Source organism: Strigops habroptila, chromosome 13, assembly GCF_004027225.2.
Source record: "Strigops habroptila isolate Jane chromosome 13, bStrHab1.2.pri, whole genome shotgun sequence".
Lineage (NCBI taxonomy): Eukaryota > Metazoa > Chordata > Aves > Psittaciformes > Psittacidae > Strigops > Strigops habroptila.
In genome coordinates this window covers 15,994,089-16,096,975 of record NC_044289.2, presented here as the reverse complement: position 1 = coordinate 16,096,975, position 102,887 = coordinate 15,994,089, and the positions used below count along the sequence as shown (strand labels likewise).

Below are 102,887 nucleotides of genomic sequence, written 5' to 3'. Positions count from 1 at the left end.
AGCGAGGGAAAACAGATGGCAGAGCAGGGAGAGAGGTGCAGCGTCAGCGGCGAGGCAGGAGGGCCAGTGCAGCCCAGCGACACTGCCCAAGGTACAGATCTTCACGTGGGCGCCCCTTCCCCAGCTCTCGCTGACCCCAGCCTCACGGCGCCTCACGAGGACGATCTCCCCGGGCTGCCCCACTGCTGTCGGTGCTCTGTGCTCCCCAAGGCCCTATGCTGTGCCCCTGCGGCCACCCCCTCCCCACATCACCCCAGCTCTGAATAAGCGGAGCAAACAGCGCAGGAACAGGTTCCACTGGTGCCCAGCATGGCTGGGGCATGGCAAGAGGAGAGGGGCTCATCGCTAGGGGAGCATCGCCTGTGCAGGGAAGGGGGGCTCATGGAGGGGCTCACCCTGGGCACAGGCTCTGCCCCAGACCCCTTCACTGCCCAGCAGCAAGTAGCGGGCACCGGTGCTGGCCAGACACAGCGCCAGGGCCACGGGCCATGGTCGGTTCAGTGCAGGGAGCTCATGGGTAGCACAGGGAGGAAGCGGCACTGGGAACTCGCAGGGTTGCCTCACTCCCCGCCGCAGCCCTGCAAGAGCAGCCCTGGCTCCTGGGTGCAGGAAGTTGCTCCATGAGCAGCTGCTGTGCTGTGTCCCGGGGTGACAAACATGTCCAGCCCAACGTGCTCCCGGCAGGACACAAGACAGGGACTCCCACAGCACCCCCCGCAGGGTCCAGCCTGACGCCCCTCATCCCTGTGCCTGGCCCAGCTCTTGGCAAGGCAGGAGGCAGCACCTCCCCGGGTGCTGTGGCAGATCCCTGGGCCTTTCCCACGCTATTCCCATCGCTCATTTCCACTGCATGCAGGAGCGGCAGCTCCCACAGCCTGGGCTCGCTGCCATGGCACAGCCTGCATCACACTGCACTGCCTGCGGCACCCCGAGGGCAGAGCCATGGCCCAGCAGAGCAGCGCTGGCAGAGATAGGGCTTGGAGGAGAACAGGGACAAGCAATGGCAGGAGGAGCCAAGACATCCCCGCACCCTGGGCGGCTCATGCTTGGCTGGCCCCATCCAGCTCCCGGTGCACGGCTCCGGGGTGCTCAGGACAACGGCCCAGTGCATCCTGGAGCAGGGAGGCTGCTGTCCCTGCAGGGGGCTGCTGGCCACAGGTCTGCCACCGGCCCAGCCTCTCCCTCTGACTCATGGCCCCACTCACCAGCTTCCTCCTGGCACCAGCCCGGGGATTTTCTGATGACTCTGGAGGCTCCGTAGGGAGCAGGGGCAGGGCCAGGGCAGCAGGAAACCCCCGTGTCTGCCAGCACCAGCGGCCCCAGAGCTGGGCAGGGGAAGTCCACGGGGATAGGCTTGGTGCTGCTGGCATGAGCCCACCTCGGCTACAGCGCCAGGCCGGGAGCTGGGGCAGGGCACCGGTCCCTCGGCACGGGCACATGCGGAGGGATGCTCGGGGCAGCCGCTGCCGCTGGTGGGAAAGGAGGGCAGTGGTGAGCATGGGCAGTGCAGCGGGCAGGAGGGGACTTTTGGTTGCCAGGGACCACAGGAGCATCCCAGTGCTGTGCCCAGCCCGCATCCACCCAGAGGCACCGTTTACACCCAGAGCCCCTGTAAGGACGAATGACATGGAAAAACCCACACAGACGCCCTCCATCCTGGCAGCTGCTGAGCCACGAGGCTGCCCGTCACCACCACTGCTGCTGAAAGGGGAAGGAAGAGCCACCGCAGCCCCTTCCCATGGCCTTACTCACAGCCACCCTCACACCAGTGGCCACCAACAGGAGACCCCCGTGGGAAACTGGCCCAGGACCCTGGATGGGGCTGGGATCGCTGTCGGGCGAGGCAGCAGCTCTGCCCGCGGCAGGGGCTGACCAGACACGGTGGCACCTCTGCAGGGCTGCCGGTCTCCAGCCAGGCCAGCAGCGAGGTCAGGGGGGATGGGATGGAGCCAGGGACCCCCAGAGTCAGGCTCCTCCCCAGCTCCACTCCCCCAGTGCCCCAGTGAGCGGGGGGATCAGCCGAGGAGGGAGGGCCTGACCGCGCAGCCCTGGGGTGCACCGAGGCGGCGGTGAAGCTGAGGGGAGAGCTGAGGAGCAGGGGGTGAGGGGACACCCGGCTGCCACAGCCACTGCCACAGTCACTGCTCCTGGGGATGCAGGAGCAAAGGGCAGGCCCAGGGAGCACGGCGCGAAGAGGAAGCAGAGCAGGGCAGAGTCAGCGTCTTGTGTGGGTGAGACAACGCCGGGTCAGGGAGAGCAAAGTGCTGCCGCCGGGCACCGCGGCCCGTGCTGAAGGCAGGAAGTGCTTGGACACAGCAGCCGCCCCACACAACGCACCAGTGCCACAGCTGCCGCGGCAGATCCAGACACCGGCATGAGCCCCAGCCAAGCCCCGAGCCCAGCCCGGATGCCATCCCATGGGCCCTGCAGCACCCCGACTCAGGGAGCAGAGCTGCTGCCCGCACACCAGCTGCCCACACACCAGCTGCCCTGGCCAGCACCATCCTGGCGTTGGGCGCTGTTCCCAGGCACATGGACGCTTGGTGCAGGAGCAGGACCAGAGGCACAGGGAGCAGCTCTGTGTGCGTCAGCAGCTTGGAAGCCCCATCGCTCTGGCTCAAGGGCTCCAGACAGAAACAACATTCCTGCACACGCTCCCGTGTCTGCTGCCTGCCCCGCGTGGGCCAGGATCACCTCCTCCAGCTGCACTCAGGACCCTGCTTGGCAAACCACGGAACGTGCTGCAGCCTCGCAGTGTTCCAGCCCCGCCGTCCTCAGCCCCGTGTGCTTCCTAGACTGCACCACATGCTGCGGGTGCCCCTGCCTGTCCCTCCCCGTCCCTGCCCGTCCCCTGCCTCAGCATCCTGCCCCCAGCCCTGCTGCTGCTCTTGTCTGGGCGAGGGTGACACAGCGGGTGTCAGCCAGTGGATCACCTCCGCCTGCAGGCACTGAAACCGGCGCAGCAGTTTCATCCCACAGCAGCACCAATCCCAGCACCAAGTCGCACATGATGGATCTCCCCAGCCATCACCCCAGCTCCAGGCACCCGGGTGGGTGGCACAGTCACCTCCTCGCATCAGTCTGGGACATTCCCCGCTCCACACTTTCCCTGTCCCCTGCGCACCCCAGGAACCCGCCGTCTCCCCTCAGGGATGTGGATCAGGGATCTCCCACCCCATGCTCTGCTCTTCTGGCACTAGGGCCGGCAGGAGGCAGTGCCACAGCCCGTGCCGAGGCAGCCGGGTGGCCTCTGTGCTGGACACAGCCCTGCTGATGCCAGAGGGGACCCAGCACCTTCCGAGCCCCCACCACATGGCACAGCCCCTGCGCTCACTGATACCATGGGACGGAGAGGAAACCAGCTCTCGTCTGCTGGGAAGCCTTCAGAGTGAGAAATCCAGGAAAGGTTTGAAGAAATGAGTCAGAGGCATCTGAAATTGCCTTTGTATTCAATCAGAGGGAAAAGAGCCCAGAGCATCCCACTGGAGAGTGGCGTGAGGAGCCTGGCAGTGGCAGCCCCCGGCAGCACCGGGGCGGTACGAAACGGGTGCGAGAGCTCCAAACGTCGCAGGGCTCTTGTTGTGTTTCGTGACTTGCTTTGCTGTAAACTCATCCCCACTCCTCAAACGTTGCCCCGGCTCAGCTTTTACCTGGTCTTTGACCAAATTTTGCTCTACCAACCAAACCTTCCCACCGGTTGGGAGAGCAGTGCAGGGGGTGTGCAGGGCCTGGGGCTGCATGGAGCAGTGCTGAGACCCAGTCACCTGCTTTGGTGGCTTTGAGAAGGGGTGTCCAGGGGCAGCCTGGCCACTGCCACCCCCTCAGCCACCTGAGACCACCTCCTCTGCGGCGACCTGATGGACCCAGCCCACAGAGGCCATTGCCTGTGCCCCTGCACAGGCACAACATGGCACGACATGACATTGCATGGCACAGCATGGCATGGCACAGCACAGGTGGGCAGCGCTTTGTTCCCCAGCAGTGAGACGGGCACAGCAGCTGCCTGCTAAATTGGGAAGAGCAGTGATTGCGACAATGACGGGGAACCTGCCCGGCACGCGGAGGGGACAGCGCGGCGCCAGGGATCCACTGGCTGTCACCAACCCGGCAGCTCAGGAATAAGAAGTGGGGGTTTGTAGAACGTGAAATATGGGCAAAACTGGTTGTATTTAATTGTAAACTCCAAGCAGTAGAAGGAAGAGCGGTGGATGCAACACACTCGGATTTCAGTAAAACATTTGACAACTGTTCGAACGCTTGCTCTGCCAAATTAATTCAGAGCAGCTCAGTTGTCAACACACGCATATGGACAAAACCCAGGCAGCCAGGGAATGGCAAACGGCCTGGCCAGCAGCTGGGAGCCTCCAAGGGACTGGCCACGGCCAGGGCTGCAGGACTGGCACCAGTGGGAGCCCCCGTGGCAGCATCGGGTGCTGAGCTGCCCCACTCCATGCAGGCAATGGTCACAGCCTGGTCCAACACACAGCTCAGGCCTCCAGGACACTGCTGCACATGCAGTTCTCCTGCCCACCTTGTTTATTTTAACTTATATTTCAGTAATCTGCTGATTACCCTTTTTTTAACCAACCAGCAGTGATGACTCAGCAGCACTGCAGAGGGTGGAAGCCGGTGGCCTTGGACCGTGGCTCCGAGGTCTCTGGGTCTGGGAAGGAAGCCACGGGATCCCTCCAGAAGGAGAAAGAAAACAACCAGCAGCAGCAGCAGCACTTCTGGCTGGCGAGGAGAGGCCGCAGCTGTTTGCATTCAGCAGCTTCACACACATCCTGGAAAGGCCGTTGATGGTCCTGAGCCCTGCAGGAACAGCAGCCACGGTTCCGACCTGGGACGCGGCACATGGGGCAGGCAGCGTAGGGCACAGCTCAGCATCGCCCCAGCCTGTGTGCGGGACACAGGCACCAACTGCCCAGGAGGCCACGGGATACAGCTGAGGCACCATGGCCCCTGCATAGGCAGGAGCTCCCTGCAGCACAGCATGTCCAGAGCCAGCCCAGCCACGCGGCACCCCAGGAGAGCCCCTGGCACAGCAGAGCCAGGGCCAGTGAGCTGTCCCTGCCGGGGGGACCTCACAAGGGTGTAAGTGTCCTGGCCACAGGCTCCCCAGAGCCCTGAGAGCAGCTGGAGCGGCTCCTGCCTGTCTCGGGAGCGCCCTGCCCCAGTGCAAGGGTGGCATTAGGGCTGAGGCCACGGGTTCAGCCACAGCGGCGCTGGCCACAGAGAACGGGCGTTATCCCATGGCACTCCCACCAGCGGCCTGGGAAGCAGAGATCCCAGCAGGAACGGCTGGCACCAGAGGGGCACCCGTGTCCCAGCCATCCCTGGGCACGCAGCAGAGAGGCTGGAGCCCGGCAGAAAGCATCCCAGCTGCTGCCCCCCGGCTCAGAGTGATCCCCAGGGAGAGCCCCTGGCGCCCGCTCCAGGAGCCGCCGTTGCTGGGAAGGAGCTCGCAATGAAGCAATCTGCTGTGAGGAAAAACCATTTCCTGCAGCAAGGGCTGTTTTGCTCAACACTTTACAAAATGTGCTGATGCAACCTTCCTTCCCAGGTGGGATATAAACACAGGCGGGCCATGGGGATGGGTGTTTTGCAGCTACACAAACATCAACAGCAGCGGTTTCTTTAAAAACACAAACGGAAACAAGGAAGAACAAACAGCACAATGACACAACCACCGGTGCCGATCCGGGGCTGGGGTTGCCAGGGGCCTGGGGGGGCTCTGCCTGGGACACCGCGCTCAGCACCAGCCACCACCTATTCTGGGACACTGACCGAGGCATTAGCTCACGGAGAGGCTGTTGTGGGAGCAGGGGGAGCCCGGCCAGCGCTGCGAGCTGCTGCTGGGGCTGCCCCGAGGGGCACCACAAGAGCAGGACCCCAACCAGGGCCACTCTCGCCCTGCCCCAAGCAGCAGCTTCTCCAGCTGTAGCTGCTTCCAAGTGCCTCAGCCCGGCTGGAGGGCAGGGGACAGCCTGTCAGTGCCTGTTAAAAATCAGCTTCAACCTCCACTGCTGTCTTATTGCTTTTCTCTCCAGGCTCAAGGGTTTGTGTTGTCTCCTCAGCCCGTTCCCAAAAGGCCTTTAACCCGGTGCTCCCCCTGCTAAAGGTATTTGGACACACACCCAACACGTGCCGTGTCCATTTTTGAGTTCTCTTAAGCCTCTTGCTGAGATTTCTTTGTGTTTTCTTTGGCCTCAGAGTGATTTCAGGCACGGAAGCGCAATGGAGGAGCGTTATGGGAGCTGTGCTTCCCGAGCAGGGAGCTGTGCTCCTGGAAATCCCCTCACCCTGCTCGGGCACGCAGCATTTTTAAAAATAGCAGGTTACCCATCCCAGCAAAGCTCCGCGGGTACAACCCTCTGAGACAAAGGACACAGGGCATCTGCAGGGTAACAGAAGCTTTAAGCCATTTTCCATCAGTCGAGCCAGCAACAGGAGGGTCCACATGAGCCCCTGTGGCTCACAGAGGTCAGGCTGCTTTGCCCTGGAACCATCGTCCATTGGGAAGGTCTTTCACGGTCTCACAGCAGCTGGCTGAAGACAAAAGGAGAGGAAACGTGCCAGTCCAACACAAACTCATCCCCTTTCCCCTGCCCGGGAGGTAACTTTTGCCAGGGGTTCCTCGACCCACACGCTGCACTGACAGAAGCAGAGAGTTTCCCCAGCAGGGAGCACAGGGACAGCCTGAGTGCAGACAGAGCCAGCCCCATGGTCGGTCCCAGGCAGCGCCAGGCTCCTCCGGTGTGAGCCACGGGACGAGAGGCGACACTGGAGAGGGGACATTGGCCACAGGAGCCCCCTGCGCCCTCCCCGGCTCCACTTCCCCACAGCAACCACAGAGCTGCACAGGTTGGCTTTAAAAGGGGTAATGGGGGAAGGAAGCGAACCCCAACCCCTCGGTCTCTCTCGGCCACTGGCATGATGCAGCAGCAGCTGCACGCAGGGACTCAGCACCCACAGCGCTGCCGCAGCAGGAGCGTCGTCTCCCTGTGATGGATGAGGGCATAAACCTGTCCAGGACATATTTAATTAGCTTGAAAAAGAGCCAAAAGATGCCAGTGGCTCAGCAGCAGCTCCTCTGCTGCCTCTACCAGCACATGGCACCTCCGGGGAGCCTCACCCGGAGCGGATGGTGACAGACTGACACCAGGGACCTGCAAAGCCCCGCACAGGAGCCCTGGGCTGAGTCCAGCCATGGCCCCCCTTGCCCCGCACCGGAAGCACCGCAGCCAAATAACAGCAAGCGCTGATCCAGCCCATCCCGCTTGGCTTCCTGGCAGGCGAGCTCGGTGCTCACAGGCTGTGCCAGATGAGACACTGTCTGTCCTGCTGCAGCTGGCACCGCATCAGCACCGGCCCGGTACCGGCTGTCCTGGCCAGCGAGATAATGCAATCGCCTGCTCCAGCCAGTGCTGGATGGAGCTGCAGTGCAGGATGTACTCCCGCCCCCAGCAACAGCATCCCTTCCTCAGGGGCTGAGCAGCCCGGTTCAGCACAAACGTGCCCCAGCCTCAGAACCATCAAATCCCAGACTGGTTTGGGTTGAAGGGACCTTAAAGCTCATCCAGCTCCAACCCCTGCCACGGGCAGGGACACCTTCCACTAGAGCAGGTTGCTGCAAGCCCCTGCGTCCAACCTGGCCTTGAACACTGCCAGGGATAGGGCAGCCACAGCTTCTCTGGGCACCCTGTGCCAGCACCTCAGCACCCTCACAGGGAAGAGCTTCTTCCTAGAGCTTGTCTCAGTCTCCCCTCTGGCAGGTTAAAGGAGCTGAAAGAGATGAGCGCACGGCTGCCTATCTCCCAGGAAAACCTGGGATGGAGACGCTCTCAGCACAGCAGCGCGGCACGAGAACACACCGGTGAGAGCAGGAGCCACCCGAGCCAGGGGTGTGCTAAAGACACCAGCGCAGAGCAGGGGGTGGCAGAGCCGAGCCGGGGCTCTACGTCCACAGCTGAGGTCCTCTGGCGGGGACAGCATGCCGCCGCACCGGGAGCTAGGACACCAGCAGGCTCCCGAGCGCATCCCTGCGGGGACGCCGGAGCCTCCGGAGGCGACGGCGAAGCCAAACCCCCTGCGGTGCGCTGGGAGCCCCCGGCTTGTGCGGCTCAAAAAGGCACCGGAGGCGCCACCAGGAGCTGGCCCCGGCCCTGCACATGGCCCCGGCCCGCCGCTGCCACTTCCGCCTTCTCGTCACGTGACGGGCGCGACAGCGACGCTCAGGGCCCGGGCGCCGCTTCGTGACGCCATGACGCACAGCCGCAGCACCTCGTTCGTGATCCCTTCGCGGAGAAAGTAGCGACACACCCCACCCCCCCCCGGGCTGGGCGCCGAGGCCTCCCCCAGCCCGCGGGCCCACCGCTCGGTGTCGGACATGGCCGGAGCGAGGAGCGCGCCCCGGCGCCGGCGAGCGCCTCGGGCGCGACGGGGTCCGGGGCCCGGGGCGGGGTAAGTAGTCCCGGCGCGGGGGCCCGCGTGGCCGTACCGCTGCGCGGCGCGAGGGCGGGGGGGGCATGGCGGCCGTCGTGATGCCGGCTCCGGCGGAGGCGCGGCGGGGCCGCGGCGGGCAGGGTGAGCGCGCGGGCCGCGGGCGGGCGGGCGGGCGGCAGCCGCGGGGCCCTCCGCCCACCCCCCGCCCCGCGCGGCCGGTGCTCCCCCGCCCCGGCGCTCCGGGGCTGCCCCGCCGTGTGCGCGCGCGCGGAGGCGGCGGGGGGGACCCCGCGGCAAGATGGCGGCCGGGGGCCGGGCGGCGCCGCGGGGCATGACGGGACCGGGCGCGCCGGGCATGGGGCCGCTCCGCGGCTCCCCCCGAGGGGCCGTCCCGGCCCTCGCCGCGGGCGAGGAGCGGCCCCGCCGGCCCGGACCCGCGCGGGCTCCGGCGCCAGCCGCGACGGCGGCGCTGACGGCGGCGCTGACGGCGGCGGCCTCCCCCTCAGGTGGAGCATAGGCGGCCCTGGCAGGGGGGGCATGGAGGAGAATGCGGTGCAGAGCAGCAGCGACGCGGCCCCGCAGGCGGCGCGGGAGGAGCCCTCCGAGAGCGGGCTGGGCGTCGGGACCTCGGAGGCCGTGTCAGCGGACAGCAGCGACGCTGCCTCGGCCCCCGGACCCCTCTCCCGAGCGGACGACACCGGCGTGGGCCAGAGCTCCGACAGCAGCGGGGTCTCCTTGGTAGGAGCCGGGGAGGGCGGCACTCGGCTCGGGAGGGGAGGGCAGCTGCGGTTCTGGCTCCACTGTGTTTCTCTAGACGTTTCTGGCAGGCTGAGCTGCGGGAGGCAGCTCTGTAGCTCAGCAGCCTCGGCAGGTGTTGTCTCACTGTTGGTGGGGTGTCTGCTGATTTGAGGAAGAGAAACCTCTTTGGTAGCAAGAGCAGCCCCAGAGGTCCAGGGTCCGTGGCAACGCCATGGGAAGTGTGCTGATGCCTTTCCTGGTAGCTCTGCACTGGTGTTGTTTGCATACAGTGGCTCCCCGGGGGCCTGGCCGGGCAGAGGCCTCTGACCTGAGCCCTTCTCGCCTCTTCTTTTCCACCAGGAAGAGGTGTCAGAGAGCAGCTCCAGCACAGATGCCATTCCCCGGATTTACCTGCCAGATTCATCCTCTGTCGCCCAGTCCACCTTGGTCTCCAGTGTCTCCACTGTGAGCCAGTCCATCATGGTGTCAGAGTCCCCACAAGTCCTGGTACATTCCAGTGTCATCACTGACGGAACCACTGTCGTGTCGGACTCCACTGCGTCCACCTCCTCGGACCTGGGTTCTGCCATTGACAAAATCATCGAGTCCACGATCGGGCCTGACATCATCCAGAGTGAGTGGGAGCTGCTCACACACGGCAGCCCGGCCTGCTCTCACCCTGGGGTGCTGGGAAGGGAGCTGCTGCTGTGCCAGGCCTGGGGAGGGGGAAGTACATCCATGTGTCATCATGCACCTCGGTCAGTGGGGGGTTCTCTTGCCCTGCTGCAGTAGCTGGAGGGTTTGATGAGGAGCTTGTGGCTGCTGTGACTGATAGACCAGACCTTCCTCCCCACTTCCTGCTTGTGTCCAAACCTGGGAGGGCCCCAGGGACTCTACAGCCCCTGTGTCTGGCAGTTACCACCCTGCTCTCCTCTTCCTCCCAGGCTGCATTGCCGTGACCAGTGCAGAGGATGGTGGGGCAGAGACTACCCAGTACCTCATCCTGCACGGCCCTGATGATGGTAAGGCTGTGCCCTGGGGCGTGCGGTGGGGGCTGTCACCGCCTCTGAGTCTGTTGCGCAAGAGCAGGGCCTGGGGCGGGTATTCCAGTGCCTGTGCCAGAGTCCCCGGGGATGTGGTGGCTGTTGGGAGCTGGTCACTGAGCTGGTGTTCAGCCCTTGCCCCAGGCATGGGAGCAGCCTTGGATACAGGTGAGGGGCCGCTCCTTGGCTGAGCTGGTTTTGGCATTTCAGGTGCCCCCATAGTGTCTCAGATGGCCACTTCTGCACTGGCTAATAGCTTGGCGATAGAAGCTGTTGCTGATGGACCGACCTCCACATGCCTTGACCAGCCCGGCCCTTCAGACCCTTCTGAGCAGCTGGAAGTGCTGGAGCTGCCAGCACAGCCAGGTCAGGCCCAAGAGGTGGATGGTGAGGAGGAGCTGGACCAGCCGGACATGGAGACCCTGGAAGAGATGATGGAGGTGGTGGTGGTGCAGCAGTTCAAGTGCAAGATGTGTCAGTACAAGAGCATCTCCAAGAAAACGCTGATTAACCACATGAAAGAGCGGCACTTCCAGCCAGGTGCGTGCTGGGGGCTGGGGGAAACGGGCTCCGCTCTCAGGGAGGAGTGTAAGGACCTGTTTCACTGTGCAGGCTGGTGAGGAGGTTTTGTTCTCTTCTCTGTGGCAGCAGGTTCAGCTGTGGCTTTGAAGAAAGGACATCCACAAAAGGGGGAATCTGTGCCAAAGACTACGGAGGAGGAGGTCCCAGAAGAGGAAGATGATGATGATATCATGGATGCTGGTGCTATCGATGACCCTGAAGGTAGGACTTGTCCTCCCCACATCTTAGGTGGCTTAGCCTTTTCCCAGTGTCTGTCTGACGTTTTGGACCACTTACCCCCAGAGGACAGTGACTACAACCCAGCCGAGGACGAGCCTCATGGGCGGCAGCCCAAGTTCAGCCGCAGCGTCCCCACATCCAGCGAGGAGAGGCCGCGGCGCCGCCCGGGGAGACCCCGCAAGTGTCCTCGCCTGGAGGACGTGCCTCAGGACGTGCCCGAAGGTGAGGCGGGCAGGAGGCAGCAGCCCCGTGGTGGGCTGGTGCAGGGAGGCATGTGCTGGAGCTGTGCTGTGCTCTCTTGAGCAGGAGGGGACACAGAGCCCTTGGTGACGTCCCAGAGCACGCCGAGCCGCGAGCTGCAGAACTCGGAAGCAGCTAGTTCCTCTGGCCTGGAGAACGGGACCAGCGAGAGCCTGGCGGAGCCCAGCATCAGCCAGTCTGACTCAGAGAACAAGGACCCTTCCTCCAACATGAGCCCCGAGGAGGCAGACGTGCTCCCCAGGCGGCGCGGGCGGCCCTCCCGCCGCTTCCTGGGCAAAAAATACCGCAAGTACATGGGGCGCAGGTGAGGGGGGTGAACCGAGGCAGCGCTGGGCCCTCTGGCCTCTGCCCAGGGCCGGTCCAGCCCCCGCTTGCTCCGGCAGCCCTGAGCCCAGCCCTGTTCCACAGGTACTACTACAAGTCGCCCAAGCCCCTGATGAGGCCCTACCTGTGCCGGATCTGCGGCTCACGCTTCCTCACACACGATGATCTGCGTTTCCACGTCAACTCGCACGAGGCCAACAACCCGCAGCTCTTCAAGTGTCTGCAGTGCAGCTACCGCTCCCGCCGCTGGTCCTCCCTCAAGGTGAGTGCCGTCTGTCCCGCTCCCGTGCCCACGAGGGGGGTGGTAGCCCCAGGTCTCACAGCCCCCCCTCTGCTTCTCGCAGGAGCACATGTTCAACCATGCGGGCAGCAAGCCCTACAAGTGCGAGGAGTGCAATTACACCAGCGTGTACAAGAAGGATGTCATCCGGCACTCCACGGTGCACAGCCGGGACAGGTAAGGGACATGCAGTCCTACAGGCCGTCCTGCAGCCTGGCTGAGCGGCACTAATGCTATTCCTCCTGCCCCGGGAGGGCAGCCATCCCCCCCTGTTTCCCTGAGCTCTGGCCCTTTCCAAAATGGGGAGTTTTGGTGTCTGGGTACAAGGGAGCTTGGACTTGGGATGTGGCTCACACAAAAGGGGGGTTTCTTCTTTCTTTTTCAGGAAAAAAAGAGCTGATCCGGTGAGTCTGAGTTCCTCGTTGGCTTGTCTCTCAGCACTGTTAAATGGGAAGAGACATGCCTGGGTCTTCCACAAATTCTTGGTGCCTCGTTGGAGGCAGTGTTTCTGGATCACCTGAGGAAAGGCAGCCTGGGTCCTGCAGTGGGGGGAGGGCGAGGAGACTGGTGAGCCCCTCCCAGTGAGCTCATCCTCTTGCTCCCCCTCCAGCCCCCAAAGCTGAACTCCTTCCCATGCCCCGTGTGCAACCGCATCTACCCCATGCAGAAGAGGCTCACCCAGCACATGAAGACACACAGCACGGAGAAGCCACACATGTGTGACAAGGTGAGGGGGGACACGCAGCCTGGGGGTGGCAGCAGTGAGTGAGGCTGGACGGGAGGTGGACACTGCTGCGCTTTGTTTCGCTGCAGTGCGGGAAGTCCTTCAAGAAGCGCTACACCTTCAAGATGCACCTTCTGACACACATCCAGGCCATTGCCAACCGCAGGTAGGAGCCGGCAGAGCCTCACAGAGCCCGGCTGTGCCCCGGCTCCCCTCAGCAGGGAGGACAGAAGGTCCCTGCTGCTCGTGTGACAGGTGGCTTTGTCCTGGCAGGTTCAAGTGTGAGTTCTGTGACTATGTCTGCGAGGACAAGAAGGTCCTGCTGAACCACCAGCTGTCACACATGAACGACAAGCCCTACAAGTGCAGCTTCTGCAAGTACTCCACCTTCCGGGAGGACTTCCTGGTGTCGCACATGGCTGTCAAGCACACAGGTGAGAGGAGCTGCCTGCCTGCCCCTGCCCTGACCTCCCCTGCTCTCCAGGAGGTGGTCAGAGCCTGTCTGCCATCCTTCGGGGACCCCCTGCTTGACTCCCTTCTCCTGCAGGAGGGAAGCCGTTTGCTTGTGAGTTCTGCCACTTCACCACCAAGCACAAGAAGAACCTGCGGCTCCACGTGCACTGCCGCCACGCCGAGTCCTTCGAGGAGTGGGCAAAGATGCACCCCGAGGAGCCGCCGTGCCGCCGCCGCCCCTTCTTCACCCTGCAGCAGATCGAGGAGCTGAAGCAGCAGCACAGCCAGGTCCAGGCCCCGGCTGAGCCAGAGGCCAGCCCGCCAGTGAGTGCTGTTGCCCGTGGCCCAGCTCCTGGTGCTCAGGGCCCCGGCTGTGCTCTCAGCTCACCCTCTCGCACAGGAACCTGTTGGGCCTGCCACCTACCGCACGGTCCAGGCCCTCGCGGGAGCAGAGCCCCCCATCCTCTCGCAGGATTCCCTGGGAGGGGCCACCATCATCTACGAACAAGGCGAGTGAGCACCTGGGATGGGGATGGGGAAGGTGGATGAGCACGTGCCTGACCCTCCCCTTGTGACCCCCCCCAGACGTGGCTGGATCTGCAGAGCTGGCCACGCAGACTGCCCTGGATCTCCTGCTGAACATGAGCACTCAGCGAGAGCTGGCCACGGGCTCGCTGCAGGTGAGGAGGGCTCACGGGGTGACAGGGGGAGGCCTCCCAGCCCTGCTCTACTCAGGGGTGTCTCGCAGATCCTGAGCTGCTGCCCCCCCCCAGGTGGCTGTGGTGAAGCAGGATGATTCTGGAGAGGCGCCGGTCTCCTGTGAGCCCCAGGCACAGGAGGAGGGGGAAGAGGCAGACTCTAAGGAGCAGCAGCAGCAGAAGTTGTTGACACTGCACATGGTGGAGCCTGGGGAGACATTGGTGCAGGAGGCTTATGAGGAGGCAACCCTGGATGGCTCAGAGCTGCAGCAGATCACTATCCCCTTTGGTGGGACGACAGAGTACAGCATCATCACACCCATCAGTGAGGAGATTCAGGCTCCTGGCACGCTGTACAGGTCAGCTGCGGGGAGATGGAGGCACTTCTGGCCTCAAATGAGGAGGCTTTAGTGGTGAGGAGGACGAGGGAACGCTGCCTGACCCCATCCTCTGCGCAGTGAGGAGGAGGGCCCCGTGGAGACCTCTGAGGCGGTGGTTGTGAGCGAGGCTGTGATGGCAGAGGAGGATCTGAAGGGCCGTAGCAATCCCTGTCTTGTGTCGCCCAGCGCTGCAGGGAGCCAGTTCCAGCACGCAGAGGTGAGGAGCTGCGCCTGCCCCGGCACGGGCTGCGCTGGTGCAGCTGTGAGCGGGTGTTTCTCTCTTTCGCAGCCCCTTGGGGACGCCGCCTTCCCCTCGCCTGCGGAGCGCCAGGAGGCCGACGTCAAGTGGCCACTCGTGCAGTGTGTCACCAGTCAGCTCCAGAAGGACTCGGCTTTATCCCCAGCCTCTGAGGGGCAGGAAAGCTCATCCCCAAAGGTCAAGTGGCCTGCGCTCCAAGGCACAGCCAAGAAGCTCTCGTGCAAGGTTTCCACAGCCAAGAAGCTCTCGTGCAAGATTTCCACAGCCAAAAAGTTTTCATGCAAAATTTGCACAGCCATGTTCACAGGGAGAGCAGAAATGGAGAGTCACAAGAGAGCCCACGTTGGGCCCAGCACCTTCAAGTGTCCCGACTGTCCATTCACTGCAGCCCTGTGGCCAGAGGTTCGGGTAGGTTCCCTGGCACAGAGCAGTCCTGGAAACAGGAGCTTTGGAGACACAGGGCTTTCTGACCCTGCGCTTGTGCTCCTGCCCCCAGAGCCACATGGTCCAGCACGCCAGCCTTCGGCCACACAAGTGCAGCCACTGCAGCTTCGCCTCCAAGAACAAGAAGGACCTGCGCAGGCACATGCTGACACACACCAACGAGAAGCCCTTTGCCTGCCCGGTCTGTGGGCAGAGGTGGGTGAAGCCTGCAAGGCTGTTGCTGCTTTGAGAGATGAGCTCCGCAGGGCTCGAGAGGAGATAGGATATTGGCAGAGTGGCTGCCCCAAACCTGCTGCCGGGAGCAGCCCCCTGCTAGAGGGGACCCTGTCCTTGAGAACGGTTCCTGCTGCAGGTGGGCCCAGCCTCATCTCAAGGAACTTCTGCGTGGGGAGATGCAGTACTTGAGCACTGATCATTCTGGAAGCTGGAACAGGCCATGTCGTAGGATGTGGTGGCTGTGGCCTGGGTCTCTGCAGGGTCACAGACCTCCTGTGATGCTTGTGGCAAGCTCCACCTCACTCTCTTCCTCCTGCAGGTTCAACCGTAACGGGCACCTCAAGTTCCACATGCAGCGTTTGCACAGCTCGGAGGGGAAAAGGCCAGGGGCACCTGCAGCTGCTGCCCCACAGACCATCATACTGAAAAGCGAAGAGGACACACTGGCCACCCTGCAGAGTAAGATGTGTGCTGTGGGCAGGGTGTGGGGATTCACTCAGCCCGGGGGTCAGGGCCAGGGGACCCCTGCTGATGGTTGAGTGCCAGCGGTGCAGGGAAGGGGCTGGGCACAGGGAGCTCTCCCGTGAGAGCTGACTGGGTGGTTCTGTGCAGAACCAGGGTCTGAGGTTTCCTCCAGGCACATCCCTCAGTTGCTCAGTGCGTTGTGGGAGCAGCGGTGCTGCAAGCAGGTCACAGCTGAAATGGGAAGCACAGTTCATGGTCTGATATGGAGGTGGTTCTGCCCACAGTGAGCTCTAGTTCCCTTCCTGTTGGGAGAGTTTGGTTTAGCTTCTGACTTGTGAGCAGATCTCAAAGTGTCCCGACTCCTCACTGGGGCACGCCCTCAGCAGGGGCCGCTCAGGAGCAGCGGGGCCAGCAGTGCCCGCAGCCCCGGCAGTGCCCGCAGCAGCCCCGGCAGTGCCCGCAGCCCCGGCAGTGCCCACAGCAGCTCTCTGTGCTTTGCAGCTGCTCTGCAGTCCGGCCAGGCGGTGCTGGCTCCGGAGCGGCTGCAGCAGGCTCTGGGGCAGGAGCACATCATCGTCACGCAGGGGCAGAGTGTCGCTAGCCAGGTGAGCCACGTCTCCTCATTCCTCCCCGTGCGACTGCTCCCCATGGGCTCGGGGGGTGCCCTGCTCAGGGACCCGCTAACAGTGCCGGCTCTCACTGACCCGCAGGAGGAGGCTGCGTACATCCAGGAGATCACAACTGCTGATGGACAGACAGTGCAGCACTTGGTGACCTCTGACAACCAGGTGAGGGGGGCGTGTCCCGGGAACCGGAAGGTTCTGTGCAGTTGGAGTGGGAAGAGGTGAGGCGGGGACGGGAGACGGACAAGAACCAGCCCTGCTAGGGAGGGGTGTTCGGCAGCGGTGACATTTTTGGAGTCTGAATCCCTGTGTTTGCAGGTTCAGTACATCATTGCCCAGGACAGTGTACAGCATTTGCTTCCCCACGAGTATGTTGTTGTCCCAGGGGGACATCACATCCAGGTAAGGTTCAGGCTGTCTGCTCCCTTTGTGTAGTGGATGGGGCTCCTGAGGGTGCCCGTGTGGGGCTGGGCCTCCTCTTGCTCCATGTGGCTCACTCTGCTCAAGCCACAGCTCTCTTGAGGGCAGGGACACCTGATAGTCCTGCCACAGCCTCACTGCGGCTCTTGTCCCCAGGTACAGGATGGTCAGATCACCCACATCCAATACGAGCAGGGCAGCCAGTTCCTGCAGGAGCCGCAGGTGAGGGGCCTGTTGGCTGTTGCTGGTGGGCTGGAGAGGGAGGGGTGGCAAAGAGAAGGTGCACATGGGTTGGTGACTCGGTGCAGGACCTTCCTGTCCTCTCGTCCCCGCAGATCCAGTACATGCCAGTCTCGCCTGAGCAGCAGCTGGTCACACAGGCACAGCTGGAAGCAGCGGCACACTCAGCAGTCTCAGGTAGGGCCCAGGGCCGAGCTCTGGCAGCTCCATCTCCCTCCAGGTCATGGGTGCTGCTCCTGCCAGGCAATTTGTGATGCCCGTTGGCAGCCGCTGCCATGACGTGGGCCCAGACCAGCCCTGCTGCAGACGCTGCTCCTCTGCTGTAGCTGACAGGGCGGCCATGCAGCAGCCCTTGGCCAGAGGGCTGGGGAGATGAGGCTCCATGGGCGCTTCGCTGCCTGAGTCCCTGTAGTTCTGGGCGGTGGCCAGCCGTGGTGTCTGATCTTTGCTGGCTCAGTAGTGGAGCAGCACCAGCTCCTTTCCCCTGGAGCTGAGCCGCTGGGAGGTGCAGCAGCTTCCACGGGGTGGAGACACCCTAATGCGCGTTTCTGGTTAACCAGAGCTGGGTGTGACGGCGGTGGCCTTGTGCTCGCGTCACACACCTGCCCCTGCCCGTGGAGGGACCCGGGCAGGCTCTCTGACCCGCTGTCCTGTGCAGCAGTGGCTGACGCGGCCATGGCCCAGGCGCAGGGGGTGTTCACGGCTGAGGCGGCAGCCGAGCAGATGCAGCAGCTGCAGGAGGGGATCCACTACGACGTCATCACGCTGACGGACTAGCACCGGGCCGGGACCCTGCGCCAGGGACCCCCATGCCGGCAGGAGCCTCCTCAGCAGTTGCCTTATTGCTTCGGGGCCACGACGGCCGTGCCTGAGCTCTGCTGTGCACTGCGAGGGTCCTGCGCGTCGCCCCGGCGCGGGCGGCTCCTCCAGCAGCGCCCGCTCCGCAGCCGAGCGGCGCAGGGCCAGCGCTCATCTGCACCGGCTCTTCGCCTGGTGCGCTGGATGCTCTGAAATCCCTTTTCCTGAATCATGTCTGCATGGGCCAGATTCAGCTCAGCCTCTGCCCGGCCCACGAGGGTTTGGGGGGAAAGCTGTGGGGCCAAGCACAGTCTGTGGTACCCTGCAGGAGTGTGCAGCCTCAGCCATGTGCTCCCTGTGTGTGGGGCAGTCAGCCCTCCCTTGGCTTCTCCAGCCTGCAGGCAGGCAGCAGTGGGGCTTTGGACTGGAAGAACCCAGAGTAGGATGAGGCAGTGGGGGAAGATGCTCTATTTTTCTTCTGAAGAGAGATGGACTCTGGAGTTGGGTTGTAGGTGGTTGTGGGGGGTTCAATTCTGACGTTCTCAAGCTTTGACTATGCTTATGAATAAAAAGGGATTGAAACCTGTGCCTGCGCCTGCCTGAGGGGCTGGGGGCTTCCTCATGCCTCTGCTGCGTGTCCCTGGGGAGCCCGAGCACATGGGGCTGCACTTGGCTGCCGGCTGCCTCTGCCTGAGTGACCTTGACTGGTGGGAAGAGAGCCAGGCATCTGCTGCAGCGGTGGGCTTGGGGCTGGAGTCAAGAAATTAATCGAGTGGTAAACAGCCTAAATCCCGTGTAACTCTGTCCCAAAGTACAGCGGCCGCCCCTCCCTGAGCGGATTGTCTGGAAGTGTTTACATGTGATTATAACAGCTGATCTCAGAGTTTTACTTCGGTGCTTTTGCATTAAACTGATTATCTGCAGAGGGGAAAAAGGTCCAGAACCACCCAACTTCAGTGTGAGGCAGCTGTGTCTGCCCCCTGTGCCTGGCTGCCTGAGCTTCCCTCTCCAGCTGGGCCGAGCAGGGTTAAGGTCTGCTGCAGCATTCTGCAGGCGCTTCCCTAGATTACAGCCCCATTATCTAATAAATCGGATCCTCGGCCGCTGGTGCTGATCAGGGCTGGAGGAGTCCCATGGGGACAAGGTTACGGAGCTGCTGTGGGACTGGGGCCTGGGCTGGGGCCAGGACTGGTCCTCTCCTGGCTGCCCAGTGGCTTCCATGGCTGCAGCTGCCAAGAGCGCGGGACCAGCCGAGGTGGGGATGGGATGGAGCTCCGGGTCTGCTGGGGGCTCTGGCCATGGCAACAGCAGGGGCTTGGGGCCCCTCAGCGCTGGTACCTCGGCACTGGGACCTTGTGCTGTCAGCAGGGGCCTGTGGGGGGCCCTGGCAGGGCTCATCAGCACCGGTGACCTTCCCCTTCCCATCCTGGCCAGCGCTAAGCGGGTTTGTTACATATTTAATATCCTGAGAGCGTTATTATCGGTATTTAATGACGGATACAACCTGTGGGATAATCCTGGTCTTAGCAGGGGGGCCGCAGCGGCAGGAGCCAGCAGCTCAGGGGGTTGTGGGCTCCCAGGGCCCCTTGCACAGCTGTCCACATCTGCCCTGCCTGTGCCCTGCCTGCACCCCGCCTGCCCACTGCTGCCCTGCCTGCTGCCCCCCCTCCAGCAGATGGGAACACTGCAGAGCCTGGGAGGCTGAGAGTGTTTCCCCCAGGCAAAGGGTCCCCAATGTCCCTGGGGCTACAGTGCCCCTTTGCCCCTGGTCAGCTGGCCTGGCAGCACTGGGGCTGGGTGAGGACCCAACCAGGACAGAGGAGATGTGGGCTCCAGGGCATCACCTCGTGCCATGCACAAGTTCTCATCCTGCCACAGTGGGGGGGGCTCTGCCGGCCCCTGCCCAGGACCAGGTCAGAGCTGGGGGCAAGGACGGGCACTTACAGCCCTCAGCCCTGCAGTAGAGCCACAGTGTGCCATGTCCCATTTGTGTTCCCATGGCCATGGGTGTCCGTGGGGCTCACATGGGCCCCATGCACCCCATCCCTGGGTGCTGCGCTGGGGCCATGCAGGGTTGGAGGGCCCCTGGACACACCCTGGCTGGTGAGGGTGAGGAGAGGCTGGCCCCTGCTAGTCCCTGCCCGACAGTAGCTGGGGGGGGGGTATCGGCTGCCCCAGATCCCTGTGGCCGCTCCCATGGGTGCTAATACCCCCTAATCAGCTGTCAGTCACCGTGGACCCTGTCAGCTATAAAACACCCCAGAGCAGCTCCCCGGCTCCTCTCCCAGCACCATGGCAGCACCTCGGGGTGAGGGGAGCCCACGCCAAGAGCTGGGGGGCTGCGGGAGTCCGTGGGGGGCCCTGCGGGGACCCCCCCAAGCCCTACTGCCCTGCCCCTGCCCTGTGCTGGCCGGCTACAGCCTGCTGCCACCCCCCCTGACCTTCCTGGCACCCCTGGTAAGTGTTACTCGAGGGGGGGGGCCGGGAAGTGGGAACCCTCCCAGCACTGGGATGGGGCCGTGCAGGATGGTCGGGGCTGGGGACCTGCTGTCCTGTGTCCCTGCACACCCCCCCCGGCACTTTGGGGTGTGCAGAGCCTGGCATGGAGCCCATTCCCTAGCCCTGTCCTGCCCTGACACCCTCTGCCCCCCCTAGGTCCATCCAGCCATTGAGGTGCAGCTGGGGCTGCCGGCAGAGCCGGGGCGGGCGAAGGCAGCGGCGGCACGGGAGAGCACCGGGGCGCTGAAAGCGTGGCTGGCGCAGCACCCCAGGAACCCCTACCCCAGCAAGGGCGAGAAGGTGATGCTGGCCGTGGTCAGCAGGATGAGCCTCACCCAGGTATCCACGTGGTTCGCCAACGCCCGCCGGCGCCTCAAGAAGGAGAACAAGGCGAGCTGGGCCCTGCGCGGCGCCTCAGATGGTGACGACAGTGAGAGCGAGGGGGGCCCTGGAGCACCCCCTCGCACCGCGCCCAGCCCCGCGCAGGATGGGTGTGGGGGCAGCCCCGAGGGGGGGCCGGGCTCTAGGCAGGGCAATGAGACCCCAAAACCCAAGATCTGGAGCGTCGCGGCGATGCTGGCACCCAGCGAGAGCCGGTGCCCTCCAAGGGTGCTGGAGCAGGCATAGAGCTGGGACCCGTCCCCAGGAGCCCCATGGTGGCCGGGACTGTGGCTGTGGGGAGGGGATGGCCCTGGGGCTGAGCAGGGCAGGACACAGGGTCACAGCACCCGGCAGCTGCCCGGCCGAGCAGAGCAGGAGGTGGGACAGGGAGAGCTAATAAATGTCACTGTCTTGGGTGTCCTGGTGCTGCCTGTCTGTGGTGGGGATGCTGGTGGGGATACAGGGGGGGATGGTGGTTTGGATTTGGGGGTGCCAGTAAGGATTCAGAGCTGCTGGTGGGGATGATGATGGGGATGCTGGCGGGATGAGGGCCTCTCCACTGCTACATCCCCCAGGGAGCTGGGCCGATCCGGCCACTAGCCCCTCGGGCTTCCCCTTGCCCAGGGTCACGTATGGGGTGGACTCGTGTGTGGGGCACACGGCTGAGGTGGCCGTTGCTGCTGCCACAGTACAGGGAGATACAGACAAGCATTGATGGGGATGTGGGAGACATCACACAGGAGGGGCACTGACTGGCACATCAGCTGCCGGAACCAGGCTCAGACCCACCGGGATCCCCTGGTCCGGGGCCGGGTTGTGGCAGGCGTCTCTGCGCAGCCCTGGGGGGCAAATGGGGCCAGGGGAACCGGGCAGGGAGAGGAGAAGGGACCGGGGGCCCCAGGAAGGCAGAGACAGGGCAGAGCTGCACCGCGGAGTTTAATGTGCCCGAGAGCTGGGAAACGGGCTCTGCTCGGCAGTTGGGATTCCTCTCCTGGCAGCTGCTTCGCGGTCAGCCCAGGTCCCACTCTTTGCTGTGGAGGAGGATGATGAGGGTCGAGGGTCTGGTCTGAATGCTGTAGGCTGCACCGAGCTCCTGCAGCCGTGCCGGCGCAGGCTCCCCCTTGGCAAAGCGCATGCTGCTCTGCAAGGGGTGGCAGCAGGTGCTGAGCATCTCCCCATGGTCCAAGCAGACCTCCAGGCTGTGGGTCAGCTGTGGGGCAGGAACATGTTTCCCAGGGGACAACGCTCCAAGGTGCCCAAAGCCTCCTTGGCGCGGCACAGGGCTCGGCAGACAAGGTCAGGAGTGGGGGAACCCAAAGACCTCACGGCACAGACATTGGCAGAGGCTGTAGACGATGCAGAGGAGGAGGGTGCAGGGCACGAGGCTAACGAGGACGATGCCCAGGCTGTGATGCTCGATGAGCAGGAGGTAGATGCCAAAGGGCAGGGAGCTGAAGTAGAGCAGGCAGAGGACGCCCAGGATGAAGCGGGGGACAGCTCGCCACCCCCAGGAGCGGCACTTGTGGCCGGGGCCGCGGCAGGGTAGCGCGCCCAGGCTGGCCGGGCGGTACAGCCTCACCACCTCCAGCCTGCCAAGCCCCTCAGGCGGCGACACGTCCTCCGGCACCTCCAGGATGGTGACCACCAGGCACTCGGGGCTGGGCGCGGGCTCCAGCACGCTGGGGCAGAGCAGGACCTCAGGGGAGCGGGGGGGGCCCCGCTGCTTGTCCCGCTCACAGCCCGTCAGCAGCGCCAGCGCCTCGCCGTCGTCCTGCAGCCGCTGCACGTCCCCACCGGGCACCGGGCTGTGCTGGCGGCAGAAGGGGCAGCGGAGCTGGTGGGGGGACGCGTCCCCCGGGGGCACCATCTTACGCAGGCACCTGGCGCAGAGGCGGTGGCCGCAGCCGAGTACCTTGGGCCTGCGGGCGCGGGCGTCGTAGTGGCTGTAGCAGATTTTGCACTCCAGCTCAGAGGCTGCCAGTGCCGTCGTCCGAGGGCTGGGCTCGCCGTCCCGCTGCGCCATGCTCCCGGGGGGCGGGCCGGGGGCTGGCTGGGCTGGGGGCAGAGGGGACCCGCTGTGAGCTCTGGGGCCAGTTCCCGCCTGTGCTCCACGGGCAGGGTCCTGCTCGGCCCCGGGGCAGCACAGCACCGGCACCGGCAGCAGCCCCCTCCCAGGGCCGGCACAGCCTGGATCCAGCCACCAGCTGCTGCCGCTAGCGCTGGGGCTCGGCCCCATCCCGGCCTCGGTGTCCAGCTGGGAGGGAGACACCAGCACCGGCTGCAGGGTGGGGGCCCAGTGCCCGGATGCTCATCCCTCCCCATGTGTGCAGGTTCCCAGGGCTTGGACACGGGCTCTGCTGACTGCAGGGACCCCCCTGCCCTTCACCTCCCCAGATCCCCCTGTACCTGCGGTGTGTGCCGGGGCTCCGGGGGGGGACGCAGCCGTGGGTCGCTGCCCGTTGCGAAAGCAGGTGGGGGACCAGCGGCAGTGGGCACCCCATGGAGAGGTGTGGGGCTGCTGCCCGCCACGCTGCGGAGGCCCTGGCGCAGGGGCTGCCGGCATCCAACGCGGCGTTGGCCTGGCAACGCGGAGCGGGAGGAGGATGCTCGGCCGGGGCCAGTGCTGTGTGGAGCCTGGGTCAGGCTCACACACGCCGCGGGGCACAGCCGGGGCAGGGGTGTCCCCCGGGCCCCTAACGGGCTGCAGGGGGTCGGTGCAGGGGGTCAGTACAGCCCCGCTGCCCCTTTGCTCCCTGGTAGCCCTGAGGATGCTCCTTCCCTGCCTGGGGGATGGCGGCAGCGGGGATCCTGCAGCCCCCAGCCCTGGAGACAGTGCGGCCGCAGAGTGGGGTCCTGAGGCACCCCCAGCGCTGGCAGAGCCCCTGCCCTTCCCTGGCGTGGGAACGGTAGCTCCTGCTCAGCCCCAGGCATGAAGCGCCCATGGCGAAGGCTCCACACACGTGTCCTGGCACCCAGCGGCACCTCAGCACGGCGGGTCCTGGGGTACAGAGAAACGCTCGGCCCCGCCAGTGTGTGCCCAGGCCCCTCACCCCACCCCTGCACCCCAGGAGCCGGGGCTGGGGGCACTTGGCGGCTGCAGCACTTCCCAGATCCAGGCTGGACGCAGCCAAGCCCTTGGCCCATCCCTATCCCAGCCCGTGCCAAATCCCCCCGGCTGCAGCCCCCACAGGGGTGTTTCCAGCAGCCCCAAGGGGCAGCGGCGATCAGAGACCCCCCAGCCCGAGCAGGACAAACCCCCTCCCAGCGCTGCCTGGCAGGAGAATGGCAGTGACCCCGGGACCCCACACACTGACCTGGGGACCCCACACACCAACCCGGACACGCCTGCACCCAGGAGTGTCGGGGGGCTCTGGCCCCTCACCAGTGACGGGTCACTCATGTGCTGCCCTCAGCCCCCGGGTGCGGGTCAGGATGTCTGTGCCGATGAACAAGGAAATGAAGGGGTTGCCCTGAGCTCCATGGACTGCCCTGTAATTCACGTCCACACCCTGGCGAGCTCAGCGCTGGCCCACCCCAGAGCAGCCACTGGGGCTGGAGCTGCCCAGAGCCGCGTTAGCGAGGAGCCCGTTAGTTCACACTGTCGGGGTTTGGCAGAGTCTGAGTGAGCCGGGAATAACCAGGGCCCTGGACAACGTCCAGCTCCTGGGAGTGCTGGGCCCGTCCCCCCAGTCCTGCCCGTGCCCCTCAATGTTCCCAGCTGTGCCCCCGGCTGCCCCCATCACCGCAGCCCCTTGTACAGGCCCAGCTGGGTCCTGGGGTACTCCTGCTCAGGACCCGTCCCCTCCACTTGTTCAAGGGAAGCTCCGAGGATGGCAGCACTCACAAAACCACCATGGTTCTACCTTCCATTGTCTGTTGCTTTGCCTGGATAAATGAGGTGTCCTGGAGGGGAAACCACGAGGCTCCCTGGCCACTGATCCCACATCTCCACTGAGAGCTCAGCAATCAAGTACTTAACAAGGCAATGGGCCATCACCTGGGACAGACCCCCGAGGAGAATTTGCTGACTCTCCCCAGCACCGGTGTCTCTGCTCACCTGTCCTTGAGGAGCCACCTGCCTGGGCTCAAAATAATGAATAACAGGCAAAAAAGGTTTCCCAGACTGCAGCTTTCAGTGCCAGGGCTCCCATTGACAGAGGATGATGATCTTGTCATGGAAAGCATCCCTGGAGAGCTGTGGGGATGCTGGGAGCAGGCAGTGCGTGGAGCCGGGCTCTTCCTGCCCTGTCCAGAGGCAGGGAAATGCTCTAGAGGATTCCAGGAAATTCCAGAACCCCAGGAAAGCTGTACCAGAGAATGACCACGGCTGTTAACCCCCAGACCCACCCTCACCTCCTTAGGCCGGGAGAGACTGGTGGTAGCGACAATTCCTCAACCCAACAGCCAGGACGAGGCAAGACTGAAGGTGGGAGCTGAAGCATGACCCATCCAAGGGGGAGGTCGGGTGCATCCACCCCAGGAACGTCCCCCCTCACCGAGGCCGCCAGGGCCCCCCTGCAGGACACCCAGGCCCGCCCTCGGCACCGCGCCCGTGGCTGCTCCGTGCCAGGAGGCTCAGCCTGGGCCTCCCCGCCCGCAGACAAAGGGCTCCCGAAGCACCGAGAGCCCGGAGCTGAGACCCTGCAAGGGGACACGGGCTCGTTCTGCGCTGAAGAGGCCAAGCGTAACCTCAGCTGCTCCCTGGAGTCAGGGAAGGGAGAGCGAAGCCTTCACCATGGCAGCAGTCGGGTAGCTTTAGGGGTTCACAACAGTCATTGGGAAAAACCCATTCACGGGAGAGAAGGGCAGCACAGAACGGGTCAGACGCCAGATGGATCTGAAAAACCCCAATATTTTTCTACCTTTCAGCCAGTGGGGGCAGGGGGTGAGCACAGCCCAGGGCTGACAGAAGGAAAGGCACAGAGACGGGGCAGAGCTGTAATGCTGGTTTTTAATGTTCCTAAGAACTAGGAAACAGAAATCAAAAATAGATTTTGCTCTTCTTGATAAAAGTAATAAAATGGTTAGCGGTGTTAAATTAATCCTTACAAAACAAAACCCAAGGAGGTTAAATAAAGCCCGGAGGCTCCGCATAAAAACCACAACAACTACAAAACAGCTGCAAAGACTTTACACACCAAAGGAACTCCTCTGCTCCGCTCCTCCCCTATACGGTACACAGCGTCGGCGAACACGGGACTCACACAAGGGAAAGAAACACGGATGCGATGGGAGCAGCCCCTCGAGCTGCGGCGCCACGGACACAACTATTTACACTATGGACACGGAGCTGCGCTGGTGCCGCCCCGGCCGCAGGAGCCCCCGGGCTCTGCCCGCCCCTATCCCGCCGGCGCCGGGCTGCGGGCACTGCCGGGGCCCCTCCAGCCGCAGTGCCGGTGCTGAGCACTTGCGCTTCCCGCCCGCCCGTCCGTCCGTCCGTCCCGCCGTCCTTCCGCCCGCACCTGCGGCTGCCCCTGCCCCTTCCCTCGGCGCCGCGGCTCCTCCTGCCGTGCCGCGCTGGCTCCTGTGCCCGGGGCTCCCGGCGCCCGCCCTCCCGCGGCGCGCGGGCACTGTGCAGTTCGCAGGGGGAAGCGGGTGCCGCGGGGCTGCTGCGCAGGAGTCCCCTGCGGCCGGTGCTGCGCAGGCAGAGTCTGTCACTGCCCCCCTGCCGCCGGGGCCAACGCACCTCCCCGCTGCCTCGCACCTTGCGCCTTAGTTGGGATTAGTCTCCCGGCTGCTGCTTTGCTCTCGGCCCAGCTCCCGCTCTTTGTCCACTGTGGAGGAGGAGGAGGAAGATGAGGAGGAAGAGGACGAGGAGCTGAGGGTCCGGCCTGAATGCTTGTAGGCTGCAACAAGCTCCTGCAGCCGCTCCGGCGTGGGCTCCCACTTGGCAAAGCCCGCGCTGTTCTGCAGGAAGAGGATGGCCGTGTTGTGTACAGACTTGTAGTACATCTCCTCTCTGGAAGAGAAGACAACAGGCACTCAGCATCTCCAACTCAGAATCTACCCAGACCCACTGCCCCGCACCTGCCCTCCTCTTCCTGTGCCACATCCAGGACAAGTACATCCTCTCTCTGTTTCTCTCATTATCCTAAGGAGAAGAGTGGGCAGAGTGCAGTGCCAGGCACTTCTGAGGAAAGGTAGAGGCTCAGGAACTTTCAAAAGAGAAGCACTGGTGCTGCACAGCCACATAGCTCTCTACCAGCATGTGCAGGGGACACCACTGTCCCTGCAGAAGGAGACTTGTCATGGTAAGGTGTCAGTCTTAACCAGGTACAGAGAACTTCACCGTTTAAGCACTTGTTGCTTAAACAAGCTGTTGCCTGAACTTGTTGCTTCAGCGGCAAACGAGAGCCAGCTTGCTCTGCTGAGCACCCAGATCCCACCTGCCCCTTGCTTTGCTTCCCCCGAGTGACTCCGAACCCCTGTGGCATCTGGCAGCCCAGGAACTGCTGCTCAGCTGCTCCCCAGATCTGGCTGGAGGCGGAGCACAGCCGACCCCCACAACAGCCCATGCAGACCTGATCAGGCTGCACTTGTGCCAAGGAAGACACCACTCACAAGCCTTTTGTGGTGAAATACCTCAACAGTCATGAAACCAACATGAAATTCACATGTGGGGCTGAGCCCTGCCTTTGTCCTTGCCTGCTCCCTATTTCCACTGATTTCAACTTAGGACACTTGTGTCACACAGCTCAGATCCACGCTCCCAGCAGGATCCCAGGAAAAGGCCTACTTTTTGCAGACGTGCTGGGACCCGCTGCGGTATTCGTGGTCGAAGGCTGGCAGGCTGAGCTGGTGCCGCTTGAACTTGCTCTGCTCCATGCGGATCAGGGCTGTGGTAGGAGGGTCCCGCCACTCAGGGATGAAGACGATGAAGGACAGAGGCTCACTGGAGCTCTCCAGCAGTTTCTATTCAATGAGAAAATGAACAATCTCAGCGCTGGCTGAGCAATGATGGACAGGAAACAGTTCTGCTTCTAGAGCAGTGCTGCAGCGGTCACCCTCCTTCACCTCCCGCATCACAGCCCCACTGTGAGGCTGCGGGAGCAGGGGGGAGGACAGGACAGATGCAGCTCCACGCGTGAGCAGACGTACCTCAAAGTGAGAGACCATGGCATTCATCAGCTCCTCACAGAACGGAGGATTTACCTCAAAAGAGCCACTTATAGGGAAGAAATCCAGGCACGGGCTGGAGGAAAAGGCAAAGATCCCTGTCAGGGAGACTGGAATTCTAATTTTCACACCTTAAAAAGCATGTTTCCTCAGGAAAGGCAGTCATACTCTTGGAAAGCCAAAATCCCTGGCAGTACAGAGCCTGACCAGCGGGGCTGGTCCCTGGGGACACGCTCCACCAGTCCTCACTGCAGGTGACTGCAGATCCAAGCTGAATGAGGGCCCGGGTCATAGAATCATAGAATTGTAAGGGCTGGAAAGGACCTTAAGATCATCTAGTTCCAACCCCCCTGCCATGGGCAGGGACACCTTGCCCTAAACCACGTGGTTCAAGGCTCTGTCCAACCTGGCCTTGAACACCGCCAGGGATGGAGCATCCACAACCTCCCTGGGCAACCCATTCCAGTGCTTCACCACCCTCACTGTAAAGAACTTCTTCCTTATACCTAATCTAAACTTCTCCTGTTTAAGTTTGAAGCCATCACCCCTTGTCCTACCACTCCAGTCCCTAAGGAAGAGTCCCTCCCCAGCATCCTTGTAGACCCCCTTCAGATACTGGAAGGCTGCTGTGAGGTCTCCACGCAGCCTTCTCTTCTCCAGGCTGAACAGCCCCAACTTTCTCAGCCTGTCTTCATACAGGAGGTGCTCCAGCCCTCTTATCATCCTCGTGGCCCTCCTCTGGACTCGCTCCAACAGCTCCATGTCCTTTTTATGTTGAGGACACCAGAACTGTACGCAGTACTCCAAGTGGGGTCTCACAAGAGCAGAGTAGAGGGGCAGGATCACCTCCTTCGACCTGCTGGTCACGCTTCTTTTGATGCAGCCCAGGATACGGTTGGCTTTCTGGGCTGCAAGCGCACACTGAAGCCGGCTCATGTTAAGCTTCTCATCAACCCACACCCCCAAGTCCTTTTCTGCAGGGCTGCTCTGAATCTCTTCTCCGCCCAGCCTGTAGCAGTGCCTGGGATTGCCCCGACCCAGGTGTAGGACCTAACACTTAGCTTGGTTAAACTTCATAAGGTTGGCATCGGCCCACCTCACAAGCGTGTCAAGGTCCCTCTGGATGGCATCCCTTCCCTCCAGCGTAACAACCGAACCAAAGAGGGTCTCCACTCTCCAGAAGAGGGACAAGTGCTGGCAGACCCACAAAGTGCATCACTGCAGGAGCAGAGCCCTTCAGCCAGTCCAAGGCTTCGCAGCCAGCCTGTGCCCACTCACTGCCCTTCTGCAGCCCGGAAGCCACACCCCCTCCTGAGCAGACACCAGAGATCCAGCCCCACACCCACCCAGAAACACGGCACCAAACGTGGACTCACCCCCTGGATCCAAAATACCCGTCTGTATCCAAGAAGGCCGAACAGTATTGTTTAAAATAGCAATTCAGGGGCGAGGCAAAGCATTCGAAACTCACTCCAAAGAGCTTGTGGAGGGCTTCGAAGACGTGCACGGGAAGCGACCCCTGCAGACCAGTTCCTTCGTACAGATTTACACCAAACATCATCTGAGGAGAGCAAACCCTGGGTGAGCCGTGCCTGCACTCGCTCTTCCTGCTGCTCCCTCCACTGACCACGGACCCAGGGCCACACGTCCATGCACCCACTCCTCTAGGTACGCAGGGCCCCCTCGTCCTTTCTCAAATTCGTGTAGGTCCCCTGCATGTACCCAAGAATGCTCTTTAGATATTTCATCCAACTCAGGCCCCACAAACCAAGTGTCAATTTTCACATATATCCCCCATGAACCTTCATCTGGGCCTCAGAGTCAAGAACTCCTGAAGGCTTCTTTCGTAAGTAATTATCTCCACTCCCACTCGGGTCTCCTGTCAAGATCACATTTGCTCCCCTGACCACAGTCCTATCTGCAAACACCGGGAGCAGACAACAGACCCAGTTTAAACCCTATTTTGCATCAGGCTCCTGGAGCTGTGGACCTCTCCCAGAGCAAAGACATAAAGTTTCCCACTACTACTGAGGCTTTCTGATATACAGCTGTGATGAGACAGTACCTGGTATCGACGGAGAAGGCACCAAACCCTGGGCAGGAACTTTTCAAAGCTAGAGTCGTCAATGCAACTGTACCGGTAGAGAAGCCACTGCAAGAGAAAGCCCAGCATTAACCACAAACAGCATCAACATGGACGAGAGCACACAAACGTGATTGGAGAGGAAGGCTCATCAACAGCAGGAGCACGTGGGGCTCTGCATGGAGGCTGTCAGCACATCTGCTTGTACCACGGGAGCGAACCACAAGCTCTTGACTAGCATGAATGTACCCACCAGCAAGTGTCTCAGCACAAGCTGCCTCGCTGCGGGCACGACCGTTCTGGCAGCACAGCTCGTGTCCAAAGCACACACACACGCACGTGTCACCTTGTGGCTATTCCCAGCAGGAGCCTGGCCCTGACTGAGGTGGGAGCAGCTGTCCTCATTTCTGCTGCGATCCGGGCAGTGTCCAGCAGCCCCCCATCACCCTGCACCGTCCCTCCCCTCGCAGGACGGGGGGGCCACGTCCCCCCAGAGGCTGTGGGGCCCGGTGCTCAGCACGTACCAGTTTGCTGAAGTAGTTGCGGCTCACTTTGACCATCTCCCCCTTGTACCGCACACACGCCACGTTGTTCTCCATGTGCATCTCCACGCTGGGGAGCGGCGGGGAGGGGATGGCCAGTCTCACGGGGTAGCAGTACACCAGCCTGTCCTGGACCTCGGGAGCTTCCACCTCAGCTACGGACAGTAAAGAGAGAGGCAGCCCGTAAGAATCCAAGGACATGTGGGACAGATCTTCCCTCCACCTCCAAACATGCAGTGACAGGGACAGGGCTAGAGAGTGAGTGGTCCCCCCAGAAGAATGTGGCGATCCTTCACAGATCTCATAGGCAGCTACCTAGGTTCTAAGCTGATTCCCCAAATTAATTCCACCACCCACTGCCAGAGCACAGAAAGGACTCACCTCTAAGACAGACCTGCAGGCTGCACACAACCACCCCAGCATCGTGAGGCACATTCAGACAAGTAAAACACTCTCTTTGTTGCTACGGTTATTAACTCAGTTTGCCCCGAACTCATCCAAACCACAATAAATATTCCCAGGCTGTCAAGCACAGGAGGCAAAGGAATCTTCCTGCTACCTTGTGGTTACCCACCGTGGGCAGCAGCTTCAGCAGGGAGAAAGAGAGCTCATGGGAAAGATTAGTTAGAAGGAAGGAGGGATTCAATCAGGTGGGAAGACAAGCAGCAAAACAAGCAGCCAAAGGCACACACTGGGATCTGAAGGGAGTCTGAGGAGAGGTAGGATCCAAAAAGGAAAAGGACTATGGAACGGTGGTGATGAAAGCAGCAGGGACCATGGAAGAAGGAAAAGGTGACCAGAGGCAGAAGTACAGACATAAACTAGGAAGAAATAACAGAGAAAAGATTTGCCAGGAAAAAAAAAATGGTGCAGAGGAAAGGGACTGTCAGCTGTCCCCAGCTGAATTCATGCAAAGGTACAGCAAAAAGGTATGATCCAGGGCAATGAACTAACCCCCTGTGCACCGGGGTCAGCTCCTAACAAGCTGCTTCATCCTGACAAATCATAATTTATGATACTTGATATTGGAACTGGCCACAGCACCTGATGGAAGGCACTTTGCCTCTGCACTCACGGTGCGAGTGTGAGTCGGAAACAGCCACTCCAGCGTAGGTCTTAGCTCACACTCGCACCCGGAGCGCACATAATGCTGCTGGAGCAGGGCCAAGCCAGAGGGGGTTTGTGCTGCGGTGCGGTAGCCCGATAGCTCCTCGGAGCTGACTGCGTACCAGATATATTGTTCTCTTTGAGTATGGCAAGATGCTTCTCCCGGATCCGCTTGACGTACTCAAGGGATATGTAGTAAATCTTACTGCAGATGCCTTCAACAGAGTCCTTTGCTGCAGCAGACACGTGGGGCCCACACTGTTTGCGTAAGTGCTCCAGGCGGTCCTGCAGAACCAGAGAACCAGAGGCCCTCACACATCCCACCAGAGGGATGCGGAGCCTCCGGCACTCCCAATTCACAGAGCAAAGGAAAGCAGTCGCAGCCTTCTCCAGAAGGACCTTCATCCATCCCCAACATGTCAGATAAAGGCTTTTCCTGTGGCTTTCTCATCCTTCCCCAGGCTCCCTGTGCTCAGCTGCCCACACAGGGGGATACTGACCATGTAGTCCTCCTTAGAGGCAGAATGGTCCCGTCGCAGCCAGCTGAAGGTGTCTTCCACGTTCCACTTCACCACCTTCCTGCTGTCTGGTGAAGCACTCCTGCACGGAACGGAGAAGCAGAAGTTAACCCATGGCTGCAGAGCAACATCATCCATCCATCCACCACGTCTGCCAGCGCGGGCACGCGGCTGCCAACGCTCCCTCCAGGCCTCCTCTGGGAAGTGCTTCCAGACGTCTGTACAACTAGGGGCTGCCAAAGGACAGTGCAGCTGCCTGCTGTCCTCTGCACGGGAGAGGCAGAGAAAGCATTTATCTATCTTGGAAATGACCCGTTTTGCCCCTGCCTCTCGTTTTCAAATGCAGCTGCTGCTCGGAGCTTGTGGCTCTGAGAAAACCCCCCCATTAACAAGCTTTCCATTTCCCCACTGGCTGTCATCTTCCTCAACTCTGCCCTGCGGCAGAACTTGTCAGAGAAATCCCACATGGTATAATAAAATACCACTCTAAGCTTGTTGCTCTTCAACAGCAGCGCGTGCTTGAGCACTCTTAGTTTTTTCTCAGGGATAAATGACAGAAGACATTCCATGTCCAGCATTCCACAGATTCTCACTTGTCTCTGCATACACTCGGCCTCCCAACATTCGATCAAGAGATGCCTCCAGCGCTACTGGTTTTCTTCTGGATGTTCCTAACCTTACTTCTCAGTAAGATTATGACCAACGCTGAATAACAGGATGCAGCAGCTCCTTCTAAAGTCCCTGTAACTTTCTGCTCTCCTCTGGGCGTGGCAGCAACGTAAGAGGAACCCCACCTGGACTCGATCAGCCGCTTCGCAGCCTCGGCGTACTTGAAGAGCAGTCTCTTGGCCTCCTCCCGGAACTTGATTCTGGACAACCTGAGGTGAGTTTAAATTCAGATGCATCAGCTCCACAGCTGCCACAGAGGCCGCATCCAGTTCCCCAGACTTACATCACCAGCACCCTAATTCATCCCCAAAGTAAAACACAAGAGCACAAAACCAAGGCAGATAAATAAATCACTGGACCAGACCAACCCAAAGCCATCCCAGCAAGATGCCCTGCTTTGAGCAGTACCTGATGGGAATGTCATTCATGATCTCTCTGAACATGGAAGGAGACACTACTGGCTCGCAGTCACTGGGTAAAAGAGGATCTGTCCCTTTGTCAACCACCTTCCTCTCCAACATCCAGCGATTAAAGGACTCCCTTGGGGGGTCAATCCCTGGAGAAACACAGGAAACGGGTCTAATCAACATGACAAAGGTGTACCCAGCAGCTCTGATAAGGATCACCACATTGGAATTCTGCCTGATGAGTACATAACCAACAACGTCACAGAGAGTAAAACCATCACAAAAGCAGATCACAGGACAAGACAGACATGAACCAAAAGGAAGACCACCACAGTACTGCAGACTGATGTGACAAGGGGAGCCCAACAGGAACCCACCTTCTCGCTGCTGGCAGAGCTCGCGGTAATGCTGCCGCAGCTTGAGAATGAGCTGGGATCGAAGCAGCTCCACCTCAGGGTGTGGAGAAAGCACTTCAGATGGTGCTCTCTGCTTAATCACTGCGTTTGTCTGAATATCCAGGTCCCAATATACTCTGTGGGAGAAGAAACTGTCATCAGGGTGGCCAGATCATGGGCTAACTAATTATCAAATATTACTTCTAAAGATGCTTCCTCGGGCTGGAAAATAGAACTATCAGGAAACCAGCCAGGAAATTGAACTATCCAGACTCCTTGCAATGATATAGTGGGTGTTACATCCCTCAGGTTCTTCTTCAAAGATGTCTGGAAAACCAGGTGTCTGATCTACCAGCAAGGAAAGGACAGAAGACAAATGGAGACAACTCACTCAGTTGGTCGTAAGAGAGCTGCCTGCTGTTTATCTTCAGGTGAGACACACCACGCCTTCAGAACAGAGGTTCCTGGAATACTGGGAGAGCTGGGGACCGGCTGAGCAGCCGGGTTCCCTGGGACGTCAGCCTGGAGGTGTAAAAGATGAGTTACTGCGCCAGAAACAGGTAAAGGGGAAGCAGCCGGTGCAGCCAATGGTCCCCCACTCAGCAGGACTCGGGATACCCCCAAAACTGCTACAGCACATTCTGCCTGTGCTGGTGCACGTTAACATGGACATGCAAGCCACCCTGCTTCAGTCCCAGCCTGTGATCTCCCAGCTGCTTCCCAGTCCCAGTCTGTGATGTCCCAGCTCCCATGGCCACAGGAGAGAAATGACACCTTGGCAGGACCCGAGTCGGCTTCTGCTCTTGCACTTTCTGAGTGGCCTGACCCTGCACAGCTCAAAACCCCAGGCCCGAGCTCCAGACCCCCTACGTTTCAGTTGGAACAACGTCCTTAAGCCTATTTGTTTCACAGCACCAGACCCACCTTGGGCTTTTTCATACTGTTGCCACTCGGTGGAACCTCCTCAGAGAATCTCCTCTTCCTCTGCTTGCTCTCCACAGAGGTATCTATCATCCCACCTTCCAGTGGCATCGGAGCCGCGTTCAATCCCAGAGGGTCTGACTACGAGCACCCAAACAACAACAGCACACATTAGCTCATCAGCTGCCACCGGAGTCCCAGACAAAGACAAGTCCTTAACTTCCCATTTCACTGCCCCAGGCTCCCATGGACGGACACAAGGACACCAGTGCTCACACCTGAAGGAAGCTAAAAAATTCCTTTCTAGACCTGTGTCTGTAGGCTTTTTTCACGACTTAGCTGAGAAAAATGCATTACAGCTCCCCCAGGGTGAGTGTTCTCTGAGCAGTGCACCACCCCTGGGACAGCACCACCTGAGTGTGCACCAGGAGGAGGCACATTTCACTGGAACCAAGCCAGACGAGGGACTTCACAAGGAGTCCTGGCGGAGAGAAAACCCTCCCACATGTGCCATCTGAAGTCCGCAAGACCACGGCACCTGCCCCTGCAGAACAGCCCATGATCAGCACAGCCCCTCGAGATGAGTGTGCACTTACAATGACATCGTGCTGCCCCAGGACAGGCATTTCCCACAGAGACTGGTTAGTGAAGCGATTGAAGTAGTAAGGGCGATTCTCCCGCTTGCTCCAGCACTTCTCCCAGCCAGCCTGCACCAGCTCATCTGGGAACACAGCGAGAGTCAGGAGAGGAGCACCCTCCAGAGCAGCCCTGCCCTGCAGGTGCTGGGACTGTCACAGCCCTGAACCACGCATCGCTCCAGCTCCTCCCTCAGCAGCCGCCCTTCACTCTCCCCCTGCTCCAGGGTCAAGAACTCCGTGCTGAGCCCTCCCGAAAGCAGAGTCGTACCTGGCAGGTCCTGCACCAGTCGCAGAGGTTTGGGGGAGCTGGGCTGGTTCTGGTTGGAAGTGCCAGGTGAGTGACTCATGAGAGACGCTTCCTCCGCAGGGCTTCTGTGATTCTCATTGGCCATTTCTCAGCAACCACACTAGAAAAAACAGACATAAAATCCACGTTACAGCAGGAGAGAACCCAAATGTACTTGGCCCATTCAGCTGTAGCACTACAAGTTCGTTCTGGCAACAAAACAGGGCTTGAACCAGCACACACAGCACCTAAGTCCTCGATAATACCTGCTGTCCCAGACACAACCGGCTGTGAGGAATGCTGAGCTCTGCGTGGTGCCAGGCGGGGAGCTCTAAGGGCCAGCATTCAAAACACTCTTTTTCCAGCTAGAGCCCTACTGAGAGCGCAGTGCCCGCCCCATACAGCAGCACTGAGAGCATAACACATGAATACACTCCTCTGTGAACACGTACCACCTCTGCCATGCTCACACTACAGCCAAACCTGACCTGTTACACTCAGAGACAGTTTAAACCAACATTTACGCACACAAAACTCCACACAGTTTAAACAACCGCCTCTAACTGAACAACTTCTACTATACAAAACAGCCCTGGTGCTTCACTAATGACAACTCCTGTGGTTCAGAAAAGCACAGGTAGGGGTCAGGACCTCCTGAACCGTTCTCCTCAGCATGTCCCAGACCAGCTGCAAGGCCTCAGGCTGGGTTAGTCTTTGGTACTTTTTCATTTGCATAACAACGGTTACGCAGAAACAGCTCTGGTGAGACAATCAAGCTCCCCTAAATCATAACTTAATGCTGCCGGCTGGGGAGAAATAGCCAGGCTTTTCCTCTTAGTCACCATTCTTCCCCCGGGGAGGTTTCTCTAACAGCACCGCAGCCTGCTCCTCCCCACAGCCCCAAACACGGTGGCGAAGAACCAGGGAAACGAGGCATTTTAAATAATTACTGTTAGCTCAGTTACTTAACTCGACTCAGGCCTCTGGGGACATGCCGCACAACACCGAAGTTAGGGCTGCAGCAGCACAGTGTTGTACCCAGAAGTGTGTTTTCTATCTGAACACCGCAGCAGCCCCAGCAGCACGCTCCCTTTAGATCATCTCGTAAGTAACCCCCGGTTTGGTTCGCAGGCCAAGTTATCTGCATTTATTCACCTCTGCTCCCCTTCCTGTCCATAAAAACTGCTGGCTCTGTCAGAGGAGCAGAACGGGGGGAGCCAAAAGGATCCCGAGTTAGCAGGCACCAGCTGGGGTGCCTGCAGCACCACTTGTGGAAACGGCGTGACACAGGCCAGGGCTGAGGAACTTGACCCTCTCAGCACCTTGGAAGATGTTTCCATCCTTCCAGCCAGGGTGAGCAGGGAAAGGTCTGGGACACTGGGAGCTTCGGTCTCTGCCCACAAGCGGGCAGGTGACGGTGACCAAGCCCCCAGGCAGGAGCGTCCGCCGCAAGGCTGCCGTGCAAGCCGGGCCGCGGCTGCAGCTCACCCCTGCCCCGAGCTGCCGGCCCAGGGCCGTGGGGGCAGCCGGGGGCTCCCGCAGGCGCGGAGCCTGCCCAGGACGTGCTCAGCCCCCGCTCAAACTGAGGCACACGCAGGTGCTCACGTGTCCTGCGCGTTCCACAGGGAACACCTTACACTGAACTGGTGCGTACTGACGGGACCAGGCCTCCCAGAGTGAACGTCCAGAGGTGACAGACAGTGCCGGCTACCAAGATCCTCCTGGACTGGCCAGCACACACCAGCTGCAGCGACTTGCTGGTGCTCAAACCCACTGTCAAAGAGGGGTCCCTGTCTCTGCCTTCTACATCTGGACAAACTAGGATGGTGGAAGTAGACAAGAAGCTTTATCACTTGATCAGGTTTGATGAGTACTGACTCCAAGTACCCTTAAGGCACGGGAAAAGTCAAAAGCAAACTGATGGGAATCCTGACAGAAGCAACTCTACTTTTATGCAAGTAGTGTTGGGACTTAGACAGTGAAAGGGATCCAGAATAAGCATTTTATGGTGATTACGGTTGTTTTTATACACCATGGTGCATACAGTACTTCACAGACACGTACAACACCGTCCCTGCCCAGAGAGCTTACAACCTAGGAGCAGCAACGCAACCAGAGACCGCAGCAGGGTGGAAGGAGACACAAAGTGAGGAAGTACAGCGAACAGGCTCCTTGTTTCCATTTCACCGAGGCAGGATTTTACACAGGACAACAGCAAACGCAGACAAAGGAGAGCAGCGACAGCCCCCGGGACACAGCAAGGTTCTCCCTCATCCCAGAGCCGCTGCGGGAGGCAGGAAGCCAGGCCACCGCCGCCCTCCCTCGGTACCTCTCCCGCCCCCGAGAGCCAGACCCTGCGCCCGGGCGGGACAGGGGCCGAGCGGGGCTCCGCTCCCGAGGCGGCACGGACGCGTGTGACGAGCGCGCCGGGGCCGAGGGCCCGCGCCAGCCGCGGGCGGGGAAGCGAGCGTGCTGCCCGGCAGCGCACAGGCAGCGCCCGGGGCTGCGCTCCCGACGGCGGTGACGGGACGGAGCTCCTCGGCGCGGCGGGCCGGGACCGGCGGGCAGCCACGGGCGCCGGGGCCCAGCGAGTGCGGAGCGGAGGCGGCGGCGGCGACAACTCTGCAGGCGGGCCGGGAGGAGTCCGCGGGCACGGTCTAAGCGGGGCGGAGGCCGGCGGCCCCGCGAGTACTTACGGTGGCGGGCTGCCTGGCGGGACGCGTGGCCGTCGCTCCGTGCTGGCCGCTGGCGCGCCGGGGCCTCATCCTCATAGCGGGGCGTCCCGCGCCGGGCCCGCGGGGGCCGCTGCGGAGACAGGAGCCGTTACGGCGCCGCGAGGAGGAGCCGCCGGGCGCGCGCAGGCGCGGCGGCGGGAGCGCGGGTCCGGCACGACCGGGGCGGGCGCAGCGGCGGCGGCGGCGCTCTAAGATGGCGGCCGCGGGCCCGCGCCGCCTCCCTCCGCCGCCCGCCCGCCCGCCGCCGCCGGCGCCCGCCCCTCCCCTGCCCGCGGGCGGCCGCGGGCGCCGCTCACCTGTGCGTGCTGCCGGGGGCTGCGGGCTGCGGGCGCCGCGGCGCCTGCCCCACCTCCGCCTCGCCCGCCCCGCCGCCGCCATCTTGCGCCGGGACCGCGGGCCGGCGGTGCGCAGGCGCGGGGCCGCCCCGCCCTCGGCACTGCGCAGATGCCGCCGGTCGGCCGCCGCCCGGCACATGCGCGCTGCCCGCCGCGCGCCGGCCCGCCTCCAGGACGCCTGCGCGGAGCCGAGCCCGCGCTCCGGCCGGGGAGGGGGCGCATGCGCGGCGGGAGGGGGTAGCGGGGGGCGCGGCGCCATGTTGGGTGTGAGGGGCCGGGCCCGCCCCGGGCAGGGCCGCGCCGCCGCCGCTGTTGGGGGCCGGCAGCGGTCACTGCGCCCGGCTCGGCCCTGCCGCCGCGGGCGGGTCCCGGCGCGGCGCGGGCGCGGGCGCGGCCGCCGACAAAGCGCCTTTGAAGCGGCGGCGCCGGGGCGGGGCCCGCGGCGGCAGCGGCTCAGCGGGGCCCGTGGCGGGGCTTCCGCCGGGCCCGGGCGCGCCGCGTCCCCCTGCCCGCCGCGGGACCCCGCACGCCCGAACACGTCCCCGCTGGGGCAGCGCCAGCCTGGCCGCGGTGCCGCCGGTACCGGGCTGTGCCCCGCGCGGCGCTGAGCGGCTGCCCCTGGGCAGCGGCGGCGCTCCCTTGTCACTGCGGCCCCACGGGGCTGCCCTGCCTCCGGGCGCGCTGCGGTGCGTGCCCAGCCGTGGGGCTGTCACCTCCGCGGTGGGGTCCTGTCCGGCCCGTTCCCCCGCGCCGCCCCGCTTCCCGCGGCTCCTGCCCGCGCCGCTCGCGCTCCCGCGGGTCCTGCCCCCTGCTCCCGGCGCGGCGGGGTCAGCGCAGGAGTTAATGCTGGCGAAGCAGTTCTGGAGGGGTAAGTGCTGTGTAAGCACTAAGTCTCCCCAGAGCCTCCCTGTGCTGGGTGCGAGCCCCGCGGCGCTGCCCGGCTCCGCTGCCCGCGGCGCAGATAACCCCCGGGGCACAAAGCGCCGGCTCAGACCGACCCCTGCGTGCGGGGGGCCAGCGGGGCCGGGGGCGGGTGAAGGGCTGTGAGGGCAGGGGCAGCTCTCCCTCGCTCTGGGCTGGCTGCTTGTCGGGCGGGATGGAGCAGGACGGCAGCCCCGGTGCTGCTGGGGAGCTTCAGCAGTGCCTGTCACGGTGCCATGAGTGCCGGCAGCGAGCTGGGCACGTCCCGCAGCCCCCGAGCGGCCCGGGTAGCGGCTGCTGCACCCCGCAGCACCGGCGGCTTCTCTGCCTGGGGCTCGCGTCGCAGATGAGCATGAACCAGACTCCGCCGGCACCCCAGAGCCTGAGCTGGGCTCCAGCCCGGGGCCGGAGCTGGCAGAGGGCGGCTGGGGGGAAGTTGGCACCAGCAGAAGCTTCCTGATGCAGCCGGGGGGGGCTGCCCCGGCTGACGGACCCCCAGTCCCCGCGTGCTCCGTGTCCGCCGCGGGGCGCGGCGGCCGCGTGTGCGGGAGCTGCGCCCGCGGCGGGGGGGCTGTGCCCGCGGCGCTGTCCCTGCCCGCCCTGGCAGGCAGCCGGCGCGGCGAGCCCGGGACCCGCATCCTCCCCGTCCCGCTGTCTCCTCCCAGCTGTGGGCTCGCAAGGAGTGGCCGCTGGTGGGCTGTATAAAGGCAGAACCGCAGCCAGCGCTAAAGAAACTCCTGGAGCTCCTGGTGCTCTCCCTCCGTCCCTGCACGTGATCCAGCTTCCCCGCGCCAGGGGAGCCGAGGACAAGCCTCACTGTAAGTACCCGAACCGAGCCGGGCTGTACCGCGGCCCCCGGCCCCCCGCACTTGCCTTGTGAGAACCGGGGTCAAGGGTGGGGGGAGCCCCAGAGTGTCCCCCCGTCCTGCAGGAGCTCTGCCTGTTGCTGCTGCCCAGCCCAGCCCCGGGCCCGCAGCCCATCCCCGCAGCGGGGCTGGGGGGGCTGTGGGGCTGCCCCTTTCCCCGTGGGGTGCCGGGGCTCCCCGCAGCAGCAGCTCACAGCCTGTGCCTTGCTCTGCAGGGCTGGGGCTGTGAGCTGCTGGGGCTGCAGGAGCCAGCTGTTCGCAGGGGACATGAGACCCCACGGGGTCCATGCTGGGGCTTGTGTGCAGACCCCGGGTGGAGGCTCTGCCTCTTGCGGGCTGCTCCTCTCTGGGGGTTCAGTGATGGGGGTCTGTGCAGCACCAGGAGCTGCGGGTGTTCTTGGGCCGTCCCCTGCCCGGGGGCTGTGGGCAGGTCAGGCAGCAGCTGTGTCCCTCCCAGCGGGGCCGGTGCCCCCCTGTGTCCCTCCAGCCCACCCGTGCTGACCCTCTGCTCTGCCTGCAGGTACGAGATGGCTGCCGGCGGCCGCCTCCTCCTCCTCTTCTTCCTCCTGCCCTGGCTGGTCACCGCCTCGCACAGCCCACCCGGCTGCAAGATCCGGATCACCTCCAAGGGGCTGGACCTGGGTAAGGGGCGCCGGGACCTGGGCAGAGGGAGGTTGGGTCACGGCCTGGTTGGGCTCTGCCTGTGCTGCACACACAGGGTGGCCGGGGCAATGGTGCTAGGGGGAGCACAGCCTGGCTGTGGCCAGCCCGGGCTCCCTTTGCTTTGCAGTGAAGCAGGAGGGGCTGCGCTTCGTGGAGCAGGAGCTGCAGAACATCACAGTGTCAGACCTGCACGGGAAGGAGGGGCAGTTCCACTACAACATCAGCCAGTGAGTGCTGCCCGCTGCCTGCAGCTCCCCGTGCCCATCTGTCCATCCCACCGGCTCTGTCCCTCCTTGCAGGGTCAAGGTGATGGACCTGCAGCTGGCGTTGTCAGACCTGCACTTCCAGCCGCAGCAGCACCTCGTCTTCAACATCAACAACGCCTCCATCAGCCTGCGCTTCCGCAGGCAGCTGCTCTACTGGTTCTTGTGAGCCTCCTCCTGCTCCCGCTGCTCCGGGCACCAGCCTGCACCCGGCTGTGCCCCCTGGATGCTGTGGGCTCCTCTCATCCTCTTTTCTCGCTTCCAGCTATGACATCGGGTCCATCAATGCCTCCGCAGATGGTGTCCACATCCACACGGTGCTGCAGTTGGCCAAGGACAGGGCCGGGCGCCTCAAGATCTCCAACATCACCTGCAATGCCTCCATTGCCAGGATGCACGCAGGCTTCTCCGGCACGCTCAGGTACACCCGACCTCACTGCAGCAGCCCTGTCCCTCTGCCAGGGCAGCTCTGTCTGTGCCCGGCTTCCAGACTTCCCCTTCTGCACCCTCGGACCCTCCCAGGCTGTGTGCTCACACGGAGCTGGAGCCACAGGGGAAGGCAGGCAGCTGCAGAGCTGCTGTTGTGTTCTGCAGGAAGGTCTACGAGTTCCTGAGCACCTTCATCGTCACAGGGATGCGCTTCCTCCTCAGCCAGCAGGTACAGCTCGGTGCACGCAGGCGATGGGGGACCCCAGCCTTGCCCTGCCTCGCAGCAGCAGGAGGGTTGGGTCCTCATCCAGAGCTCTTAGCCCAGCCCCTTGCCTTTCAGATCTGCCCGTCGCTGGAGCATGCCAGCCTGGTGCTGCTCAACTCCGTGCTGGACACGGTGCCGGGTGAGTGTCGCTGGGGCAAGGGGCCGGAGCTGGGCGTTGGGCTGCCCGCGGGCACGGTGACAGCAGCACGTCCTCCCGGTAGTGAGGAATTACGTGGACGAGCACATCGGGATTGACTACTCCCTCCTGCGGGATCCCGCCGTCTCCGTGGACACCCTCGACCTAGACTTCAAGGTGAAGGCTGGATCCTGCCCTGCTGAGAGCGGCTGTGCTGGCTGCAGGCTGGGCACCACGGGGCAGCCTGGGCTGTGCTACAGCTACAGAAACCTGTCCTGTTCTCGGCCCAGGGCATGTTTTTTCCGCGTGCAAGAGAGAACCAGGAGCTGGAGAACCACGCGGTGGAGCCGGTGATTAAGGAGACCGAGCGCATGGTCTACGTCGCCTTCTCCGAGTACTTCTTTGACTCGGCCATGCACGCGTACTTCCAGGCGGGCGTGCTCGCCATCGAGCTCGAGGGGGAGAAGGTAAAGCAGTGCGGGACACCCGGCTACACCAGGTAGCTCTCTGCAGATAGGCAGGAGGGAGGGCTGGGCTCTGCCCACAGAGCAGATGAGGGAGCAGCTCTGCTGGGTCAGCAGCGACTGCTCGTTCACCCTCGGGTGGTTCATCCTCCCTGCAGGTGCCCAAGGACCTGGAGGTTTTGCTGAGAGCCACCTTCTTCGGGACCATCTTCATGCTGGTGAGAGGAGCACGTGGCTGGGGGGGAGGCACAGGGCAGAGCCCGGCTCCCCTCCCTGCCCGTGGCTCACCTGCCCTCCTCAGAGCCCCACCGTGGATGCGCCCCTGCGGCTGGTGCTGCAGGTCTCGGCTCCCCCCCGCTGCATTATCAAACCCTCGGGCACCTCCGTCTCCGTCTCTGCCTTCCTCAACATCTCGCTGGTGCCGCCGGGCCGCCCGGCTGTGCAGCTCTCCAGCATGGCCATGGTGAGCGGGGGCCCCCTGTGCAGCCGCCCCAGTGTGCATGGAACAGCGTTTCCCAGCCCGCATGGAAGGCTGCGGTGTCCCAGAGCAGAGGGACGGCGGGGCTGGGAGCGGCACCCAGGGCTGCGGTTCACCCTCCTCTCTCCATAGGAGACAAAGCTGAGCGCCAGGGTGTACCTGCAGGGGAAGGCGCTGCGCGTGCAGCTGGACCTGCGGCGGTAGGGCCCGCGCGGGGCGGTGGAGGCTGGGGGAGGGTGGCCCCCGCGCCCCGCTCACGCCCGGTTCCCCCCCGCAGGTTCCGCATCTACTCCAAGCAGTCGGCGCTGGAGTCACTCGCGGTGAGCGGCCGCGGCAGCCCCCGCCCGGGGCACAGGACACCCTCTGAGCCCCCCAGCACCGAGCAGGGCCCGGGCTGCTGCCGCTGCCTCACCCAGACCCCTCTCCCCGCAGCTGTTCTCGCTGCAGGCTCCTCTGAAGACGCTGCTGCAGTTGACCATCATGCCCATCATTAACGGTAGGCACCAGCGCTGCCCGTGCAGGGCCTGGGGCAGTGGGACTCGGCTTCACTGCGTCTCTCACTCCCTGCAGAGAGGACTAAGAAGGGGGTGCAGATCCCACTGCCAGAAGGCATGGACTTCACCAAGGAGGTGGTCACCAACCATGCGGTACGAGAACAGCCTGGGCTCCCGCGGCAGGCACAGGGACTGTGTCCTGTGGGGCAGAGCCTGTTCCCACCCCCTCATGCTAATTCTCTCTCCCCTCGCAGGGATTCCTCACCGTGGGAGCTGATCTCCACTTCTCCAAGGAGCTGCGGGAGGTGATTGAGAAATACCGTCCGGTGCCCACAGCCACTGCCCACCTCAGCTCAGAGCCCACAGCACCCAGCGTGGAGCCCCCCCTGCTCTAGCGCTTCTCCACATTCGCTCCTTCACCGCGGACCGAGGGCAGATCCCGGGCTGGACCCGTAGACTGTAGGTAGGAAGCAGCTTCCCCGGTCCCGCTGGCACGTCCTGCAGGGCCCCATGCCCTGGTGGGTAGCAGCAAGGCGGAGACGGATGCTCTGGGAAGCCCTGCTGCTCCCCTGCTCCTCACACTAATAAACCATGCGACTCCAACCCCTGTGGCCTTGTTGTCTGGAGGATGTGCCTGTGCTGTGCATGGGGAGAGGTGGAGAAGGAGGCAGCCATGCTCCAGAGGCAGAGGGGCTCAGGGCAACTGCACCTCCCTGCTCTTGTAGGTGGCCCATTTCCAGGCCTCAGTGACCCCGAGCAGTGGAGGGTTCAGAGAACACAGACCCTGGCCCCCCAGCACAGCGTGTCAGCACTCACCCCTGCGGCACCCTTGGCACATGGTGGTACTCACTAGAGAGCAGAGGCGAAAGCAAAGCGGGGGCAGCAGAGCAGTGCGAGGAGCTGGGCAATGAGGAGCAGAACCACCTGGTTCAGAGTTTATTGCAAGTTCCCAGAGCACTGTGTGCCCCAGGCAGGGAGCGGGCAATGGGATTGTCGTTGTGGAATGCCTCCTGCAGTGGGATCAGAGGTGGGAGTGGGTTGGGAGCAGACAGCCCTGCAGGAGCTGCCCACAGGTGCCGCCTGGACTGTGCTTTCCTAACGGGGCAGCTGCCTCGGAGCCTGCCCAGGGCTCTGCGTGCAGCGGCAGAGGGAAGTGTGGGGCTGCCCCGGCCCGGGGGGGAAGCAGCTGCCACCCCAGACAGGGAAGAGGCGACACAGGAAGCCACATGAGAGGCAGCGGCTGCAGCAGGGGCACAGCTCCTCACCCAGCGAGAGCAGAGCCCCTGGGGCTGCTCCCCCCACCTGCAGGCTCCATCCTCAACCCCGGGCTGGTGCAGGAGCCCCAGGGGCTGCAGCAGGGGCGGGCGTGTGGTGCAGGAGCCCCAGGGGCTGCAGCAGGGGCGGGCGTGTGGTGCAGAAGCCCAGGCGCAGCTGCGGTGGGGCTGTGCGGGAGGTGCCAGGGGCAGCCGGGTGCTGCCTCCACTGCTCTTAGTACGGCTCGTTCCTAATGAAGCGGCTGAACATGGTGAAGGCAGCGAGTGGCCGGTCCGTGGGCACCATGTGCCCGGCTCCCTGCGGGAAACGTGCGGCAGCAGGTCAGCCACAGCCCAGCCAGCACGGCCCCGCTCAGGCTGCAGCACTGGCAGCCCTGCCCTCCCCCGAGCCCCGCAGCCTTACCTTGACAGTGAGGAAGGCAATATTGGTAAATTCCTTCACGAAGCCCCCAATCTGGTTTTCACCTCTTTCAGTGTAGAGCCAGGGCCGGCGAGCCACCTGAACCTGGGAGCAGTGCAGTACCCTCAGTGCCCACTGCCCTCGCCACAGCCAGCCCCAGCCCACAGCCAACTGCACAGCCCAGAGCTGGTGACCAGCCTGGCCCGGGCCTGCGCTGCCCATTTACCTTCTGGCACAGGGAGTCCACAAACCACTCGTCCCCAAGGAAGTTGCAGGCCATGTCGACGTCCCCGTTGTACACCAGGATCCGGTATTTCTGTGGGGCAGAAGGAGGGTGAGTGTTCTGCAGCTCAGCAGAGCCGGTCCCAGGGCCCAGTGCCTCCCCTGCACGCACCGTGGCTCCGAGCAGCTTCAGGTACTGGTCGTTCATCTGCATGTAGAGGCGCTTGTAGCCACGGTTCACCTCAAAGCTGCGGAGGAAGTGTCGGCATCAGGCGGCCGCCAGCACTGGGGCTGGTCCCTCCCACCCGGAGCTCACTCACCTGCAAACCTGCCACTCCGGGGCCTCGGGGGAGATGTGCAGAGCCTTCCGCACCTCCGGCGCGTTCAGGTACACGCTGATGTCTGTGGAGTTAGTGCAGGGCGGGTCCATCCGCACCTTATTGCGGGCTACCGGCATCCGGAACAGGTTCTGGGAGAGCCAGGAGAGCCCCTGCCACAGCAGCACCCGGCGCTGCCCACGGCGGTGGCTGGCCTCTGCCCCCTCCTGCCCCCCCGAAGACACTCGCAGCCCCGCAGCTCACCTGCCGCCAGGAGAACCTCATCGGCATCCGGATGAAGGAGTTGCCCAGGTCGTGTGTGATGAGGTAGTCACTCTCATACCTGCAGCCGGAATGATGTAGGACAGGCTGAAAGCTCTGGAGGAGCAAGAGCTTGGGGCCCTCCCTGGGGGAATCCTCGACAGCAGCCAGGCGAGGTCTACGTGCCCCAGCAGGACCCGAGCCCAGCCCACCCCTTCCCAGTGCCAGCCAGGACCCGACACACAGCAAACCAAACCAAGCCAGCGCCAGAGACGCGCTTCCCTGGGCCCACTCTCACCTCATGCCCCCGGGGACTCCGCCATCACATGGCGCGTACAGGTTGTAGATGTTGAGGCCGGACTCCTCCACAATCTGAATCATCTCCTCCATCTGCAACGAGCCGCGAGAAGGGTTTGGGACTCCGCAGGATGCTCCAGGGTCCGTGGGCCCAGGCAGAGCCAGGTGGGTGCTGCCCACAGACACCAGTGCAAGGCACGTGCTCGGGGGCTGCAGCTCCCCTCACCTTGAGCGTGCAGTTCAGGTTGGAGTTGTCGTGGAAGTTGCACTTCTCCTGGGAGCAGCAGAAGGTCTGCAGGTCTTTCCACAGCCTGTAGGCAGAGACCAGGGTCTTGGACCGCGCTGCCCAGATGGCAACACCAACGCAAAGCCATCAGCTGTGGCTACAGCAGCGCTGCACACTCCCTGCCCTGCTGCTGCACAGCATGTGGCTCAGCTGGTGCCCTGTGTGCCCACGGGAGTTGCCCGTGACAAGGGGCCATCTCCACAGCCCGGCTGCTGGCCCAGGCCAGGAGCTCCCCCTGTCCTGCACACCATTGACCCAGCCAGCCCCGGCCCACTCGCACAGGAATGGCACATCCAGTGGCTCACCACCCCCCCACGCTTCTTACTCGGTCCCCAGCAGGCCGTGGTAATAGGCAAAGTAAACCAGGGAGTTGTCATTGATCTCATAGGATGAGAGGCCGTTTCCCACAGCGATTCCCTGCGAGGCAAGAAGAAAACAACTCTGTTGTGTTCCAGCTCCCCACAGGGCAGCCGCAGGCAGCCGGCAGGAAGCAGATGCGGCTCTGTTTACTGCACGGTGGGAACAGGGAGGGTCAGGGGTGCCTGAGAACACTCCCTGGGTCCCGCACAGCCAGGCCGGGCACGTCCGCAGCAGCCGCTGCCAGCGCCAGCACAAGATGAAAGGCTGCGGGGCCGGTCCTGCCCCACGCCCTGGGGGGAGCCCCGCATGCCCGTCCCCACCCCAGCACCGCGGCGAGGCTGTGCCAAGCCCCTGCTCAGGCTGGGCTGGCAGCAGAGCCCTGTTGCTCACCTTCAGGTTGAGGCTGGGGTCCTGCATCACCCACTCGGCCAGCGTGGGGATGTAGATTCCCCCGTAGCTCTCCCCCGTGAGGTAGAGATCGTTCTTGCAGTACTCGGGGAAGAGCCGAAGGAAGTCCTTCAGTGCCAGGTAGTTGTTGTGAGCAACCTGCAGGGCAGAGGGGCCGGGTCACCAACAAGGCAGGACCCCCGCGCCGGGCCGAGCCCCTCCAGCAGTCCCATCACTCGCCTCCGTGTCGTTCGTGGCATACTTCTTGTCATCGGAGTATGAGAAGCCGACGCCAGCGGGGGACTCCAGGTAGAGCACGTTGGCAATCTGCAGGGAGAGCAGAGGAGCGGGAGGTCAGAGGATCTACTGCTCTCCTGCTCCTGGCTTGCCATCAGCAGCACCTACGGGTGCCCGGCCTGGCCCAGGGCTCCTGCCAGGTCTCGACAGCAGACTTGAGAGGAGAGTGAGCCAGGCAGGGGGGCTGCAGGATGGGCTCCATGGCACGGGCAGGAGGAACCAGCTCAGGGCCACCCTCTACCCTCAGCCGTTGGTGGTAGCAGCGCCTGTGCCCGTACCTTGTTCCAGGCATAGTCGTTGTACTTCAGCGTGACTCCGTCGGGCTGGACCTGGGGAGGCAGAAGGCAGTGACCAAAGGGCACAGCCAGCCTGGCTCCGGCGGGATGGCTTGTGCTGCACAGCCCGACAGCCCCCAGCCGCAGGACAGCTGCGACTACTGACCAGGAAGGGGCCATGCTCCTTCAGGAAGCCCTCCATGGAGCTGCAGCCGGGGCCCCCGTTCAGCCACAGCACCAGGGGGCTGCTCTGGGGGTTGCTCTGGGCCTCCACGAACCTACAGACACCCGGCTGTAAGCGCCCGTTCAGCGCCTGCCCTCGCCCCGGGCAGATCCCGGCCCCGGCCGCACGTACCAGTAGTGCAGGCGCTTGCCCGGCCCGGCGCAGAGGTAGCCCGAGAAGTGCCGGAAGGACGGCTGCTTGCCCAGCCCGGGCAGGAAGGTCACCTCATGGTCCCGGGGGGCAGCCCGGCTCAGCCCCAGCAGCAGCGGCAGCGCCAACAGCAGCACCGGCCCCATCTGCGGGCGGCGGGGCAGAGAGGTCGTGCCGCTGCCGGCCGGGAACGGCCCCGGGAACGGCCCCGGCAGCGTTCCACGAACCGCTCCGGCTGCCCCCGGCCCCGCACCGGCCCCGCTCCCCCGGTGCCCGGTCCCTCCCGCCCGCCCAGCCCGGCCCGGCCCGGCCCGCCCCGTGCCGCCCCCAGCCCGCCCGTCCCGTCCGGCCGGTGCCGGTCCCGCTGACCCCCGCGGCTCCCGGCGCGGCTCCCGCAGGCAGCAATACCAGCAGGCACATGACACCCACCCATATGACCTCCCGCGATCACGTGAGCAGGGTGGGGCCGCTCGGCGGCCAATCGGCGCCCCGGGGGCGGCCGCTCCCTGTCCTGGTCCGGGCGGCACGTGGGGCCGGCACCGGCACCGGCAGAGCCGCGGCGGGACGGGCCCTGCAGCCGCGGCACAGCGCGCACGGCCGGACATCGATGGGCACGGCCGGTGCCCCCCCGGGCAGCTCCGGCCCGCCCCGGGCAGGCTCTGCGTTGGGCACCGCTGATGCTGGCGGGGCCCGGCTGCCCCTGGTAGCCACGGGACACCCCCCCTCCCCGCGGCACTAGGACCCCTCCGGGCCCCGCGCCCGTCCCTGTCACCGCCCCGCGGCAGCTGTGACCGATGGGGAGGGTTATAAATAGGCACAGCGGCGCCGGCGATGGCTGCGCGCTTCCACCGCGTCCACGGCGCCAACGTCCGCCTAGACAGGACCCGCACACGGGCCACGCGCGTGGAGAGCTTCGCCCACGGGCTCTGCTTCAGCCAGGAGCCGCTGGCGCCCGGGGAGGTGTTCCTGGTGGAGATCGAGGAGAAGGAGCTGGGCTGGTGTGGGCACCTGCGCGTGGGGCTGACAGCCCTCGACCCGCAGCACCTCGAGGCTGTGCCCGAGTACTCGCTGCCGGACCTGGTCAACATGGGTGACACGTGGGTGTTCGCCATCACCCGCAACCACAACCGCGTGGTGGTGGATGGGGAGGAGGCACGGGGCCCCCCCAGGGAGCCCTTCCTGTGCATCGAGCGGGTGAGGATCCCCCGTGATGTGCTGGTGGGGCGCAGCAGGCCCGGGCGCTACAGCCACATCCTGGACGAGCTGTACAGGACGAACGTGCTGCCCGCCACGGCCCGGCGCAGCCGCATCGGTGTGCTGTACACCCCGCAGCCTGACGGCACCGCCGACATGCACATCGTCATCAACGGCGAGGACATGGGGCCCAGCGCCCGGCACCTGCCCACCACCCGCCCGCTCTACGCCGTGGTTGACGTCTTTGCCTCCACCAAGAGCGTCCGTGTCATCCCAGTGGATTATGGCTGTAAGCACCCAAACCCTCCCGGGGTCACGGGACAGGAGCTGGGGGGGGGTCTGGGGGATCACTTCATAGTCCCCAACAGTGGGAGCATCAGAGAGCGGCACAGGGCAGAAGGACATGGGGCAGAGGGCACAGGAGAGCTCTGGACCCTACAGAGCACGGGTGAGACCCCACACTGCTGCTGATGGGCAGTGTCTGCTGGAAGCTCTGCCGCACTGGGCAGGGGAGAGCCCGCACCAGCAGTCGGGGCAGAGCCCGGCCTGGTCGCTGTTCCTGGGCTGAGCAATGGGGTGGGTATTCTGGGTTGCCCTGGACCAAGGGCTGTGGTGCCCCAAGCAGTACCGTGCTCATCCCCAGCTGCATGGACGGCCCTGACCAGAGCTCAGTGCTGGTGCTCACGTTGCTGCCTGTTGGTGTCCGTCGTGGTGCCTGGCCTCGCCCACGGCACGTGGCAACTGGAGCCAGGCGACATCCTGCTGGGCACCAAAACATCCGGCAGTGCCCGCCCGGGCACACGCTGTGCCCTGCGCCTGCCACGTGCCCTGTGTGGTGCCCTGGGCTGACACCCCGTGATGCCACCAGAGATTGGGCAATGGTTGGCGTCCCTCGGCCGGTACTGGTCACGGCTCTTACAAGGAGTCAGGCTCACAAGTGCTAATTAGCGCCCTAAATCAGCCGATGCTGAGGATGAGGTGAGACGAGGGGCAGGATGGGAGCTGGTGCCTGGGTGGTGGCTGCACTGACCACTGGGAGCCACCAACCGCGCCTCTACTGGTGCAGCCGTCAGCTGCTTCTGTCTCAAGGCTGGAATTTGGGATTCTCCCACCAGCTGCTGTGAGCCCGATTATCCAAAAACAGGGGTTAAATGTGCCCAACTGCCCAGGCTGTGCCCCGGGAGCGTGCTGAGGGTGACCGGCCCGAGCTACCGAAGGCAACCGAGGGCAAGTGATGTGCTGGAGCACGTACCTGTGGGAGAGCCGCTCCGTTGCACCGCAGCCACGGGCCGTGGATCCCTGTGAGCCCTGAGCCCCAGGCTGTGTTCCCGTGGCCGGCACAGGCACCGCTGCAGAGGCACAATCTGGCTTCCTCCCCTCCACTAAGATTTCAGTAGCTCTGGTTTGTGCAACACTTCCGCAGGGTTTAATATCAGTCCCAGTGTGTTTCTGTTCTTGGCCAGGGTCTGGTGGGTGAAGTGAAAAGCAGAAGTAGCAGCTGGTGACACACAGTGCATGGGGGGCAGGAGAGGCAAAGGGCATCTGCCACCCATCACCCAGCACTCGGCAGGACGCAGCCCCGCGCTGCCGAGGTGGAGATAACTGCTCCAGCCATCCAAAACCAGCCCCGCGGCTGGGAGCCAGGTGGGCACAGCGTGGTCCTGCTCAGCAGAGCCCTGCTCTGCCTGCTGTGAACCCCTGGAGGCACCGAGAGGGCTGGGTCCGCTCCGGCTGAGCTCAGTGCCCCGGGGAGCTCTCCTTTGGTTTGGAGGCTGTGGATGAACCAAGGCCCACGGGCTGCACCTGAGTCAGCTCTTGTTTAAACCTGAGGAGAGCCCTGGCCACAGGCAATTGCACCGCGGTGCTGAGCCACCAAGGGCTGCGGAGAGAGGAATCCCAGAGGGACGCGTGTCACAGGAGCAGGAACCAGGCAGAGCCGCAGGGGTGGCCACAGAACACGTCAAGGCGGTTGTCTCAAAGGCATCACTGCAGACACCCAGCAGTGGAAGCAGGCCAAGGAGCAGGGTGAAAGAGAGCACAGTGCAGGTGTGAGACCTGGGGAGCTGCTTGACAGCCCCCAGAGATGACAGATGCAAACAGCCATGGCAGCGTGTGGCTTGCCCTGCCACACGCCCCGTGTCCCAGCCCTGCTCCAAGCAATGGGAAGAGCTTCCCTGCACTGGGCCCTCGCGCTCCCGCCCCGGCCAGCGCAGCCAGCTCGAGCCCGGGGCAGGACGCTGCCACTCCTGTGGCAGAGAAACCCCACCACCGCGGCCCCAAGCCACCTTTGGGTGCCTCTGGGGAGCTGTGGGACCCGTCCCCTCCGCCCCCCGCACTCAGCCCCACCGGCCCGGCCAGTTCAGCGCCTTGTTTGTGTTGTCCCCAGTGCCGTCCCTGCAGACCCTGTGCCGGCTGGTCATCGAGAAGCACATCGTGCACCGCCTGGCCATCGATGGCCTGGACCTGCCCCCGCCGCTGAAGAGCTTCTGCAAACACGAGTGAGGTGTCGAGGGTGCCCCCCGGCTGCCCCCGCAGCGATAGGACCTGCACCCGCAGCTGCCCTCAGCGCTGGTGAGCACGGCACGAGCCGCCCAGCGGGTGGCACGAGAGCGTGTTGGAGGGACCTTCACCGCACCACAGGGTGGGTGTGCGGGTGGCACCGGGCAGAGCAGCAATAAAGTGCTTCCAGCCAGCGAGCGAGCGCGCTGCGGGGCTGGGGGTGCACGGAGCAACACGGGGGAGCGAGGGGGCAGCTGCCCCGCTCCTGTCTGGGGAGGAAGCTGCAGCTTTGGGGCATTTACTCCCCAGCCAAGGGGGTTTCCTTCCCCCTCCGTGTCGCAGCATTTCATGTGGCTGCAGGGCGCTGCCTTCAGTAAGGTGGGAGAGTCCCATCAGAGGAGAGCTCAGGGGCTGGCGCTGGGCTGGGACCCCCCATGCTTCAGCAGCCCACGAAGCTGAGCCTGTGACCCTGCTGGGCGCGGGTGCCTCGGGGCGGGGGCCGGGCGGAGCGCGGGAGGGCCCGGCCCGACGCTCACGTGGAGGTAAATCACAGGCGGGGGCTGGCCCCGGACGGGCAGTTTCGCTCTTGGGAAACATGTTTACCCTGTGAGGGATGAGCTGTTTCCTGCGGGGGATGGGGCGATGCCGCAGGGAAACCCGCAGCACCCCGGGAGCTGCACTGGCAGCAGCCGCAGCTCAAGCACATGCCTGTGGCCATGAGTGGGTCCCAGTGACCCGGTGCTGGCTGGGGGGGAGCCCAGCGCTCCCGAACCCCTCCCCAGGCCCTTTACCCTCCCGCAGTGCCGGTGCCAGGCGGGGACACAGGGTCGGAGCTGCACAGAGCAAGAGGCAGAGAGAAGAGCCCTCCAGAGTCAGACATGAGCCCACACATGCCAGGGGGAGATGGGGAGGGGGCAGGAGGCAGAGCCCTCCGGGCCTCTCTGCAGCTCAGCTGAGAGGTGAAACAAGCAGCTCCAAGTGCACAGACCAGCGTTTTAGGAAACACGACACTATATTTAGTCAGAGAGATTCGATAGTATCAGATAATGTTACAAAACCCTAAATCAAGAGGAAATCCCCAGCCACAGAGCAGTCCTGTTCCTGCGAGGGGCCGACCCTACCAAAACCAACACCTTAAAGCAGGAAACACCAACGCAACTTAGGCACAGCAATGGGGTGAAGTCTTCTACACCCCCCCCACATCCCAACCCGACAGGCTTTGGAGCTGCTGGCGCTGGAGCAGCCCTTGCTGCGAGCTCAGCGCCCGGGGGCCGGGGCTGGTTTCCCTGCCGCACCCGTGTTTAAAGCCTTTGCTCCGCAGCGCTGCGGTGACCCCCCTGCCTGCCCCTGCGCGTCGGGGGGCGGGTTCCCCTCGCTGAGGAATCGAGAGCAGCCGCCACAGACAGAGGGAGGGCGGCTGCGGCGCAGGGACGGGCCCAGCTCCGAGTGACTCGAGGCCCGTTTATCGGCTCCGTTGCACAACCCGGCGCAGCGGGATGACGGCGGGACCTGCGTAACTTCACCACAAGGCTTTACAGCACCGCCTCCACGCGGCGCCACCCGCGGCTCGCCAGGTCAGCAGCGGGGACACAACCAGTGCCACCGGGAGGTCCCGACCTCCCGGCCCAGTGCACCGGGATGAGCGGGCGAGGACGCTGCCCGTGGCTGCGCTCTGGAGGTTCACAGATGCCCCGCGGCCCCGCTCCCACAGCCCACAGGCCACCACGGAGCCGCCGCCCAGGCCCGGCGCGGTCTGCACCGACTGATCGGCCGCGGCACGTTCCGGGCCGGCTGCCGCCGCTACCGGGGAGAAGCATCCCGGCGTGCCCCGCTCTGACACCAGGCAGCGCGGGGTGTGCGTGGCTCCGGGGGCCCCCTGCCGGCCGAGCGGACACCCAGCATCCCGCCGGGACCGGCCCGACGCGGCCATCACACATCCTGGAGCGGAGAAGCCAGCGGCGTCCCGGAGGGGCGACTTCAGAGATCAGCCTCTGCAAGAGGCAGTGGTTGGAACCGGAGGCAGCACAACCCAGAGCTCGGCAGCAGATACCGGCTGCAGGAGGCCGAGACACAGCGGGCGGCGCCCGAACAGCCCCGATGGTGGAAGCGGCAACTGCGGGGCAGAACTGGGCGGGTTCTCCGGGGCGCGTTGCAGCCAAGCACGTACCGGCAGGCGCTGGGCTGGGGCTGGCCGAGAGCGCTGCATGGGCCTGTTGCCCCGGTGACACCGACACCCGGAGCAGGGCGGGGCGGGCCCACACGGCGCCGGCGCGGCGGTGACAGCTCCGGCCGCGGCCGCACTCCCGGCCCTGAACCGGCTGGACACCGCCCCCACCCTCGATGTGGCCAATCAGAGGCGCTCGTTCCGGATTGGCAGGAGGTGAGCCAAACAGCACAGCGCGTTCTGCCACGCCCGCATGACTGACACCGGGGAGGTCCAATCAGCTGGCGGGTGGGCGGTGCTTGCTGACTCGCCGCTCGGCGGCCGAATGTTGCCGCTGTCCGCGGCGCCGGTGGCGGAGGAGATGGCGGCGCCGGGAGACACCGGTGGGGCCGGCGCGGGGTTGGGGTCGGGGCCAGGATCGGGGTCGGGGTCGGGGCGGCCGCCGCCCGGGGACCTGCGGAGCGTGCTCATCACCAGCGTGCTGAACCTGGAGCGCCTGGAGCTCGACCTCTTCAGGTGCGCGGCGCCGCCGGGGCCGGGGCCGGGGCCGGGCAGCGCTCCCGCCGCCGCCGCTCTCACCGCCGCCGCCTTCTCCCCCGCAGGGGCCGGCACCACTGGGTGCCCGCCACGCAGCGCCTCTTCGGCGGGCAGATCGTGGGGCAGGCCCTGGTGGCGGCCGCCCGCTCCGTCAGCCGCGACGAGCAGGTCCACTCGCTGCACTGCTACTTCGTGCGGGCAGGTGGGCCGGGACCGGGGCGGGCGGAGCGGGGTGAGCGGGCCGCTGACCGGCGCAGGCCTCAGCGGGGCGGGGGGGCGGCTGTCAGCGCGCAGGGGCCGGGGCCGCCCGGTGACTCCCGCAAGGCTGAGCTGGGGCAGCGCAGCAGGGGCGGGGTGTGCGGCGCCGCCAGCGCGTCAGCCCTCGTGGCCCCAGGGCTTGGCCTCTGTAGGTCACGTCCCCTCTGCGGTGCTGGTGGCCCAGAGGCAGAATGTCCCTTTGCTGTCCCAGGGGACCCCAAGGTGCCGGTGCTGTACGAGGTGGAGCGGACCCGCACCGGGAAGAGCTTCTCTGCTCGTTCCGTGAAGGCCATCCAGCACGGAAAGCCCATCTTCACCTGCCAGGCCTCCTTCCAGCTCTCCCAGGGGAGCCCAGTGCAGCACCAGTTCACCATGCCTGCCGTGCCCCCCCCTGAGGAGCTGCTGACGCAAGAGGAGCTCATCCAGAAGTTCCTGCAGTGAGTGGGGTGGAAGGGGCACCCCGGGGATGCCATTCCTGCACCTGGGGCTTGGGGAGGTGCGGGGGCGAAAGCAGGCAGGAGAGGTTTGGGATGACTGCCCAAGGAATTCCCAAATACATGTGGGAAGGGAGCAGAGAGGCAGGACAGGGCAGGAGTGTGCCCCATGTGGCCCCAGGCTGAAGCCGCTGCCAAGGACGTGCCCTTGGCCTGCCTGGCACTAACCTCGCTTCTCTGTGTTGGTCTACAGGAATCCGAACTTGGCAGAGAGATACAGAAAGCACCTCACCAAGATTCAAGCTGAAGATGTGCCGATTGACATCAAACCCGTGAACCCGCCAGACACGTTCTGCTTGGAGCCGCAGGAGCCAAAGCAGTTCTTCTGGGTGCGAGCACGAGGTTACATAGGTGGGTCCTGCCAGGAGGGTGTTCGGCTGCCCCGCGAGCCAAGTGCTCGAGCTCAAGCTCGTGCTGCAGAGCACTCAAGGGTTGTGGTTCAGAGGCTGCCTGCACCTCGAGCCTGTGGATTTCCAGGCTGCGATGCAGGCGCAGGTGCCGCAGCACGGAGCAGTGCCCGTGTGCTGTGCTCAGCCATCACGGGCTTCCCCGGGGGCACGGCGAGGACAGCGGCTCTGGAGGAGCGTCTCGGTTGTGCCAGGCCCTCGGGAAGCAGAGCTGCTGGCTGAGGCTTCGCTGGTGCTGCAGCCACCCGCGGGGATGGGCAGAGCCGGTTGCTTTGCAGGAGAGACTGACATGAAGGTGCACTGCTGCGTGGCTGCCTACATCTCCGACTACGCCTTCCTGGGCACAGCCCTGCTCCCACACTGGCAGTACCACATCAAGTTCATGGTGTCCCTCGACCATTCCATGTGGTTCCATGCGCCCTTCCGAGCAGACCACTGGATGCTGTACGAGTGCGAGAGCCCGTGGGCTGGTGAGTCCTCACTGTGTCCCCCAGGCCCCGCGCAGCAGACGCCGGCTCTGCCCGCCCCAGGGCCTGTGGTCTGAGGGTCCCTCTCTGCAGGCGGGTGCCGGGCCCTCGTGCAGGGCCGGCTGTGGCGCAGGGACGGAGTCCTGGCTGTCACCTGCGCCCAGGAGGGAGTCATCAGGGTGCAGGAAATGCCAAACCAGAGCAAGCTCTAGCTGAGGAGCCCCACGTGCTGGGGCTTGGGCATGCTGAGAGGGGGACCTCGGGACCAAAACAGATGCGGCAAAGCAGGACCCAAGCAGCGGGAAGGAGCTCTGAAGCACGGGCTGGATACAGCACCATGGGAACGCTGGTGCTTGGGGCTCTCTGCGATGGATGGGGTCCCACAGAGGCGTCTGCTGTCACCAACTTCACGGCACAGAACTGTGCTATACGATCAGCACCTTTTACCTGCAATAAATACAGCTGTTGATGAACAGCTCAGCTTGGCCTCTGGAGTTTGTCCCCTTGGCACTGTGCTCATCCCAGGGAACCTCTCGGAGGGGAGGGCAGAAGGCGCTGGGGGTACCGGGCCGGCTCTGCCTCTGCAGCCAGTGAAAGTGCTACTACGGCACGCACAGCTTCTGCTTCCCCTTCTCACTTCTCCTGCCCTCGCTGTGCCCTGGCACCTCAGTCGTTGCTTCTGTTCATCCTTGTCTCCTCCCCAGCGCAGGGCTCAGGAGAGGGACTGGGGAAAGGGAGAGGATTGGAAGAGGGAGCAGGGAAAGGGAACAGGGCAGCTCCCACCTCAGAGTGGGCAGCATGAGGTGTCCCAGTGGTGGTGCCCACGGGGAGGTGAAGCTGAACAGACCCAGCAGGCACTTTGCTCTGCTTCCTACTGAGACTTTATTAAATAAAGTCCTTCTTATTATGCAAGTTTTATGGGAAGCTCCTGGCAAGAGCCCCGGATGTGCCAGACGCTTTCCCGCTCCCTTCTGCACTGCCAATATGACCCAGCTAAGGTGTCATCCGCCCCTGAAGCCCCTCGAGCCAGCTCCTGGCAGTGCCAGGGCCTTGGTGAGTGCCCGGCCCCACGGGACGGGACGATGAACCACAGAGAAAGTGCATTTTTGAGGCAGCTCCCGGGCATGGGCTGTGCTGCTGTGGGACTGCAGCGCTGCCTCCCTGCCCCATCCCACCAGTGCCACCACCCTCGCTGCTTCCCCCGTCCCTCCATTCACCACGGCACCAGCGGGATGCTCACTCCAGAGGCTCCTTGATGAGGCACTCCTTGAGGGTGGGCTGCTGCTGCAGGGGCGGCCCAGCCTCCCGCAGGTCCTGCAGCCGGGCCTCCGAGCGCCTCTTGTCCTTGCCCACCTTCCAGGCGAGGTGGACGTGTGCCTGCAGGAAGGGCCCCAGCAGCGGGTGGCTGCCCTGCGCCTCCAGCAGCTGCAGCGCCTGCTCACAGCACCCGTGGGCCTCACCGAGCTCATCCAGCTCCTGGTGGCAGACGGCGAGCCCCGCCAGCGTCAGTAGGAAGCGGCCGGAGCCGCAGGCCCCCAGCCGGTCCTGCAGCCGGTAGGCATTGGCCCAGGTAGCCAGGGCCTCGCGGTACATGCCGGTGCAGGTCAGGCGCTGCGCAGCCTGCAGGTCCTGCAGGAAGAAGAACTCGAGGAACTCGGGGGAGCGGCGGATCTCGGCGATGGAGTGCAGGTGGGACAGGAACTGCTCGAAGGCTCGGCTCCGCTTGGCAATGGTCTCGGCGGTGAAGTTCCGGTGCAGCCTCTTCCTGGGGAAGGCGATGCCAGCCATGTCGCAGCCGAAGCGGCAGCGCAGGCGGCGGTTCAGCTGCTCAAAGTCCGAGTAGCGCCGGGCGATGGCAGCAGGGGCCTTGTCAAACCGGCCGGAGCGGATCAGGTAGATGGTGTAGAGCTGTGGGGGGAGCCGGGTATCAGGCGGTGCTGCGGGCAGAGCCAGGAGCGTGGCCACGGCAGGGTCTGCCCAGGCGGGAGGGAGCAGCCGCAGCACCCATCAGTGATAGTTACCTGAGGCTCATCTGAGCCGCCAGCACCGTCCAAGCAGCACGGGGAAAGACAGAGAGAAATAAGCGCCAGCCCCGGGGGACCCCTGCCCTGGGGGGACAGGACCCGCGCCCGCCCAGCGTCACCCTGCGCCCAGCCCCGCCGGGCTCACTCACCACGTACTTGGAGGAGCGCTCGCTGACCACGCTGGCGCTGGTGACCTCAAAGAGCAGGCGCTGCGGTGCCAGGCTGCCCCGGGACCTGCGCCACAGCTCCTGCAGCTGCCGGGTCAGGAGGCTGCTGCCGCCTGCACGCTCGGGCACGGGGCCCCACTCTGCGCCAGGAGATGGGTGTCAGCCCGCGGCACCCACCATCACCGGGGCCCTCCCAGGATGCTGCTGCCCCAGCCCCACAGCACCTACCTCCATCCTCGGCACCCGCTGCCGCTGGCTGTGGCGGCTGCCCCAGCTCCTCTCCTGCACCTTCCTCCTCCTCCTCCTCCTTCTCCTCCTCCTCCTCCTCGTGGCTGGTGAAGCTCAGGGTGCCGCTGAGGCGCGTCGATAGCCCCTCGGTGTCATCCTCCAGCTCCGAGCTCTCTGGGCAGTCCTCGGCCTCAGTGCCACCGCACGCCCGCTCCTCCCGGCCGCCTTCACTGGACAGTGCGTGCCGCAGGCGGTGCAGGATGCGGGCGGCCATCCCGGCGGGCCGGCTGCCGAGGGGGTCACACCGGTCACCCCAACACGGCGGGACGGGGACTGCCGCCTCACCGTGCTCCCCACAGCGGCTCCGGCACCGCGGGCCCCGCGCGGGCCTGGGCTGGGACACCCCGGCCCTGGGACCCCTCAGCCCCGGGACCCCTCGGCCCCGGCACCCCCCGGTGCAGCCCCGGCCCCGCTCCGGCCCCACTCCCGCCCAGCGGAGCCGCGTCCCGCCGCGGCCGGTCCGTACCGCGCTGCGCGCGCCGGGCGGCGCCGAGCGATGGCCGCGGCGCGTACCGGGATCCTCCCTGCGCAGCTCCGCCTCCGCCGGGAACCCGGATCGCGGCGGCGGGGCCGGCACGGCCCGACCCCACCCGGTCACCGCTCCCGCTGGCCCCGCCCGCGTCCCCCCGCATCCCGGCGCCTGGCGCTGTGGGGTCCTGATGCCCCATCACCCCCATGTCCCTATTCCTGGTGTCCCATCACCCCGTGTCCCGGTGTACCATCACCCCAGTACCCGCAGCCGGCTCCCGGCTCCGCGATGCCGCGCCCCCGGGTCGGGTTGTTCCCCACTGCCTGGGATCCCCAGGCCCTCGCCCCGTCCAGTCTCTCCACATGCCCCGCGCGGCTCTGCTGCCTTATTTAGCGCCGTGCCCGCTCCTCCTTGCTGCTTCCTTGGGAATGTCTATTAATATCGAGGAACTGGCCCAGCTGCTGCCATCGCTCTGCCCCTGCTCGCCTGCTGCGCCCGGCTCCAGCACCCCGCACCCTGCCCGGGAACGTCTGGGGTCCCAGAGCTCCCCACGGCACCGGCGGGCCTGGGGGGGCTTCAGCACCCGGTGCCCAGTGGCACCAAACCCTCCCAACTCCTCCCTGCTGGCTGCAGGGCAGGGTGGGACACAGCAGGGGCTGCTCTGGTGCCATCCCCAGCATCCATCCAAGGAATGGGTGTCCCAGCAAAACCAGGAGCCAGAGAACCTCCTGGATGTCCCTGGCACTGGGACCTTGTGGGACAGGCTGCTGTTGGCCTGAACTTGCTGCAGCCTCCAGCTCACGTGCAACCCCCTCAGAGCACCACGGGGCACAGGCCACTTGGCCAACATGTCCCCAAGGCCACTAGCCACAGCTGGCCCTGGCAGAGGTGGCTGGCATGGGCAGCTCTGTGTGATGGCACAGCCTTCGAGGAGGCATCTGGGCAGATTTCCCACTCTCCCGGTGGCATGGGGAGACGGGGCCTTTTCTAGACCCAGGTGCCACTGGTGCCGGGGACACCATACCGCGGGGGGGGGGGGGGCACTCTCTGTGCCCTTCAGGGGCTTCATGGTCTGGGTCCACCTGGGGAACATTTCCTCATCTGGGGTGGGTGCTGCAACACAGCTCTGCTCTGACCCATCTGACCAGAAAATGGGGCTGAAGGAGGGGCAGAGGTGGTGGAACAAGACTGGAGCCCCCAGGGGCTTGTGGGGTAAATGTGACTGCGTCAGGAGGGGACTGTGTCAGGGGAGCCTGGCCCCGTCTAGGGATCCTGCCCCAGCAGGGCTGTGGGTTTGGCAGGGGAGGGGGGCAACAGTCCATACCCCTGTTACTGGGCAGGCGTCTGGGGTGGGGGAAGCCCTGAACCCCTCGTCTGGGTGATGCTGGTGGCTCCGGGGCTATTTTTAACCCCCTCCTTGCTGAGCTGCGCCGGGCGGGGGTGACGTGGGAGGGCAGAGCCGCCCTCCTGCCAAGGCTCCAGTGTCCCTCCCTGGAGGGCTTGAATTTCTATCCCAGCTCCAGACCCATGTTTAATCCCCAGCTCCTGGCCAATAACGCTTTGGCTAAATTAGGTAAAATGTGCCGGTTGCCAATGAGCGGGGCCGGATTGCCACCAGGGAGCTGATAGGCTGCTGGGGCCGAGGGGCCAGTGGCTGGGGGCACGCCACTCCGGTGGGATGCTACAAATTGGGGTGCCAGCGGCACCAGGAAGCTTCTGGGGGGTTCTGCTGTAGGAGGTGGTGACTCCCTCGGGGAGGGAAGCAGCAAAAATGCCTTCAATGGTAAGAGCTGCCGCGTGCTGTGTGCTGCATGGCATGTGCTGCGTGCCGGGGCGAGACCCGGCGAGGAGGGGGTGCTGGGTGTCCCAGGAATCGGGACTGCCGAGGTGCCTCCATGGATGGTAGCGGGGAGACAGAGCCCAGGGCTGGGCTGAGCACGGCAGGCAAGGGCACGGAGGTGTTGGGGCAGTGCAGGGTCCCCATGGACGTGCTCCGGGGAGGCTGTGCGGCTGCCTGGGGAGTGCAGGTGCGCGGGGACGCGGGTTCAGCCCCGGCCGGAGCTTGGGGCAGCCCTGTGGCGGCAGTGGCTGAAAGCCGAGCACTGGGTCATGGGACACGGCATCGCTGCGGCCCCGGCCTGCGCCTCCAGGAGAAACTCGATCGGGAGCGACAGGTGCTTGCGGCTGCGGCTTCACTGATCCCTATAAGGGGAGCTGAGGAGATCCCCAAAATAGCACTGCATGCCCAGGATGCCAAGGATGCACACAGGCCCCTGTGCCACGGAGGGGCCCGGGCACCCACTGCCACCAGAGGTGCCCGCTCAGTGCCAGAGCTGCCCCGGCACAGCACCGTCCCCCAGCTGCACATGGGTTCTACCTGCATCCTGTCCCGCTGGCCATGGTGTGCGCGGGGCTTCCCGGTGCACCGTGTGTGGCCACACTGAGCACGCTCCCGTGCCTTGCAGACGGACCAGCAGGCAGAGGCTCGCGCCTTCCTCAGCGAGGAGATGATCGCGGGTGAGCACAAGGGAGAGGGGCCAGACCAGGGCGAGGCACGGGGCCAGGCTCTGCCCCAGCACCATCTTGTGCGCTGCCCGGCACTGACTCCCTCCTCACAGAGTTCAAGGCCGCCTTCGACATGTTTGATGCTGACGGCGGTGGAGACATCAGCACCAGGGAGCTGGGGACGGTGATGAGGATGCTGGGCCAGAACCCCACAAAGGAGGAGCTGGATGCCATCATAGAGGAGGTGGACGAGGATGGTGAGCAGCCCTGGGTGCCAGGCGGGGTGTGCTGGTGCCAGGCGGGCAGCCTGACCCGCGTTCGGCTTCCTCCCCGCAGGCAGCGGCACCATTGACTTTGAGGAGTTCTTGGTGATGATGGTGCGCCAGATGAAAGAGGACGCCAAGGGCAAGTCTGAGGAGGAGTTGGCCAACTGCTTCCGCATCTTTGACCGGTGAGTGGCAGCGATGTGATGGCTGCCCTTTCCTGCCCGCAGGGGCAAGTGGGGCCACATAGGATCAGAATGGTTTGGGTTGGGAAAGACCTTAAGATCAACCAGTTCCAACCCCCTGCCATGGGCAGGGACACCTTCCACTAGACCATGTCGCCCAAGGCTTTGTCTAGCCTGGCCTTGAACACTGCCAGGGATGGAGCATTTACCATTTCTTTGGGCATTCCTGCCCTCACACTGCTGCAGGAATGCAGACGGGTTCATCGACATCGAGGAGCTGGGTGAGATCCTGAGGGCCACTGGGGAGCACGTCACTGATGAAGACATTGAAGACATGATGAAGGACTCGGACAAGAACAACGACGGCCGCATCGACTTTGATGGTGAGCGCCGGCCCTGGCTGAGCGTGGGTGCTGCACGCCCCGGCCAGGCCCCGGGCTGAGCACGCTGCCCTCTTGCAGAGTTCCTGAAGATGATGGAGGGGGTGCAGTAAAGGACCAGACATTCCTGGGGCCGGCAGCTGCGCCCAGCCCCTCTCCACCGGGGAGCAGCAGCTCCGCAGCGCCAGGCCCCCAGCCCCGGCTGCGCCCTGCCCTGCGTCGACCCCGCTGCCGTGGCCGAGCTTTTCCTCCGTGTGTGGTTTCAGTGTGATCCTCAATAAAAGGGGAGAGGCTCGAGCTGCTGGTGCGGAGCTCAACCAGGTTCACGTGGGGAGGGGGCTGCAGCCCCACGGCCCCTGCGCCGTTCCCCAGGGTGGGGATGTGGCGTGGGTGCTGCATTGGACACGCTCGCGCCGTGGGGCCATAGGGCAGCGCAGGGCCGCAGTTCCCACGGGTGGCTGGGCCAGCGCCAGCGCTGAGCTCAGAGTTTCCATACGGAGCAGCTGGTTCACACACCAGTGCTGGGGGCTGCTCCTGCCCATCCGGGGAGGATCTGGGGAGCCACCAGCACCAGCCCTGCACCAGGACCCCTGTATCCCACCGAGAAGGGCACCAAGGACCTGGCTCTGAGGTGGGGGGCAGCAGCTGCCCCCTCCCCATGGGGTCAAGGCAAGACTGGAGCCGCTGCGCCGGGACATTCCGTGCCAGCCCAGCATGCATAGCTGCTCCCGGGGGACATGCTCCTCCCCACGGCTCCATGCAGCCTCCGTGGCCAGGAGGAGCGCAGCAGGGGACGAAGGGAGCACCCAGCATATGTGGGGACAGCGGGAGCAGCACTGTGCAGCTGGTGGGACACGGGAACACAACCCAGAGCCAGAGGCCAGTGTGGAGGGGTCGGACCCTGCCCCAGCCTCACGGCGCACAATGGCGCCGGGTAGAGTAGACATGTGCCGCATGCGGGGAGCAGTGGGGACGTGCGCTGCAGCCCAGGCCACCCTCTGCAAGGCCACGGCTGGGCACCGGCAGCTGGTGCTGCAGTTGGGAGGCAGCGCTGACAGCCCCCGGCTGCGGGAGGAGCGGCGCAAGAGGAGCGCAGAGGCCCGTGAGCTCAGCTCTGGTAAGGATGGGGCTGCTGCACCGAGCAGCGGCTGCGGTGCCCCCTACTGCACCCACACCAGGGCCCATGGAAGGGTCTGGGGTCACCCCAGCTCAGCATCCCCGTCCCACAGGGCTGCGGTGCGCGCTGCTGGCAGGGCTGCGGCAGGCACCGGCGAGCCCTGAGGAGCGCCGGGAACTGGAGCGGCTGTGGGTGCTCTTCCTGTCTGCGCTGGAGCTGTTCCTGCAGGACCTGCTCCGAGCCCACCACCTCTGCCAGCTCTTCTCCCTGCAGGGGGATGGCGCAGCCCCCCTGAGCACCGGGCTGGGGAACCGGCGAGGGGGGGGCCCCGCGCAGCCTCCGGCTGCCCCGCGCCTGGAGGAGGAGATTGAGCAGGTGAGGGCCATGCTGGCGGAGATGGAGAGCAGAGCCAACATCCCGCTGTGGACGGTGGAGGCCACACAGCCGGCAGGGATGGGCAGCACTGCGGCCGGGGTGGGTCAGGGGGGGCCGCGCGCTGGCCCCTGCTGCAGGGTGCTCTGAGCGGGCACAGGGGGAGGAGACAGGACCAGCACCCCCTTTGCACCCTCCCTTTGCACAGAGCAGGCGATGAGACCCCACGTACCCCTCAGCCTGGGCAGGCCCCACCCTACAGAGCGAAGGGGACCAGCTTCAGGCCCCTCAAGGGTTAATAAAGCCCCTGTCACCCCACAAGGGCCGGTGTCCCTCCATTCCTGCCCACAACTGCACAGGGACCGGTGAGACTCAGGGGTGCCAGGCTGCAACAGAACCCCCAGGAGGATAGTTATTAACATGCATTTATTTATACATTAACCGTGGCTCAGACTGCGAAATTAATTTAATAATAGCCTATGATACAGAAGCCGGGGCAGCGGCTGGGCAGGGGCGGGGGGACACCGGGGGATGTGGTGGTGCCAGTCAGTTGTCCTGGCTGTGGGTCTGCTTTGCGTACGTCTCCCGCACGTACTTCTTGTAGGCTGAGGAGAGAGGAGCAGCACAGGGCTGAGAGGCAGCCACAGCGGGGCCGGGGGCTGCACCGCTGCCCACCCTGGGGGCACGGAGAGCAGGATGGGGGGTTCTGCCCCGGGCACTCACCGGTTTGGTTCTTCCAGAGCTCGGCAGCATGTGTGTTCAGGGGGCTCTCGATGTTCGGCTCTGGGGACAGCAGTGGGGTCAGTGGGCAGGGGGGACCCGGACCCCTGAACCCCAGCCCCCCCCCGGCAGCATGGAACCCACCTGCCAGCAGGCTCTGGATGGAGAGCAGGATGGTGCGGACGTCGTAGAGGGCCGACCACTTGTCCTTGAGGATGTCGAGGCAGATGTTGCCTTGGGTGTCGACGTTGGGGTGGTAGCAGGGGGTCAGGAACCGCACCGTGGGTGCAGTGTAGGGATACCCGCTGGGGAACTCCAGCGACAGCTTGTACCGCAGCTCCTCGTAGGCCTGCGAGCAAGGGGGGAGTCAGGTGAGGAAGGACGTGGGGGGAGCCCGGCGTCCCGCTGTGCCGGCTCCCGGCTGCTCACCGTGCCTGCGGCGCCGTTGATCGTGCCGATCCACTTGAAGAGGTTGTCGGACTCGGGGAAGGCAGAGATGCCTTTGTCACCGGACATCTGGGGGGGGCAGCGCGTCAGGGTCGACCGGGACCCCCCCCGGCTCGGCCCCGGGACATCGATACCCCCCTCTCCGCGCCGGGCCCCCACTCACCATGAGCGCCATCAGCTCCTGCTGCAGCCTGCGAGGGAAGCACACGTTACCGGCGCGGCCCGGCGGAGCCGCCCAGCCCCGGCCCCCGCCCGGCCCCGGCTCCTCACCTCTTCCCCACCGAGCCGCGGGCCGCCGTGGCCCCCGCCTCAGCCGCCTTGCGGGGCACGGCGGCGGGGTCAGCGTTCTGCGAGGCCATGGCGGCTCCGGCCGCCGCTGCCCGCCGGTTCGCGGGCGCTGGACGCGGGTCCCGCTCCCGGGCGTCTCCGCCCTGGGCTCCGCTCTGCTCCCTCCCCACCCGCGGCTGCTCTGGACCCGGATCGCAGCGGCGGGGTCCCGGTGCTGGGGGTCCCGGTGCTGGGGGTCCCGGTGCTGGGTCCGTCGCTGGACGCTGCTCGCAGCGATCGCCGCGTCCAGTCCCGCCCCGCTCCCGCGCCCCGTTTGAATGTACGCAAAGTGCGTCCTCTCCACCAATCAGCGCGCAGCCCGGTTCGACCCGACCAATCGGCGCTCGCCGGGGATGCGATGCCACGGTAACGGCGAGCGGCCGCTGATTGGCCACCGCCCCGTGAGGCGGAGCCCCGGTCCCGGCGGGCTCTTAAAGGGCCAGACCCCCCTTCCCCGGAGGCGGCGGAGGCGAGTGCGAAGCGGCTTTTATTGGGATGCAGGGGCCGGGGCTCAGGGCTCGGGGGGGCCCTCGGGGGGCGGCGCGTCCCCCCCGCGGCGCAGCGTCTCCATGTGCTTCTGCATCTTCTCGGTCATCCAGGCCGGCGGCACGAAGGGCTTCAGCTCCTCCAGCCGCAGGTCCACCGAATCCCTGCGGGAGGTGGGGTGAGATGAGGGCCCCCACTGCGGACCCCAGCACCCACCACAGAACCTGGCACCCACCCCTAACCAGCACCGATCTCCTCAACCAGCATGGGGCATGGCCCCTCCAGCACAGTCCCTCCACAGGGTAGGGGTCCCCAGGGCAGCAGCCCCCAGCCCTGCAGCACAGCCACATCTGTGTTGTTCCTCACCTGTAATCATCGCTGGCAGCCAAATCCCGGATGTCCTCTTCGAGGAGGAGGTAGGCCTGTGGCACAAGAGGGGGACACCTCAGGGCTGCCACGCACGGCGAGGGCAGTGCCACATCTCCCATCCCCAGATGGCACGACTCGCCCTCACGGGCACCTGGATCCCAAGGGACTGTGGCCGGACCCCCAGGAGCGCCTCTGCTCCGCGTGCCCTGGCCTGGCCTCCTGGCAGAGCCGCTGTCCTGGCCCTGCGGTGGGTCTCTGCACGGTCCCCGCCGGCTGCAGGAGCCCGGAGCCCGGCTGTACTCACCATCTTGCCCCCCGTGGCCCTCATGTGCTGCTGCTCTGCCAGCCAGTGCTTATCCTGCGGGTCGGCTGCATACTGCAATAGAGCAGCAAGGACCTGGCTGAACACAGGAACAGACCCTCCTGCTCTGACCCCCCTCCTGCCGGGACACTGCACCCGCTCCAGCGCTCCCTGCAAGGGCTCCAGCTCCTGCAGCCACAGGGCCCGGCTCCAGGCAGACCCACCGCCTCGGAGGCTGCGCTAAGCCCTCAAGTGGTGTCCCAGTGCGCTGGCCGTACCGCGGGAACGTGCTCCGGGACAACAAACAGGGGCGTGTGGGGGGAAGAACGCAAGCGAGCCGAAGCACAGGCTCCGCATTCCCACTGCAAACCGACTCCGAGCAAGCCCCGAAGGAGGAAGCGTCCTGCTGCAGCATCTGACCTTAAAGAGGTGGGGATGCTTGATGTAGAGTCGCCCTCTTGTTCCTCCCATCCCGAGAGCCCTGGAAGAGGAGCAGGAGGGGTGTCACACTGTGCGAGGGCGGCCGCGGTGGCACGGGGACACCCCTCTCCTCCCCAGGCCCTTCCTGCTGTTTTCGAGGCAGAGAAGCGAAGTGACGGGAGGGTCTTACGGGCTCCTGCCTTGGAGACACCACCCTCCATCAACAGGGCCGCTCCTTACTTGTTTGCTCGAGATCCCAGCACAAAGGTTGTGGTTTCAGTCAGTCGGGATGGATCCCACTACAGAGCAATTGGAAAAGGGGCAACATTAGAAGTGAGGCCGGTGCTGGCCCATGCTCCACGAGCTCAGCTCTCTGATGGGCACCTCAAACAGGCCCTGGCCTGGGAGCTGGCCACAGACCTCCAGACTTCCGCAGAGGAGGGAAGTTACATTCCCTCTGGGCTGAATTAAGCCATTTCCCTGGTGGGAAACCCTTGTGGGATCCTCCTGGCTGCTCCTGCTCTCCCCAGGTCTCCTAACAGCAGCCCCACACCACACAGCTAAAGGCTACAGTGCCTGCGGGAGGCAAGCAAAGGCCCCCGGGCACTTCGCTCCTCTTCTTGCTTCTCTCTGTGCCGCAGAGGCCCGTCGGGCCAGAGCACAGCTCAGTGCCGTCCTCTGCTCTCGCAGCAGCAGGGCTCTGCTGGCGGGAGCAAAGGGGAGGAGAGGGTGAGCCCAGCAGTGTTGGTCAGCCAATACCTTTGGTCCATCCCTTCTCACAGGCTCAGAGACTTTGAGCTTCCACCTGAGGGGAAGGAAAATGCAGTGAGAATGAGTCCCTGTGGGACCAGCACAGCCACCGCCAGAGCCGGGGCTCAGTCCCCGCTCCAGGTCCTCATCTTTGCTGCATGTTCTCTCCCTGGCTGCCATGACCCCCCCACGCTCGTGCCTCAAGCTGCTCCAAACAGTCCGTTGGGACCTTTCCACCCCTCCAGGCCTGTTTAACACCACTTCCTTGAAGCTCTTTGCCTCCTGGGGGGGCACCTCAACCTACCCCCCTCCTCGTGGGCACCCCCCGCACCTCTTCCTGCAGGAGGGGAAGCAGACCACAGCCCTCACACACTCCCTGTTTGTGCAGCCTCATTTCCCGCCCCCCGCCCCCGAGAACAGGGCTCCAGCTCAGGACCCGTTCTGGTACTCACGCAGCCACGCCAGAGACCCCGCGATCGTTCAACAGGCTCTGTCCTGGAGGCCGCCCCTTTCTCTGCGTGGAAGAAATCCTCCAGTGAGTGACTCAGCTCTGTGAGCTAAGAACCCGCTCGGTTGCCCTCCCCCTCCCAGGGAAGCTGCTCCTTCTGTCACCAGCAGCAATGCTGGCAGGAGAACAGGCTCCTCCAAGGCAGCACAAAAGCTGCCCGTGCACCTGCACATGCTCACACTGTGGGAACGAATGGCCAGGAATAAGGGACAGGCTTCTCAAAACTTAATATCCCTTGTTCAGAACCCCCCCACTACCTTCTTGGGAATGGGGCTTCCTCGGCGGTTCAGCTCCTCATCCATCTGTCGGGCTCGCTGGAAGCGGAGCAGCAGTGGGATGAACAGCGCTCTTCCCAAGCCGCTGCTCTCCCTTTATGGGGAAAGGCTGATCCCACTCCACCTCGGTGAGAAGCGCCAAACCACGGGAAGCAGCTGGGATTTTCGGTGCCGTGCGGATCCCCCCCTGCCCAGGCTAACCTCCCCCAGCTCTACCCCCGGACAGGAAGAGGCAGAGGACAAAGCAATTTCAACCCTCCTCCTCTTCCTCCCAGCTCAAACAAGTCATTCAGGCCTCTGGGAACAATGACAACTTTTACCTTTGGCACTGCCTGCTCATGGGGCAGCCTGGGAACAACCTTTTTCCCATCTGAGAACAGCAGTTTGGCCTGCAGAAGAAGAAGAAAGGTTACCCCCTTCTGGGTCCAGAGAGGGACCTGCCCGACGCCCCCTCTTTCATGTATCTGCCCAACAGCCCCATAACTGCTCTGCTTTCGGAGTGCAATCATGCAGTGCAGCAAGATGCAAAAGCCTGACAGAGTCTGGGCAACTGGCATTGCGGCAGGGGAGTGGAAATGGATGATCTTTAAGGTCCCTTCCAACTTAAACCAGTCTGTGGTTCTATAACCACGTGAGGGCTGCAGATGTGCCCCCCAGCTAACAGCGCAGCTGTTAAGAGGGACACATCCCAGCCAAGCACTGGCTCTGCGGAGGGAGCAGAGCCCCTCACCCCTGCTCACCTGCTCCAGGCAGCTCCGACATGTCTCCTGGATGAGCTGCTCTGGGTCCACCTCCTCCCCGATGTTATCACGCACATTGATTGCTGCCTTCTGGAAGAACTGGAGAGGAGAGGAGCAGGTTAGAGCCTGAGCAGCCTCAGCACGGCCACACGGGCACCCACGATACAGCCTCGCGGGCAGGGCCCGTCCCGCGGCTCTCACCTTCATGTACTTGTTGAAGACGCCGCGGATGTCCTCGTTGATGCTGGGCTGCAGGACGGCGCGCAGCAGGTCCATGGACACGGCCGGGTCCGTGAAGCTGAGGGCGCAGGAGTCAGCGGGGGGCGCGGCCCGGCCGCAGCCCGGTCCGACCGCGATCCCCCCGGCTCCGTCCGGCCGTACCTGGTGGTCATCTGCGAGCGCCGCCCGCGCCGCTGCACCTGCCGGTGCTTGATCATGATGTTCCAGGGGCTCTGCGCGACACACGCGTCAGCGGCGGCCCGCCCGCCCCGCCCGGCCCCGCCGCCCCGCGCTCACCTGCTGCTCCTCGGCGCCGTCCGCGCCCGCCTCGCCCGGCCCCGGCTGCTGCTGCTCCGCATCGCGGGCGGCGCCCATGGCGGCCCCGGCCCCGCACCGCGCCACCGGAACCGCGGCGCCCCGCGCGCGTCACCGGCCCGCGCCGCCGAGCCCGCGCGCCGGAAGTGATGCGCTGCCATGGCAACGGTGCGGGGCGGTGCGGGGCCGGGGAGCCCCGGGGACACGCGGCCGGGTTCCCCCTATCCCGAGCGGGCGGGGCCGCGGCACCGCCGCAGCGAGCTCAGCACCCCCGTGCCTTGTGCCCCCATCACTGGTGTCCCCCCGTGCCTTGTGCGAACCCTTCCCCTCTCAACGCGGGGGCAGCGGGCTCGGGCTCAGGTACGAGCCCGCAGCACGAAGGAAACCCCCGCCCCGAAGCAGCGCCGCTGCCCCGGGGTGCCGCGCGGGACGGGCACTCGCACGTAACCCAAAGCCTTAAAGCCGCCGCCCGGGAGCGGGGCCGGTCTCGGGTGGAGCTGGTCACGCTCTGAGCCTGCCCAAGGGAGGGCGGCGGCAGGAGCGGGCGGGCTCGTCCTGCCTCGCTCTGCGTTCACGGGTGCGGTATTTTCTTTGTCCAGAACAGAAACCCAAGCTCGTTCCTGTTCCAGTTGTAGCAGCTCCGTATCTGTGTCCTCAAACCCCTCATCTTCCTGGAATCCCGTTGTTTATCTGAGGAAACACTCCAGCGTTTCCTCACCTCATCCAATGGGTGCAGAACATTCGAAACGACTCGTCTGTGGTTTTCTAGACCATCCTGTACTTTTCCATTGGGTCAGCTGGAGAGCTAGTTAAGGTTAAAAAGCATTTGCTGACGTGTGGGTAATGCTTTTCCTTGTTCCTTCCAAGGCGATGGCAAGATAAACCAAAGAAATGGAATTTCCCAAAGCCTGAGGCATTGAGGCCACTCGGTGTCCCACACCCAGAGCCACTGGCAGAGAGGATGGTGCCGAGCAGAGGGCTCCTGGTGGGCCCCATGTGCGAGGGGGAAGCCCTGCACTGTGCTGCACTGAGGGAAAGCAGCTTCTCCTTCTCCACTGGTGCTGCTGGACGCTGCAGCCCGGTGTCTGTGGCATGGGCACGGTGTGGTGCTGCCAGAGGATGGTCTGTGGGTGTCTCTCAGCCTGTGTCATTGCAGCCTGTGGCTGTGTCCCCTCAATGTGACCTGTCTGATCCTCCCGCTGCTGCTGCCAGCAGTGACCGCGCTTGGCTCCCACGGGATACCGGAGCTGGGCACGGGAGGAGCGGCTGGGCCACACATGGAGGAGGCTCCTGCTCTTCTTGTCCCCTTCCTGCTGCCCTGGCCGGGGCTGCGTCAGCGCGGGAGGGGATCAGGCTGATACACAAACCTGACCTGCGGATGTGGGGCCGGCCGAGTCATCATCAGCTCCATCACCACCAGCCCCAGGCTCCTCACATGCTTGTTTTGGTTGTTCCAAGTTGTTTGTAACAAAGATGGGATGTTGTCCAGATGGGAGAGAAAATAACTACAGCTGTGGAAAGTCATGGTAGGTGAGGGGAGCGGTTCTGTTCAACCTGCAAAGCTCGATGGAGAGAGGGCTCAGCTGGGTACGTGTGCTGCTGAGAGGATACGGTCGGTTGCTCTCTGTACCCACCGTGAGCAGAAAAATTATAGTGTTGGTTTGAACATTCAAAATGACAATTCGAAACATGTTGGTTTGAATCAAGTGGGACGTGGATCAGATGTCTGGAAAAGCTTTCAGAGAGACTTAAATCTTGGAACAAATTCTCAGTAAAGGAGTCCCTGTTTTGGCAGGGATGGAAGTGTCTTTTGAAGAGCAGATCAGGACAGTGTCAGGGATCACCACAACGGAACTGAGGAGATGACTTGTTTGGATCTCCCATTGTTCAGTGGTACTTTTTTCATGGATCTGTGTGGTGGGTGCACAGAACACATCAGCCTGCCGGTGTCTGCCACGCACCAACAGCCGTTCCACAGCTGAGGCTTCCTGAATTCTTTCTTGATTCACAGGGACACTTCAGACAAGTCCCGTCTGTCCTTCAGTGTAGGCAGGTTCCGGTGGCAGCAGAAACCTGTTGAGCCCAATTCCACATCCTGTTTAGGCAGCGAGACTCGTGCAAAAGCTTCGTTATCTCACTGGCTCCTCATGACAGCGTTGGCTCTGCCCTTGCAGGTCACCGCAGGGCTGCGGTGTGAGGGGCAGCACAGGGTACTAGGAAGGAGGAATGGGATCATATCCTGTAAACTTTACCCTTTAACATTACTTGTTAACATCAAAAGCTGTAAGCGTACCAGCCCTCACAGAAAGGGCGTACAGAAAGGGTGCAGCAGAGGAGCCTGGGTTTCAGGGGGCTGAGGTGGGTAGGAGGGGGAACAGGAGAGGGAGGGAAACCCAGCGGTCTGAACGCTGAGAGCCCCTTTCCCATTGACCCGTGCCAGCCTCAGAATGTTCCATGTCTGTGGAGCTGGGTGCGCACATGCGGGGGCCTGAGCAAGGCGCCACTGCCCAGGGAAGCGGGTTTTAATGGATGCTGTGAGCTCTGCATCAGTTTAGTGATGACCTGGCCCAGCCCAGCACCCCAGTGCGGGCTCTGGGGGGTGTCCTGCTCCAGCAGCACATGATAAGCACCGGGCTGGTGGGTCAGGCCCGGAGCCAGGGGTGGAACACCAGATCTCCAGCAGACATGGGTGGTTCGTGTGGAAATGGCACCAAATTGAGTCATGGCCACAGAGAGGATTAAACCTGTTCTTAAAGTGAGTTTCTTGCATCGAGCTCTCTTCCCACACAGGTTTGGCAGCACGGAGCCGTGCACCTTCCTGCTCCCAAGCCTCACCCCTTGCACTGCCGCTGCATCGCTTTGGTGTGACTGATGGAAAGCGCTCTGAGCAGGACCTTCACCTCTCCAGTGCTGGCAGAAAGCGTGGGCACTGCTTAGGACTGCAGAAATAATGTTAAGCTCAAACCAGTTGATTTCACTCCCCCCACAGCTGCAGGTTTAAACTTTGTCTTTTGATCCAGCAAGTCTGATGCATTCTTGCCTGGTGCTGGTGTCTCCTGGCCAGGCTAGTCCCGAAGTGCTCCTGTAATGTTGATTCCGCTTTGGCTTGTGTTTAATTCAGGAAGAAATAATTAAATAGGAAAGGAAAAAATTGCAAAATCAGATTCCAACACTCCTGTGTGACTCGAGAATAACTCAGTGTAAACGGGTTGTCACTCATTATTGAAAGTACTGCTTAATCTGTTATCTCAAACATACTAAATAAGTCTTTACCCTGAAAGCAGGTGCAGAGAAAAGGGAAGTAAAGGTGGCAGTGCATTTAATTTGTCATTTACTCTTAATGTGGGTCTCTGGTGAAGGCCAGCAGCTTGGGCCTGGAGTTTGAAGACAGGTTCCCGTGCTCTCCTCACCTTGGCTGAGCTCTTGTCCTTGAAGTCCCCAGACTTTTCCCTCCAGAGAGCTCCATCTCACTGGAGCAGACCCTTCTCTCCTCCCGGCCCCATGCTGTCCTCCCTGTGGCATGCAGCCAGCTCTGGGCTAGGGGTGGAGAAAGGCACTGGAGTGGCTCTTCAGAAAACAGAATTACAGCAAACTGTGGGAGGTTCCTGCAGGTCACCTGTGAGCTGCTTCCTCCCATTCCCAACCCGCCGGGAGGAACTTTAAATTGCTGCCGGCTCAGTGCTGGCACCACTGGCTCTGGCAGCATGACAACGAAAGGCATCGTCCTGCTGGCACTCCTGGCGCTGGGGGCAGAGCTGCAGGCAGCACCCACTGCAGGCAAGTACGAGCTGGGAGCACCTGGCCTTGCCAGGACTTAAGGGTATTTTCTGTGTGTTCACAGAATCACAGGATGGTTTGGGTTGGAAGGGGGGGGGTGTCATTACTCCAACCCCTGCAATGAGCAGGGACATCTTCCACTAGATCAATGTTGATGATGATGTTTTTAAATGTCTGCCTCAATCCCTGTATTTCTGAAAGCTTCCTGTGAGGAGCTGGAGCCCTGCCCAGGTTTAGCCCTGGCTTAACTTGTGTAAACTTTGAGTTCAGCAAAACTCCTGCCGGGATGCAGAGGGTGGCGGTACCGGCACGCAGGCGCAGGGATGCTCGGGAGGAGGCTTGTGTTGAACCAGTGCCCGGGGCAGGGACCGGTGGAGATGTCAGCCCAGGCAGAGCCCCGGGTGCTGCACCCAGACCAGGACGGGCTGGACACCAATGGTCCTGCTGGCGGCTGCCCCAGCACTTGGTTTTGGGGTCGTTCAGGGCATCTCCCATCATGAGCCCTCTGGAAGCACCAGCCCAGGGGAGGTGCCGCTCTGGAGAGGGCAAATTCCCAACGAAGAATATTTTTCCTTCTAATATTATTTTTTTCTTGGGAAAACCAGCCATGTTTCAATGCAGTGAAAACAGCACTTCTGATGAATGAGCCATGAAGTGATTTTGGGAGCATTTTGCAGAACCTCTTTCCGAATGCTCCTGCATGTGTTGCCAGCCGAGCTCTTACCCTCAAGCTCAAACTCTGAGGCAGCACCAGCTCCTGTGCAGCAGGAGCGGGGTTTGCTGTTGCTCTGGAACAAGATGCTGCTCTGTAACACCATGCACTGATCTACACGTGTCAGCAGAAATGTTATTGCTTCCCAGTGCTCCTCTGGAAACCTGAGTTTCTTTTGGTCTCAGCTACAGGCTGGTTCTAAGCCCTGTGGCATAACCCACCTTCTGCTAGTGACCAGCGGTGCTGGTGCCTCCACTGCCAAGGTGTTGGTCCCGTTCCCTGTCCCAGAGCGATGCCAAGGGGCCGGCACTGCTGTGGGGAGCCGCGGGCTGTGCTGCTGCCGAGTGGGATCGTGTGCTGCTGCTCAATGAGAGCGCGTAGACCTGAGTGCTCCCAGTTCCTGCATTCCTGCCCTGGTTAAACAGCACCTGCTCTATTTGGATTGGGTTTGGGAAGAAGTTGCTGCAGTCACACTCTCACTTTCTTGTTTCTCCTCTCCACGTTCTGCCCAGCTCCTCAAGCCCTGCACCCACACCCTGTGCAGTGCCTGTCTGCGGGTGGGATTTGGGATGCACGGGATGGAACCGGGGGGGTTGGAGCTTTGGGTGCTGGCAGCTCCCGGTGCTGCTGCCTGCTGGGGCCGGGGCAGCCGCAGGGGAGCGGGTGGGGATGAGCGTGGGCGATGGGGTGTCGGGGTGGCTGTGGCGCAGCACCATGGCTGTGGGCTGTGGGTGCGAGGGCAGCACACAGGGTGATGCTGCTGCTCTCTGCTCCGTTCCAGGGCGCCCCGGAGCAGCCCCAGACCCACGGCCGCAGCCAGGGTGTCCTGGACGCACTCTGCTGGGGAAGAGCCCTTTGCCTGGGGAACGGCCCAGCGCAGTGTCCGCTCTGCTGCCCGGGAATGTCGCCCACGATGGGAACTGGGAGTCGTGTGCGGAGTGGGTGTGTAAGGACCAGCGCCTGCCCGTGGCTGCTACAACACCTGCACCGGGGAAGAAGCCGGAGCCCGGGCGAGGGCCGGTGGTGGAGAACAAGCCCATGCTGGCTGGGAACAAGCCCACGCCGGCTGGGAACAAGCCCACGCTGACTGGGAAGCCAGACACTGGGAAGAAACCCAGTTCAGGGAAGAAACCAGCATGTGGGGGGAAGACTGAGACTCAGGAGAAGCCAGAGGTCGTAGCAAAGCCAGGGGCTGGAGGGAAGCCGGATGCTGGTGGGAAGCCGGACGCTGGTGGGAAGCCGGACACTGGTGGGAAGCCAGAGACTGGGGATAAACCTGTGCTGGGGGAGAAGCCGGAGGCTGGTGGGAAGCCGGAGGCTGGGGAGAAGCCAGAGAGTGAGGGGAAGCCTGAGGCGGGAGAGAAACCTGAGTCTGACCAGGGTGACAGTGAGGAGGAGGAGGATGGAGATGATGATGATGATGATAATGATGATGATAAGGATAAAAATGAGCATGGTGATGGTGATGATAATGGTGACAGTGACGATGACAGTGATGATGGTGATGACGATGGAGATGATGATGGCGATGATGATGGCAATGGTGATGGCAACAACAATGGTGATGATGATGGTGATGACGATGGAGATGATGATGGCAATGATGATGGCAACAGTAATGGTGATAACGATGGTGATGACAGTGATGATAGCAACAGCGATGGTGACGACAACGGCAATGACAATGGCGATGACAATGGCGACGATGGTGATGGTGGTGATGATGACAACTATGGAGACGATGGCGATGAAGATGATGACAGTGAAGATGATGGTGGTGGTTATGGTGATGACGCTTGGTGACTGATGCCACCGGGTGTGTGAGGAGGATGTGGGGCAAGCAGAGCCTGTGGTGGGTGGGTGCAGGGGTGGCTGCCCCCAGGCTCCTCCTCTGCCTCACTCTACCAGGGCCGGCCCCGAGCACCAGCCACGTTTGGGCAGGACCTTCTCTTTCCTAATAAACCCCACACTGGGCCACCGGCTTGGCGTGACAAGCTGTCTCTGGTCAGCGCCTGGCATGGCCAGCCCATCAAGGCTGCCCCAGCCCTGTCCCATGCACAAGGAGCTTCCGCGGCCCAGTGTGGGCTCGGCAGGGCCCTTTGCACAGCAACATGACTCGGTCCCCTGTGGGAGAGCTACAGGGATGGCCCTGACCAGCCCGGCCAGGACCAACAGAGCATCTCTGGGTCAGGAGACACCTCCCCGGCTCCCCGGAGCTCCCCAACCCGCAGCATCCTCCGGCATCAGCCGCCGTGGCAGAGCTTGGCCAGGGCCCACACGGGCTCCTGGAGCGGAGGCAGACTCATCCCCAGGGACGTGCTGCTGCGGTGACACAGCCCCTGCCCAGACCCTGTCCCTCCCGCAGGGCCCGAAGCTCCCCAGGTGGCCGTGGGGGCTTGCCAGGAGCCTGACACAGCAGGAGCCAGCCAGTGTTCATTGCAGACTGGGTTTACTGGGGGTGGGGGGCATGGACACCCCCGTGCTCCGTAGGGAGCTGAGGGTTGGGGTGGAGGTGGAACCGGGGGAACAGGCGCTTATCCAGCAGCTGGTGGGTCCCTCCATGGCCGCTGTCTCTCTGTCCGTCTGTCTGTCTGTCCAGTGGCTGCACATGCTGGGTCCTTGCTCCAGGTCCAGGCAGGGGTTAGGTGAGTCCTGGGGAGAGACCAAAGCATTCATGTCCCAGGCCCTGGCTTTGGAGCACGCTGAGGTGCAGCCATTGACCCCACTCAGGAAGCTGCGCCCTGGCCACGGCTGCATTCTCCTACGGCACTGGCTGCCCGCGCCCGCCCCGTGCTCACCGGTGGACACCAGCCGGGCCCAGAGGCAGCAGAGCCCCAGGAGCAGGAGCAGCAGCAGCAGCCGCATGGCGCAGGCAGCGCCCGGGCTCGGGCACGGCTTTAAATCCTCCCGGGGCTGGAGGCTGGTCCCAGTGACCTGGTCGTAATCCAGCGCCTGGCACGCTCCAGCCAAGTGTGACCCCCTGTCCCCTCCCTGAATGATGCTGCTGGACGAGCCAGGCAGGGAGGCACGAAGGTGCTGCTCCTCTGTGCAGCACTGGGAGAGCCATGCCATGTGTGCCACGTGTGCCACATGTGCCATGTGTGCCATGCTGTGCCATGCCACAAAAGCAGCTGGTGCAGCTTCCCGCTGCTGGGGGCAGGTACAGGCAGCGTCCAGGGACCCTGCAAGGGGCCGGCCCTGCCAGGGCGAAGGAGGTGGCTCCCGGCTGGGCACTGTGGAGCGGCCCGTGGTGCCCTGGCAGCTCCCCAGGCATTGTTCTGCCTCTGGAAACAATCGCTGGCTCCTGAGGGACGTCCTGTGACCGGGCACGGTTCACAGCCCCGCGCTGCCACTGCAGCCCCCCAGCTCTCAGCCAGCCCATGCCCATCCGGCCCCACTCCTCGGGCAGCAGCCGGGGGCCAGGACTAATGGGGGGTGCAGGGCTCTGGTGCTGGGGTTAGGGAGCTGGAGAGTGCACAGGTGCTCTGCCTGGGTGTCAGGGCTGTGGGGTCATAGCACCAGGTCCTGTGTCTTTCCCAGAGTCAGGGTGGGTGCCCAGGTCCCCATCACACGGTGCTGGAGCTGCCTCTTGCCTCCTGCTCCCTTCCATGGGGCTGGAACCCCACAGCTCCCTTCCATGGGGCTGGTGAGACCAACCACCCCTGCCGCTGCAGCCACCCACTGCTGGGGCTCTGGGCATGGGCATGGTTCAACATCCGGAGGGACACAGCCCTTCCCGGGGGTCTGGCTGCACTTCCCACACACAGCTCTGCCCATGTCTGGCAGCCCCTGGCCATCTCTCAGGCCCTGGCTCTCCTGGGGGCCCCAAAGCTGCCCCCAACGCCATGGGGGCACCTGCCAGTGTGCCACAGGCCGTGCTGGCCACAGGGGCTGGCCACAGGGGCTGCCCTGGGCCGGCGCCACGTGGGGCTGTTGGCATGTCGGCTGCTGCCGCTGAGTGTCGCAAGGACAGAGGCTCCGGAGCTGCCGGGGCTTTCCCACCAGCTCCCTTCCGGGAAGATGCAGGAGGGCTCCGGCTTGCTGGGCCGCCTGCACGTGTGCGAGCGTGTGCGTGTGCACGTGCAGCCACAGCCGGCACGTGGTGGACACGTGTGTGTGCATGTGCATGCGTGTGTAGTCCACCTGCCGTGTGTATGTGCATGGATGGACGTGTGTGCAGTGCACGCTGCGTGTGCCATCCAAACCACGCGAGCTCTGTGTGCCCATCCGTGGTCCAGGCTGGTTGGGCAGCACCACGTGCTTGCCAACATGCCACCCTCTGCATGGGGACTCTGTCCCGTTGGTGTGACCCATCCCAGGAGCACGTGGAGTCATGAGAAGAGCAGCAGTGGGGAGCACCTGTCCCTGTGCCTGTCCCTGGGTGGGCAGCAGGACAGCACCCAGCTGGTGTCACCCTGTGGAGCCTTGGTCCCATCAGGCCACCATCCCAGTGGCACAGCGTTGTCTCACACACCCCCCCACCATGGTGCCCCAAGCCCCAGCACCTGTAGCACCAGCCCCACGTCCACCGCGGTGTCTGCCCAGCTTGGCCATGGCATTCCCTTGGGAGCAGGGGCTGCTCTGGAAGATGATGTCAGTCCCTGCAGTGATCACCCGAGCGGCTGAGATACCGTGGGGAGATAACGGGGAAAAATGTAGCCCCGGTGGATTTGATGCCGTGGTCCTGCCCTCCTGTGGGATGCAGGGCTGGGAGTTTCTGTGTCACTGGGAATGTCCTGGGCAGCTCCAGGTCATGGGAGATGAGCCGCAGCCCTGGGATCACGACGGTCCCTGTGGAGGGGTCCCTTTCCCATCACTGTTGTGTCCCTCCAGCTTTGCTCCCGCCCCACTCAGGCTTTGCCACATCACCATGTCCTGTGCCGTGCCGCTGCCGGGGTCTCCATCCTGGGGTTTCACAGCAGAGACAGAGAAAGGCTGCGGTGGGATGTGGGTGTCCCCCCAAACCCCACCCCACGTCCAACTTTCTTGGCCTCTCCCCAGGGAGCTCTCCTCGCTCTCCACTTCCCCCTTGGGACAGTAATTACGCCCGTAATTAGGAAGACAATTATTCCTGCTGAATGGCAACAGCTTAATCTGTGTCTTCCTCCTTTTGGCAGGTTTCACCCCACGCCCGCCTATGGGCGCTGGCGGGATGCCGGGGATGTGCCTGTGCCCAGCCCAGCGCCCACAGCCCTGCGCTGCCATGGGTCCGGACCCTGGCTGTGTCCCGGGGGATGCCCCACATGCAGGGGGGTGCCGGGGGGCACGGGCACGGCTCTGCGCAGGCAGCCCCCGGGAGGGCAGCGGATGAAGGGGATGGTCCCGGCCCGGGAGAAGGTGATGAAGTGGGTGGCAAAGTGCCTGCAGGGTGGGAACGGACGGGAGCATCACTGTCCTGCGGGACCTCCCTTCCACAGCAGTGGTGACTGGCACACGAGGTGGTACTGGCAGGGGGCTCAACCCTGCGTGGGACCATCCCGCCCGGGATGCTCCATTAACCGGGAGGGAGCGCGGGAGAAAGGCGCGAAGAGGCCTTTCCCCGAGGACCTGCACCACGGGCAGAGCAGTGCCGCGGCGTCCGGTGCCCAGACCCTTCCGTGTGCCACCGCCGGCGGCTTTCCGTGCCCTTTCCATGCTCCCTGGCAGCGCAGAGGCTGGCATCGACCTTCCCCTCTCCTTCCCCACCACAGCTCGTCCCCAGGGGCTGCGGCGGGCGGCGGTGGTGCCCCAGCCCAGCCCGGGCAATGCCACTGCCGCACCGGGACAGCCATCCCGTCGTACCGGTCGCCCCGGCTCAGCGCTGTGGCGGGATGCTGCCGGGGAGGCCGGGCCCGGCCTGGGTGCGGCTCGTTACCCACATGGCAGGAATTAGCCGGGCTCCCTCCACCCCCCGGCACACCTTAAATCCCAGCCTGCCGCTCCCGGGCCAGACCCGGCTGCCACAGGGCACCATGGAGCTGTCGCCCGGCTGCCTCCTCCTCCACCTCCTCCTCCTCACAGCCCTGCTCCCCCTCATCGCACAGTCTGGCCTGACCCCACTCGCAGCTGGAAGAGAGGAACTGGGGACGGGTGAGTGTGTCCAGGGCATGTGCTGGGGATGCTTCGGATGCCGCTGCCACCCAGAGCTCCCTGCATGGTGCCGGGTGTCTGCCGGGACACGGGACTGCGGGTGATCAGCATCCGGCCGTGGGGTGCTGGGTGGCTGCCCTGAGCCTTCCCCAGCGTCCTGGTATCTGTGTCCTGCAGTGAAGCCCGGCTACTGCTACCACATCCCGGAGGTGGAGGACCTGCTGCACCAGGACTGCGGCGCCTGCCACAGGGACACCTCCTGCTTCCGCTGCACTGGTGATGCCAGTTGCCCTGGTGCCACCAAGTGCTGCCCCAGCAAGTGTGGCTACACATGCCAGGAGCCGGTGCTGGGTGAGGGCTTGGAGCCGCAGTGGTGGGGGTCAGCAGCAGGGGTGGGAGCCAAGCAAACCAGGAGGGGGTTTCCCTGGGGTGTCCCTGAGCTCTTGCTGGGTCCTGCAGAGCCAGGGGCACCACACTGTGGGGTGGGGAGCAACCAGCTGCAGGTGTGTGGGACCATGGGGCTGGTGGGTGCAGAGCTGGCTGCTGGTGTGAAGGGTTTGGCCCTAAGAAGGGACAGGGGCGGTGGAGGCTTCTCTAGGGGCCCTGGGAGTGCCAAGCCCGGCAGCATCCCTGCGCCATCCGTGGCTCAGCCTGTCCCCTTGGACCATGCAGACTTCTGCTACCTGCCTTCCGTCTGCGGGAGCTGCAAGGCGCTCTTCCGCCGCTTCTTCTTCAACGCCTCCAGCCAGCAGTGTGAGGAGTTCATCTACGGTGGCTGCGGCGGCAACAGGAACAACTTCGAGACCAAGAGCGAGTGCTTCCAGGCCTGCTCCCACATCGGTAACTAGCCCTGTGCCTTGTGCCCTGTGCCCTGTGCTGCTCCTGCCCTGCTCCTGATGTGCTGTGTCTCAGTTCCAGGTGCCAGGTAGTGCTGGCCCGGGGAGCACAGTGGCCTCTGCACAGTCCCTACCCAGGGGAAGCTGCTGCTGATGGACATGTCCCTGTCCCCATGGGGAGCCATTCCCCGCAGGGCTGGCAGTGATGGGTGCTGCTGGCCAGGGTGGCTGTGCTGGGGGCTGCGGCTCTCCCAGGGATGCTCACCAGCCCAAGGGCATGGATGTGCACCCGCAGTGGCACGGCTGCCCCCTCCTGTGCCATGATGCCTGGCAGGAGGAGCCTGACCCTCCCTGGGCTGTGACACTTCAATACAAGGACAGGTCCTTGGATGAGCACGTCTGGGTCTCGTCCTTCCTGCCTGCACAGGCAGTGCCCATCCCTCTGGGCCGCCCTCGTGTGCTGGCACCAGGCAGTGGGTGCTCTCAGCAGCACCACATCCAGGGCTCATGCAGCCACCACCATGCAGCTCCCACTGCCCCTGAGTGGGCTCCCGGCCCCAGCTCTGCCCTCAAGCTGCTGATGTGACCTGGCTGGGAGCTAAAGTAACCTGATGGAGGAGGAATGGATCCAGCTTTGATGGATGCCAGGGGATGTTTGTCCCACAGCCTTGGGTCTGTGTGTGCCCGAGACCCGGGTCTGTGTCTGCACTGCTTCACTGGCCACTGGTGAAGCGATCTTGGTGTGGGCTGAGCCACTGGCCCCAGCCCTGGTAGGGCCACCCCTGTCCCAGTAAGCAGGGATGTCTGGGCTGTCCCAGTGCCTGGTGGGGTCAGCCTGGCACTGCCAAGACTCAGGGGGCAGCTGGAGGTGGCCAAACACACTCTTTATTGCTGGAGGTGGTAGGGAGAGGACAAGCCAGCTGGTCCCATGTCCCTTTCTGAAGGTGTCTTCCTCTTGCAGAGGAGCTGCTCTTGGGTCATGCAGCATCTGAAAAGAAGGACGTGGTTTTAGGGAGTCCTGAGGCTGTGGAGGCCACAGCGGCTGCTGAGCATGGCTGGCTCTGGCAGCAGCTTCATCCAGCTCCACGTCCCCTCAGGTCCCTTGACCCAAAAGCACATCTCTGCTGAGAGCAGAGTGATGGGGCAGCAGCAGGAACCGGCTGTGGTGATGTGGAGCCGGGAGCATGCTGAAGATTGTGCCCTTCACAGGGGTCTGCCCCGGTGCTGGCCCCAGCTTGGTGGCCCAGTGCGCCTTTCCCTGCAGGCACCCGTGTGCAGACGTGGCCACAGCTGTTGCTGCAGCACTTGTGCCCCTGGGGACAGTCCTCATCGAGGCTGCACAGGTCCAGGCCCATCCCGTGGCCCCTGGGGATGGGACATATTCCCCCCTGCCCGCGATGCAGTGCAGCAGGTGTGGGGCACCCAGTTGGGGGGCACCCGAGGGAACTGCTGGGTCCTGGCTGGCCAAGCCCCATCTCACCTCTGGGGGCGTCCATGCAGACGCGGCTGCAGCCGCTGTGGGTGCAGCGCTGTCCCCTGGGGCACTGTGAGTCAGCCTCGCACTCCTGCGGGCACCGCTCAGCCCCGCGCCAGGGCATGGCTGCGGCGTCGTGCTCTGCGGGTGGGAGAGCATGGTCACGGGTGGCTCCGAGCTGAGGCCATCATGCTCATCATGTGCATGGAATGAGGCGGGGGTACAGGAAGACAGGCAGGGACAGATTGTGTCCCTGGAGCGGGGAGGGTGCCCCGTGGGCACAGCTGGTCCTTGCTGGGGAGGGAGTGCCAGGATGTCTCTGTGGGGTCGGTGCCAAGGGGACCCCCAGGCTCAGCTGGGTGGGGGGACCCAGTGCCCGGCACTGACCTTGCAGAGAGGCGGGTGTGCAGACGTGGCCACAGCCGTTGCTGCAGCACTTGTGGCCCCAGGGACACTCCTCATCGAAGCTGCAGAGGTCCAGGCACGTCCCTGCCTCCCTGGGGACGGGGCATGCTCCCACTCTGCCTGCGAGGGAAACACCCGGTGGGGGGTATCCCATGGTGGGGCACCCCAGAGTGGCCCCGCATGGCTCTGGGGGACCCAGCTGGCTCTCACCTCCGGGGATGTCTGTGCAGATGCGGCCGCAGCCAGTGCTGGTGCACCTCTGTCCCCGGGGACACTGCGAGTCGGCCTCGCACTCCTCTGCGCACCGACCACCATCCCTGTCCCAGCTCTCTGCAGGGGCACAGCCATCCGCTGTCACGCAGCCACCCTCGGGGGCTGATGGCCAGCTCCCCCTGGCAGAAATGCTCCTGCTACCTCTGGGCATGGCCACACACTCCCAGGTGCAGCCGGTGTTGCAGCACTTCTCCTCTCGCCTGCAGACGCTGTCATCCAGGCACTGGCTCCGGCGCCTGTGCCGCGGGTCCCAGCATGGCTCTGCCTGCGGGCACTGCCCGGGGTGCTCTGCGCAGGCAGGGACCGGCTCAGGGTGCAGGTCCCACACACACTGTGCCCCATGCAGGGTCTGGGCTGCCCGCGCTCACCTCGGGCTGGGCGGGCACAGCGCATGGCACAGCCGGAGAAGCAGCACTTCTCCTGCCGGGGACAGTCCCTGTCATGGGCGCAGGAATCCTCCTCCTCACACAGCTCTGGCGGCTGCTGTGGCCTCACCCTCGGGCACTCACCAGGTTTGTCTGAGGGGTGGGAAGGGGCAGCAGGGACAGGGACAGGCACCCCCTGCACTGCAGGCACCCGCCTGCCCTGCGGGCTGCACCCCAGGACTCTGAGCGCCTGCCCTGTGGCAGCACCAGCCCACGTCCTGCCCCATGGGAGCGTTTCCATCACACCCATGCAGCACCGCAGCCCTGGTGGCTGTGTCCTCACCTTGTTCAGGGGCTGAGCACACGTGCCCGCATGTGCTGCTGCAGCACTTCTCATCCCCTGGGCACTGCCAGTCCCCAGCGCAGGCGGTGCCACATGGGGCTGCACCAGTTGGTGCCTCTGTGACCATGGGGCAGATGCCCGGTTTCTCTGGGGACAAGAAGCAGTGGAGCTGTGGGCACAGGGGGTGATAGCGATCCACAGCCCCGCAGCTGGGGGGGGATCCCAGCCTGCTGCTCCCACACTGAGGCCAAGCGGCTCTCACCTCGGGCAGGGGGTAGGCAGGTGTAGTCGCAGCCGTGCAGGCAGCACTTCTCCTCGCCGGGGCACCCGGCGTCGTGCCAGCACCAGGCTCTGCAGTCGTAACTGGGGAACAGCCCAGCATGGGCCGGGCAGAAGCCGGGCTTCCCTGCAGGGCATAGCGCGAGGTGGCTGCGGGACTCCCCAGGGCACTCACCCTCTGGCACTGCAGCCCCCTCAGCACCATGGCCCTGCTGCACCAGGCACTGCAGGGCATGGCTCTGGCCCGTGACAGTGCTGTGGCATTTGATCCCACCAGAACCACGGGGCTGGCACCAGACCCTCTGTCAGGGGTGTGGAGAGGAGCTGCCTTTGCCCCTGTAGCTCTCTGGATTCAGTCGCCCCCATGTCCCACCTTGGTGCACGGTGCTGCATGACCCCATGCACCTGCCGCCACAGCACGTCTCCCCACTGCCACAGGCTCTGTCGCTCCAGCACCTCGTCCCCTCCTGCCAGGCTGGTGTGGCCGTGGGAGCCCCTGCAAGGCAGAGGGCTCATGGGGGACCGAGATGCCAGTGGGGACCAGGATGCATCCATCCCCTCTGTCGGTGCTGGGCTCCCACCTAGCCCCACTGTGCCCTCCTGCCCCTGCCCTGGCACTGCCCGGCTCCTGGCTTGGCTGCGGCACTCACCCAGTGCCTCGGTGCAGCACTCAGGGCTGCACCAGTGCTGGCAGCCCCGTGCCCTTGGCTCTTGGCAGTGCTCAGAGGCACAGTCGTGGGCACCAGGGCGGGCAGAGCCAACGAAGCTCCATGGCAGTTCTGACCCCCTCACCTTGCCTGTGTGAGTGGCACTGCTGGCTGCACTGCTGGTGACAGCACACCTCGGATGGGGGACAGTCCTGGTCCTGGCGGCACCTCTGCTGGTGGGGCGGCTGCAGGGTGGCTGTGGCAGGGCTGGTGTCTCCTGCACCACAGAGCAGGATGGTGCCGGTGGTGAGGAGAGAGCGGGATGGTGGCCGCCTGGGGGGTGGTCTCGTGTCCCCTGCCCGCCCCAGTGCCTTCCCGGGCGCCGTGCAGTGGGTCCCTGGAGTGACACCCATGCAGGCGCCGTAGGGGACAGCAGCGAGCGGCTGGCACTGGCAGAGCCCACCCTGGCAAGCAGGGGGCGAGGGGCCCCACTGTGCCACAGCTCTGTGCCTGAGGAGGCCCTGTCCCTGCAGCATCACCCCTGGGCCCCGAGCCACGGCCCTGCCCGTGCTGCCCGTCCCATCCCATCTCACCAGCCAGGGCTGCGGGCAGGCACTGCCCCCCGCAGCTGCTACTGCAGCACTTCTGCTCGCTGGGGCAGTCGCTGTCACTGCGGCACCGCTCCTGGCACGGGCTCACCGGGCCCGGCTGCACCGTGGGGCACTCCCTGGGCTTGGGTTGGTCTGGGGGAGCAGAGCGGGTGTGAGGCTGCAGCATCCCCAGTGGGTGCCTGCGCTGGGGCTCCCTGGCCCCTCGCCATGGTCCAGGTGCTGGCAGTGGAGGGGAAGTGGCACGTGGCACATGGCCCATGGTGGCGGGGAGGTGGCAGATGGCTATGGCACAGCGGGGCCCTGCAGACATGCTGCGGTGAGCCAGGGCTGTGCTGCTGCCCTCGGCCTTACCCTGCACCGGCTCCAGGCAGGCGGAGCCGCAGCCCAGCGCACAGCACTTCTGCATTCCCAGGCAGTCCTGGTCCTCCAGGCAGGGGAAGGAGCAGGGGTAGAAGAGCCCCTCGGGGGCTGCCACCGGGCAGGCGCCGGGTTTCTCTGCAGTGTTGTGGCGCGAGGCTGAGGTGAGGCTGCACCAACGGTGTCCCAGGGCAGTGCCCCCAGGAAACCTGCCCCTGCCAGACCTCTCTGCCTGCCCCTGGCTGGACCCCACCACATGCCTCATCTCAAACCCCTTCACATGCCCCATGCCTGCCTCGGGAGCCATGGGCAGGAGGCTGCCAGCAGCACACAGAGAGCTGCTCTAGGAAGGTGGTGACAGGGACAGAGGAGAAGGGTTCTGGCTGCCCCAGGACAGAGGTGGTGCCAGTGGCTGTGCTGCGGTGCTGTACCTTCTGCCGGGGCAGTGCAGCGGAGCTGGCACTCGCGGGGGCAGCACTTGTGCCAGCCAGGGCAGACGGAATCGTTGGCACAGAGTGGGGGCTCCAGGCGCAGGCAGCGTGTGAAGTCCCGCGGGCACCTCCCTGGCTTCTGGGGCTCCCCTGTGGCGGAGTGAGATGGAGCTCCTCATCCTCCATCCCTGGGGAGCAGGACCAGAGCTCCTCTCCTCCATCCCCAGGGAAGCGGAATGGGGCTCCTCATCCTCCATCCCTGGGGAGCCCTGGCAGGAGGGAGACTCCCCTGCAGCATGTCCCCGGGGCTGCTGTACCCCCAAACTGAGACCTGCATGGCACAGGGCTGTGTGTGCCCTCGTGAGGAAGCAAGTGCCACAAGGAGTGTTGCTGGTCCTCCCCCGTGCATCCCCACTGCAAGCAGCATGCTCCTTGCTGTTGCCGCCTTTTCTTCCTCCTCCTGGCACCCTGTGCTCATGTTGGCCATGCTGGGAAAATCAGGATAGCCCGGCCATGGGCACAGGTGTGTGCGAGCTCCAGCCAGTGCCTGTGCCTGGCTCCTGCCCACAGCGGGCAATGCCCCAGGGCAGTGGTTTCTGCAAACACCCCACGCCGGCCGTGCTGTTTTGGCTGCAAACAGAGACACTGCAGGAGGTTTCACTCCAAACAGCAGCTGTTTGGTTAAAACAAAGAAGGAACCCGGCTGCTGGGGCAGAGCAGCACTGCAGCCAGGCACAACTGCCCCGCATCACCCCACGGCAGGAGTTCCTGCAGTGGGGTGGGTGCTGGGAAGCGGCGCCCAAAGCCCTGGCTGCTCCGCTGGGGTTTGCGTCCAACACCGTGGTCAGGGGCTGTGTGCAGGAGTGGGAGGTGCAGGGACCAGAGTCCGGACACCGCAGGGCTGCAGGTCTGGCACCCATCATCACCTGCAGTTGCGCTCCGCACAGAGACCCCTCCTCAGCTCTGGTTCTGCGGGTGCAGACATCCCAAATCCAGGTCCCGCAGTGTCAGTGGGGGGTGCCCAGGGAGGACGGGGGGATCACTGCTGCCTGCAGCACCCCTGGGTGCTGACAGCTGCTGTGCGTGCAGGGTGCAGGGGGTGCATGTGGGGTGCAGGGGCTGCAGACATGCCCATGCAGCCCGGAGCAGGAGCGGGCTCACTGAGGCAGCAGGGTTGTGGCACAGATGCTGCAGCCGGCTGGGACATGGTCCCCACCAGCATGTGCCAGGCAGTGCCAGCACACACCAGACAGGGACAGAGGGGGCATGGCAGGTCACGGGGGGCCGGGGTGCAAGCAGCCGGCCCCAGGGTGCCTGTGCCTGACAGCTGCTGGGTTCTCCTGCGGTACTCACCGCCCGTCTCCTCTGGTGCAGTGCCTGGCTCTGCCCTGAGCATGAGGAGTCCCAGGAGGAGCAAAACCAACCTCATGGTGCTGCCGGGGACGTCGTGCGTGTCCGGAGCAGAGCCAGGGATGGGTTTAAGGTCTCTGGTGTGGGTGCCCGGGTGCTGGGGCAGCTGAAGCCGGGCTGCCGGCTGTGCCGCGGCAGGGGGGCAGGGGGCAGGAGGAGGGGCAGTTCCCAGAACCTGCCGGCTCCCCGCCAGCCACCCTCTTATCTCCAGCCAAGCCCCACTTTTGGGTCAGGGCGACCGCGGGGCCGGGGAGGGCGGCTGGGGTCAGGCGGCTGCTGTCCCTGCAGTGCACCGCCCAGCCCTGCCCGGCCACCCCTGAGACCCCCGTGTGGGTCCCCCCAGCCTGGAGTGGGACCGGAGGTGGGAGACGTGTCCTGGGCCAGCTCTGTGTCCCAGCGTGGTGACGGGGCTGGGCTGGGACTGGGGATCGAGTGGACTCGTGCATTCCCACATGCACCCCCTGCACCCTGCAGTGGCCTCTGGCAGGTGGGTGCTGCTCCCTCCTTGTCTGGGTGCTTCATCTATCCCAACCCTTGACTGCTTTTCCAACTAGGCTTTGACACTTTGGGATGCTAATGAGCCCTTCCTTGGTGCGAGGAATCTGAGGAAACTGGTTTCTGCGCTCCAGCCCATGACTGCTGAGGGGACATGGGTGCAGCCCCAGACCGGGTGGGATGGTCTGGGGCTGTGATGCCCGCATAGTGATGACATCACTATGGGATGATGACGGCTGGAGGGCGCCCGCATGGAAACGGGAACCTCTCCCTGCCCCGGGGCAGTGCCTGCCTGCAGGGATGCTGCCAGCTGCCTGCCTGCACCTCCCTGCCTGTGACACAGCCCCAGGCTGCCTGCGCCTCCTGGAACCCACTGCAGAGCCACCCGTAGCTGAACACGGTTTATTCTGTTCCAGTGCTGTGGAGCAGCCAGGGCCGATGGGGTGCAGGGTCTGGGGGTGCCAGGGACGCTGGCCAGGACACATCAGAGCAATGCTGGTGCATCTGGCTGGCAATGCAGAGGGTCCGGTGCAGGGACAGTTCAAGGGCAGTGGGTGCTGGCAGCAGCAGCAGCTCTTTGCTCACCCGCAGGGTGCAATGGCAGCGGCTCTGGCACCCAGCTCCTGGTGCAGTCCTTCCCAGCTAGGGCTAGGCTGTGCCTGGGAGATGGTCAGTGCAGGATGGATTCTCCTGCCCCAAGTGAGGGGGGGCCATGGGGTGCTCCTACCCTGGGCCACCCTCAGCCCCCTCCAGGCTGGACCCACCGCAGGGTAATACCCGTGAGGTGCCCTGGGCGGGGGAGGGGGCCTTACCCTGTAGTGGGGGGATGCAGGCCCGGCCACAGCCCCGCAGGCAGCACTTCTGCTCAGGGGGACAATCCGTGTCCTGCAGGCACAGGAGGAGGCACTCGGCTGCCCGGTCACCATCAGCCACGGGGGGACAGAGCCCGGGACGTGCTGGCACATGTGGAGGGATGGAGGGGTGAGGGGCTCACCTCTGGGCAGGGCTCCCCTCCGGGGTGAGCCCCTCACCTGATCCTGCCCCATGGGAACAGCAGCTGGGTCCCTGCGCCCCCACTGCCCCCGGGAGGGTGCTGGCCCTGGCTGGGGGAGCTCAGCCTGAGACAGGGCAGGGAGGGGACATGGGGGGCATCTCAGTGCCACAGAGCACTGGTGGCTTTACCCTCGGTGGGTGGTTTGCAGATGTGTCCACAGCCAGTGGTGCAGCACTTGGCAGCCCCGGGGCAGCCGCTGTCAGTGTCACACAGCTCCAGGCAGGGTCCCAGGGACCCCCGCAGCACCACGGGGCATGTGCCGGGCTTCGCCGCGGCATGGCGGCTCCCTGGTGACAACAAGGACCGCAGCTGTGCCAGGATCTTGCTTCCTCAAGCCCACATGGCGTTGGTCCCCATTGTGCCCCCATCACGTCCCCTGGTCCTGCCCCCCATCCCCAGGCTCACAGGGGCCAGGGCTGTGCCAGGATGTGTGCTCGGCACCAGGAGCCACAGCCGGCGGCACGTGCTCCCTGGGGCCTGGATGGCTGCCACCGGCTGTACACCCGGCCGGGCACACGCCAGGCTTCACAGGGAGGGGCTGTGCCACTGTCAGCGTGGCTGCAGTGGACACGGGGCGGCTGCGGGGCAGCCATGGGCAGTGCTGGGGGCACACACGCTTGGCTGGGAGGATGCAGGTCTGGTGAGCCCTGGCCCTGGGGGGAGTGGAGCCCCCGAGGGGGATGGCAGGGCTGTACCTCTGTCCGGGGAGGCACAGGCCAGCCCGCAGCCGGAGAAGCAGCACTTGCGTTCCCCGGGGCAGTCCCGGTCATCGGCGCAGCGGTTGGGGCAGGCAACGGCGCTCCTCTGGGCACGCTTCCGTGGGCAGAGGCCGGGCTTGGCTGCAGGAAAGGCAAGGTTTGGGGCTCAGTGTGTAGCTGGCCTGGCCCCACGGAGCCATGGGGAGCCCCATGCAGAGCATGGGGCTGTCCGTGCATGGGGACACCAGGCCATCTCACCTGGCTCGGCGCGCAGGCAACGGGCGCAGCAGCCACGGGCGCAGCACTTCTCACCGGGGCTGCACGCGGTGTCGTTGCGGCAGCTCGTGCCGCAGCTCGTGGCGCTGCCGGCGCGGGGGCAGTAGCCGGGGCTCTCTGCAGAGGGAGATGCCACGTGCGGCCGCATGCCCGGCAACGGGGATCACACAGTGGGCACCCGGCCCCGGCCCCCGCCCGCATCCCGCCCAGCACAGGGACCCCGCAGTACCTGTGGTGGGGAGGAGGCAGGTCCGGACCGGGCCTCTCTGGCAGCACTTCTCGGCGCCCGGGCAGCCGTGGTCGGAGAGGCAGTACAGCCTGGGCGCGCGGGGCGCCCCGCTCCCCCTCGCCGGGCACTCGCCCGCCTTGGCGGGGGCAGGCAGGGCGGCGGGGGGCCGCCGTCCCCGCGGGGCCCGGTGCGGTGCCGCGGTGCCCGTGGGGGCAGCTCCCCGGTGCCCGGGGCGGTGCTGCTGGGCCGGGGCGGGCGGCAGCTCCACGGACAGTGCCAGGAGGACCAGGAGGAGGCTGCGCTCGCCCGGCATGGTGCTGCTGTCAGGAAGCCGAGCTGGGGCTGGGCCCATGGACTGGGATTTAAACCCTGCTGAGGCGGTGGCCGGCCGCCCCGAGCTGCTCCTTCCCGTGGCAGCACCGCCTGGGGACCGTGGGAGCGCCGGGCACGAACAATCCAGCTCAGGGGAGGCTCCCGAGGCAGCGCTGGGCTCGCAGCCCGCGGTGGTGCATCCTCCACTGTGTGCCCTTTCCAGGTCACCAGTGACCCGCGAGCAGCTCCCGCGACGGAGCTCCTGGAGGGATGGGACACAGGGGAGCGGCATCCTGTCCCCGGTCCTGCCTGGGGAGCATTGCAGAGGAGAGAACAGCTCTGCTCCCATGGGACACGGATGTGGCTCCACCTCGATGGCTCCGCTCTGAGCTTGTCTGCACGGAAGTGGAGGCCATGGCAGACGCTGGGGACCCTTGGAGGTACGGTGCAACCAGTCACTGCTGGTGCTTGTCATGTGCAGCCCTTCCAGGCAGCACCAGCACCAGCAGTGGGCAGGATGCTGCCCATCCGAGAGCGCAGCGGTACAGAGAGGCCGCCAGGGGGGTGGCAGGGAGAGGCTGCTTTATTGGAGAGAATGCAGGGGACCCCGGGGAGGAAGATGAGGCTGAAGGCTCCGAGGTGGGGGGACAGTGCAGGGCCGGGGCCTGGGCATGCAGGACTCGTGTCGGGCAGCAGCTTCCCCGTGGCCGGGCTGGCAGGAGGCGGCTGTGCCTGCAAAGGGAGCAGAGAGCTGTCAGTGGGATGGGCTGCAGGTGCTGCAGGATCCCCGGGGCTGGCGGGCACCCGACTGACCTCAGTGGAGGGGTGTCACGCAGGACACTTTGCCGCAGCCGTTCCTGCAGCACTTCTGGTTCCCGGAGCAGTTGGAGTCCGTCTTGCACTGGTTCGTGCAGACGCCCAGCATGGGGATCCCCGGGCTGACGGGCGGGCAGGTGCCAGGCTTCTCTGCAAAGGCGAAGGGACATGGCCTGAGCCCTGCTGGCACCGGCACACGGGGCAGGGCCGACCCTGCAGCCCCCGAAGCGGCAAGCATGGCCCCGGCCCCTGGCTGCCACAGTGGAGGGATCCCCCATGCTGGCCAGCAGTCCCCCCCTGACCCCACGGCGCAGCCTGACCCGGCAGCACAGGACACGCAGCCGCAACAGTGCCTTGACCCCACTTTCCCTCACAGCTGCCGTGGTCAGCCCCGGCTGTGTGCTCGTGGTGTGCGGGCTCAGCCAGGGCCTTGTTGGGGGGCACAAGCCCCCAACACAGCCTGTGCCTGGTGCACAGGGTCCCTGGCATTCTGTCCTGCTGCCTGCCACCAGCACTGGGCTTCCGGCTCTGCTCTACGCCATCTTGCACTGCGGCACAGCCGGGCCAGCTCTGTCCTTGCAGGCAGCCGTGGAGCTACTGGCGCCTCAGGTTCACATCTGGGTGTTTGCCACTGGAGATCTCAATTCCCGCACCCCTTCACTGGGGCTGCTCTCCAGCAGGACTGGCGTGGTGAGTGTGCTCAGTCGGGTGGCTGTGGGGCCGTGTCCGTGCAGGGCCAGGGATGATGGCTGGGAGGCAGGACCATGCCCATGTCCTGGGCTGGCAGCTGCCCACGAGGCTGAGTGGGCAACGAGGGATGCGAGGGGAATGGCGCAGACCCCTGCCTGCTGCACTGGCCCCGTGTGGCTGGGAGGAGGAAGGGTGAATGTGGGTGGTGGGAGCACACCCCAACCCCGCCGGGGTCCCTGCTCAGCCCCCGATAACCGCACTGCAGGCGATGCACAACGGGTGCCCAGGCCCTGCACACGGTGCCACCGGCCGGGACGGGCTGTCGGCTCGTGGCAGCAGGACTGGGAGCAGGAGGGAGCGTTACCATCGGGCTTCTGGCAGGCCTTGCCGCAGGCCGCCGGGCAGCACTTGAGGGTGCTCTCGCAGTCGCCATCGGACTGGCACCCCACCGTGCAGTTCACTGCTTCCATCGCCGGGTCTGGGCACACGCCGGCTTTTGCTGCAAGGCAAAGGTGGAGGCCATGGGTGGGCGCCGGGGCTGCCGTGCCGGGGCGGGAGATGCTGCCGCCAGCACTAGGGCTTCGTCCAGGGATGCTGCTGAGCCCAACCGCGCCGGGCGCCGGCTGGTTCTCGGCCCCGGCCCCCACCCCGGCAGGCCCTGGGGCTGGGAGTGATGCTGGCTGCTGGCCCGGAGCGTGCCGAGCCGTGCCGAGCCGTGCGCTCATACTCACTGGTGACATTCTGGGCGGATGCTGGCGGCAGCTCTGCCCAGAGAGCCAGGAGCCCCGCCAGGACGAGCACGCTGCGGGCCTTGGGCATGGTGCGGGACCGGCGCTGCGCCTCCGGCCGCCCGGCGGCCTTTAAGCTCCTGTGCAGGTGGGGCGGCGGGCGGGAGGGAGGGCTCGGCCTTCCGGGTGGCTCCCGGGGGCCGGGCAGGGCCAGGCTCCCCCTTCGCGCTTGCACAACCCGAGTATCAGGTATCTGCCGCTGCTGGCGGCCGACCAGGGAGGGGGAGCCTGGAGGAGACCGGGCGGCCACGCCGAAAACTGGCCGGGCAGGAAGAGCAGCCGCCAGCGCGGCCCCGTGTGCCGCACGCCCGACCCCTCCGGACCCCGCGACCAGTCAGCGGGGCACGGGGCTCTCGTGGTATCATGCAGGGCTCGGTGATGGAGCCCGTGGGGATGCCGCTGGTACTGCTGGCACGGGTGCACCGGGGTGGCGCATGATCCATCCCCTGCTCAGACTCGTTCTGCCACCGCCACTGCCGCGGTCTTGAGCTCGAGTGGAGCCCCCAGCCTGGGCCACTGGTGCCACGATGCTGGCACTGTGGATCGGCGGCTGCTGCCCGGCTCCTGCTCCGGCCACTTGTCCTCCTCCAGCTTTCGCTCCTCCACTGAAGGGCTCTCCAGGCCGCTGTGCCTCCGGCCGGCTCCCGCCCGGGGGCTGCCCCGGGCCCCCCCGACAGCTCCTGCTGCCCGGCCGCAGCCTCCTCGCGCAGCCCCCGCCACCCTCGCAGCCTTCAGCAGCCCCGGGGATGCGGCCCGGACCATCCGGCAGCACCGGTTGGGCGAGTGGCTGGCGGGGAGCGAGCCGCCGGCACGCTTTGGCTGCGCGCCCGGTGCTCCGGGTACGGCGGAGCTGTAGGACCCCAGAGCCCCAGCGGTGCCCGGGATACCCCCGCGCGGCCTGTGAGCCGCCCTCCGGCACACCGGGATGCATCATCGAGCCGGGGTTTGTTTGTTTATCCAGTGGCCAAGCGGCCCGGAGCAGCCGGCATTCCTGCCCTGCTCTCAGGAGTCTGGGGCCCTGCCAGTTCCTGTTTCCTCTGCCGGTGCTGTCAGTGCTGGCTTTAATTCCTCCTGATGCCCAGCAGTACGCGGGGGGAGCCCAAGGACCCCCCGTGGCTCACAGCTCCCGGTGTCACCTCAACACCTTGGGTTGTTTGGATGCCACTGCAATGCAGGTCCCTCTGCGTGGTGCTGGTGCTGCCTGGGCAGGAGGCACAGGCTGGACCCCATTGCTGGGGGTCAATCCCAGAGCATCCCGGCTCCCTGGGCCCCATCCTGGGCATGGTCACAGGCTGAGCCTGCACAGGGCAGAAGGTGAGACCTGCCCCATCTCCAGCGATGTGCCCTTGTCACTGGCAGAGGCACTGGGGCAGACCCAGCTCCAGGTTGGAGCATCCCGCAGACCTGTGTGGCCAGTGGCATGTGGGGCCAGGACATAGTCCCTGCCCGAGTCACGAGCCGGTGTCTGCTCTGCCGGGGTCCGTCTCCAGGTAATTTAACCCCACAGTCAACAATGCGGCAGTAAATCAGTAACTGTTTGTCTTCACCTGTGGTCCCCTCCCTGCCTTGGGTGTTTGTGCAGAAACAGGAGCTGGTGTGGATGGGCCAGTGCCTGCACTGCCACTGCTCCACACTCCAGCACCGGCAGCGGGATCCAACCCACGGGGATGGGAAAGGGCTGGGTGCTGGGAGAGTGATGGAGCTGTCGGTGCCGGTGCCAGGACCCAGCCACGCTTGGACTCGTGGGATGCTCCCACTCTGCCCATGAGACTGGGCCCCACTGGAGACAGCGTGTCAGGGAACTGGGCTGGGCTGGTGCTTCTAGCCCAGGGCTGACCCTGGGACTCTATGAAAAAAGGGTGTTGCAGCCCAGTGGCACCCGGGCCAGGGCCGGGGCACGGTGGTGGGGGTGAGATGTGGGCGGTAATGTGGCTGCTGCAAGCATGACTGTTGGCTTCAGCCTCTATCCTCCAGGATGGACGTGAGGGACCTGTGCCATCCCTGCTGGGTCTGCGCAGGGACAGAGCCCGCCTGGATCCTGGAGCAGCAGCGCTGCTGCCATTCCAACGCAGCCCACCCTGCTGTGCCATCCCTGCTGCCGGGGCAGGGGCTGCCCCATGTCCCACTGCAACTGAGCTGCTGCTCCCGTGCCAGCGGCACTTCCCTTCGAGGGTCATTGCCCCAGTCTGACTGTGTGATTGCTCTGCCCCAGCATGTGGCACGGCCTTGGTGCTGGTGGGGAGCAGCCAGCATGGGGATGCTGTGAAGGTGGATGCCAGCAGCTCTGCTGTGCCAGAGCAGCGGGATGGAAGCAGATGGGAGCCCAGGAACAGGCTTGCGGCAGGAGACGAGGGGGAAACCGTGGGGAAGGCGAGAGCCGTGGGGAGCAGTGTGGGTGTCAGCAGGTTTGCCCAAAGTTGTACCTTGGCCCCGGTGTGCCCGGTGGCTGCTGAGCGGCCGATCCGGCTGGAGCTGCCCCCAGCCAGCCAGAGCTGTTGGAGAGTCAGCATTGCTTTCCGGAAGATAGAAATGCTTTGGCTCCTGTCCCCAGTGCGTGGCATCCAGGATGCTGCTGTCCCCACCCTGGCTCTGCCAGGCACTTCCTTGACAGAGGCTGGGGATGGCTGTGGGGAGCACGGGGGTCTGCCAGCGTGGCATCCCCATGCCAGTGCATGTCCCGGGGGAGGATCCTGGCTGAGGACACGGGATCAGCAGCCCCGAGCCCAAGCCCAGAGGCTCTTCCCTGCAGCACCCCTGGGTGGCAGCACCCGCCACCGCCGAGCCTGGTCATGCTGGTTGCACCTAAGCCCTACGGGTGACTGCGGCTCCTTTGTGGCAGCAGGGAAGGTGCTGGAGTCACGTCTCCCTGGGAGGAAGGACGGTCAATGATTAAAAGGGCCAGGCAAGGTGCCCCTGGTTGGCTAACCAGCCTCCTGCAGCTGCATGGAGCAGGGAAAGCTGGGAACGGTGGTAGAGTAGGACACCCCTTCTTCTGGGAGACATCGGGCTCAGGCAGTCACAGCTCGGGGTCCCCACTCTGGATGCATGGGCTGATGCTTGGGCATTACCTGACTCTGCTGGGGCCCAGCCATGCACCCGTTGGCAGCCGAAGGCCGGTGCACCCCACGGGCCGGGGGCTCCCACCACGCTGCTGCTGCCACCAAACCCCCTCCTGCCTGCGCTGCCCGTGCTGCCCGTGCTGCTCACACTGTGCAGAACCAGAGCCTTGGGCTTGGCGGTCGTGGGGGGAGTGCCCAGAGCTGGCTGGTGCGCTGGTGTGATAGCTCTGACCTGCTCATCCCATGCAGGACCCCAGCCTGGGTCAGCCCCCGGTGCCCCCCGAGCACTCACCGGTGTTGGCAGGAGCCGCAGCATCCGGCTGTATGTGGATGTACAGGGCGAGGATGCCCAGGAGCAGAATGCTGGCAGTCTTCATGGTGCTTGCTGCAGGTGCCGATGGGCAGCGTGGGTCGCCGGGGGTTTATATCCGCATGGGGCTGGGGAGGGGCCCCACACGCATAAAGTTTCGTGTGCTGAAACTCTGCTGTAGTTTAGTTGTGCCCGAGGCAGCAACAGCCACACGACGTGTTACTGCCTGAGAAATCATTTACCACAGCCCTGGCCCAGCCGCAGCAGCCAGGCTGCAGCCAGGGTGAGGATGGCAGCACCCAACAGCACCCAAGAACACCCTGCTCAGGGCACAGCAAGATGCGGCCGCAGGCTGGGGCCTCCCTCATGGCCATGGGGAGCCCAGAGGAAGGGGCTGGAGCTCTCGGGGTTGGGAAAGAAGGGACGGGGGAAGGCTGGTACATTCAGAGCGGCCCAGAGCGTGCAGATGGGACTTTTCTCATGACTGCAGGAGCTGGGGGTGCTGGGGGGGAACCTGCAGGTGGGGGCAAAGGGTGGTTGGTCTCCTTACCAAGCTGTGGGACTGAATAACACCAATGTCAAGTGCTGCTCATGTCACAAGTGAACAGATGAGTTGATGGGACAGGAACCGAGCAGTAGGAGGGTCCCCTGTGACAGTGACCATCCTGGCGGCACAGCACAGGGTGTTCTGGGATGGAGCAGCTCAGGGTCTGTCCCTGGCCATATCCATGCCATAGAGCCGGCACCTGCCTGCCCCGGTCCCAGCCTGGTGCCCGCATCCTGTGGAGCCGCGGGTGAAGTTGGCCGGGTCCCACAGACAAGCATGGCCTCGGGGAAGTGAAGCCTGTGTGACGTGCCAGGCTGGGCGCACCCATGGCCCGCACCGTGCTCCGAGCACCATTCCAATGTGGGGACAGGCAGGTGGCTGCTGCCGTCACGTCCCGGCAGATGGGTGCTCTGGTGGGGTCAGCACCGGCGCTGCCTTTCACCTCCCCATGCACGGGTCAGTGGAGAAGCCCAAGGTTAACAGTGTGGGGAGGACACGGGGAGCCCGGCGCAGCCGCGGTGCGAAGGGTGGCTGTGCTGAGGGTGAGGTGTGCTCTGTGCCCACAGGGACCCCGCGGTGCTGCCACTGCTGTGCCCTGAGACCCCACGAAGTGGGTCTGCACCTCTCGCTGTGCCCACCGAGTGGCAAAGGTCGGGCAGAGGCAGCGGGGGAGAGCCGGGGACGGTCCCTGCCCCGGGGCTGTCACAAGGCCAGCCCGGCTGGAAGGAGATGTCTTTGTGCCGAGGCCAACGTGAGCTCTGCGGTCTCGTACGGGGTTTTACAGCTCAACGATCGCATTTCCCCGCTTGAGGAAATTCCTGTTTGCGTCATCCCTGCTCCGAGTGGCCAAATGCACTTGTTGTTACTGAAACTGTGTCTGAAACAAAGGGACCATTGGCCAGAGAACCAGGGCCGTGGAAGCAGCCCCGTCCCCAGTTTATGCACAGGGTCCCTCTAAGTGATGCTTTTGTCCTGAGGTGGCATGTGCCGTGGTGCCGACGTTGGGTGTCACCAGTGTCCCCTGAGCAGTGCCCGGTCCTTTTGCTGGTGCTGGGGGCTCCCGGCTCGGAGGGGGGGGCTTCAGCCTCACGCTCTTCCTCCTCCTGGCTGCGTGTGCCCATCTCGTGCCATTAACCGTGTTCATGTCCTGCCCTGTGCCCCGGCCCTGGGGGATGGTCCCCCCCACCTGCAGCCCCTCCCCGCCCGCTGCCCCCTCCCTGACTGCAGCACCCCCCCCCGCTGTGTCTCGCAGCTCCCCGGTCCCGGAGCGCAGCATCCCGGGCTCCGGCCGGCAGAGGAGGCTGTTGCTCCGTCAGAGCGCGCCGCGGCTCCCGGCCGGTATTTAAGCGGCCACGGAGCCAGGGCTGCTCCCCCGGGCCGGTTGGGGGGTGACGGAGCAGAGGCTGCACCGGGTGCGAGCGCGGCGCTGCCTGCATTGCATCGGGTGATGAAGCACGGAGCGGCCGCGGGAGAGTCCCTGCTCGGGGCATCGCTCGGGGCAGTCTCGGGGAGCTGGTGCCGAACTGGTGGGTGATGCCCGCCCCGCAGCGCCGCGGTGCCCCTGGGCGGGGCTGAGGGCTGCGGCAGGGGCGCCTCCGGTGGTGTTTGCTCAGGTTCTAACCCATCATTTGGTTAGAGAGTTTATTTCCCGGATTTCGGTGACAAGGCGGAGCAGGGTTCAGTGTCAAAGCCGCGGCTCCCTCCCCATGGGCCTCTGGCAGCTCTGCGGGCAGAGACAGCGAGGAACCTGGAACAGGAGAGGTGAAAAACCTCCTGAAAGTGCAACTGATTATTCAGCACCTTCCTCCCCTGCCCTGCTCAACCCCGAGCAGGCGCCGTGGTGGCTGTCGAGGTAAGAGTCCCTGTGTGGGGCAGGGATGGGGCCAGCATCTCATGCCCCACACCCTGACCCCGTCCCCAGCATCCTGACCCCTGTCCCCAGCCCCTGTCATGCCGTGCCCCATGATCTGGCTCTTGGGGGTTAATGGCACCTGAACAATGCCATGGAGGCTGCTGCTCCATAACAGCTCTAGTAGCCCTGATCCATAACCACCAGCTGCGGTGGTGCCAAGATGCTGGTGTTGGGGGCCTGGGGCTGGGTGGTGCCAGATGCTCGAGGCCTGGTGGCAGGCCTGTGCCATGCAGCACAGCCTGGCCAGCGGCACGGCCACGCATGGCGTGCCGGCTGGCGGCACAGGCAAGCGGCCTCCCAAAATGGGGTTTTTATTACAGCCATACATCACTGCGGCGCCTGATGCGGGCAGACGGCGGTGATTTTTCTTCGTGGTTTACAGACAAATGAGGGGAAGGAAAATTGATGTGAACTTTGCTATAGCAAGAGGTCAGGCGCGGACAGGGAGCTGGTTATGGATGAGTCGGGAGCTGCCTGGCCCCGGCCCTTCTCTGGGCTGGATGGATGGGAGCACTGTAGTGGCAGGCCCGGGAGCATCGTGTCTGGTGTTGGGACTGTGCTGCAGCTCCGGCGGCTGGCGGGGGGGGGGGTCTGGCTTTCCCAGCCCCCATCGCCCGCAGCATGTCCCAAGCAGGCGGCTGCACCAGTCCCTGGATGTGGAGATGCTCGGAGGGATGCTGGGGGGGGGGACATGTGAGCAGGGTGATTAATTCGAGCCGGAATTCGTTAGCACTGCAGACGGGTTTGGATGTGCAGCATCAGGCGAGCTGCTGCCAGCGCCTTCTGGCGACATCTCGACTGCTTTCACCACGATTAAAGCTGCCTCCAAACGCCACGGTCCTGCCCGGTGTAAGATAACAGTTAATACTCTCCAATAGCACCTATCAGCTTCTCCATAAGGTCCATAAATATTAATACAATTCTAATTAGTTCCTTTAAATACATTGCCTAAATGAAGCGTTTCCTGGGCAATGAATCAGTGGCGGTTCGGCACCGTTAAGCACATCATGCGTTCTCCCCGTCTGCCCCATGGCCATTCTTGCTTGCCAGGGGATGAGACCCACAGCAGCCTGTGTTGTGGCATGTGAGGGCTGGTGGTACTCCTGCCTTGGGAGTTTCCAGCTGTGGGATGGGAAAGGTGGGTGGGTTTTGGGGCTGGAGCAGCCATGAACTGGTGCCCACTGTGGTGCCTTCCTGCCATGTTTGAGGGCTCTCCCAGCTCGTGCCACGATAATGCAGCTCGGCGTGGCGAGGATGCGTCGAGCGGTGGTTGGACTGGAGAAGAGCAAATACCAAACTCATTTGCTTGAGGAGAAATTAATGTGGTGTGAAGCAGGTAGTGGGTGATTTAAGAAGAGAATTTAAAATCTCAACACAAATAGATTTTTTTATAAGGTCAGAGGAAAGATTAAACGCTCCAGACAAGCACAGCACTTGCCATTTCCAGCGTCACTTCCACCATAAATACTTGGGGCTGGCGCCATGTCCCTGCATTGCCCATGTGGGTCAGATCCCGCTCGCCGTGGTGAGGTGATCCCAGATCCAGGTGCGGTGCTGGGCGAGCAGCAGCGTCCTCAGCACACTGCCGGCTCCGGCTCCTCTTCCCACTGCCTGGCAGGACCAGGATTGATGGTAAGAGATTTGAAAGGCTCCAAATGTGGAGGTTGTATCGTGGAGCCACCCCCCTCCATCATGAGACGTCCATTATTAAGTAACACCCTGCACGCTGGGCTGATTTCACACCTTATCTGAACCCAGCAGCTGTGCCCTAAATCCTGAGCGCCGCGACTGTCTGGAGGAATTCGGCTGCCTGTGCTTAAAATTAGCGTTAGCATCTATCATTTCGCCACACCAAATGGCTTTTGTGTCGGTACTTGGCAGTGCTCATCTGTCACGAGGGCTCCGGCTGCCTGGCTCTGTCCCCTCTCTGTCACTGTTGCAGGACCCCTCGATGGCAAAACGCCACCCAAAGGACACGCGCAGCAGTTTGGCCTCTCCCTTCCACCCGAGCTGGTGGCACTGCTGGTGGTGAGCGTGTCCTCCGTCCCTTTTGGTGTGGCAGCACCAGCTCTGCTCCCGGCCTGGCTGGCCCCATCTCTCCAGCCCCAGCGCAGCTGGGCACAGCCTGCAGACCCTGTCCGGGCACATGGTTCATGGTGGTTAACGGTGTTTCACGGTGGTTTGTGGTGGTTTGTGGTGCCATAGTGCTGTGGTGCCGGGCCCCTTCTGGCTGCTGCTGCCTGCAGTCCCTGGCGAGGTGCTCCTGCCAGGCAGACGATGCTGGAGCTGTCGGTGTGATGAAAAGCCTCCTGCAGCAATGCAGATAACATACAAGCACAGGTCAGGCGAGGCCCCTGTAGCCCATCCATCAGGCACAGCAGCTACAGGCGCTCCCCGTGCCACCATCTGACGCACGTTATCCAGCACAAATGTGTTTCTTCCCCCAAGGTTAAACGGATGAGTGAGGTTCAGGCACTGACAACTCTGCCTGCCCCGTGCGAGCGATAAACGAGCTGCAACAACCAGAAGGAGAAAAAAAGGGTTTGTTTTCTGTCAAATGCTCCTTTTGATGGTGCTGGCACGAGGACAGCAGCAGCACGGGGACAGAGGATGGGGATCGGCTCCCGATGCGGCTGTGGGGCAGCTGGTGATGGGTGTTGTCACAGCCCTGGTGGCTGTCACTGTGTCACCAGTGGTGATGAACGGGTGGGAGCGAGGATTTGGCGATGCTCTGGAGCACATGCTCAGTACAGCCCTGGCATGGTGCTGAGCTGTGCCCGGTGCCGAGCTGTGCCCGCTGTGTCTCTGGCTCTGCCCATTCCAGGCGCTGCCGCTGCTGGGGCTGACTGTGGTGCTGCGGTGTGTGCCAGGCCGGCGTCCCACCGCGCTGCCGCTGCCCTCGCTCAATGTCACACTTGGAGCCTGTCAACGTGAAGAAAGGTTTGCGGGCGATAAGCGATCGCGCTGTCAGCCTCGGGCGCTGATTTACCGCGGCGGCGCTAACAGAGCGCGGATTTTTCTTAATCTAAATTGAAAACTACTCAAGTAGAAAAATAATTTCATTGCTTCACGTTGAAGGGGCGGGGGGAGAAGAAGGGGAAGAGCTGCATAGGGCGGGGGGCACAGGGCTGCCCGTGCGCCCCACAGCTCCGCTCCCGTACCCCCAGCTCCATCAATTTGCAGCATGAAATACTTGGAGGGTCTGGGAGTGGGAATGGGAATTGGCTGTGCCAGTGTGAGGGTTCTGGAGCACGGCCATGCCAGCATGGGGGTCCCCATGCTGAATCCCAGAATTCAGGAGGTCAGGATTCAGACCCGCAGGAGCCATTTTCCATTAGCCAGGAGCTGGAACAGGGCTGGGGGGAGCACAGCGTGGTCCCGGCCCCACTCGAGGCTGTGCCGCAGGCCCCCACTGCTGGCGCAGGCAGGGACGCGCTGCCTTGCAGAGAGATGGGTAATTTGGAGTGCGAGCAAATTCTGGGAGCATTTGCTGAGCTGGGTAATAACGTGCCCAGTGAGCTGCAGCCCAAGCACGCCGCCAAATTAAAGGGATTTTTTTCCCCTTTAATTTAAAAGTCACCATTGGGAAATCTCCGTCGGCCGCGGCGCTGATTTCCCCCCGGCCGCCTTCCTGCAGAAACCTTTAATTTTGATTGTCACACTTTGTGGAGTTTAACTTGGGGAAGCAGAGCCATAAATAAGGAGCTGCTCTGGCTCCGAGGCTCCAGCTGTGCCAGGACAGTGACAGCACTGGCACGGCAGGATGGCGGGAGCAGCCTGGGCACAGGCATGGGCATCCCACCAGGACCATGGCAGGGGTTGCGCTGGACCCCTTTGGGCTTGAAGGGCAGGACCTGGGAGGGTGTCAACGGCTGCAGGTTTTGCTCCAGGCTCTGCTCTGTCACTGGGGTGCTGTGGGGCCAGAGAAGGTGCCATGGCCAGCCCAGGGCTGGGGCATCTCCCAGTGTGTCTGGTGCCTGCAGCTTGGTGGAACCAGCGTGTGACCAGCCCTCTCCCTGCTGGGGCCTTGGGAAGGAACCGCCTGGCAGCTCGACTCGGCGCAGAGCTGGCGC

General features: G+C 64.2%; 18 protein-coding genes and 1 long non-coding RNA gene across 38 annotated transcripts; 9 read left to right on the top strand and 10 right to left on the bottom strand.

The window, feature by feature from the left end:
* Positions 1–6,398: 6,398 nt before the first annotated feature.
* On the bottom strand, positions 6,399–8,284 carry LOC115615015. Its single transcript, XR_003993922.1, has 2 exons — positions 7,875–8,284; positions 6,399–6,549 (listed from the first exon to the last, which is right to left on the bottom strand). It is a non-coding gene; the product is annotated as an uncharacterized LOC115615015 (long non-coding RNA).
* Positions 8,285–8,941: 657 nt separating this feature from the next.
* Positions 8,942–18,199, top strand: ZNF335 (zinc finger protein 335). Of its 9 annotated transcripts, none has more exons than XM_030502613.1 (27): positions 8,942–9,183; positions 9,544–9,817; positions 10,128–10,205; positions 10,437–10,766; positions 10,878–11,009; positions 11,091–11,249; positions 11,334–11,592; positions 11,697–11,874; positions 11,957–12,069; positions 12,278–12,296; positions 12,503–12,619; positions 12,706–12,782; positions 12,890–13,050; positions 13,164–13,393; positions 13,470–13,578; positions 13,655–13,749; positions 13,843–14,126; positions 14,226–14,364; positions 14,437–14,814; positions 14,903–15,045; positions 15,386–15,525; positions 16,033–16,136; positions 16,242–16,319; positions 16,473–16,556; positions 16,731–16,796; positions 16,910–16,991; positions 17,473–18,199. In XM_030502613.1, exons 1-27 carry the CDS (start codon positions 8,983–8,985, stop codon positions 17,589–17,591), a joined length of 4,149 nt encoding a protein of 1,382 aa, XP_030358473.1. In that variant the 5' UTR covers positions 8,942–8,982; the 3' UTR covers positions 17,592–18,199. The 9 variants fall into 9 exon arrangements, with proteins under 9 accessions (XP_030358473.1, XP_030358472.1, XP_030358465.1 ...); XM_030502612.1 differs by having other exon boundaries at positions 10,875–11,009; positions 11,334–11,577; XM_030502605.1 differs by having other exon boundaries at positions 10,875–11,009; positions 16,883–16,991.
* A 1,705-nt stretch (positions 18,200–19,904) lies between these two features.
* On the top strand, positions 19,905–20,861 carry LOC115615400 (iroquois-class homeodomain protein irx-2-like). The gene is made up of 2 exons (XM_030503486.1): positions 19,905–20,069; positions 20,268–20,861. The coding sequence occupies exons 1-2, from the start codon at positions 19,905–19,907 to the stop codon at positions 20,736–20,738; spliced, it is 636 nt and encodes a 211-aa protein (XP_030359346.1). The 3' UTR covers positions 20,739–20,861.
* A 554-nt stretch (positions 20,862–21,415) lies between these two features.
* LOC115615012 (E3 ubiquitin-protein ligase RNF182-like) lies at positions 21,416–23,075 on the bottom strand. The gene is made up of 2 exons (XM_030502604.1): positions 22,899–23,075; positions 21,416–22,547 (listed from the first exon to the last, which is right to left on the bottom strand). The coding sequence occupies exons 1-2, from the start codon at positions 23,053–23,055 to the stop codon at positions 21,790–21,792; spliced, it is 915 nt and encodes a 304-aa protein (XP_030358464.1). The 5' UTR covers positions 23,056–23,075; the 3' UTR covers positions 21,416–21,789.
* A 2,348-nt stretch (positions 23,076–25,423) lies between these two features.
* On the bottom strand, positions 25,424–38,327 carry PCIF1 (PDX1 C-terminal inhibiting factor 1). 2 transcript variants are annotated; one of them, XM_030502601.2, is made up of 17 exons: positions 38,206–38,327; positions 37,871–37,979; positions 35,157–35,295; positions 34,847–34,971; positions 34,254–34,391; positions 33,721–33,851; positions 33,312–33,466; positions 32,936–33,083; positions 32,653–32,736; positions 31,841–31,940; positions 31,463–31,625; positions 30,216–30,388; positions 29,674–29,760; positions 28,985–29,169; positions 27,591–27,684; positions 27,229–27,404; positions 25,424–26,451 (listed from the first exon to the last, which is right to left on the bottom strand). In XM_030502601.2, exons 3-17 carry the CDS (start codon positions 35,278–35,280, stop codon positions 26,205–26,207), a joined length of 2,130 nt encoding a protein of 709 aa, XP_030358461.1. In that variant the 5' UTR covers positions 35,281–35,295; positions 37,871–37,979; positions 38,206–38,327; the 3' UTR covers positions 25,424–26,204. The 2 variants fall into 2 exon arrangements, with proteins under 2 accessions (XP_030358461.1, XP_030358462.1); XM_030502602.1 differs by lacking the exons at positions 37,871–37,979; positions 38,206–38,327 and adding an exon at positions 36,330–36,582 and having other exon boundaries at positions 25,430–26,451.
* Positions 38,328–38,505: 178 nt separating this feature from the next.
* Positions 38,506–43,826, top strand: PLTP (phospholipid transfer protein). Of its 2 annotated transcripts, XM_030502588.1 has the most exons (17): positions 38,518–39,112; positions 39,831–39,983; positions 40,552–40,673; positions 40,822–40,921; positions 40,994–41,122; positions 41,223–41,378; positions 41,552–41,615; positions 41,727–41,790; positions 41,873–41,964; positions 42,078–42,254; positions 42,410–42,469; positions 42,553–42,714; positions 42,862–42,929; positions 43,007–43,049; positions 43,162–43,225; positions 43,300–43,376; positions 43,478–43,826. In XM_030502588.1, exons 3-17 carry the CDS (start codon positions 40,559–40,561, stop codon positions 43,616–43,618), a joined length of 1,512 nt encoding a protein of 503 aa, XP_030358448.1. In that variant the 5' UTR covers positions 38,518–39,112; positions 39,831–39,983; positions 40,552–40,558; the 3' UTR covers positions 43,619–43,826. The 2 variants fall into 2 exon arrangements, with proteins under 2 accessions (XP_030358447.1, XP_030358448.1); XM_030502587.1 differs by having other exon boundaries at positions 38,506–39,983.
* A 305-nt stretch (positions 43,827–44,131) lies between these two features.
* CTSA (cathepsin A) lies at positions 44,132–50,436 on the bottom strand. Of its 3 annotated transcripts, none has more exons than XM_030502591.1 (15): positions 50,419–50,436; positions 47,955–48,118; positions 47,766–47,877; positions 47,603–47,653; positions 47,268–47,354; positions 47,031–47,186; positions 46,606–46,697; positions 46,221–46,305; positions 45,996–46,087; positions 45,701–45,779; positions 45,440–45,588; positions 45,292–45,367; positions 45,124–45,213; positions 44,901–45,002; positions 44,132–44,795 (listed from the first exon to the last, which is right to left on the bottom strand). In XM_030502591.1, the coding sequence occupies exons 2-15, from the start codon at positions 48,116–48,118 to the stop codon at positions 44,712–44,714; spliced, it is 1,419 nt and encodes a 472-aa protein (XP_030358451.1). In that variant the 5' UTR covers positions 50,419–50,436; the 3' UTR covers positions 44,132–44,711. The 3 variants fall into 3 exon arrangements, with proteins under 3 accessions (XP_030358451.1, XP_030358452.1, XP_030358450.1); XM_030502592.1 differs by lacking the exon at positions 50,419–50,436 and adding an exon at positions 48,402–48,410; XM_030502590.2 differs by lacking the exon at positions 50,419–50,436 and adding an exon at positions 48,342–48,401.
* On the top strand, positions 48,420–51,862 carry NEURL2 (neuralized E3 ubiquitin protein ligase 2). The gene is made up of 2 exons (XM_030502598.1): positions 48,420–49,455; positions 51,553–51,862. Exons 1-2 carry the CDS (start codon positions 48,804–48,806, stop codon positions 51,666–51,668), a joined length of 768 nt encoding a protein of 255 aa, XP_030358458.1. The 5' UTR covers positions 48,420–48,803; the 3' UTR covers positions 51,669–51,862.
* A 797-nt stretch (positions 51,863–52,659) lies between these two features.
* Positions 52,660–56,472, top strand: ACOT8 (acyl-CoA thioesterase 8). The gene is made up of 6 exons (XM_030502597.1): positions 52,660–54,345; positions 54,432–54,568; positions 54,836–55,061; positions 55,312–55,469; positions 55,804–55,995; positions 56,086–56,472. The coding sequence occupies exons 1-6, from the start codon at positions 54,083–54,085 to the stop codon at positions 56,202–56,204; spliced, it is 1,095 nt and encodes a 364-aa protein (XP_030358457.1). The 5' UTR covers positions 52,660–54,082; the 3' UTR covers positions 56,205–56,472.
* A 375-nt stretch (positions 56,473–56,847) lies between these two features.
* Positions 56,848–58,996, bottom strand: SNX21 (sorting nexin family member 21). Of its 4 annotated transcripts, none has more exons than XM_032920273.1 (4): positions 58,938–58,996; positions 58,412–58,698; positions 58,166–58,323; positions 56,848–57,900 (listed from the first exon to the last, which is right to left on the bottom strand). In XM_032920273.1, exons 2-4 carry the CDS (start codon positions 58,683–58,685, stop codon positions 57,229–57,231), a joined length of 1,104 nt encoding a protein of 367 aa, XP_032776164.1. In that variant the 5' UTR covers positions 58,686–58,698; positions 58,938–58,996; the 3' UTR covers positions 56,848–57,228. The 4 variants fall into 4 exon arrangements, with proteins under 4 accessions (XP_032776164.1, XP_030358455.1, XP_030358454.1 ...); XM_030502595.1 differs by having other exon boundaries at positions 58,173–58,323; positions 58,938–58,995; XM_030502594.1 differs by adding an exon at positions 58,014–58,024 and having other exon boundaries at positions 58,412–58,957.
* A 2,298-nt stretch (positions 58,997–61,294) lies between these two features.
* Positions 61,295–62,569, top strand: TNNC2 (troponin C2, fast skeletal type). The gene is made up of 5 exons (XM_030502600.1): positions 61,295–61,457; positions 61,559–61,702; positions 61,782–61,896; positions 62,140–62,276; positions 62,355–62,569. Exons 1-5 carry the CDS (start codon positions 61,448–61,450, stop codon positions 62,384–62,386), a joined length of 438 nt encoding a protein of 145 aa, XP_030358460.1. The 5' UTR covers positions 61,295–61,447; the 3' UTR covers positions 62,387–62,569.
* A 485-nt stretch (positions 62,570–63,054) lies between these two features.
* On the top strand, positions 63,055–64,192 carry LOC115615001 (regulator of G-protein signaling 9-binding protein-like). Its single transcript, XM_030502582.1, has 2 exons — positions 63,055–63,390; positions 63,503–64,192. The coding sequence occupies exons 1-2, from the start codon at positions 63,087–63,089 to the stop codon at positions 63,910–63,912; spliced, it is 714 nt and encodes a 237-aa protein (XP_030358442.1). The 5' UTR covers positions 63,055–63,086; the 3' UTR covers positions 63,913–64,192.
* On the bottom strand, positions 64,175–66,824 carry UBE2C (ubiquitin conjugating enzyme E2 C). 2 transcript variants are annotated; one of them, XM_030502586.1, is made up of 7 exons: positions 66,526–66,824; positions 65,200–65,361; positions 65,093–65,120; positions 64,912–64,998; positions 64,627–64,831; positions 64,486–64,545; positions 64,175–64,367 (listed from the first exon to the last, which is right to left on the bottom strand). In XM_030502586.1, the coding sequence occupies exons 2-7, from the start codon at positions 65,286–65,288 to the stop codon at positions 64,309–64,311; spliced, it is 528 nt and encodes a 175-aa protein (XP_030358446.1). In that variant the 5' UTR covers positions 65,289–65,361; positions 66,526–66,824; the 3' UTR covers positions 64,175–64,308. The 2 variants fall into 2 exon arrangements, with proteins under 2 accessions (XP_030358446.1, XP_030358445.1); XM_030502585.1 differs by lacking the exon at positions 66,526–66,824 and having other exon boundaries at positions 65,200–65,893.
* On the bottom strand, positions 65,725–69,774 carry DNTTIP1 (deoxynucleotidyltransferase terminal interacting protein 1). Of its 2 annotated transcripts, XM_030502583.1 has the most exons (12): positions 69,622–69,774; positions 69,487–69,557; positions 69,307–69,403; positions 69,106–69,204; positions 68,686–68,754; positions 68,348–68,404; positions 68,035–68,096; positions 67,592–67,637; positions 66,833–66,893; positions 66,416–66,487; positions 66,109–66,164; positions 65,725–65,906 (listed from the first exon to the last, which is right to left on the bottom strand). In XM_030502583.1, the coding sequence occupies exons 1-9, from the start codon at positions 69,697–69,699 to the stop codon at positions 66,834–66,836; spliced, it is 639 nt and encodes a 212-aa protein (XP_030358443.1). In that variant the 5' UTR covers positions 69,700–69,774; the 3' UTR covers positions 65,725–65,906; positions 66,109–66,164; positions 66,416–66,487; position 66,833. The 2 variants fall into 2 exon arrangements, with proteins under 2 accessions (XP_030358443.1, XP_030358444.1); XM_030502584.1 differs by lacking the exon at positions 66,416–66,487 and having other exon boundaries at positions 65,815–65,906.
* Positions 69,775–73,308: 3,534 nt separating this feature from the next.
* Positions 73,309–76,122, top strand: LOC115615000 (protein qua-1-like). The gene is made up of 2 exons (XM_030502580.1): positions 73,309–73,416; positions 74,910–76,122. Exons 1-2 carry the CDS (start codon positions 73,344–73,346, stop codon positions 75,929–75,931), a joined length of 1,095 nt encoding a protein of 364 aa, XP_030358440.1. The 5' UTR covers positions 73,309–73,343; the 3' UTR covers positions 75,932–76,122.
* Positions 76,123–80,077: 3,955 nt separating this feature from the next.
* SPINT4 (serine peptidase inhibitor, Kunitz type 4) lies at positions 80,078–81,429 on the top strand. Its single transcript, XM_030502579.1, has 4 exons — positions 80,078–80,197; positions 80,375–80,548; positions 80,870–81,037; positions 81,110–81,429. Exons 1-4 carry the CDS (start codon positions 80,080–80,082, stop codon positions 81,124–81,126), a joined length of 477 nt encoding a protein of 158 aa, XP_030358439.1. The 5' UTR covers positions 80,078–80,079; the 3' UTR covers positions 81,127–81,429.
* A 467-nt stretch (positions 81,430–81,896) lies between these two features.
* On the bottom strand, positions 81,897–87,739 carry LOC115614998 (SCO-spondin-like). The gene is made up of 13 exons (XM_030502578.1): positions 87,572–87,739; positions 86,219–86,368; positions 85,782–85,925; positions 84,965–85,096; positions 84,546–84,668; positions 84,156–84,299; positions 83,894–84,040; positions 83,554–83,703; positions 83,327–83,473; positions 83,123–83,242; positions 82,895–83,032; positions 82,514–82,648; positions 81,897–82,021 (listed from the first exon to the last, which is right to left on the bottom strand). The coding sequence occupies exons 1-13, from the start codon at positions 87,645–87,647 to the stop codon at positions 82,011–82,013; spliced, it is 1,617 nt and encodes a 538-aa protein (XP_030358438.1). The 5' UTR covers positions 87,648–87,739; the 3' UTR covers positions 81,897–82,010.
* Positions 87,740–88,541: 802 nt separating this feature from the next.
* Positions 88,542–90,791, bottom strand: LOC115614997 (WAP four-disulfide core domain protein 3-like). Of its 2 annotated transcripts, XM_030502577.1 has the most exons (6): positions 90,381–90,791; positions 90,134–90,268; positions 89,873–90,016; positions 89,306–89,464; positions 88,936–89,079; positions 88,542–88,782 (listed from the first exon to the last, which is right to left on the bottom strand). In XM_030502577.1, the coding sequence occupies exons 1-6, from the start codon at positions 90,730–90,732 to the stop codon at positions 88,772–88,774; spliced, it is 945 nt and encodes a 314-aa protein (XP_030358437.1). In that variant the 5' UTR covers positions 90,733–90,791; the 3' UTR covers positions 88,542–88,771. The 2 variants fall into 2 exon arrangements, with proteins under 2 accessions (XP_030358437.1, XP_030358436.1); XM_030502576.1 differs by having other exon boundaries at positions 88,542–89,079.
* Positions 90,792–91,257: 466 nt separating this feature from the next.
* LOC115614996 (WAP four-disulfide core domain protein 2-like) lies at positions 91,258–96,549 on the bottom strand. Of its 2 annotated transcripts, none has more exons than XM_030502575.1 (4): positions 96,338–96,549; positions 92,563–92,697; positions 91,506–91,658; positions 91,258–91,424 (listed from the first exon to the last, which is right to left on the bottom strand). In XM_030502575.1, the coding sequence occupies exons 1-3, from the start codon at positions 96,420–96,422 to the stop codon at positions 91,507–91,509; spliced, it is 372 nt and encodes a 123-aa protein (XP_030358435.1). In that variant the 5' UTR covers positions 96,423–96,549; the 3' UTR covers positions 91,258–91,424; position 91,506. The 2 variants fall into 2 exon arrangements, with proteins under 2 accessions (XP_030358435.1, XP_030358434.1); XM_030502574.2 differs by lacking the exon at positions 96,338–96,549 and adding an exon at positions 92,930–94,139.
* Between the last annotated feature and the right edge of the window lie 6,338 nt (positions 96,550–102,887).

Excerpts from the sequence above, each read along its gene's own strand:
- LOC115615000 (XM_030502580.1), top strand. The coding sequence starts at position 73,344 with ATGACAACGAAAGGCATCGTCCTGCTGGCACTCCTGGCGCTGGGGGCA. Across the intron at positions 73,417-74,909 it reads GCAGGCAGCACCCACTGCAG|GGCGCCCCGGAGCAGCCCCA; the intron begins GCAAGTACGAGC and ends GCTCCGTTCCAG.
- LOC115615012 (XM_030502604.1), bottom strand. The coding sequence starts at position 23,055 with ATGCCGGCAGCCCCTGCGCCAGGGCCTCCGCAGCGTGGCGGGCAGCAG. Across the intron at positions 22,548-22,898 it reads AGCCCCGGCACACACCGCAG|CCCAGCCAGCCCCCGGCCCG; the intron begins GTACAGGGGGAT and ends CTCTGCCCCCAG.
- ACOT8 (XM_030502597.1), top strand. The coding sequence starts at position 54,083 with ATGACTGACACCGGGGAGGTCCAATCAGCTGGCGGGTGGGCGGTGCTT. Across the intron at positions 54,346-54,431 it reads CTGGAGCTCGACCTCTTCAG|GGGCCGGCACCACTGGGTGC; the intron begins GTGCGCGGCGCC and ends TCTCCCCCGCAG. Across the intron at positions 55,996-56,085 it reads GTGCGAGAGCCCGTGGGCTG|GCGGGTGCCGGGCCCTCGTG; the intron begins GTGAGTCCTCAC and ends CCCTCTCTGCAG.
- LOC115615001 (XM_030502582.1), top strand. The coding sequence starts at position 63,087 with ATGTGGGGACAGCGGGAGCAGCACTGTGCAGCTGGTGGGACACGGGAA. Across the intron at positions 63,391-63,502 it reads GGCCCGTGAGCTCAGCTCTG|GGCTGCGGTGCGCGCTGCTG; the intron begins GTAAGGATGGGG and ends CCCGTCCCACAG.
- SPINT4 (XM_030502579.1), top strand. The coding sequence starts at position 80,080 with ATGGAGCTGTCGCCCGGCTGCCTCCTCCTCCACCTCCTCCTCCTCACA. Across the intron at positions 80,198-80,374 it reads AAGAGAGGAACTGGGGACGG|TGAAGCCCGGCTACTGCTAC; the intron begins GTGAGTGTGTCC and ends TGTGTCCTGCAG. Across the intron at positions 80,549-80,869 it reads ATGCCAGGAGCCGGTGCTGG|ACTTCTGCTACCTGCCTTCC; the intron begins GTGAGGGCTTGG and ends TGGACCATGCAG.
- UBE2C (XM_030502586.1), bottom strand. The coding sequence starts at position 65,288 with ATGGCCTCGCAGAACGCTGACCCCGCCGCCGTGCCCCGCAAGGCGGCT. Across the intron at positions 65,121-65,199 it reads CGCGGCTCGGTGGGGAAGAG|GCTGCAGCAGGAGCTGATGG; the intron begins GTGAGGAGCCGG and ends CTTCCCTCGCAG. Across the intron at positions 64,546-64,626 it reads CATCCAGAGCCTGCTGGCAG|AGCCGAACATCGAGAGCCCC; the intron begins GTGGGTTCCATG and ends TGCTGTCCCCAG.
- LOC115615400 (XM_030503486.1), top strand. The coding sequence starts at position 19,905 with ATGGCAGCACCTCGGGGTGAGGGGAGCCCACGCCAAGAGCTGGGGGGC. Across the intron at positions 20,070-20,267 it reads TGACCTTCCTGGCACCCCTG|GTCCATCCAGCCATTGAGGT; the intron begins GTAAGTGTTACT and ends TGCCCCCCCTAG.
- LOC115614998 (XM_030502578.1), bottom strand. The coding sequence starts at position 87,647 with ATGAGGTTGGTTTTGCTCCTCCTGGGACTCCTCATGCTCAGGGCAGAG. Across the intron at positions 85,926-86,218 it reads CTGCACTGCCCCGGCAGAAG|AGAAACCCGGCGCCTGCCCG; the intron begins GTACAGCACCGC and ends ACAACACTGCAG. Across the intron at positions 84,669-84,964 it reads GTGCCACTCACACAGGCAAG|GGGCTCCCACGGCCACACCA; the intron begins GTGAGGGGGTCA and ends TCTGCCTTGCAG.
- CTSA (XM_030502590.2), bottom strand. The coding sequence starts at position 48,392 with ATGTGCCTGCTGGTATTGCTGCCTGCGGGAGCCGCGCCGGGAGCCGCG. Across the intron at positions 47,878-47,954 it reads GGCAAGCGCCTGCACTACTG|GTTCGTGGAGGCCCAGAGCA; the intron begins GTACGTGCGGCC and ends GGGTGTCTGTAG. Across the intron at positions 46,698-47,030 it reads ACCCCAGCCTCAACCTGAAG|GGAATCGCTGTGGGAAACGG; the intron begins GTGAGCAACAGG and ends CTTGCCTCGCAG.
- NEURL2 (XM_030502598.1), top strand. The coding sequence starts at position 48,804 with ATGGCTGCGCGCTTCCACCGCGTCCACGGCGCCAACGTCCGCCTAGAC. Across the intron at positions 49,456-51,552 it reads CATCCCAGTGGATTATGGCT|TGCCGTCCCTGCAGACCCTG; the intron begins GTAAGCACCCAA and ends TGTTGTCCCCAG.
- LOC115614997 (XM_030502576.1), bottom strand. The coding sequence starts at position 90,732 with ATGGGCCCAGCCCCAGCTCGGCTTCCTGACAGCAGCACCATGCCGGGC. Across the intron at positions 90,269-90,380 it reads CTGCCTCCTCCCCACCACAG|AGAGCCCCGGCTACTGCCCC; the intron begins GTACTGCGGGGT and ends CTCCCTCTGCAG. Across the intron at positions 89,080-89,305 it reads CTGCAAACCACCCACCGAGG|CACGTCCCGGGCTCTGTCCC; the intron begins GTAAAGCCACCA and ends CACATGTGCCAG.
- SNX21 (XM_032920273.1), bottom strand. The coding sequence starts at position 58,685 with ATGGCCGCCCGCATCCTGCACCGCCTGCGGCACGCACTGTCCAGTGAA. Across the intron at positions 58,324-58,411 it reads AGCGGGTGCCGAGGATGGAG|AGTGGGGCCCCGTGCCCGAG; the intron begins GTAGGTGCTGTG and ends CTCCTGGCGCAG. Across the intron at positions 57,901-58,165 it reads AGCGCTCCTCCAAGTACGTG|CTCTACACCATCTACCTGAT; the intron begins GTGAGTGAGCCC and ends CTCCCCCCACAG.
- TNNC2 (XM_030502600.1), top strand. Across the intron at positions 61,703-61,781 it reads AGAGGAGGTGGACGAGGATG|GCAGCGGCACCATTGACTTT; the intron begins GTGAGCAGCCCT and ends TCCTCCCCGCAG. Across the intron at positions 62,277-62,354 it reads CGGCCGCATCGACTTTGATG|AGTTCCTGAAGATGATGGAG; the intron begins GTGAGCGCCGGC and ends GCCCTCTTGCAG.
- PCIF1 (XM_030502601.2), bottom strand. The coding sequence starts at position 35,280 with ATGGCCAATGAGAATCACAGAAGCCCTGCGGAGGAAGCGTCTCTCATG. Across the intron at positions 31,626-31,840 it reads CCTCTAAGGAGGACTACATG|GACCGCCTGGAGCACTTACG; the intron begins GTCAGTATCCCC and ends CTGGTTCTGCAG. Across the intron at positions 29,761-30,215 it reads GCAACTACTTCAGCAAACTG|TGGCTTCTCTACCGGTACAG; the intron begins GTACGTGCTGAG and ends TTTCTCTTGCAG.
- ZNF335 (XM_030502605.1), top strand. The coding sequence starts at position 8,983 with ATGGAGGAGAATGCGGTGCAGAGCAGCAGCGACGCGGCCCCGCAGGCG. Across the intron at positions 9,818-10,127 it reads CGGGCCTGACATCATCCAGA|GCTGCATTGCCGTGACCAGT; the intron begins GTGAGTGGGAGC and ends TCTTCCTCCCAG. Across the intron at positions 15,526-16,032 it reads CACACTGGCCACCCTGCAGA|CTGCTCTGCAGTCCGGCCAG; the intron begins GTAAGATGTGTG and ends TGTGCTTTGCAG.
- DNTTIP1 (XM_030502583.1), bottom strand. The coding sequence starts at position 69,699 with ATGGGCGCCGCCCGCGATGCGGAGCAGCAGCAGCCGGGGCCGGGCGAG. Across the intron at positions 69,205-69,306 it reads TCTTCAACAAGTACATGAAG|TTCTTCCAGAAGGCAGCAAT; the intron begins GTGAGAGCCGCG and ends TCTCCTCTCCAG. Across the intron at positions 68,755-69,105 it reads GTCGGAGCTGCCTGGAGCAG|GCCAAACTGCTGTTCTCAGA; the intron begins GTGAGCAGGGGT and ends CTTCTTCTGCAG.
- LOC115614996 (XM_030502574.2), bottom strand. The coding sequence starts at position 93,017 with ATGCCCAAGGCCCGCAGCGTGCTCGTCCTGGCGGGGCTCCTGGCTCTC. Across the intron at positions 92,698-92,929 it reads ATCCGCCCAGAATGTCACCA|CAAAAGCCGGCGTGTGCCCA; the intron begins GTGAGTATGAGC and ends TTTGCCTTGCAG. Across the intron at positions 91,659-92,562 it reads GGCCTGCCAGAAGCCCGATG|AGAAGCCTGGCACCTGCCCG; the intron begins GTAACGCTCCCT and ends TCGCCTTTGCAG.
- PLTP (XM_030502587.1), top strand. The coding sequence starts at position 40,559 with ATGGCTGCCGGCGGCCGCCTCCTCCTCCTCTTCTTCCTCCTGCCCTGG. Across the intron at positions 41,616-41,726 it reads GCTTCCTCCTCAGCCAGCAG|ATCTGCCCGTCGCTGGAGCA; the intron begins GTACAGCTCGGT and ends CTTGCCTTTCAG. Across the intron at positions 41,965-42,077 it reads CCCTCGACCTAGACTTCAAG|GGCATGTTTTTTCCGCGTGC; the intron begins GTGAAGGCTGGA and ends TTCTCGGCCCAG.